Here is a 143,380-nt window from a genome sequence, read left to right on the forward strand (position 1 = left end):
GGAAAACAGTGACAGTAACATCAGCTGCTAATTTCTGCCACTGTTACTCAGAATGGCCGTCACAAAATTAATGAAAATGAAAAAGTAACAGTTACATCACGTAAAGTCACATTAGCTTCTCGGTTTGGCCATTAAACATCTATTTTCCTGTTAAATCCATCCATCCTTCTTGTATCGCTTATCCATACAGGGTCCCGGGGGGGCTGGAGCCAAGGGCGGGGTACTCCCTGGACAAGTTGCTAGTCTATCGCAGGGCTGACACATAGAGACAAACAACCATTCACACTCGCATTCACACCTACGGGCAATTTACAGTCACCAATGAACTTAATGTGCATGTCTTTGGACTGTGGGAGGAAGCTGGAGTACCCAGAGGGAACCAGTGCAGACACGTGGAGAACATGCAAGCTCCACACAGAAAAGCCCCAGGCCCAGGGTTCGAACCCTTATTGCTGTGAGGCCACAGTGTTAACCACTGCACCACCGTGCTGCCCTAGTTTCCTGTTCAATGATAAAAAATTTAAAAAACAACAATTTTTTATTTTTTTTTAAAACAATAGCCAAACTTCATTTCGGGGGGTTTACGTCTGTCTCAATTAAAAGATCAATAGTTTACTTTTATCAGTAAGCATCAGCAGTATGTGAGTTATAATTTTGTAAACAAACTGTATAATCACTCGAAAGCAGATAAATTATTATTATTATTATTATTATTATTATTATTATTATTAACACAGTATATTAAACTTATGACCACCCCCACACTCATGGTATAACCTGTGACATAATTGATGACATCAGCAAGAGCATAAAACAGGGAAGTGTTTGGCTGCCACCACCTTTTTAAACTCCTGGAATCCACAGTGAGTTTGGAGGATCACAATGCTCAGATTAAACAAATATAGTAGAACTATATCTGTGTATTAACCAAAAAATAGTGGTGGTAGGTGCACTATGCTAACCACAAGATAAAGTGCTCACTGTTTGCACAGTTGCTGTATGCACACACACACACACACACACACAGCTGCTTTTATCTAATAAATGTTATATTAATTGACATGTGTTGGAATTTAAATTTAAAAATTTACATTTGTCCACTCACTTTTGAGCCTTCTGTCAAGTAGCTCTAAAAATGCCACTAAATGTAATGTCTGGATTCAATGTCCAGCCTTTTCTCGCTTTACTGTGTCTACCTCCATCTTGCAATTCCAAACTTGTGTCCTTCCAGCAGCCTATATAAAGTCAGCAAACAAATTCAGTCACTTACTTCACCATGTTAAAATTTAAAAATAAAAATGCTTAAATGTCTCTCTAGCTTGTTGTCTGACTCAGTATCAAGTATTCTACTTTTTAAATTATAAATAGAATTAAGTCCATTGTGAATTGTTAAAACACTTTGATATTATAGTAGGCTACACAATCAGCACACTCAGAAATCAACACCAGGGTAGAAAAATCTGAAATATTGCTTCAGAAATATTACTTGTCATATATAGCGTGCTATTTAAATATTAATGCAACACTGTGTATTATGCTCAGATCGTTTAGTTGCTAAAGGTGAGAGATCTTTGAAGTTTCTGCCAACTCTTCTCCCCCATCCATCTACAAGAGAGGAGGAACAGCTCCAGTCCCACCACTGAAGAGTCCCACAGGTCATTTACTGACATTATTATTATTATTATTATTATTATTATTAATAATAATAATAATAATAATAATAATAATAGTATCAAGGCAATGAGACAGCAAATAAACATATTTCCCAAAATGCCACTATTCCAATCAATACCATTCTCAACTCAACTTTACTGACCTCTCAGCTAAGCCACAATGTGTGCAGCACAAATATCAGCCTTTTCACTTCGTGTTCTTACGCGACACATTTTTAACTGTTACTTTCACATCACCTGCCAGACTTCCCGTAATGTTTCTTTGTGTTGTTTCTGTAGTGTACAGGCAAAGAGACTGTCACCAGAAATCAGTCAACCGCAGAGACGGTTGTGCCTATAATGCATATATTGCAACACAAACAAAACATACAATGTGTCTTGTGTGTCTATATTCACATGCATATGTAGAACGTTAGTAACAGTGATATTTCTTTGGACACGGGGTGATGCACTGTTGGTCCCGGGGCCCACACTTCCTGTTCAAAAGTAGCAGTCAGGCACCCTAAAAAAGCTGACATGATATTAGAAGAAGAAATCCAGTTTTAATCTACTTTGGAGATTTGATTAAAGCTGTTTCTAGTTGCTTTCAGCTTGTGAAAATTACAGTGGATGTGTGAGAGGTAAATGTCTAAACAAAGTTAAGGAATGATTCTTCTGTGCCAGTGATGATATTTGTTTTTATTGCCTTTCAGCATGTTTCCCTCTAAGTGAACTGAACTGAATCACAAAATCCTGCAGAAATATGTGCAGAGGAACAAGATATAGTGAGACTGGGATGTGATGAGAATGAGAGATCCTCCTCTCCTCCTGTCTCCCTCTCTCAGTTATACATCCCCATCCCGAGCAGCAGAACATAAAAAGGGCTGCTCCTGGCATCAAATCAAGCCAACCTCTTCGTTCTCTGCTGTCTGCCCTTCCTCTCGCTCTCTTTCTCTCTCTCTCTCTCTCTCTCTCTCTCTCTCTCTCTCTCTCTGTCCCCCTCCCTCTCTCTCTGAAGTGGAACAGGTGACCCACCTTGTGGTTGGGTGAGGGCACTGCACCACCACACCCACTGATCAGACTGCTGAGTGCGGGACAAGCAGCCAAACACCAGACAACATGTGTCACGCAGATTAGGTGATGCAGTAACTCAAACTGTAGAGATCGACTCACTGTCACTGCTCAGTGTCTCCTGAGCTCATGCTGTTGCATCCTTCCCTTCTCCTCTCTCGCTCTCATTTTCTCCCTTGCATGTATTTCAGCAGATAGATAGATAGTGTCCATGCTACTAAATACACACACACGCATGCACACAAACACACACCAAAAGGATATTTATAGCGCTCTAGCACCAGCCTGTTGCTAGGATACCAGCCAGCTCACTATTATGAGACATGCAGTTTAGCTTTGTTTACAAAAATGAGCATGTTCAGTATGATTTGTCTGACACACACACACACACACACACACACACACACACACACACACACGCACACGCACGCACACACACACACACACACACACACACTCACACACACTCACACACACACATATATGCACACCCACTCTTGTCTTACAGGATCATTTTGACCTCTGAGCTGACAGTAACCATGGCGAGAGTGTCTTACAGAATTATGGAAAAGGAGCAAAAATGCTGACAGTATTTATTTCATGGTCTGACAGTGTCTAGTTGCCACAGCAACTGTCCTGGTTTATTGGCAGCGTCCCCTCTGTAACAGAGGAATGTGGAAGTGGGTAAACCAGTGATGGGAAGAAAGCTGCCATGACGCCCTCTACTGGTCCAGAGAGAGCTCAGCAAGGATGATCTGACAGAAGGAGCTTGTAGAAGTCTTAAGGACTACACTTCAGGGCTCAGTATATCAAGGAACAATCCTTGTCATTAATGGAAAGTGCTTTATTGTGTTTTCACCATTGCTATTGCAAAATCCCTACAGAGGGCTGTATTTAATCATCTGAATTTAATCCAATTTACCTTAATACAAATCCTTGTTAATCTGTTAAACAACACGCTGCCCCTGCAGTCAGGGGGAGTCACTGACAAATCTGAGCTGTGAATATAGTGCAGTGACATGACAACAAGTGACAAGCTGTAATAGTATGGAGTGATTCACACCGTGCAAAGATATGCAGGACATCAGGAGGAGTGTGTATGGCCAGTGCTGTTAAAGTAGGTGTAAAATAGAAAATACCTCTGAGGCATTTTTAGAATTTGATGTCTTCAGTAGAATCCAGTAGATGTGGGCGTGAGTGGGTGGGGCAGTCAGACAGTATTTCGAGATGAATATGCTGTTGTTTGTTGAATAATTAGAAAATCACAGTCAGACTTGGTGCAGTTTGTGTGTTGCTTTAGGCCCATTCTTCTCAGTGTCCTTGTGTCAGGACCGTGGGGGCATGAAGTGGTCTGCCACACTGTCTTTTTTTATACTTCCACTGGAGGGTGCAAAAGTTCAAAGCTTTCAAATTCTGCACCAGGCTTGGCTGGTATTATGGCTGTAATGTAAGACAGATGTGTAAGAAAAAAAAGTTTTGCCTGGATGAAATGCTTCTGACCTGTGTTATGTTGTAATGCTGTGAATATATTCAATTAAAGCTAATTAAATTGTATCAAGTTACTTCTTCCATCAGCAAGGTTCCCTGTTGGAATAAATTAATGTTGTTTTCAATTCACTGAAGGAATACTTAAAATTTCTGTTTCACATAACTTTAGTGCAGAATGCTGTTCACGCATATTCAGTGCCGAATACATGAGGTAAAAATGGAGCAGACACACTCTTATGGGCAGGAATATATCATGTTCAGTTAAAGATAGACTTACTCTAAGTAGTAGGCCTGTTAGGATTACTTAGCCCCTTGCTACCCTCTTAAGCAGTGGATCATCATTTGGATTAGCACATGTAGATCTATGGGACCTTATCATCCAGGTTTTTTGCCAAGGCTACAAGCACGTTTCTTTTGTCCAGCTTTAGGGTGGCAGTGTGCCCTGCGGGGCTGACTATTCGTTCAGCTGCTGCCTCACTGTTTGAGCGGGGCAACCTGCACAACAACAATTTCATTTGTTACTAACTAATTTACTGATTTCAAAACAGGAGTCCAACTAAGTCCAATCCTGACTGTGATATCAAACAGATGAAACTGTGACACAATGTGTATGAAAAAGCATCAGAATATCACTGATTTGCTGCCATGTTTCACATCATAGCTACATGTGGCACTATTTGTGTGGTGTGTGTGTTTATTTTTTTTGTTGTCAAGAGGAGTACGAGACCCTAACCCCCCCCCCCCCCCCCCACACACACACACACACACACACACACACACACACCCAATCGCCTCTTCAGCAGGCAGACAGACAAACAGACAAGCAGACAGACAGACTGGCTGACCGTAACATTGTAACCGATATACTAAAATACTGGACCATGCGCCTTTCCAAATTTGTCTTTCAGCCACGGGATCCCACCGTCTGAACAGGAATAAACGCACACACACATCCAGACGTCTCCCCTGCTCCATACTGTACGCCTGTGTGTGTGTGTGTTGGGTACCACAGTAAGCGATGCAGGGATGTCTGGGTGAGGAAGGAGCTTGATTCTCAGTCGCTGATGTAACCAGACTGGCAGAGTCTGGTCGCAGTGAGCCCACGTGCAGCTCGCTTTATGGAGCCGCAGGGTGATCCTGTCTGCTGCTAATGGTCATTTAATTCAAAGGAGTGCTGTTAACTCTTTGTAGCTGCTCTCTGGGGTTTCACTGGGCACCGCAGACCCTGATGAACAGTTACTGACCTTCAGCTACCCTCATGAGAGACGGTGCAACTTGTTTCTCTGGACCCTGCTCAGAAAAGCAGAAATGTTATCTTCCAAATACTGCTATAAAAAAAATCAATGTGTAGAGAGAGCGACTGAGAAAAATAGATTGAATGACTGTGAGAATGAGATATAGCTAAGATGTTGTATTGAAAACGATTTTTTAAAGATCCTCCCCCTCATGCATGATGTATTTGTTCCTTTTGAGCTTTAGTTTTGCAGTGAGAGCAAAAATGATTGTGTAGACAAGTGAAATTGCAGTTTCCAGTCTTGGTTTCTCTGTTCGAGTTACAAACAGTCGAGAAACTTGCAAACACCTAATTTCTGGGCTCCGGTGTGTTTGAACATTATTGACGAGGAGGAGATAACACCCAGGTTTCCGAACACAGACAGAAAGACAGATGAGGAGTCACTTTGTTCATATTCTTGCTCAATCTCCTTTTTATACATACATCAAGGAGATGAGTTGAGAATGAAAACTCCTCTACACACGCACACACAGATTGTCTCGAGTCAGCTGCGTGTCAGTGTAGCATCATTAGCTTTTCTGTGTTCCTGTGTTATTGATGCATTTTAAATATTTATTAGGCTACTTCCACCTCAGCAGCATCATCTTCTAAGCCAGCAAACAAAGCCGAGATATTTCTGTGTGTCCTTGAATAACAATGAGGAGGAACAACCGGGACAAATCTATGCGACACAGGACAGCTTTTCTCCCGATTTAGACTGAAAAAGGTTCATATTCATGTCTCAGGGATCATTTGCAAAAGTTTGAATACATTTTAAACTAAATCCACAAGCTATTTACTGCTCATTGGTGCAGCCTTGTATACCATTGCTGTTATCAGCTGTCATCGTAAAACCAATATGGCAATTTAATGTTTGAACTACAGGTGAAGGATTAATCTATATGCTCTATATGCTATTATTTTCATTATTTCATTATTATTTCAGTCTTCCAGTCTGTGTGGATGTGTAAACAAGGCCAAGAGTCTTTGTGAGGTTATACTCAGACACAGCAGTGCTTTGAGCTAAATGCTAACATCATCATGCTAACATGCTCACAAATGTCAACATACTGATGTTTAAAATGTTTAAAATATTCAGCATGTTCACAATCTTTAGGTTAGTGTGTTAACATGCTAACTTTTATATATTTATACTAATTAGTTCTACAAAGGCTTCAACTAGAATAACATGTTTTGTCCTATTTTATATATGTTATATGTATTTATATTGAGTTATTCATAGTCATTCATCATCAAAACTTGTTGGTACTAATTCAGTATTTGTAGGGACAATTGAGTCTAAAATCTTACTTATCTTGACTAACAGTAAATTTAGAGAGGTAGAAAAGTTACCAGGCCCACAAATTCAGGAGAACATGAGCCTGAGTATGCAAAGCTAAAATATTTCAGCCAAATTATTTTAAGAAATGAGCTCAGCTGTTTAGAAGAGAGACAGAGTGGAGAGGAGCTACAGCCACTATGTTTATAGTTATTTACAGAAATTCATCTATGCATATAGAAACTGAGTTAACACAAGATTTTGTGAAAGAGTTTGCATTAATTAAAAATAATGAGCCAGAATCAGAAAGCAGTGATTCAGATCAGGTATGCAGAGAATGTCTACATTATTTTTATGGAGCCTCCTGCTGCTCTGCCCTTTTCTTCCCCTTCCTGTGGATTTTAGACTGAAGAAACACAATTACAAAAGAGGAACAAAAGAAGCCTATGCTATACTTAAATCATACTAAATTAGACTAGACTAGACAGACCAGAATAAAACCTAACTTTCATTAAACCATACCCGACTAAAATAAATAAGAGTATATGGATAAAATCCTCTACCATGGTATGAGTTTATGATGAGATATCGAGATGCCGCAAGGTCGAAAAGTACTAAAAGAAGCACTTTCCCATGAGGTCTCCGACTTTTAGACCCCACTGTACATTTATACAAGTTGTGGCTATTAAATGGGGAGGCTGGGCATTAGTTGCATTATTTAATAGTCACACCTCGTGTGCAGTAATAAAGTCAATTTTCGGGGGAAAAAAAAAAATCTGTGGAAGAGAGGATCTGACATGACTGTCAGTTTTTGGGATAATCCAGCCAAATAAATAGCCCTCAAATCATAGTGTATTATAAGAATTAATGCAAAAATGAAACAAAGATTTTCTGTATACAGTATATATATCAGCATATTGTCCAACCCTAAAACAAACCAAGACTAAACCAGACCTCTGTAGACTAATTTGGCTTAAAGAAAATCAGTGACATCTCATAAAAGTAACCTAAACCAAGTTAAAACCGAGTAACTAAAACAAACTGAATTAAAACTCAAACAAAAGAAAATTCTAACCTGAACTAAATGTATCTTCACACTTGGCTTGACAATAATCATAAGAGTCTGACATTAGAAGAGACTAAAGTGAGTCGTGCCCAGTGTGCTGTGTGAGGATGAGACCAGACTGCATGTCAGAACTGTTCGCCATGGCAACCACAGATTATCTGATTAATTAATGAACCTTTTACCCTTTTACTGCATCACCAGCTACTGTTGTTAATCACTCATGCACTGTTTGGCCTGCAGCTAACACACACACACACACACAAATGGCCAGTTTGAGGCCAGAAAGTAGTGAGCTCTGTGTGTGCTTTATCTCCAGGCTACCCGAATGGGAGAAGTTTTGGTGGAAATCAATGACATGGGTGTCATAAAAGGAGGGTCTCTTCTCATCAATAGGACTCAGAGCATATGCTGTGGCCCGAGGCCTCGTTTCCAACCCTGGAACTTTTGTTAGGGTGAGAAGTAATGACTGAAACATTTAGCCTGTCATCCTGCACAGATGCACCACAAGAAGGCCAAAAGACACTAAAGAGTAATGCATCTCACTACTACACTGAAACACTAGGTATTAGAAAACTGTAAGTTTAGTGTGTGTGTGTCTGTGTCTGTGTGTGTGTGTGTGTGTGTGTGTGTGTGTGTGTGTGTGTGTGTGTGTGTGTGTGTGTGTGTGTGTGTGTGTGAGTGTGTGTTATTAAAGCTTGATTATATGTTTTATTTTCTCTCTTGTCTCAGGGGATTCTCTCGTCTCTCCACACACAAACAGCCTCACAAACACCAACAAAATAAACAACACAACATGTTACAACAGAGATAGATACTGCATGAGAATGTAGCCAACACACTCACGCTTTCAACCTGCAGGTTCTTGTTCGTGGTTTAATTAAGGTCTGTGTGTGTGATTATGAAAATCTCCTGGGAGTCTAATAGTCATATTTACTCTGTGTACATGCGTGTGTGTAGGTGTGAAGACAAAAAAGGAGCTGTGCTACATTTCAGGGGCGTGTTTTTTTCGTTGCATAATCAAACATTCATTCCTTATTATGTTGCAAGTGCCAATATGTCTCCGCTGTAGAGCTATAAATTATAAATTGTCACTGAGTCTGTGTGTGAGGATAAAAACTTTTGCCAACTCCAACACTGCTTTATTTTGCATGAAACACGCAGATATATTTCTCATAATAGCACTTCTGTTCTACACTGTAGCCACTCCTGCCTGTGCTGTTTTGTATTTCATGTCATTTTCTGCAAAAAAAAACATCTTGAAATGTCACTTTGGAGGTGACAGAGGTGTACATAATAAAAGTCCAAGTACAGAACTTTGCAGACACTTTGACTAGTCAGCAGGAAAAACACAGGTAAAACAAATATCATTAACAATGGTTCGGTTCTATTAAGTGTCTCAGTAAACCATGACAGAGTGTGCATGCACGGACCCTGGAACTAACTCACCTAAATGGCATGCACTAGTAATTAATTTTATTAATTACACCTGCTCTTTTCCAGATCCTGCAAGGAAGGTCAGTTGTGCGTCATGGCTCACTGTCACGCTGCCATAGGTCACTGGGACACTTGCATAGAGCAGAACTGTTGTTAATGTCATCAGCAACACCTGTGCTTTTCCTGCTACAGTATGACAAGTCGAAATGTCTGCTCTGAAATGCACCTAATGCATCATAATGACAGTGGAGGTAGAAGTACTCAGGTTCTTTACTGTCACTAAAAGCAGTAACAATAAGACACTGTGAAGATCATCTGTCACAAGTGAAAGCTCTGAAGTAAAATTGTTACTTAAGCAAAAATACAGTAGTATTATCCTAGGCCATGACAAAAACAGGTGAGACACGGTTTTTAAACTGAAAAGTGTACAAATTTATTACTAAAACAATAATTCCAAAACGTAATGAGGAGTGTTAATCAGTGTTATTGGTGTGGAAAGTGTCGTACAGTGTAAAACCTAAACTAACAACAACAGCAGGGTGCTGCTGAGGGAAGAAAGAAGAGGAGGTCTGCAGACAGCCAGATCCTGTGAGATTGGCCAGGCGCTCACACTCACGCTCACAAACTCCACCTATCAGGGAGCTGCAACATAACACAGAAACAGACTAGGGGAACCACACACAGCAGAGAGGCCGTTACAACAAAGTGGCTATAATATACAGTATATTTGTATAATAACAAGTACCAATAAGTGTCAAATGACAGAGTGTAATGTGAGAGGCATCCTACAGTGGAGCATTCAGCTGATGAAGAGCCAGATATTTCCCTCAGGAGTTGATAGAGAGCAAAATAAAAGCTAATTGGGAGAGTGAAGTTTGGATTTACATTCACCAAGTGGCCACAAACACAACTACAAACCATGACGCTCTAACTGCAGGATGTTAGAAAAATGCCAATTCCTGCTAATAAGTTCACTATATCGACCTAAACGGTGATGATGTGTCACTGTGTTTACAGCTTGTTTCCGCTGACCCCAAGTGACCAAACAAAAAATCAGTTACTGCTGGTTTAAAGTATAGTATAAATAGTACAGTAGGGTAATATAAAATATGTGGAAGGGGGTGAACTTTATTTACATAACCGGGCACATTCTTTGAAATGTCAATCAGCCTATAAAAAGTCTTCAGCAACAAAACAAAGAAAAAGCCAAATTTTTTGGCTTATCTGGCGTTTCATTGTCCTTGGGCAGACAGATGTGTCACATCAGACAGACAAAAGACACATTCAGCATCTGCTGCTGCATTTATTGAAATGATTTGTTTTGGAGCAATACAAAACTTTTTTTTTTTTTATGAGGGGTATTTTTGTCATACTTTCCTGACTTAGTGTGAAGCATTGTTTTGTTGACTTCTAAGTGACATGATTAGCATCTGTGAAGGTCAGGGTGTCATGATGTTCTGTCATGGCTGATAGGGTGGGGACGGCTGCAACAAGTTTTTGTAACTTTACCCAAGCTAAGCAGACATATCAAAACAGACGATGCAACAGAATTTTTAAATATTTTTAGTTCGAAATAGCAAATGTATGCAGCCAATTTCATCTCAAAAATTGCTAATTTAAATGCATGAGGAAATACAATTATTTTGGGAAACATTTTGTTAGTCTTATATTTGCCCGTTCTGTTTATCATAAACAATAAAATTGATGGATTTTGCGTATTTGACTCACGGTACACTTTGTTCTACGCAAAACAAAACTCAATAACTGTTCTTTCAAAAATATTATTGAATCCATAAATAATACTATAATATTATATGCATAGCCTATTTTCAGAATACTTTGCTTATTGAGACAAACAGCAAACATTAATTAGTGAAATGTTATGTATTTTTAATATGTTGCAACCATCCCTGGTCTGTATTGCAACTGGCCCCAGGGTTGGGGTCCAAATGGTCTCTGAGTGACTGAGAGAAACGCAAAAAGTGTTGCAACCATCCCCAGTGTCCCCCTGTCTTATCAGAGAATCACAAACAGTGTCAGCCTGCACCCTCCTTTTTCACTTCTCACATAAGGATCCTATAAAGTTTCTGCGGTCTAGAGCAGACGCATGCGCAGTGGCTGCCCCCAGTAACGTGTGTAGTAGTATTATTATTGTGAATGGGGGAGTGGTGGAGATGTGGGGAGGGGGGAAGAGGAGGAGGAGGAGGAGGGGAGGCGGTATTTTGGGTGTACAGTCACAAGAGCGACTCGACGGAGCCAGGAAGTAGACTCTTGATGCCTTCAAGTACTTTCCAAACTGCCGTAATTTTGATCTTTGATCAAAGTGTTACAAAGAACAAGAACACTTTAAAAAGCTTTGTAGGTAGCCTATATAAGTAACTGAAGACTGAATGTAATAGATTGCTATTCGTGCTGTTAACCTTAATGTTGATGCATGTTTTCGGTTTAATTTTTTGCTATGGCTTGATTCATTTTAAGCCACAAGTATTTTTATGTCTGTTTTACGGAATCGTGCTTTTCAAATTCAAATAATGTAAATGAAACTAAGCTGCATGCCAAACAGATATTTCCTCTCCCGCCGCCACAGTATAAAACAGCTCTATGCCATATGATTCATGACTTAATTAAAGCTGCCAGATGATAAAATATAGCCCGTCTCTGTCATGATCCTTAGTGGTTTTTGCAATAGTCCCAAATCCCTTTAGGCTAATTCACGAAAATCCGACAGACCTACTGAGGAGGAGCACTTGAAAGTTGCAGGTAGACCAGAGAGAGAGAGAGAGAGAGAGAGAGAGAGAGAGAGAGAGAGAGACGGGGAGCGCTCGTTTGTTGCCACTTGCTTGAGATCACACGCTCGTCAGGAGAGAGAGAGAGAGGGAGGTAGAGAGACACTGAGACAGACAGAGAGAGAGAGAGAGAGAGCAAGACGGAGAGAGAGGGAGGGGGAGAGCGCCACACGGTCAAATTGAGCTTTATCTATCGCAGTGGGTCACTTAATAAGAGCCATTTGGAGCCAGAGGCGAACCGGAGCGCGCAGGAACTGCACTCAGGGGCTGATCATCATAACAAGAGCAGCAGTCATAATCACAGAGGCCAGCAGCAGAAAGCACATTGCTCCACACAGGGAAGGAAAAAAACACACACACAGACACGGAAGAGAGTTGTGTGAAAGAGAAGCTGAGTGAGGGACGGACGGCAAGAAACACAGTTTAACTTTTACTGTGCGGGATAATTTTAAAAAAACAAAACAAAAAAAAAAAAAAAACAACAACAGGATAAAAAAAAAGTGAAAAACCAAGAGGCCTGAAAAGTGTTGGTGAAGATGCCGCGGGTAGTTCCGGACCAGAGGAGCAAGTTTGATAATGAGGAGTTTTTCCGCAAGTTGAGCAGGGAGTGTGAGGTGAGTCTGACTGTGTTTGTGCACACTGGATCCATTCAGTCAGACGGCGGAAATACAGAGAGAAGAGGCTCATTAGAGGAGGAAAGCGTGCTGGCGGGGTGAACTGTTTTAGGCTCCACACAAGTTATTTCATTCATTTTAGTCTACAGTTGAATAAAATCCTAGAAAATAAAGGATTTGTAGCTTCCAAAGGCGTATTGCAGTCAGTTGTTTGATTTGTAATTTGCCTTCTGAAATTGAGGAAAATACATTTTTTAAAAAAAAACTTTTAGTTCTGATTCTTCATTTCTCCCTGTTATTTGTCTTTATTCATGTATTGCTCTCATAAGTCTAAAAGTTACATTTCTGCTTTGACTCCTTTTCCTGTTGTAATAGATTTTATGTGAGTCTGATAAAAAGCACAAACAAAGAATGATGCCTTTTGCCTTAAATCAAAATTCTTGTGGCTTATCTTCAAATTGCAGCCTACTGCTGACAAAGAGCATCGCCTTTCACTGTCAAACAGCCTTTTTCAGTGGTTTCTCCTTCAAATGAAGCACATGTAATATACTCAGAGTATTTGAAATGTGTGTGAGTAAGTCTTTGTTGTTTAAGGTTTTTTCTCTTTTCTATGTAGATTAAATACACTGGGTTCAGAGACCGGCCCCATGAGGAGCGACAAGCCCGCTTCCAGAATGCCTGTAGGGACGGACGGTCAGAAGTAGTGAGTGCAAAACTAAATATATTCTCTTATTCTTTGTCTTCTTCTTGAAATTTGAGAGGGGGTTGTAGCCGTAATTGCTGATATTATTTGGTTCAAAGAGAGAAAGGAAAGCAGTGTGCATGTGTGTGTTTAGGAGCTCACATGAACACTGACACAGACAGATAGACATCAAATGTCTATTATTCTAGTTTCTTATAAATAATGCAGCTATGCACACCAAAAGAAGATAGTGAAAGAAACTTTCAAATCCCCCACAGTAGCAAGTATTAATCCCCCAGACTGTCTCAATTTTAAAAGACAAGTGAACTCTTATTATGGGAACACTGCAGTCAGCTCGCTTTGTGCAGCAGCACAGTGTGTATTCACATGCATGGAGCATGTGTGTGTTTTTACATGTCCCTGCACCAGGAAGTAGACTTGTTATCAGACGTGCAGACCCACCAGGCTTAGCTTCACTTACAGGCTCATCTCTTCTTCCCTCTAGATTCTGCAGCTGCAGCAGTCATCATTGCTTTGTTTGGCAGAAGCACACATTAACACGTGTTATCACACAGGCCCTTTACGGTTACAACAAACACTGTTAGGGCTGTCATTTGTGTCCTAAAATTGGTGGCCTAGAGTAAATATCACCTGTCATGTCTAAGTTTGGTATATACGGTAATTTGACAACATGTCTTGGATACAGTAGGCATACAAAAGACATACGCCGAGCGAACAGAGAAATAGAAATATCTGTATGATGACTGACAATTGCAATACTACAGCCCTGCAATAAATACTGTTAATTGTTAACATCATATTTTCTACAGTAGCAAAAATGCTAAACATCCCCTAAAAGAGTGAGGATTTGCTGTTTTTCTCTGTCTTATGTGTTGAATATCTTATCTGTTCTCAAGTGTGATTTACCGATAATTAAGAAAACAACTGCAATATCAACTGATAATCAAAATAATCAATATTTGCAGCCTGATTTGTGTTTAGACTGGACCTTACTTGAGTTGTTTTGGTGTTGACTCAGATCCATGGTCTGTTGTGGTGCTGCAACGGACTGGATTATACCATTTATTTAATTTTTCTTGTGTGTGTTTTTTCTTTCTTTTTTGTATTTGGAGGAGCAGCCAGTCAGTAGTTGCTGCAGTAGGAGATAGTTTGTCACAGCTGAAGCGTGTCTGTGGGCTGAATCTGTCTCCCTCCATTTCCAAACCACAATCGTCTTCAAACGCCGTCGTCCAAGTTTGAGATGGAAGTCTCTCAAACACAAATGAGCTGATGCGAAGACTGAAATTACTCTTACTGAGCTTTTGTTGCTTGTCCACTGTGTATCCTGGTCGATTATAAGCATTCAGAAATTTCACCTAAGTATAAGCAAAATTTGCTTACAGTATAAAAGTAAAAGTACCCACTGCACAGACCTCAGTCAGAGTTGTATTTACTACTCGTGGGTTATTGTTACTTGTGAGGAGCATCTTAATATTCAGGCTGGTCCGAAGCTGATTTTCTGTACAGCTGGGAGGTTTGATTTACTCTATAACAATGCATCGTATTTTATATGATCATTTAAGGTTTTTAAATAGTAGTAAAATTAAATATTCAGTAAGTAAGTAAGTTACACATACATCAGAATTGTACTTATATATGGTACTTGAATAAATGCACTTTCTGATTTTCAATGACTGATGGAAAAGTAGCCTGTGGGGTGAAAAGTTATAGAAATGTTTCCTTGATGACCACAATATATCTGCATGTTTTACTGTCTTCACTTCTCTGCAGTCACATTTTTCTCCGTAAATACAGCTGAATTTTTTTTTTTAATACCAGGTGTAGCATTTGTGATGAGCAGTTTATAACTTTAAAGCAAGTCAGGACAAATTCATATTGTCATGATGTAATTACTGCACGATTACTGTGTGAGGTACCTTTGAAGTTTACTAAATCATGTCCCTAACAAAAGGTGAGGCCAGGCGAAACGCCTTTAGGCTGCTGGCACAAACACACACAAACACATGGCAACTTCTGCTGTCTTAGTCATCCTCGAGGTATTTTTCACAAACATGCTGTCATCATCACAGGAGGGGGGAGCAGGGAGGGGGCTCCATCTAGTTTTACCATCTTATAGTGGGACATGATGCGTCGGTCTGTCTGTCCTCACTGTATTTATAAGCCTCTTCTGCTGTGAGAATTGATGGCCACGGTTTTAATGGTTTGACGGCAGCTGTGACATCATGTCGCTGATTTATCTATCGGCCAGACGCTGCTAAAGACCTCCTGCTATTTTCATGGTCAGTGTGGACAAGTATCAGACACAATGAGACTCAAACGTGTTGTCAAGGATCACTTTTTATAGATGACACAGATGAACAAAGAACAAAGAAGCTGTAATAAACTGTGGCCAGTTTATTGGGTCGGCACTTAAGTTATGTAATTTTTAAAGCCCCCCTCCCCCTCCCCTCAAAAAATTTGTTTTGTTTATTATCACTTCATGTTGATGTTTGTGCAGAGTTTGACATTAGAAGGCTGTTTTCACATTCATCTGCTGAAGAAGGAAAGTTTCTCTGTGCTCACTTAAAATCTGAGTTTAAGATGTGTACACCATGACATCACAAGTTTTTCTATATTCTAGTTTTTCTAGTTTTTAAGGCAGCATGGTCCAATATGCAACTTACACAGGTGTGACGTTTAAACGTGTGCACAGAGATCACAGAGATCTGACTTTTATTGACATGGGAGACATTTTGTAGTGTAATGTTAGATATTTTACACTATTAAACTTTTTTTTAAATTTTGGTGGCGGGGAGGGGCGGGGCCCATCAGACACAAATTATTATTCCAATCAGAGTATGATTATATGTTGTAAAAGATAGAAGAGAGAATCTTAGAATATTAGTATCCCCTTAATTAACACTTTCTTTGGTCAAAACCTTTCAAGGCTCAATTCAAGACTCACTCTAATAAAATTTCAAATCATAGCTTCCATTAAAAGAATTAACAAATAAAAATAAAAACTTTAGATTTAGTTTGCTGGTAATTTCATAAATGTTGTAGGCTATTCATTTCACCAGTCATGTAAGTTAGGACAAATCTTTATTTGCAGAAGAAGCTGTTTAAAGAAATGAATAAATAAAAGGCCAGTTATATGGGGAAACAAATAAAAAACACTTTACTACATTTTTTATAATATTAGGTTAATGTGTCTGCTGCTAGTTAACAGAAATACTGTCTGAATGTTTTTATTTTCATGGTTTTGCCTTCAGTGTTTCATTCTTTATTCTGAGAAACAAATAGATGTGTTGCATATCTTTATACTGTATATGCTGCAAGTCTTTTATATAAGCACATATAAATATATAAAATATATGAAAATGGGGTGCAGCAGAACTGGCAGTTTTGTCTTCTATTAAAAAGATTACAGTCTTATTCTGTAATTTTTTTGTGATGTTCTGTACATACTGTATCATATAAAAATGAAATTAGGCAGCAGGAATTTCAAAACATCACACACAGAGATGTGTGGCTCAAATCACAGGGAAATGCTAAAATGTTCAGGATTGATTTGATAAATGGGACAATAATTCAAAGTAAATTATCTTCTGCTCAGCTCATTAGAGATGAGTCGCTTTCTAAACTACTATTGATTTTCATGCCGCTGGTCTCTCTCTCTTCCCGCCTCTCTCCCTCTACCCCTCTCTCTCTCTCTCTCTGTCTGTTTACTTCCTTTTTATTTCATTTCCTTTGTTCTGTTCTTTTTTGTCTTCTCGTCATCTCACTTCCATTTCCCCCCACTCACTCTCTCTCTCTCTCTCGCTCTCTCTCTCTCTCTCTCTCTCCTTGTCTGACTTTCTTTGCATTCACCATGTTGGCTTTAGCACCGTTATCCTGTTTCCTTTCATTTCTCTTTTTCATTTCCTCAGCTTCTCTCTGCTTCACTCTCTTTTTCTTTCTCCTCCTTTGTCCCTCAGTTTCCCTCCATCTCTCTCCTTTCTCAGCCTCTCCTTCCCTCTTTTTCTTTCCAGCAGTAGTAGGCAGCAAATTGGTATCAGATGGTTGTAATCCAATACTTCAAATACAGCAGAAAGGATGACTCTGGTGTTCTTTGAGCTCTCTTTTCTGTGTGTGTGTGTGTGTGTGTGTGTGTGTGTGTGTGTATGAGAGACATTTTCTCTTTGTGTGTTCATGTACACACTCAGTAATTTTCAGCTCTCCCCTTCCTTTATTTCCCTCTTGCAGCTTAGTGTTGTTTCTCCTTCTTCTCTTTCATTCAGTGTTTCTTTCTCATGATGAGGGACAGATCTGACAGGGTGCATAATTCATATGCTTCTAGCTTCAGTCGCAGTCCTAATGCCCTTAGTATTGATCTGTCCCAGCAAACAACGCGTCTCACACACACACACACACAAAGACAATAGACACACACACATGCAGATACGCATTTAAAAAAACAACCATTTCTAACTTGATTTTCTGTCTCGCTGTAATTCATTGCTTTCTGGCTGCAATAGAGAAATGCATTCTATTGGTTTTAATTTAGTTTGTGTTTCTGAATGTGTGCGCGCTCTGACGTGTGTGTATTAGGGCTTGTTTTTTATATCCTGGTGGACTTCACCCTGAATGCACACTTGGGGACCTGTGTCACTGTAGGGGCAAAAATTGAGGCTCCCACGGGTAGACACTGCTTTTTGAGGGCAGGGTTAGGGTTAGGTTTTGGTTAGGGTTAAGCTTAGGCATTTAGTTGTGAATAAGAAAATGAGGAAAGCTACAGTATGATATGACTGTGTGTGTGTGTGTGTGTGTGAAGGGAGCAAGCCAGTAGTTTCCTCTGTACTTTTATTCTAAGAAGAGGGTGGTTCGACCATGAAGAAATAGAGAGAGGCAAAGGCAGGCAGGCTGAGGAAATAAGAAAAAGAACAACCTTGATGCCAACTTTGAGTCTATCAAACTCAAACCCTTCCAGGCTTGGACCCAAATAAGACATTTAAACTTATTCAAACATTCTGCTAGTTATGCAAGAACCTTCTGAAAACATTTCTGTGAAACTATGATAACTGCATGTACTTAAACTCAGTATTTCAAAATCTTGATCTTGGATAAAAATGTGTTTGAAGCTGCATTAAGTCATAGTTTTGATTTTCAAGTGGCTCTACAGCAGTGTAGCACTGATTTCCATAAAGTTGCAGCGGTGTTGCAAGAAAAAAGCTTTCTTAAAAGAATGAATCCAAATTGGTAAAGCAGAGGCAAAGTCAACCTTTAGTGCGTAGTCCAAAAACTGTATCCTACATTTCCCATTATGCAACTCACAATCATCTTTCGTTAGACCTTACCTGCCTGGCAAAAGCCAGTCTCTTTCAAACGCCAACCTCCCATTTTGTATTGCAGGCTTTGTGTTATGAATTTGTGGTTTCAAAGGCCAATATTAAATACGTCAGTCAGTGAGCTCATTGAAATAATTTTTTCAGACTTCACAAAACTACTCCAGAGCCCCAGAAGATATACAGTCTTGCAGGTTGTGTAATATTAATAGTAAGATGACTTTAAAATCATCCTCTGTGCTTTGATACAGTGCTTTTATTTCCATTGCTTTGTTTCTTCAGCCATGGACTATAAGTTTGAGTCTGACAGTTCTCATCAAATGTCTGTATACAACCAGAGGCAAATTGTTTTGATTGTAAACAAGCTCTGACAAGCCCATAGTGCAATATCTCCCCAGCATGAAATGACAGAGAGCTGATGTAAATTATTATCATTATTATTTTATTTTATTTTATTTTTTTGCTGTTTTTTTGTTTTTTGCAAACACGTTAGGCTCAACAATTTCAACAGCCAATGACATGTCACTGCTGTGTTTGTGGGTTTATTTCAGAATCTCTCTGCTCCCTGTTTCCTTCACAAATGATTTAATACTCTCTCTCTCCCTCTCTGTCTCTCCGTCTGTCTGCCTGTCTCTCTCTCTCTCTCTCTCTCTCTCTCTCTCTCCAGGCCTTTGTAGCTACAGGTACCAACCTCTCTCTCCAGTTCTTTCCAGCCAACCTGCACGGAGATCAGAGGCAGGTTCCTACGAGGGAATACGTTGACTTTGAAAGAGAGACAGGAAAGGTAGGACAAGTGCAATCCACCCACCCCCTCAAACACACACATTCACACACACACAAAATGCAAAATTCTCTGTGTTGCGCTTCACACGTTGCAAAGGTCATGCGGTCTGAGTTGAGATATTGTCATGAAATATGTCTAAAATCACTTGAATCTCTTATTTTAACATCAGTTGGATTCAAAAACATCTTTATTCAGTCATGTGTTCTTGGTTCATCCAACTCTGTTGTCACACTTGACAATGTGAAACTTTTCACTGAAAAAAAAAAAGCATTTGCAGAAACACACATTGTACATCTCTGCTCACTCTTTTGCTTTCTGTTCCTCTTTCATGTCATGAAATGAAAACAACAAAAAATGTGATCATGTGATTTTAAGAGTAAACGTGTCAAACTTAATTCTCCTGATCAGACGTGTGTGTCAGGATATTTGGGTTGTGTATGTTGACATCTAACACGTCTTGTTCAAACTCACAGCCCCTGACAGAGTGCAGATTGATTTGGGTGTCAGGTTGACAACACAAGTCCACAAAGACAAATTAAGGTGATCAATCAATTTGTAATCAGCTTCATGTTGTGCTAAGTTGATCCATTAAATCACTGAGAGCTGAGTGTGTATCGCTCTGTGGTGCTTTTAAAACAATACCTGCTGCCTCGTGCTGCCCAACAAACACACAACATGGGGATCATCTTGTCACACAACAGTAAGTTCATGAGAAACATTATTTGCTCAGTAGCGCTGATGCTCATTTAAGATCAAAGGTAAACAACTTAAAGAGCTCAGAAGATGTTAGTTTGCTGCTGTTGTCAAGGTGAAGTTGCAATACAGTTCTGCTGCTGTGTTTATGTGTATGTTAATTGTCTCCCCTGGCGCTAAGCCTGGACCGGTGTGTGTGTGTGTGTATTTGTGAGTGTGTGTTTGTGTGTCAGTAGACCCTCCACGGACACTGGCCAGCTGAAATGAATGCCGGTTGGCAGCTCATTAAAAATGCATTCTGGGGAATCAATGGACCTCCATGCCCTAAGGCTGACGGACTAATCTCACACTGTTAATTATTTAACACTAGTGCCCTGATTGTTGGGAACAGTATGTGTGTGTGTTTATGGGTGTCAGACAAAGAAAGAAAAAATGCATGTGTATGGCTGAGACAGTGTGTGTGTGTGTGTGTGTAAGATGATATCCTCTTCTTTGTCATCTCAACAGTGCTAGTTTTAATGAGGCCAGGAGTCATTTATGTAAAGCAATTTTCACAGTTGTGCAGAGCTTGAGCCAAGCTTTCTCTCTTTCTCTCTCTCTCTCTCTCTCACACACACACACATCTAAGGATTCTGATAAACATGCTGACAGTCTGCTCTTTTCATCCATAATCATCTTTGAACTGAAAAACATAAGTCATGCTTCTCAGAGTAAGTTGCTCCAGATCGCTGATCTTTTTTCATCCTCCTCCAAGTAACCAAGTATAAGGTTTCACTCTTTACTTTTATGCAATATTCATTTATATCCCAGTAATATAAAATGGGTCAGGCGAGTGCGGAATGTGGTTTCTTGAGTGCAATGTGCTGTAAAAAGAAGTATTGTTAAGCTCCAATGCAAAGCCTTTAATTGTGTACTGAGTGCACATTTTTTAGAGTGTTGCTGTGCTGCTAGGATTGCAGCTTGAATTTCATACTCACACACACACACACACACACACACCCTGCCTGCTGATCCCACTGGACCTCCCTGTAGAATACAACTGTCAGGCCAAGGCAGAAATCTTGTGTACGTTGCAACTTCTCTTAATTACTGTCACGACACACACACATACACACACACACACAGTTTGCTCTTGCAATATAATAAGCTTTTTATTGTTTTTATTTTATTGACCCTAAAACTGTTACAAAATACAAAATTTAAAAAGTGAATGTTTTTACCATTTTTTCTTCAAGACATAAGACACTAATGGCTGTAAGTTGCTGTGCAGAGTAGCGGTACACATATGTGAATGGACAAGAATTGTAATACATTTTCTTGTCTTTAGTTGACGTGTACTGGGAAAAATATTAATTGAAGAGTAGAGAAGAATGAGACAGTAGCTCATGAGCTATGATTCAGACCACGCTACCAGGTTGCTGCCGTTCTTTCTTTATTTTCATTACTTTTCCCTACATATTTTCTCTCTCTCAGCTTCCCTGTTCTTTCCTCAGTTTGTTATTCTTGTGGCATTTTATATGATCCACACTGCATGTCTCTCTCCTCTATCCCTCCCTTCTTCTTTCTTTCCATTCCTTATGGTTTTTTTTTTTTTGCGTACATCCTCGTTCCCACCGTACATCCCCCACTCCCTCTTTTTATCCTCTCCTTCATTCGCTCCCATCCTCCCTCCATCCGTTCTGCCCCCTCCATTCCTCCTCCCTCCTGCCTTCATTTCCAAACACAGAAAGTGCCAAACCAAAAGGGTAGCACAGCCAGGTTAAACTTGGCGGCTAAATATAATGTGTGCGTTTGTGTGTGTGTGTGTGTGTGTGTGTTACAGAGACAGAGGGAGAAAGAGAGTAGAAGTACAGGCTTTTAGTGTTGTTGCAGGCTAATGGGAGCCAGCTGTGGAGAAGGTTAATTTTAGTGCTAGCTGCTAACTTGCTAGCCAGCATTAACCCTGTGCAGGACATGAATTGTAGCGTCAGCAGCAGCTTTACCAGCAGCCATAGAGACTATTTATTTTAGAGAGTTTAAGTTCTGAAGCTAAAATGCATATGGACATCACCAGCTGTACATGTTATGATGTTCACATTGAAGCACATAGTAAGCAGTAAACTGATACAAATTACAGTATTTGGGTTTAAAATGTGTTCAGGAAAGTGTATAATCTAAATGTTTCCCTCACTGTACAACAGTGTGGCAGTAGAGGTATATTATTAGCCACATTAATCGTTTTGTTAAACGATAACAGATTGTTCAGCACTCAGTTAAACATTTGTAACAGCTTTTTTTGATACAGTTTTGCTGTTTTGTTTTGACTTCTATCATCACTGAGATGCATTTTCCTGTCAAATTAAATTCTTGTGGTTCTAGTTAGTTCATTACATGTTTGTGGCTCTTGATGGTAGAAGATTTTGCGTTCACTTGTTCATTAATGTTTTGATAAATCACCAATTTACAAACACTCATTCATTCATTCATTCATTCATCCAGTCATTCCTTCTTCTATTTCCTGTTTTGTTTGTGGTTTCCTTCCTGCAGGTAAAAAAGATACTAGTCTTTCTTTCCTTCATTTATTCCATCCTTGCAGTGTGTGTGTGTGTGTGTGTGTGTGTGTGTGTGTGTGTGTGTGTGTGTGTGTGTGTGTGTGTGTGTGTGTGTGTGAGAGAGTTTGAAGTTAGGGCGGTTGAAACTATACTGAGAGCTATGCTGAACATTTTACTTTCTTCAGATTTGAACCAGGGATGCTGCGCTGAATGTGCCACAGCTTTTATTCCAAATCAAATAAAGTGCACTTGAGCTTCGAGTGCTGCTGGAGAAACATGTTGAAGTGATGAACATTACAGCAGCTCAGGAGCAGTTACTGCTGATTTTCATTATGCTCCTGTTACACTTTCACTAAAGCGTCGAGGTGAAGGGGCATTGACAGAGCCGACTGTTGTGGCCACAAACTATTTTTTCACCCATGAAAACTGAAACAGGTTGAGATTTGGTTCACAAACTGTCTCTGATACAGATGGCCTGCTGGTAGAAAATTCATATCTGAGGATGAGACTTTAGACGAGGTTAATAATTATAATAAGGTTAACCCACAGGAAGTTCCACTGTTGAAGGTACTCTCACTGTGTGTGTGTCTGCGTCTGTGCATGCTGGTGCACAGCGAAAAGTGTGTTTGCACACTGCGTCTGCATGCTGATGAGATGGTGGCGCCAGACTGATTGCTCAGCCTTACACACAGATATATGCAAGTCTACACACACAAAAACACACCAACATATAAACAGTAAACAAAACCTTAAACGGAGAGAACAGAGTGAAAAGAGGCAGAAAGAGAAGAAAAGAAATTAGTGGTCGTGGAGAAGGGGGGAATGAGATGCAGATGATTGTCTGTCAGATTCATGATTGAGGAGGGTGGACCGTCAGAGAGGAGCTCAGACACAAAAACCAGAGCATGAACGCACCATTTTCTATCTATTTGCAGTGTTCTCAGTATGTGTATTTTTCTGTACTGTACAGATCATATGCAGGAGTTGTTTTCACTACTACTCCAGTTTTCTTCAGCCCAACTAACCAGAGAGAATCAAATCAGTAAAATGCCCCAGTGTTGTGCTTGGTTGGAATGACAACCTGCACGCACTCATCTGTCTGTGGAGGAAGTTGAAGTTGCTGAACACCAACTTACACACTCACTTTTATATATGTGGAGTTCATACAACGTGAGGATAAGACTTGACATCTGCATGTTGTTTAAACCTCAAACATTTGCTTTTTGTGCCACTTCGGGGGAGAACATAAAGCTGTGAATGACATTATCATTTTGTAAAGTTATGTCAAACATTTTGGTGGAGTTCTTTACTTACACATCCAGTAGATACAGAGCAGATAAGTTTGTAGGTGTATTTGTGCCTTCCATCATATTCCATTTTACTCCATTATCCTTATTGCTCTGTTTTGCTCTCCACCAGCTGCTGAGAGGAAATGTCTGGCTCTTCAGCTGCTAAATGCTCCACTTTGTTCAGCACGTAGTCGCTAATTGTGTTTAGCTCTGGTACAGTGAAGCTATCAGAGCTTTTCTTATGCTGAAACCAGCTCCTCTATGTATGGGAACAACACTAACGCAAGCAGTGAGACCGAATCAAATCTTCAGGCCATAAAACCAAAAGAATGAGCTGAAAGATGCTAAAAACCTGAGGGGAAGGGGGCTAAGAGGAACTGCAGAGTCAGATCATGATTTCCTGTGGGTTTGTCACTATGAGCAACAACTTTCACTTGGTGACTTGATCCACATTTAATATAAAAACTATGGTTGTGTCAGTCTAAAGGGCTCTGTGAACAAACCATCTTTTAAATATATTTTCAGTATTTTTTAAAAAAGAGATGTTTTTGTGTCTGTTGGCAGTGGCATTAAAATGTTACATACAGTAGATGTCACTCCCCAACTTTTATTTATTTTATTGCCATATGATTAGATATCATTATGGTCCCAGTAGATAAAAGAATGAAAATAGAAAATATGACAAATATGGACACAGCTGTTAGTGAACTGTGTAAATATTTTATTGTACCTTTGCAGCGCTGCAGCTCCACACCTAGAGTAAACGGCCAGCTTTTCTGTGCTGTGCAGGACTGTGCAGGACGGGACAGTACACTGATAAAACACTTAATACATTATTCAGACATTGAAGTTGAATCTTTATACTTTTAAACTGAAATTAATAAAAAAAAACTAAATAGTTTTCTATTTACTATATTTAAATATCAAAACTCCATCCAGCCTTCTGAAACAGTACTATGATATAATTCTAAAAATCTTTTTTCTCTTATTTTGCAAATAAAGCTGTTTGTAGAAGGTGAGCCCTTCTAATGCAGTCAATGCTAGAGCCTGCTTGTACAATATAATAGATGCAAGATGTCCTGGTTTAAAGACTGTGGCAGATTATGATGTGGTGACTGTTCAAATCCCCCCACAGCTGTAGCGCCAGGCCAGTCATTGGAAAGCACCACTTTCAGTCAGTGTTTAAACATGACAAAAAGTCAACATGACTGGTACCTCCTTCAACTGATTGTCAGCAAAATAGCTCAGCTGTGTGTTCACGTCTGTGTACTGGTTCTTTTCTGTTTGATGTTCTCGGGTTTCAGCATCAAGAGAGAGGAACGTCCTGGTTCTTTATAAATCTCCAGCAACATGAAAAGTTCTTGTAGATGGCAGCTTCAAGCCTCCAGGAGTCTCCTCTGTCACAGACATATCAACATCAAGTGTGTGTCTGTGTGTGTGTGTGTGTGTGTGTGTGTGTGTGTGCGCGCAGTGTGTGGTTTTATGTTTCCCTCTGAACGGAAGCTGTGCCATCAGTGCGTGACTTGTCAGTGACATCATCAAAGCCAGACCACTAATTGGTTCCCTCTGCTACTGCTGCCCTGCATCAGACTGTGTGTTTATGTTTGCGTGTGTGTATGTGTGCGTGTGTGCAGGGTTGTGTTTTACATCTTGTACGTCCTGTGTGATTGTTCAGTGCATTGTGATGAAGCTTTCTTAATTTAAATCAGTATAAGTGAGCCCTACAGACGGTCCGAGTCTCCCTGTTCAGAGACGTCAGTGCACCACAAACCCTCTTCCCTCTACATACACACACACACACACACACACAAACACACTATTCGTCTCCTCCCTTAAAGTATCATATTTCGTGCTCCAGGCCTTAGATCGATGACCACACCCACTCCCATAATGCACTGCAGCACACAGACAGACAGGGTCCTCTGTTTATGTGCTCTTTGTCTGTGTATCAGTGTTTTATGCCACATGTCTTTCTGCTTGACTGAGTCTCTAAGTGCAGTTATGCATACATGGTAGAAGTAGTCTGTGCGCGTTTGGTCGGCGCGTGTATGTGCGCACGTGCATGTGTGTGAGGAACAAAAAAAAAAAAACAAAACTGCTAGAGACACAAGGTTCAGACAGAAAGCTGGTCAGTGAGTGGTCAGTCTGGTGTGAAATCCTGCATGTGTGTGTCAGCTTCTTTCCTCTTTTCTTAGTCCTTCTCTTCCAGTAACTGTCTGCTGAACAGGACCAAAGTATGTGACACAGCTCACCTGGATGGACATGGACGTGTGTGTGTGTTTGTGTGTGTTTGTTTCTGTTCCTTTGAAGGCCATAGGTCCTCACAAGTCTAGAAACATGATTTTTCTCTGGTTACAATATGAATAAGGAGAAAAGCTTTGGTTTTGGCAGGTTGACCTCAACAAAAGGGCAAATAAAATAAATGTATTGAGTTGAGCCCCCATGTACTAATTTTCATACAGCTATTGCATTGTCAGATATGTTTTGTAGGAAACAAAATGCCACCAAGATAACTTTTATACAATCAGCATGACAAGTTTTCATTGAGCGCATCAGCGTTTTTGATTTATTTTCCAATTTCCCCTCAGGAAGTTTTTATGGTTATATTTAGGCAACTCAGAGCACTTCAGTCTTAGTTAAATATTCAAATGTTTGATAAAAAACATTGAGTTTTTCACCAAAGCCACAATATTTCCCTAAACTGGACAAAATACACATTAGAACTGTTTCTGCCAACATGCACAGATTTATTAGTTTAGTCCTGACAGTCAGAAAGTGGCACATAATGAACCATCAGATCAATACAAAGATAATAAACCAGGTAATAGGAAGATTATAGTCGTATTACTAAGCAACCAGCAAGAACAAAAATTCACATGTATCTATCTGCCAATGTAGAACTGAACATTCATCAAAAATATTTAGTGAATGAAGAATCGTTGATGGAGTGATGAGGGAAACACAAACTGTAACTCAACAAGGAGTTAAACTTCAGTTCAGCACTAGAATCCATTGAAGAGGATTATGAAATAGTAACAGCTCTCTCAGTAACAGATCCTAGCAGTTTGCTGTTTATATACAGTATGTCGCCAGTTTTGTTTTTACAGTTATTTCCCCCTCTCACACATTCACTGTCAACGATGCTGATCCCAGTGGAAAAAATGTAACGTGTTGAAAGTTGTAAATCGTAGAATTAGACAACACTGACGAGCTACGATGAGATCAACACCAACTGAACAGGACTTGAATTGACTTTCAATCAGTTATCCAGCCCAAATTATATTTATTGTAATGGCAATTTGTAAATTACAAAAAGAAGATATGATTGTTAACTTTTTTAATAAAGTTAATTGATTTCTGTGTATCTGGAGCTGAAATGTGATCTTTCGTGCCTCTCCCTCTCTCTTTCGCTCTCTCTCTATCTCTCTGGTTTTGTAACTCTATCTGCAGCCTATGTGTGGATTTGCATAATATTTCCATGCCTATGAATGCCATAGGAACAAACTGTGGTTCTCTGGCCCTCCAGTGCACACAGAAACTTTTCATAGGAATAATACACATTATGTGTGGGGCCTATTGACTCAACTCATAATGGAAACACAAACTGCCAATGAACCAGTGAACGATAATTTTTTAGAAAACATGTGACCTGACAAAGGTTTCCAGTGTTTTCATTCTGAACACGTCTAATAAGACTGAAAATTCTTGTTAGTTGTGATGCCGTTTTCACATTTAGTTTTCTTTCAGTTCAGTTTCATCCAGTTCTGGGACTTAATGAACTCTTGTCTCTTGTCAGTGATGTTCGCAGGCCATTACTTTCCTCTCACATCAGGTTCCTACGATTTGGACGTACACTACGGAGACATTTGACATCAGCCTGGATGAACTGGCTGTCAGTGTCATGTGATCTGTGTGTGTGTGTCTTGTTGTTTTGCAGCCTCTATGATTACAGGGTGGGAAGGCAGAAGAAGAGAAAGTGATCATGCACTGGGAGAGTACTGTGCTATTATACTTGCATTGCTCTAGCAGGTGTTATGTCTTTGTGTCTGTGTGTGTGTGTGTGTGTGTGTGTGTGTGTGTGTGTGTGTGTGTGTCAGATAATAGGCCAGAGGACGTTAGGCTGTATTCAGTCTGGGATTAGGAACAGAAGGCCAGTAACGTGCTTTGTTGCCACCTGCTGCTGTCACACCTGACACACACACGAACACACACTGACTACAGCTTCCTCTGTCTCATTGTCTCTTTCCCTCAGTCCCTCTCTTTCACTAGTTATTTGTCTGTTGCTCTCTCTACATCACTTTCTCCATTTGTAGCTCGCCCTATTTTCAGCCACCTGTAACTTTCTCTCAGCTTTGTTTACCTCAGGAGGAATAATCCAAATGTAGGAGTTGGGCAGTAAAAAGCTTTGACTGTAAATGTCTTGTACCAACACAGTCTTTAAAACAAATCCACACATTTGATCGTAAAAATGAGTTGAAGTTGCAATGAGATGCGGTTTTGAGCAATATGATGAACAGTCCCATTTCCTTTTGTGATTAATAAAGTACTTTATATACTATCTATCTAGTAGCTATCTATGACATTAAAATGTGTCCACTATCAGAATTTTCCACCATTTACACTGTGGTGCCCACACTTTTAGTATCTTTGCGTCTGAGCAGAGCTGTTCTACATTTTATTTTAACTTTTGGTTTTGTTTTGTTTTTTTTTTATTCACTGGGTATTCTTGTTTGATTTTATCTATCAGAGTTTTTCAATATAGTTTCTAGAAGCTATGTCACAATATGTATATATAGATACAGACACATACCACAGGGAAGTATATAAACAATGCTCCTCCCAAATATGGTGTTCAGGTGTGAGTATCTAAAGCTGTCACAATACACTTATGTCTTTCAACTGGGTTCACATTTGCTTAAAAATTGTTGTCTGTGTGCTGCTTTGCAATGTACATCGTATTTATGTTCGAAAATATGTAATAAAACAAAAGGTGATTATTTGTCAGTATTGCACAGCCCTACCAAAGAATTGTTTCTATTATATATTTGTGAGATATACCTTAAGTTATTGAATACATGAAAAATGTTTTGTTTACAATTAATCTGCAAACATAGTTTCATCTTTCTAGAAAGTAAATTCTTCTGTACTTTGGCTGCTGAAATAATCTTAATTTAACATGCAAATGACACAAAAACCTCTAAAATTGCAGACACTCTCTTCCCTCACCTTTCACCATCTCTCCGCTGTTTTACCTTCTGTTTCATTTCAACTCCCAGAGATGATAATATGTGGTCCATGCTGGAGAAGTGTTGAGGAGTGTTAATATGTCTTTGTTGTTGGGGCCATTGTGAAGCAGTGTGTGTGTGTGTGTGTGTGTGTGTGTGTGTGTGTGTGTGTGTGTGTGTGTGTTTCAGTGTCCTGTGGTGGGGGGGGGCATGAATCAGGAATGATGAATGCAACATGCACTTGAGTGGCTCATTGCCTTGGCAGCTTTCGTGATGTCATTTTATCTTTTTCTTCAAAGTACTTTGTGATCTTATATCAGAGACAATCATGGATGAGCACCATAGTGATGGTATCTGGTCTGATGAGAGAGAAAGAAAGAAAGAAAGAAAGAAAGAAAGAAAGAAAGAAAGAAAGAGCTGTCTATGACTGGCTGCTGACTCAGACGACTAACAGACATTTATTGTGTGAATAATAGACACGTGCACAGATTTACAGGGCGACAGTAGGGCTCATCTTCAATCTAAATGACACACACACACACACACACACACAAACACACACACACACACAGAAGTGAAGTAGGGTGTGTGTATGTGTCTGTGTGGGAGAGACAGACTGTCACAATTCACAAGACTGAAAACACAGATACCCATTGTGTTACACACCTCGTGGGCACTGGTCCGTGTGTGTGTGTGTGTGTGTGTGTGTGTGTGTGTGTGTGTGTGTCCAAGCATGTGAGTGTGTGTGTGTGTGTGTGTGTGTGTGTGTGTGTGGGCAGCAGTGGGCAGTTGTGCTGACTAGATGGTTGGCACCCGGCTGAATGAGAGGCACTGTGCCAGCACATCCCTCTAGATCTGCGTCACACACTGTCTGCCAACACACACTCTGCCTCTCTCTCTCTTTCTCTCTCTCTCTCTCTCTCTCTCTCTCTCTCTCTCTCTCTCACTCTCTCTCTCTCTCTCTCTCTCTCTCTCAGTTTTGGATGCACTTACAGTAGCTTGGAGAGGTTTAGATCAAAAGGGAGAGATTTGACTCGCCAGCTGAAAGAAATGACGCTTGCTCATAAGTCACAAAAATGCAAAGATTCATCATAGAGTGAATGATAATGATGCACAGTGATCCACAGCCCAAGCTGGGAGCAGCTGGCAGGTAAAATCTTTGCAACCATCAAAAGTCTTTTCAGAAACATGAATGACTGTTTTATATTTGTAATAATTATAATTTCAGCTGATTTAGCTTAAAAAACTAAATCATTCATTTGAAATGAAAACACAAAAATCATCCAAATTTAGGCTGTGGTGTTTTGCAATGCTCTCATCATGTCTGTCATGGAACCTGAGAAACATGTGATACAGATGATTGTCGAAAAAATGTGACCGATTCACGGGACAAAATGATGTAAGACCACGTTACACACATGACAATACAGATATCTGATGAGTTAAGGAAAAACCAAACAAAGTGTCAGTGTAAGGTGTTGGGTCTCTGAGAGCAAATGTAAGCCATTGCTTATCTGAACTTGCACTCAGTTTTAAAGCAAGTCTAAATTTCCACTGCATTTCACCCTGCTTGCTTTTCTTATTCACAGTGTGCTGCAGTGTGTGAGAGTCCTGTGTGTGTGTGTGTGTGTGTGTGTGTACGTGTGTGTACGTGTGTGTACGTGTGTGTACATGTGTGCCTTGGTAAATGGATGTGGGGGTTGACATGGTTCTCTCTCAGAGGAAGTCTGTGGTTGGGCCATTTCTACATATTTTCCCCTCACACAGACACACACACACACACACACACACACACACACACACACACACACAGACACACACACACACGTTTTCCCTATCAGGCCAAATGAAGCTTTCTTTTCAAAGCACCATGCAGCCCCACAGATGTGGAAGCCATTTCTTTCACATCTCTCTGTCCCTATGTCTCTCTCTCTCTCTCTAACACACACACACACACACACACACACACACACATACACACTCACTCACACACACACACACAGAAAAACATTAATCCGAATAAACACAAAAACCCACAGTCTCTTGGGGTGCGGTCTCCCCTGCAACCCCGGTGCAGTGTGGGTAGCTGTGGTAAAAGAGGTCCCTGTGCGAGGCTGTCCAAAAATAGCCTGAGTAAAAATGCAGGAACGTGGCAATTGCCTAGTGTCACACAGAAAAATCTAGTCATCTGTGTGTTTGTGTGCTTTTTGGGGGGCGTGTTTCATTTTGTAAATTTATTCCTAAATGCTTGTTTGCTCAGATAAAAATACCACCTAAAAAACTTTCTACCCTGGGAAAAACAGACTGTCTGTGATTCACTGCCTCCCACTGTCGTCTCTTCCTCCTAGAGAGAGTTGTGTCGTGGGAAAGAGGAAGGCTATGAGAGACAGAGAAGAAGAGACACAGAAGTTTGCTCATTCACACCGCCTCACACCTTAACTGCTTTTTGGCCATTTGGGGGTCGCAGAAACAAGCTGTGAACACAACACAGACATATATATCTATCACCTTTTTAAGTTGATATGGCTAACTTGTTAGCAAACAGTTGCCTATTTGGACATCTAGCAGATCTGGATCAACACTGGCATTCATTTGGACACATTTTCCTGTCAAGCTGGCAAATGTAAGTCCAGAACTTGCTTTCCTTTAGCTCTCATTTGGTTTCTACCACACCACCACATCAGCTCTTTTGCTATTAAATGCTCAATTTTGTTCACTAGCTAGTCACTAACTGTGCCTGTCTGGAGGAGACCATCAGAGTTTTTTTGCAGCTTTCTGTTGTGGTCAAAAACAACCAATGAGAGTGAATCAAAACAGCAATGCTAGAGGCCATAAAACCAAAACAAGGAGCTGAAAGACGCTAAAACGCTCCATTTACTGAACTGAGTTAGGCCTTTCAAATACAAGTAGTCTTGTGCTCTATTGTTAAAATATTGATTATAGCAGCTTTAAAGTTAATGAAGTCATCTTTGGATGCAAAATGCCATTTAAATTCCTAGCATACCATTAGGTATTTCACAAGGAAGATTGTAATATTTGTTGTTGTGGATGTTGGTGCTATCCATGTTCATATTCAGGATGGGATTCAGGTTTGAATGTGTACAGATAGATTTGAGAAGTTGCCATTCCCAATAAATTATGTTCTGTTCCTTAGTTTAAGTTAGTAATTACTTAGATTTACAGTTGCTTTCACAACCTCCACACGGGAAAGACAATGAGGTGGTGTTCACAAATGATGGGTGCATTGGCCCCTCGTCAGTCTTCCGGGTGTTTGCCCAATCAGAAGAAAGTGAGCTTTTAAGGAGCTAATATTGCCCGTTTCAGTGGGCAGCTCAAATAACAGGCAGTTTGAGATGAATGAGGGCCTTTTTTGAACTGTCAATCATATGAAGCTAGTCTCGTGGAGTCCAGGAAAAAACATACAGAACTGGAAATGAGCATAATAAGTCCACTCGACACCAGGAAAAGATCTTTTCCCCTAACAAAATATCAGCTATTGCCAAATATTGAGAAATAGTTGAATTTAGCCGACATTGCAGCAGTGGATTTACCTCCAGCAGCTGAGACATTCTGGCAATTCTAACCAGAAAACTGGTTCTGTGATTCTTCAGATGTACACATTCCCTCACCTCATGAATATACACACAGACATGCACACGCTCACATATCTGGTGATTAGTCTGCAGCCCTCCTGGCATAGAGCCATATGTAATATAACCTGGAGTGCAAAGACAGACAAAGCCTGACCCTGCTCTGCCTGTCTGACTGTGCTGCTGTTTGTACATGAGGAAGAGAAAGTTGTTAATAGATTATAAGTGAGCACTTGTAGTGGCCTTATTATCGCTTCTGTTTCCCCTCCTGCTCTCTCTCATTCACAGACAGACAAAACAGACGCTATACAAGGTCAAACAAGACAGAAGAGGGCAGCCTACGGTTGATCGGATGATGTTTTTGATGTCCCTGTTTTAACTTATCAGACTTAACTGAAGACACATGAGAACTGAAGCAGCGTGACATTTATTTTCAATAGAGAAATAGGTAAAACGAGGGCTGAAAGCTGTACATAAAAAGATCACAGTCAGATTTTAGCTGCCAGTGTGTGAACAAGGCCACTGAATAAGACACAGATCCAGGGCAATGGCCATAGCACAAACACACCCAAAATGATGAAAAGAAAAAAATGTTTTTAGGTGTATGAAATTTATCTTTAGTAACTTGGCTTCACCTAGTCCGATATACACACTAACTTTTCAACTACAACTAGAAAACGAAAGGATTGATACACAAACCTCAACCAACTGTGCACGTGCAGTATGTAAATGCACATGGACGTGTGTGTGGGCTGGTGTGTGTGTGTGTGTGTGATTTACTAGTCCAGCATTCAATTGTGCTGGAGAGGTTTTGACGTAGTTGGTGGTTTTTCTTATTCACAGCAGTTACAGCGGGGGCAGGCGGGGTGGGGGGGCAAACAGAGCTTTGTATTATTCTGGAGAAAGAGCTGATGGTTTCAGATTTAACAACTGTAATTTTGCGTGAAACTCCAGGCCATATTAAACTGCTGCTCCTGCTTTAGGCCAACGTACGATCAGCGTAGAGCCAGTCATGAGAAACAGAGAATGGATCTCTGTGTGATTCTAAAAAGGCATCAGATCTCTCTCTCTCTTTTTTTTTTTTTGGTTTATCATCTTTGCTTATTTTCAATAGGACTTGCTGCCATATTAGTTTAACATCTTAGATTTGCTGAAGAAGAGCAGGATTTTAAACATTATCAGTGGAGGAACTTTAGCTCCAATGTTGAGTCCTACACAGGAAAAACACATTTGATGCTAATTGCAAAGTTTTGAGAGTGTTGCAGTACTGAAAATACAGCAAAGTGCTACAGTAATGTTGTACAAAGGAACTGTTACTGACATGAAGCTCTCTCTCTCCCTCTCTCTCTGTCTCTGTCTTTGCAGGTCTATTTAAAGGCCCCTATGATCTTGAATGGGGTGTGTGTGATCTGGAGAGGCTGGATCGACCTACAGAGGCTGGATGGGATGGGATACCTGGAGTATGATGATGAGAGGGCACAGGTAACACATCTTCTTACATAGTGATCTGTTTGTATGTTTGCACCTCCATTTGCCTTGTCTTCCTTTTGTAGTGACTTCATAATGGAAAAAAACAAATCACTAAATGGACGGTCAATCTCTGTTTCTGTGTGTGTGCAGCATGAGGACGCTTTGGCCCAGGCAGCTTTTGAAGAGGCTCGACGCAGAACCAGAGACTTTGAAGACAGAGACCGATCACACAGAGAGGATCTAGAGGTGAGAGAGCCGTGTTGTTCATGTTAATGGAGGACTGCTCCCTGCCATCTCAAAAAAAAAAAGGGATTGTTACTTTTTACCTATGTAGCTCCAGCTGTCCTGTAACAGGACACATCTGCTTCCTTATTAGATCTATTTTGGCCTTGCAAAGCCGGCCTAAAACTTACACACTCAGATTTGGTGAATTTTCTAAACTAGGAAAAAAATACTATGAAACTGAAGAACATTGTTTCACTTCAAGTCTCTGACCACAATTACTATGACTGATGGGTGTAGCTGTAGTGTGCTTTCTTCAACTGGTAACCACGCCCGACAGCGAAGATTCAGTGTTGTATTAAACACACCCTGAGTACACTTAGGTATCGCTTGAGGTCAGCACAAACATAAATGTGAAATGAATGAATAATTCACATGATTTTTTGGGAAACAAAGACCAAAGGTAGTTCAGCTCATCTGTGCCATCAAATGCAGAAATGAGTTGATGTCAATGTTTTGTCTATTGTCCATGTTGTACAATAGACAAAGTTGAAATAATTCTGGAAACAGATGCCTATGAGCCTTGGCAGACCACAGAGAGCAAAGTGAAATTGGCTTTGCAGGACTGGACTTACCTAACTGGAAATTTAATAAACTCGGATTTACAAAAATATAAAGAAACATAGCATCACCCATGCAGCTTGCTTGCTGTTTCTGGCTTGCAACCCATTCAGAAAATTGCCTGTCTAAAATGTAAAATGTCAACTTGAGCATATATTTATTTTCTGATGAGTTTCACAGCATCAGCTGACATTTCTTGCAGATGCCTCGAAATTTTTGCAAAAAAGGAGCAAAATTTTTTCATAGTCTCCTGTACTAGCAAATGTATATTGATTGATGTTTAGAGAAGAATAAACACCATTTTATTAAAGCCACACAGTCAAATTTTCCAGTTAGATTTTCTTTGCTTAGCGCTTGGAGTGGCTTAGGGTTGTGTGATGTGTGATTGTGTGCTTCAATTATTTAGATAGAATTTCACAGTTTCAGTGATAGGTTTAGTGCATGATCAGTTTGATAATAAATCTAATCTGACAATTGATTTGATTTAATATTAATGAACTATTGAATGACTGGTTCAGTTTTGTCAGGTGTCCCAAAAGCCTCAGAAGGGAAAGTAGTTTACTCACTTTGTGGCAGATTTAATTGAAAAAACGCAACACTGTCATATCAGAGTTGATCATGACATAATAATTATGATTAAATAAAATTATTCCTGAATTTGTGTAAATATCAGCTCCTAAATTGCGTATAGTTGATGACAATGTAATTGTTTAACAGTGTGTGCTGTTTGCAGTGTCTTATATATAATTTAGATTCACAAATTCACATGTCCTAGGTTTGAAATTTGGAACTGTCCCAAATGCATTTGATTACTTGAGACAAACTCACTTTCCCAGCAAGGCTTTGGGGAGATCAGTGGCATCCTTCCTAAGTTGACGCCCTACGAATGAACCCCAAATTGTTTATTTTTTAGGACCCTGTGGTTTCTAAAATCTGGGACTGATGACACACAGACAGACAGCCAGCAGAAAAGAACAGGGTCTGTGTCTTTCATTTCTCACCATCTATCACACTGTCATGCACTAAACCACCCTGTGTGTGTGCATGTGTGTGCAGTTGTATGTGTGTGTGTGTGTATATATATATATATATATGTATGTGTGTGTGTGTCCACTTGTTTAATTTATATATGTGCATTCTTGTTTTATTTTCTGTGTCTGTGACCACAGGCAGCTGTCTGTTTATGTGTGTGTGTGTGTGTGTATGCAAGTATTTTTCTAGTGTGTGTGTGTGTGTGTGTGTGTGTGTGTGTGTGTGTGTGTGTGTGTGTGTGTGTGTGTGTGCATGTGTGTGCATATGTTCACGAATGTGCATGCATGTCTAATGAATTTAATGACTATGTAATCTGCTCATGCTTATTTTAATTTTATATCTAGTTTTCTCAGTTTGTAAAATGACACACACACACACACACACACACACACACACATTAGGATCTACCACCAGTAAAGTACCAACAGTAAAAGAAAGGCAGGAACACAACACATGAAGAGAACAGTGGGGGGAGAGAAGCACAGATGAGGAGAGCAGAAAGACAGGAAAGAGAGGCATCTATTGGAGGTCGTCTTTCATCTGACTGATCTCGTGTTTCTTCCCTGAGGCTCTCAGAGAAAAAGAACACCTTGTGTCTCCTGCTGAATCAATATAAGTACCACCACTCAAAAAGAAATCACATATTTTTATCATGTATGTAAAAATTCATTCGATTTGGCGCTATATATGTTTTAGACTACAGACAATATATGGTTTAGACTATAGAACAAAGCTCTCCTTGGGTCTTGAAATGTGCTTCTTTCATCCTACTGGGGTTGTAAGATGTTTTAACCAGTGCTTTTCCCCTTTTTATCGCTTTTACCGCTGTTTTTCCTGATTTCCCTTGAACTTCAAAAACATTTAGTGCAAAGGGCAAACACTGAAGTTTGAATTTGAAAGGGATGTGGCAAAAGCTGCAAGGTACATATTTGAAAAAGCTAAGTTGAAAGTTAATTTCAAGGGTTAAGAAAGTTATTTAAAGGCTTTTACTCCTATGTCTTACACTGGAACCAAACGTGGGTCTCTTTCAGAGTTATGACAGATTTGGTCCTTTGAAAAACTTGATGATATGCCCTAATTATGATTCCTCTCTGGAGAAACCATGAGCCGAGAACAGTTTTGTTTGGCTTTACAAAAACCAAATATTCTTAAAAATAAAATACATAAAAATATCTCTATAAATGCAAAATAAATTGCACAACAAGAAGAAAAACAATGCCTAGGAAATACCCTTGTAGATGATTAGAAAAGCCACTGGGATGTGCGTTTCACAACACACAAAGTCCTTGTGAACCATATTTTAGAGTGGTTGTGACTGATGAGCATTGCTGAATATCTACAGAGATACAACCTCAGCATTTCTGTGGTCTGAACTCCACCTCTTCTTCTGTCTCTCTGCCTCTCTCTCTAACTCTCTTTATCTTGTTAGCTGGCGATCTAGTTATCTCTCTGTCCTGTCCATACTGTCTGTAATTCAAAGGTGCAGTTAACTTCTGTCAGATAGAAGGAAGAAGTCACAACATTGTGCATTTCTGACATACATTTTTATTTCTCCTGTTGTAAAAATAAATAATATATATAATCAGGCAGAGAAGAAGAAGAAATGCAGAGGTGCAGCACACAGTGAGTGAGACAGAGAATAGCAGAGAGAGAAAGACGTGAAATGTGATGGAGTTATGTAAGGCCTGGGGAAAAGGGAGGTTGGCGTATAGTTAATTTTTCATGTTTGCGTTTTGTGCATGAACAGTGGTTTATTGCTCAAATGTTACTCTGCTAACAAAAGGAAAAATAAAAAAAGTTTTATATGAACAAAATATCAGTATGGTATGGAATTACATATCTACTGCACATACAAGGCTTTCGCTGATTTCTTAACAACACTTAAGCCATAAACCTCCCACTCTCACCCAGAATAAGAAAGCCTTTAAAGATCATCAGTAGCTCAGTACTTCTGTGATTACTCTTGCTATATGATCAATAAGAATTACATTTTTAAATGCTGCAGAGGAAAAATTATGGCACTCTGATGTTTATTGGGTTGTGTAGATTTCATTATAATAAAGCTCAGCAGAAAAAAATTAATGTCTTTTTTCATGCGGGTGCTCACTGAATATAAAGATGTTTCCCTCTCAATTCCTGAAGCCTTGTCATTTTGGCAGGTACTGCATTTTTCATCCAAATGCAGTGATATTCCAGTCATTCAAGGTCAGAAGGTACCTGTCAGAATGATCGATGGAAAAGCAATAGATTGAGAAGAAATGCATGTTTTAACTCCACTGTGCACGGACACACTCACACACAAAAGCACAAATACACACACACTCCAAGTGCTCAGCAAAAAGAGATTTGGTGGTGAATGATGAGCTGGCACTGAAAGCATTAATATATCATTAGTATTGATTGCCATCAGACCCCCCGCTTTGACTTACACACACATGCACACACATACATACACACACACACACACACAAATTCACAGACACATTCTAATACTGTGCAGGCACATATATGTACAAAATCGCAGATACAGCAAATATACTTCACCCCACACACACACACACACACACACACGCACACACACACACACACACTTCTCCAGTATTGAGCTGTGGTGAAGCAGTCTATAGTAGCCCAGCAAACTTCCATCTGTGTGGATCAATACAGAAAGCTCTCTTCCTGCCCTTATGATTAGCAAAGACCACTCCCTTCTACAATGACCAACACTACGCTTAAAGCTCTCTGTGTTCAGTCACATTGCTGCAGACTTTTTTATAATTTTTTTTATTTTTTTTATACAAGTTGAATTGTATTTCAATTTTGCTGCTCATTCAAATGTATTTAAAATTGTCCAATCTCAAAGTAAAGTTTGATTAATATACTGTAATTTTAAACACATAAATTTGTATCTGACAAATAAGAAATAACACATTCACACATAATTAGAAGAAAAACATCATCTCACAGCAGACATTTTAAGTGGTCAAACACAGGTTTAACTAATCACATCATTATCATGTGTTCATTTTATTAATTACAGCTATCATGAATCAGATCAGAAAAAAATGTTGTCAAGATAGAGCTTAGCAAAATGGGTTCAGAAAGCAAAATAACATGTAAGGTACAAAATAGACAAATTAAAAGAAAAAAACTGGAGCTGCTTTTAAGCAAACTTGTCGGTAAAGGAGCTATTTATAAGTTTTTGCTATTGCTACATAGCCAACGTGAGCATTAACACTAATATATTTACAAGTCTGGAAGGAACACATCAAAGGTCATTCCTTTACTCTCCTTTACTCTCTTATTTCTACTTTTATCACTTCTTCTACTGAAGTTACCATGCTAACCAGCTAGCCCCTGCCCAGTCAGCCCATCGCATCACTTTCCGACACTGAGTCACTGTAGCATCTAGGCTGCTCTGCAGAAGTAGTGCTGCTCAGAGGGCCTAACATAACCTCTTGTACTGTAAACACAACAATGGCTGAAGCTTTTGGCAAGATTAGTAACTAAACAGCTGTTAATGCTAACATAGGCTATGGAGCAATTGCAAAACTTATAAACAGCCAAACTGTAACACTTATTTTGCAAATGTTTTTTTTTTTCACTTTTCAAATGGAACTTCCAAAAAAGTTTGGCAACCACTACATTACATCAGATTGAAACCATTGTGTGATTTGATCCAAATTACATTCAGCGACTGCATTTTTGAACATTCAGTGCCAACTTTGAAAATGTTTTTTTGTCGAGCAATAACCGGGCTGGCAGTATGTTTAGACCTGTCACTTGGGGGGCACAGGAAACGAGCTGTAAACACACTGACATGTCATCACCCTTTAGGTTTATATGGTGAACTTGTTAGCAGACACATGCCTATTTACACACACATTTACCAGTTACAGAGCAAAGTCATCATTCATTTGGAGACGTGTGTCTATCAACTTGGCAATATTCCCTCTGCTTTTAACTCTGTTTTTCGTCTCCACCAACTCCTGAGGGAAATATATGACTCTATAAATTCTTCACCAAGTCACCCCTACATTCTTACCCTCTGCCTCACTACGTTAACATCACACTACGTCTTGCATTGGCACTGAACGTCGGCTGTGAGCATGCTGCAGAATCATCCATTTTGAATTTTATTCCCAGGGAGGCTGGGGTGACACAAACATGGCCTATAAGCACATTTGGTGTTATATAGTTGTGTTAATTGTGACCCCACTTTTAAATCCAAAATCAAGGTACTCTAATTGAGCCACCAATAAATATTTGATAGGAGCAGTTTTGATAAAGCAGCAGAAAGCTTTCCAGGGGAGACAGACAGAAACTGGAGTCAGTCTGGCTGTGAGGAGTCAAAATGGTAGTATGACATACTGTATGTGTGTGTGCATGTGACTGTGTGTATGTTGCTATTATGGTGAGTCATTGAGATGACACAAACTACATTCCAGTTGAACTGAGCAACCCCTTTACTATCTCTGTCTGCATTTCTGTCTGCTCTGCTCTCTACTTCACCTCTGCCCACACTTTCTCACCTCTCCACGCTCTACCCCTTTCTCGATCTCACCCGTGCCCTGCTAAATTCTCTCAGCTCTCACTTAAGTGTAAACATATAACCACAAGAATTTTTTACAGCAGGACCAGCTTCATGCCACAAGCTCACAAACACGTACACACTATACGCAGTCATGAAATATATTTAAAAGTCTTGTCATGCTGATGGCCTCTAATGATGACCTAATGATCCCTTGGTGTGTGTGTGTGTGTGTGTGTGTGTGTGTTTGTGTGTGTTTATCTGTGTCAGACAGCCTGTATGTCTGCCAGTTTATATGTCTGTCAGTCTGTCTGCCTCTCTGCCTGTCTGTCTGCCAGTTACCTTGACTAAAATATCAACATCAGTAAAGTGTATAAACAGTCACACAGAGCCTATTATAAAGCTTTCTGGCTTCCTCTAGTGGCAGTCTGGGAAATTGCAACTCCTTTTTTTAGTCCTGTGTCACTCTGAGGTCGTAGAGGAGCTTTTCTTAGCCCAGGAACCAAACAGTGTACAGATATTCTGACATTTGGGTTCCACTTGGTTACCCTCCGAAGCCTTACCCAACCCCCTGTTAAGCATTTATAAGCAGTATGCTTAGGCTGATGAACGGTTTATAGCAAACTGTACTATAGTGTTGCTGTAAGCAGATATGAGGCCATGTTTAAGTTTATTTTGTCCAAATTTATAACTGCTGCTATGAAGCATGATATCATTTAATTGTTATTGATACATTTATTTTTGTAAAAAACTTAACAGTGGTCCCCACACTGCCCCTGTGTCCTAAATTCATTCAAACTACACATCTCCAGTTTGTAAGACAAACTCACTGCTGAAAATCTTAAGTCGAACTATGACATCTGATGTATTAAACAGCTCCTCCAGAGCCACAGAAGACATTTTACAACTATCCTTAAAGGCTACGTAGTTTTCCTCATGAACGTCTCGTGCAGAAACCATGGCATGCCCTTAAAACCCATATCAGGAGGTACACTATTTAAGAACCTAACCTCGACCTATTGGTTCCTATTGGTGGCTATAGATCATTAATAATTATTTATGTGCCGTTATGAAGGCTTAAAAAAAGTTTTCAGTAAGTTAAAGGTATTCAGTCAGTAAAACATACCAGTCATGCAAATCATTCAAGCCCACTGTTACTGATGCTGAGAATGCTGAAGTGTATTGTTTATCATTTATTTCAGTGGTTCTCAAACTTTTTCATGCAACTTATGGATGGTTAAAATAACTTATTCCCCTTTTTGCTGGGAACCCCCAGGAACCCCCTCAAGGACCCCTGGGAGTCCCTGTACCCCGTTTGGAGAACCAATGCTTTATATTAAATAAAAAAGTTAATCAGGAGGAATTTAGATGTATTTTTACATTTGTTATTACATAAAAATTGTACTTAATTTATTATATTTTTCTCTCTGATCCCTCTCTTACTATCTGTCCCATCTCCTCCTCCTGCCTTCTCATCTGTCTTGTTTACTCTTCTCTCTATCACTCTCTCTCTCCACCTCCCCTCGTTTTCTCTTTCCTCTCCTCTCTTCTCTTCTCCTCTTTCATTCTTCCATCTCTCTCTCCCCAGTCCAGACGACAGCAGGACCCCAGCCCTGGCTCAAACATGGCCAACGCTGATGTGGAGCACAAGATGCGCTGAGGAGGAGGAGGAGGACAACGTTGAGGAAGTAGTGGAGGGAGGAGGAGGCGGAAACCAGGGCTGGCAGTCCATTCACTTTCAACACAATCAACAAATCAAAGCAAAACTGCAGCTATAGACCAATTTTTCATAATTATTTCCTAGCAGGTTTGATATGGTCATTTTCATATGCCAAGCATTTTTTCAATGTTTGAATGAAGAAGAAAATAAACTTCCTGAATTGATTGAATTGAAAGTGAATAAAAGCCATAGAAAAGAGGGAATGAAAGGGTTATGGCCACAACAGACCTGGGCAAAAAGTAGCTGAATATATTTTAATACAGAGGAAGGAACATAAGCAGTTGATTTAGCATTATATTGTAAATGTGACACATCCAGAATTGAAGTTGTTTCTTGAGTCAGATGAGAGTTTCAGATATAAAAAGGAAAGATCAGATATTTTTGTCCAGGTCTGAAGGGATTTGATGTGTAGGGGTAGTTTCAAGTACCAAAAGTATATTTTCTATTAATACAAGATGTTGAAAATAGAGGGAGAGGGGTCGCAAGGGGGTAAAGATGTTATTAACAGGGGAGGAGGAAGAGAGATAGAAGCTTTGTTTGGCTCAGGGTCACATCGGGGCTTATTGGTCAGGATTACCAGTAGAGCATGCATCAAAAGTGAGGTGTTGACAGTCTGTGAAAAAAAAGAGACTACATTGTTCAGTGTTGTGCAACACTTCACATTTGTGAACATGCCCTTGTTAACCCCAACTATACCCAGCTCACTTCCTGAAACCTGCTGTTTTCTGAGACCAAAGTTCACTTTGCTGGAGAGGGGAGGGAGGAGGGAGGGAGGGGATTAAAGAGGGAGAAAATTTAGTTGCATTTAAAAAAGATGGCAGATGGGAGGAGAGCATCCAGAGGGAAGTTTGCCAGGTTGTATGGTTAAGAAGTGTTTGCTGTACTATAATTTGAATCATTTCTCTAAATATCACTGATGGTGAGATGCCCATAACAGTAGAATCACAGGTTATGTAGAAATAACCTCGAGGCAGGACAGTCAACTAAGAAAACTGCAAGAAGCAATTAGGGAAATGATGGGGTGTTTTTGTGGGGAGGTGGGGGGGGTTCAGTTCAAATGTCCTTTGTCTTCCAAGGGGTTTTTGCACTATGTGATACAATCAGTCTTGCTCTCCACATGGAATTTCTTTATATGCATGAAACCAAACACAGGCCTACCTATGTTCTTTGTTCCCTATGCAGCCTATTTATCGCCAGAGCACTCTCTGTACAGCGCTTTGATCAGGAATAAGTGGGTGATTTAGGGCTATGTCCGTACGTGTGACCCTGCATACAGCAGCAAGCTCAAAAAAGCACAAAGCATCTGTGCCACATTTTTACTCATGTAAATCTGTGCACACATCTGAACAAAAAGTTATATGTACCTTACTTTTTCAGTGGCTGGGTTCATCATAACATGACATTGTTGTACAGCAAAAGCATGTATCTCCAAACTTTGGTGATTTAGAATTTTTCAGAAGAAACTTTTAGGCTTATGGTCTGAGAAAAATGTCCAACTTCATAAGCCAAATAAACCATTTAAAAGCCGGTTGTTTTTTCCAGGAAAGTTCACTGTCACAGTGCTAAAAAACTTTTTCCTTAGCTCAAAAAAAGTTGATGTTTGGAGATAAGTTTGTTTTTTTTTACCAGACAGCAATGATAGGTAACAGGAATGTGGCATAGGCTACTACTAATAGAATGGATATCAGCCAAGACTCAAGCCCACCACCTCTTCAAAACACAACATCCGCTGCATGTGTTGCATATCACTTCTGTCTGTCAGTGCTATAGAAAAACTGTATTGCAATCAATAATAATCATCACGTATCATGGTACAAATCCAGTTTAGTTATACACTCCAGCTATTGATCAATTAATCACCCACAGATTCCTCATCAATGAAGGACTGGAAAAGCCTCAATGCAGTCTAAATACTATTCCCTGTCCTTTAACAGCACTAGTGTAATGAAATGGTATGTTTTGTTATCTTATCGTTTTGTTTGTGTGAAAGTCAGGATGTTTACTTTTTCTATTACTTCTCTCTCTGTTTTATGTATTCATTTTTGTTCATCTTTCAGCTTCATTATGAACTAGTAGTAGCAGTGTTAGGCTATTTTATGTTAAGTTGAAAATTATAAAATGTCTCCAGACACTTGGGAGTTTTGAGGACATTTGTTGCTTTTGTTTTTCATGTGCTCTTTTTAATAATGTTCTTTTTATTGTTTTTGTTTTTTTGTTTTGTTTTTTTTTCAAGGAAATCCACTTCCTGGGTTAAATACATTGAATGTGGATTGACTCAAGCCCTGTTTTTAGACAACATAAATGTTTTTATATTGTGCAACGAGAAGCTAATTTCATTTTCCAATGTGCACTCAACGGTTTTATTATAATTATTATAACCAAGAAAAATCTTTTGTTCATGCTTTTATTTCTTTTAAGTGTTACTTTTTAAGAAGTTTGAGTTTTACATGAACTACAAAAACAGATTTATTTTTTTTTTTTGTACATTGATAGCCATGTGTTTGTAACAATTTACAGTAACTTTTGGAGTAAGGTTGTTGGTAAAAACAACAGTTGAAATTAAAATAAAAAAGTGAAAATTTATTTAAAACTCAAACATGATAAACTTGATTTTGAACTCAATCATCAAGCTCAGGGTACATCAAAAAAACTGCAGGATTTTCATCTTGACATTTGGATACTGCACAGGAGGACATAATTGGGGTAACCTAAGGTCAGAAAATCAACTTTCTCATTGGCAGCCTTGGTTAATATTTTTCCCACAGAGATTTGTGAAACTGGGAAAAAAATGCTTAAATGTTATCATTTTTCTCAGAGCATACTGATCCTATAAAGTCGCCTGGCCTTTAGACCTGGAGTTTAATTAGTTGAAGAATGTGGAAAACATACCTTCTGTCTAGGGCACCTTCAGTGTGATAAGCGGTGGGTTGTTGTAGTCCGGGCACAGTTTGGTATTGTTAAGTTGAAAACTCCACCAGATGAGAGGTGAAGTGGCGTTAATGGATGTGGATTAGGTGAATGGTTAGAAGAAGGCATCAGAACATTTGACAGCATGGAAATGGTTTGAGGCTCAGGTCATGTTAGTGAAAGCTGTCATAGATTTACATTAACAGTGGCTGTTATGTTTCCACGAGGCTGGATCCAGTGTAGAAAATGTACACATTTTTACTTTTGGGTTTATCAGTATTAAGATCAGTGGAAACGGACTGAGCACTGGATATGAACCAGTACAGTACAGTGAGAGGTGAGAAGTACAGTAGGTGTCAGAAACAGCAGGGTTTGAGATGGTTTGTAAGTCATGAGTTAATTGGTTATGTCTGTAACACAGCGAAACAATGGGCTAAGCTGTTCACCTGCCACATGGTTTACTGTAACAGCTACAGCACTGTGATAAATCTTAGAAATAACACTACCAACCATTGGTGGTCCCAGCAGCACTTACAGTATAAAGAACAATTTCATTCCCAGACTAATGCACAGCAGTTTGTGGCCTTCTTCAGGTTGGTAGCTCCCTAAGCCACAAGCTTTAACATGTTAGTCTGACGAAGTTTTTCTCCATACTCCAAGTGTTGCTGAAGTTTATACCTCCTCAGACTGGTTCCCTTCTCTGTGCACAATGGAAGTAGGTGAAGTTGTACCAGAACTCCCCACTCTGCTTCTACAAGGCTTATGAACTCTTGATCAAGGCTGAAAATATATCTTCATGGATTTAATCAGGTTGAGAAACATCAGTGAGGAATCCACTGTAAACAACAAACTAAGCCACATTTCTAGGTTGTCACACATTACACCGGCCCAGTGTATCATTACACCATTATTTAGATGATTACCCATGTAAACACCTTAGTTAATACACCATCCCTCAATTTTCTTAATGCAGGCATTAAGGCAAAACATAAACCACAATCATATTTTTTCTTTTTTTTTAATTAAACTGTTTATCTTCTTATTTGTTTAAGTTATTTATACTTTGGTTTTATTTAGAGATCCAAAGAAGAACTCTGTGGCTTGTACACACTCTCTACGTTTGTCTTTCCTGTGTGTGTGGTCTGTCTTTTCCTCTGTTTTAGGGTTGAGCTTGTCCTCGCGGAGGAATTGGAAATATGAGATATTAAATTCAAAATGTTAGATGTTTTTCATAATAAACATGTATGAATTCATGTATTCGGTTCTGTCGTTTTTACATTGAAATAGGTACTTCACTGACTCTATCATTCTCCAAATTGTTTTGTTTTACAAATTACACTGTTCCTACTATGTGCAGTTTAGTGACATCACAAAAGCAGCAGAGCTCTGGCCTCCCTCGGTGCTATGCCTTCAGTGTGAGCATTATAATCAATAGATCTGGGAGTGTGTTACTTACAGCATTAACAATGGCTGCCAGTTTAGCATGACAGTCAGTCAATAATCACAATACAAGGACACATCACAATGGAAGCAGCTAAATGAAATCCAGCAATTAGTCATTTTATTATTTACATCCCTGCTTTTTACGATTGAGACATGTTGAAATGTCTTCTGTGGAAAAAGGCCCATTTGAAATGATCTGGCTCCCGTTAAAATGCAATAAATCTGAATATGAAATGAAACTTTCTGGAATAAACAATGACACTTTTTTTTTTTTTTTTTTGTCCAGCCATGGATGAAGTTGGAGATACATTACATTCAAGAAATATTTGGGTAATGTAGTCCGCTTTGAGCTCCACACATGAAATCATATTCTCTACCCTTGTATTGTGGTGGCGGCAGAAGAAGATATATCTCAAAAGTAGGATGAATAAACGTAATAAACTTATCTGCAAGCATAGATTCCATCTTTCTCCCACCAGGAAAAGAAGCCCACCGAGATTAACTAAACTAAGCTTTGACCACAAGGGCTAAACTTAACCCAATCACAAGCTCACAACCAACAGAGAGAAGAGCTGTTTTGCGAGATCTCGCGAGAGTGTGTTGCTGAGACAGAGACAGGTCTGAATAAAGTAAATTTCCTCCTGGTCTGTCGGTCTATAAAATGTCATTTTGATGTCAAAATGTTCGGAAGATCCGTGGCTTGTGAAAAATGGATCTAATCCTCGTTTCGGTGACTATGGGGAGAAAGAATCGGTCATAATCTGTGATCACGTTCACTTCTCTCATTGGAATAGATGGACTCAGACCTGCCGCTGGTCTTCTAAAGGGCGGGAGGTGAAGAAACCCCAGGGACACAGTTACAGGACATAATTGAAAATGGACAATTATAATACATCCATGATTATAATACATCCATGAAATGAACTGTCTCCTTTCTCCATTGTGTCTGACATAAGTGTTGTTCCTTTTGAGGCCGGCAGCAGGTGCCTAGCAACGGTACGTCACTGTCGCTATAAGGGGGCGGGGCTTAAGAATTCCAGACTGTGATCTGAGTCAGTGCTGTGATGCGTCACGGAATGCCTTTGATGTTGGAATGACGTAGTTGACCTAAACGTATAAATAGTCCCGCCAACAACAGCCAGTCTTCATTTCTGCTAGTGATCAACTGGGACCCGTTCGTGAAAACCAAACCAAGGAGTTTATCAAACACAAACACTCACAATGGACAGAAGAGAATCTTCAGAGACAGTGGTGATGCCGCTGATCACAGAGGAAACTGTTCGCCCTGTCATTGAATCCTTCCTCACAAGGATGACAGTGGAACAGTGGGCATTATTACAGTCAGGTACCCCTGATGTTACAACAAAAGTCATTTTGGCAGACCTGCTTTTGGATATAATTTCCATCATTACAAAAATCGTGGTGACAGCCCTTCGGGGACACAATGAATTAGTGACGGAGGAGTGTGTTCAGTCCAGTCTGGGCAACACATTCTCACAAAGTTTTGCTGAGGCGCTGGATATTACAGACCAAGTCCAGTGTGTGAGCTCTGACCGACTGTCGGTCATGATTGGGAAAGAGGTCACAGACAGTGTTAACGCCGCCCTCTCTAGTAACATGCCATCTGCCGAGTCTTCACCACACCATGTCACGCCATCGCGCAAACTCAACAAGATGGTTCGTCTTGCCTGCAAAACGTTAAAAGAATTTGCAGCTAAAATGAAAGTGTGCAAAGCACCTTCAACCACAGGAAGCCAGACCACCTCCATACAGACAATACTTAGCAAGGAGGTGAACGCAGTCACAGAAGCTCTTATGGTAGAAGTTCCCCACTCTGACTCTGAGCTGCTGCAGGTTGAATCTTCTCTAGAGATTCAAAGTCTTGCAGAGAACATTGTCAAGTCAAGTCTTAAAGAAACTGAGAGTTTGAAAGACAAACAGTGCTCAGGTCCAAGTCCCACATCCCAAAAGAGGCACAAAATGTCTCTGAAAGGACTGAAGACTAAGATGAAGAACTTTTTTGCAAAGAGGTTTGTCAGCGCATCCATTCGCCGGATAGTGGCCCAACTTAAAGCTATGTTCCACCAGGACTCCAAAGTGGAGAGCAGAGAGTCAATCCAGTCACTCGTGGCTAGTATTGAGTCTCTGCTTCTGACAGAAGACGGGGAAAAACAAACAGGTGGAAATGAGGCCCATGCATTGCAGAGATTCAAAGAACTTTCACCTGATACAGTCCTGATATTTACAAAAGAGCTTAGTGATTTGCTCTATAGTCACCTGAAAGATGGGGCTGCGCCAGAGATTGTTCCAAGGCCAACTCAGTTACATGCTAATGAGTATCTTGACATACAGGGCAAAGTGGTTTGCTTCCTGGCACTGATTAGCTGGTGGCTGAATACTCAGGCTGCCCCCCACAGTCACAGGGTGACACTCGCTTTAATGGACATTGAGCCGTTGGCAGCATCACAGCTCCCAGAAGAGACAGCACCTTTGACAACTGCTGCCTCAGTTTGTGAGGAGATACACGTTGAACGTGCGCAGGATGCACAGGCAGAAAAAAACAAAATGTCTGTCCGGGTTCTTGTGGAGAAACTGGTCACTCGCACATTCAACAAGGCAAAAGTTATCTTTACGAAAGACTCAGAGGCCATCATTCAGCATCTGTTCAAAAAGACATGGGCCGAAGTCGAAGGCACAGATTTTCATATCAGCGCAGACACTGTTCAATCCCTTGACAAGACAGTTTTCAAGGAGCTGTGTAAAAGATGGAGCAATGCAGAGATGGTGCTGATCTCCATGAGGTTACAGGAACCAGAACTTCAACAGTGCATCGCTTCTTCATTCAAGAGACACCTGACAGCACCCAGACAGCCTAACGCCATCTCCAGATTCTTCTCCTCTGTGAGGAAAGGTATGTCCACCATCTTCAAACGTAGAAATAATGTCGCTGTCATTTAGATGACATGTAATATTCATCTTGATGGAAAACATTTTCTGCCATTTCTCTTTTTTCCTTCAAGGTGAATATTACGAATAGCTCCTCTCTCCTCTCTCCTCTCTCCTCTCTCCTCTCTCCTTTCTCCTTTCTCCTCTCTCCTCTCTCCTCTCTCCTTTCTCCTTTCTCCTCTCTCCTTTCTCCTTTCTCCTCTCTCTATAGATTGACCAGGTCCTGCCTCACATCCAGGGTACATCCCCTGAATGTGAGGCAGGACTTGGTCAATCTATACCCCCCTCTCCCCTTTCCCCCTGTGGGTTTCCTCCAGGTGCTCTGGTTTCTTCCCACATTCTTCAAAACCATTACATAAATAAAAAAAAAACAAACAAAAAAACATTTTCAACTCAGACTGAATTCCTGCTGTATCAGCTATACCCTCATGTATTACAGTACAATGAAAACTGTGTGTCCTGTTGTAACAGTGTTTGTTCATATTAAAATCACTTGGATCAGCATTGAAATCATAGTCATGACCCAAAATAGTTAGTAGGTAAGTTATATTTTGGGATTTTATGTTAATGTATGTTTGCTCATTTGCCTCACCCAATTCATTTTTAGATGAAACTGTTCACTTTTTAGAGCCCCCCCCCCCCCCCCCCCCCCCCCCCCCCCCGTTAGCATTATGGCTTTTTGTAAGAAGTTCACTCCAGCTTCATTCAAACAAAACTGATGTTTCACAAGTGAAAGTTTCAGAGTTTCATACCACCAGGTTCAACCAATAAAAATCTACATTTCAAGCAGAACCCTGGTTTAGCTGAGAGTTTGTGTTATAAGCATGTAAGGAAAACTTTTTTAAATTAATCAAATGTTTAAACAGGTGAAACTTGAAGAAACCTTGTGAAGGAGCACACAACAACAGACCCCCTTCCTGGACTGAGAGGTGTCAGATGGGAAGTATGGCAAAATTAAGACCAGGGCCTGTTTTAATCAGAACAACTTAGGATCCGTCCTTGAATTTTGTGTGAAGGACAATCAATTATACGGAGGATCAATCAGAACAATCAATACTGGAGACGCTGGGTGCAAGGAGATTCCTCTGAAAATGCTTTGGCGCCTTTTCTCTTTCCTTGCACAAGAAATTACTCCTGGCAAAGGTCATATAAATGTAGTGGGGGAAAAAATTAGAAAAGAAAAACCTGGTGGCTTATGGTCTTAACCCTCTTTAAAGAGTTCTGTAAGTCTGTGAACTAAATGTACCAAGACACAGCTGCTAAGCGTGATTTCTTCATCCAGGAGCAAAATTAGACTCTTCATAGAAAGATACTGCTGTTACCAGTTCAGAAGTATTAGTCTTACAAACTCTTTCATGTGTAAAGAAGATTTGACAGATTGATTTTGAAATTATTATCACTGAAAAAGTTTTAAATAAACAAGCCTGCTGTGATTTAATTGTACTGAGCATGTTTTTTACCCTCTGCCTCACAGGACACTTTGATGAAATCGTATTATCAGTGTTATTAAAAGTGACACAAGACACATAAGGAAAGCACAAACTCTGATTTCTATCTCTAGGTCTTTAATTGTCAAAGTTGTTTTGACAGCAACACTTCAACATATCTTTTATTTATGTTGTTGATTAAAGCTAATATAGACATAGTCTTGCAATTAATTACAATTTATGACACTAGAAAGATGTATAAAAAATGTAATGAATGGATGGATTAAATTAAGTACACAATTCGCACAACTAAAAACAAAATACAGGTGCTGAATCTCCAGTGCAACAGAATTTTTAGTAATAAATTACAGTAGAAATGTAGAAATGTGCAGCCAGAAGCCTGTTGCGGTCAGGTAGGCGGTGTAGGTGGGTGTGCTTAGTGTCCTCGACTCCTCCGCCAGCTCCACCCTCTTTTCCAAATATGGTTTCTTCTGGCTCCAGAAAACCAAGATGGCGACATCCAGTAAGCCAAACTCGAGTCTTCGTAACGGCAGTTCACAAACCAATGGGTGACAGAGGGTTGCCACTTGGTCAGCTGACCCCGACGTCATCACGTCCAGTGAGAACCTGCGCCGTACACAGGAAGTCGAATTATCAGCTGATCCCGCTGGCTGTTGTTGATGCCCGAAGTTGCTGTTGTTTGGACACTGTGTTGCTCTTATCTGCTCCGGACATAGAAGACGCATTAAACCCGAGAAAGGGACACGGTGGGCATTTACCGGCTGACGAGTTCATGAGTAACAAGGGAAGCGTCTCATCGCGACGACTTTGAATTTGCGCACCAGCAACAGAAGAAGCTAGCTCTGAAGCTTGAACCCTCGGTGGAAGGAAGAAAGAAAAACAGCAGAGGCAGCCGACGGCTTTGCGTGCTTTCTTTGTTTATGTCGTGCCAGTCTGGACCGCAGTATTTGTTTTAATTTCCTGCGTCTTGAAATTAGTTTTTTTTCCCCCGCATACCCGTAATTTATATTTATACTTACTTACCAGTGCACGAAAAGGGCAGGTAGCTCACCAGCTAACGTTAGCCCATAGCGCAAAGAAACAGTCTTGTTGTCAAGCTTTGATGCTTTCGTAACCGCCCGACAGTGACAGATAACGACAGCTAACAGTGGGAACAGTCTGGTTATTGCCGTGCCTCTGTATTTTTTAGCTGTTTGTCACTGGATCAGGTGCTCTGCTTGGTCTGTTGGATACACAGGACCCTGTAGCCAAACAAGCTGGTGTTCAGTTGATAAATTGGAGCAAGTGTGATCTATATGCTTGTTTGTTCTTGACTTCGATCTAAGTAAATTCACGTTGGAGTTTTTTCATTATCGATTTTTAAACCACACAGACAAGCAGTTGGTTAACTGACAGCTGGCCTTGTGCGTTTTAGTGGTGCTGACAGGTTGCGTAATTTGTTTGTGTGCAAGCTGTCAGCCTCTGCAGGGTAACCTGTTAGATTGTAATTTAAAACGTATGTATTTCGTTAGGCCTTAGGTGAACAGTCTTAGGTGGCTTTGTGGATATCATTTTAAATATTTGACACGTTTTATCATCGTTCTTTGGTACCGATTTAATGTCAAGTCCATATGACATGTGATAAAGAGGTCACTTTTTACTGTACCTTGTAGAAAACGAAGCTGCTTGATGATCACACTCAAGAAATTTGTAGCTGTAGAAAAATAAGAAGAGTTATGAATTAAAGTAACTATCTGAAACTATTGTGACAGAGTACTGTAATCAGGGAAAGTCCAGCAAAGAGAAAGGGTCCCTCATAGGGTCCCACTGTGTCTTGAGGTGAGGTGAGCTGCCCCCCGCCACTACTTGCCAATGCTGGATCTGGAGGTGGTCCCTGAGAGATCACTTGGAAATGAGCAATGGGAATTCGCCTTAGGTGGGCATTACAATATTTTGAAAGAATGTAATGAGCACATATCATTTGGAGAAAGAGAAACAGACTATGATCCATCCATTAATGCTAGACACCACATTTAAAGTTATTTTCCTTGCATGTTAGTTTTACTGTTTACTGTTGAGGCCTAAGTCTAAGTGAAAAATATTGTTGCTTTCCTTCATTTGTGTGTGTTTGCATGTCTGTGATTTCAGGGATGCCATTGGCCCAGGCCATCTCTATTCTGCAGAAACACTGCCGCATCATCAAAAATGTCCAGGTGCTATACAGTGAACAGGTAAGATGGTTAAACTATTATGTGTGCGCTCTCTCTCACTCTCTCATACACACAAAGTTAATCAGCTTTTGTAAGAATCCCCTTTAGGTCACCAGTACAAGTTTTGCAAGATGTTTTGGGGCTTTCCAATGTGGCAGTAGTAATTCCTGTTGTTTTATAACAATATTCTCAGTTAAGTTACCATATATTATTTTATCACAATTATCTTGGCATTGCTGTGTTTGTGAGCTGCTAAGAGATAAGAAATGCTAAACAAATGTTTGAGGTAATCAGAGATGAAAAGTTTATATTTCAACAATAAAATGTCCAGATTAGTACATATCTTTGTCACAATTCTTTAAAAATCTGGGATCTTTGTTAAAAAGAAAATAGTTGATGGTATGTGTGTATGTGAAATGGGGATACCAGCAAATATATCTTTATCTGATTATTTTGAACTTGAAATATCAGCCTAAAAAATTGCAGCTTCAATCAGACTTGATTTAAATTCCTTCTCTAGATTCAATAGATAGCTATTAAAAATTAATCAGTGAGGTTGTTATTGTAACACAATCACTCAGTTGAGAGATATATATGCAATCTTAGTATTGGTGTGTGTCCCATTTCCTTTAAGTCATCTTCAAAAGCAACTGATTCCGATTGTGTGCCTATTTGCATATCTGTGTATGACATGTTCCCCCTGCCTATCTTTTAATTCATTAGTTTGTTTATCTGCCCTCCAGACACCACTCAGCCATGACCTCATACTGAACTTGACTCAGGATGGGATTAAACTGCTGTTTGATGCCACAAATCAGAGACTCAAGGTGAAAATTGTTGACTTTAACTGGTGGGCAATATGAAAGAAAAACTGTCAAGGAGCAGGGGAACCAGTGTGTGTGTTGCCACTGAGACTCAAACTCAAAGACACTTGAAGAGAGAGAGTGTTTCCAGTTCCAAAAACATTTTAAAGCAACAACTCTTTCATAAGGTATTTATTACTATATATAATAATAAATATAAGAGAGGAATGGTAACAGAGATTGAGTGAACTTTGAGTTGCACACTGGATGTGAGAGGGCTGTGGTAATTCTCCACAGTTCATTAGCAATAGCAGCTTACCACAGCTGAAAGTGTCGCTCCCACTCTTACCTCTAGATAATTATCAAAGATATTTAGACTCCCCTGACCTTGTTTTATGACATTAAACTAACCATTTGTTTTCCCTTTTCCTCCCTGTGCGTGACAGGTGATCGAAGTGTACGACCTGAGCAAAGTCAAGTTGAAATACTGGTGAGTAGAAATATGAAGTTGAAGGAGTTCACAAACCTGTTGAACAGCTGATTTGCCCACAGTGGAAACCACGTGAGACTCTCAGCTGTTATTGTTATATGTTACATTATATGTTGCCACGGAGACTACTTTGAACTATTACTATAGAACTACTATAAATCATAGCGCCTCACAGACAGGCTTGCAGCTGCTTACTGAATGGAGTTTGCCAGCATTAGTATGTGTGTAGGATTGTCTTTATTTCAGTAGAGTCCACTGGAAATACCTCCTCCTCTAATGTAGTAAAGCCTGTATAAATGTTAATAGATTTAACACGACTCTGTGTGTGTATTGTGTTTCAGTGGAGTCCATTTCAACTCTCAGGCCATTGCCCCCACAATAGAGCAAATAGACCAGTCATTTGGAGCTACGCACCCTGGAGGTACCTGACAAAACAAAACACGCTTACAAATGATCCAACATTTTGATCTTACTTTTCTCTTTTTACTAAATGTTGTCCTCTTCGCCCGTCTTCCTCCAGTTTACAATGCTGCAGAGCAGTTGTTCCATCTCAACTTTCGAGGACTGTCCTTCTCCTTCCAACTGGACTCTTGGAATGAAGCTCCAAAATACGAGGTGAGAACATTTTCATTGATTTGCTTGTCCAGCCAGTTAAAGAAGAGCTGAGTGGTCGTTTCTTCACATCCCAGAGGAATAAAGCCAGCCTTGTGAATTTAAGTGATTACCCTTCATACAGACAGTCGGAGGTCAAGCCCTGTGTTTGCTTTGAGCACGTCCCGTCAGCTTGATGCTGTTTCATTGTGATGATCAATATTTAGAGGCTGAATTAAGATACCAAATGCATGTTGCTGCTTGTTTAATTTGGGGAACAGAAGTTTTTTTTTTTTTGCTTGGATGACTGTGATCCAAAATGCTTAGAGATGTGATCCTCATCACACTTCAGGATGCAAAACCTTTCTGGCAGATTTTCTGAAGCATTGAGGGGAAGTACAGTACAACAGGTCTCAAAACACAGTAACAGTTCAGATTTTCACGATAATATGACATAGTCAGATTTTCACACAATCTGCAACCTGCATGTTCTTACATACTGCTGGATATAGAGAAGGGTTCGATTTGTGCCTTCGTGGCTTTGTTTTTGAAGTGAGGTTTGTATAATTAGACAGAGTCTCTTGTGGATGCTTTACTGCAGCTGTGGATGTCTTGGGTGGTGCATATCATGAACCACCTGCTCCGATATAAACCCTACAGTTATGTCTTTACTGTTCCCTTTAACATGTTTAATTCACCTCAGCTGACTTCATATTCCATTGACAAGTTTTTTGCAGAGTATCATTTTTTTATTTAGCTGTTTGGCTTTGGCTACGACATCTTACTGCAACATATCGGTGCTATTATAGTATTGATTGTTTCATTAATCTTCCTGAGCTGCATGCTGAAGTGGTTGAATGGTTTTGTTTGATCCACAGGGGCAACAGCTCGTGCTTGCTTGTTGTTTATAGTTGTGTGCATGTACTGACATGGTAGTTTCAGCTTCTAGTGTGAGATATAATATTTGCATTTCTTTGTTTAAATCTCAACACTCAGCTGTACACTCACTTCCTGTTTGTCATGAGTGTGTCTGACGACGAATGGATGTCTGAGATTCTGAGATGTACAGAAACGTTTTCAGATACAGCCGGCACGGTGTAGAAACCTTACAATGCTGAATGCTTTTTTATTTTTATGCAAATTTCTTAAAACCTCCAAGCTTTTGCTCTAAATTAATATAAGAATTAACCATCTGCAGCCGTTTTGCATGTCTGTTGCCTCAGTGCTAATGAAATACACAAAAAATCAGCACATAAATAAAGCTGAGACACAAAGAATGTTGGTTAGATGTTGGACCCCCCTCAGATTAAATGTTCTTATCTGATAGAGACCTAAATTGGATTAAAATGCAATGTCCCCAATCCTTTCCATAGTGGACATGGTGGAGTTTTTCCCACTGGAACACAGGCATTTAGATCAGTCAGTGTGTTATGTAACACTTCACTCCTCTGTGCTTTATCATCTTTTATCACACTTCTGTACCTTTCAAGATAGCATTCTGTCAAAATACCTGTTTGTTTTACTGTGACATCCTAATATGCCTGTTATTTTGGACACACAAACACAATGTATTCCAGTCCTGTACTACTCCCAGTTGTTTTGCCTTGGCAGCCTAACTTTGCCCTGGGTTTGGCCTCCCTGCAGATTCCACACGGGGCTATGGTCAAGAGGATGCACATCTACACTGGCAACAACCTGCAGGAAACAAGGTACATACACACACACACGGAGATGCACGAGCTAAATGTTACTCAAAGTGAACATATAAGTAGCGAAGGCTGCACAATGTTTAACATAAAATAGAAAATAATAGAAACCGTTTAGATGATTTTAATCCCATATGGTGATACATATGAGTGTTTATAAGCAGTAGATGATTGTTGATTTATGGCTATTAAGTTGATAAGCCAGCTACAGGCTTGACAGGACGTTGTTGTCCATAGGCTGGTTTTGTTGTTGTTGTTATTGTGTGTGTGTGTGTGTGTGTGTTTGTATAAAGGTTTTATAGGAAATTTGGTGCATATTGGATTGTAAGAACAATTGTAATGATAAAGCTCCTATGAGGCTGAGAAAACAACAACAGTGCTTGAGGTCCTAATTTCCTTTATTCATATGTGATATTTCCTACACACTGACAAATGTGTGGAAAACAAATACATCAGCAACAAGAGGCACAAATACATAACCTCAGAATTAAGAAAGCCCAGTCATAACGCTCTCCTCTCTGTGTCCTCAGAGCTCCGGCAATGCCGTTGGCTTGTTTCCTTGGCAACATCTATGCAGAGTGTGTGGATGTCCTGAGAGATCGGGCAGGGCCTCTAGGGCTCAAACTCCGCCTTCTCACTGCAGGTAATATATGTTTCTGTGTCTGTGTGTCTGAGAGTATATTTAGCAAGGATTGAAGTACTGCAAGATTTATGATTCATGAGAAGAATCAATGTTCCAAATTATTTTCCTTAATTTTTTATGTAGCCCTTTCAAAGACAAACACAAGTTAGCCATAGGTACCTGGCTGAAACATGTGTATCTACACTCACTGAGCACTTTATTAGAAACACCTGCACACCTGCTTAATCGTGCAGTTATCCAGTCAGCCAAACATGTGGCAGCGGTGAAATGCATCAAATCATGCAGACACAGGTCAGGAGCTTCAGTTTACCTTCACATCAAACGTCAGAGTGAGATGAAAATGTCATCATCAACATAGACCAAAATCTCAATGGAATCAAAGAGAGGTCCTACCCAGTATTAGTATGGTGTTCCTAATAAAGTGCTCGTTGAGTGTAGATGTATGGTAAAAATTTTAAAAAATACAAAAAATGTATTTCCTTTTTGCTCCTAAAGGTGGGTGAGGTACCTAATGTATCTAAATATTGACAGTATACAGTGTACATTTTGCATAATTACAGAGATTTGTACAAAAGTGTAGTACAAGTACAGTAATAGTAATAATGACGGTAACATTAACACAAAAATAAAAATTATGTATAATTAAAGTTTAGAGTATAAAATTTAGAGTTCAAAGTGACGAATAAATGAATCAATAAAAAATAAGTAGAATGGAAATAAAACAAGGTAACCCAACATAACATAACCCAATAAGATAACAAACCCCCACCCATCCTCTTTCACACACACACACACACACACACACACACAAACACAAACACCATTAGCCATTTCCCCAGCGTGGCTGACTGTGGCTGTGGTGCGATCACACACCAACAATACAAACAGACTCAAGAGGAAAAAGCTAAACAGGCAGACATACAGACATACTGTACATGCATGGGTGGGCAGATGCATTCTGGGATTAGTTTGTGGCTTTATTCAAACTGCCCACAGTTTCATTTTAACTGCTGTTCTCTGACACGCTGTTTTCTTGTCATTTATCTCTTGTTTTTTTGTAATGTGCGAGTGCAGGTTGTGGTCCTGGTGGTATGACTGATTCTAAAGTGAGGTCCCTAGAGAGGAGCATCTACTTTGGGGATTCCTGTCAGGATGTACTGGGTGCTCTGGGCTCACCACATAAAGTCTTCTACAAGTCTGAGGACAAGGTAGGAACTCTTTAACTGTTGTTAGAATTATTATATATCTTCATTATAAGATCTTGTCTTCTATCACTCTGGCAGTTCAGTTGTCAGGATGATCATGATTTGTTTAAACCAAGACTCATTTAGCATGTTGGTTGTTAACTTTTTAATCAAATGTGTCCAGTTGTCAATATTTTCATCTCTCAAATGTGACATCACCACACATTGTCATATTCAATTTAATATTTTCTAACTGGCTTTAAAGAAAACATGTACAAATAAATAAAAAATCCTGTATTGCTGTGAATTCTTGTTAATTTTAGATGAAGATCCACTCTCCATCGCCTCACAAGCAGGTTCCTTCCAAATGTAATGACTACTTCTTCAACTACTTCACCCTTGGAGTGGTACGTAAGCTCAGCCTAGACTTACTTGTGTGTGTGCGTGTGTGTGTGTGTGTTTAACAGATCACTAAGGATACAAGGTTCAAACAGTGAGAGAGCTCCAATTCATTCAGTCAAACATTTACTGTGAGGTGGAGGCAAATATCTGAAGAAGAAACAAGTCTTTATTTAAAACTTTAATTACCTGAGAGATTGTTTTACTCAAACTTTGAATGCACAAAACATTTAGTGGTTTGTTTGTTTTTTTCAGTGTTTGTGTGTGTGTGTATATTTACATACTTTTGTGTCTGTGTTTTATATTGTTGTATGCATATAGTTGTTTTCTGGGTGTTTGTACTAGTACTAGTTGTAGCTGTTTTAAAGCCATAGACCAAGTTGGGAAGCCTGGGTGAGGTGAACAAATGGACTCACTTGAGCTTGTTTGATGTAATTTAGAAATTAAGTAATATTAATCATCCCTGCAGTTGTGCAGGGGTTTCTATTTTTCTGGTCACTCAGCGTGCGGCGTGTTTTCAGTTGTATCACATAGAAATGTCCTCTCATGGACCCATTGGCCAAGAGGTTGGGTGGCGCGTACCACACGAGCGCAGATGCTCTTAGCAGGCGAGTCACTGGATCGACTCCCAACTGGATCGACTCCCAACTGGCCTGACTCTTTCCTGCATGTCATTCCTCCCCGCTCTGTCCCTTTCCTGTCACTCTCTACTGTCCTGTCAAATAATGGCAAAAATGCCCAAAAAATATCTTGCTATGTCTGTGACTTTGACATAAAATACTTTCAGCCAGTGACCCTATTACTATGTTTATTTATTTCCCAGGCCTGTTTGGACCATCTGGGCTGGGAAAGTAAACAAGATGCAGATGCATCTGCAGCCACTGTTTAGATGCTCTGAACAAGAAGCCTGAGCTGCACAGTTCCCTCATAAGAATGGGTGTGGGGCTGTAGTCCCGCCTCTATCTGCATTTACTCACCGCCTGTTTGCAGTAGATAGGACTGTAGAGAGCTGGTCTGATTAAACACACGGCGTAGCAGCCATCTTCATGATTGTGTTTTTTTTATTTTTCAGGATATCCTATTTGACTCAACAAATCACCTGGTTAAGAAGTTTGTCCTCCATACCAACTACCCTGGACATTACAACTTCAATATGTAAATATTTTGGTGTCTAGGCAGCTTGTTTGTTTGTCTGTGTTTTTATTTATTTATGTTTCCTTGACCCATAGTTTTATTTTGCCTCCCTGTCTCCACAGTAGTTGACAATATTTCTCTATTTTTACCTCAGCCATTGTAGCGTTTCTGTTTTAAACGCTTTTGATTGTGTTTCCTCTGTCATCACAGATATCATCGATGTGACTTTAAGATTCCACTAGTCATCAAAAAAGGTGAGACGTTTTTCAGTCACAAATTCATCTCATCAAATATGAGGCTTTCATGTCCAAAATAAATACCATGATTGTTTTTTCTTAATCCTTCTTTGATTTGTGCCTGTTTCTCTGTTTTTGTCTCACTGCATTTTTGAAGGAGCTGATTCTCAGACAGAGGACTGCATCTTAACCACCTACAGTAAGGTCAGTTATGGACAGAACTGATAATAACTGGTATATTTTGCCAGGGTTGTTCTAATTTCACAAGCTGGCGCTGTGGTAGCAGTGACCTGACATGGTCTCCCAGCTTTGTGTCTTTTTCAGTGAGTGCAGCTTTCTAATTTAGGATGTGGCACCTCTTCATTTGGGATTAAAGAGTTGTGAATTTTCAGTTCTTCAGTTTCTTCTTCAGTTCTTCTCTGGCATTACTACTTCTAAAACCTCTAAAATCTCTACATCACAAGTAAACCTTTTGTTTCATGCCATAAATATATGTAGTTTTCGTCCTTTTATAATGTGTTATAGGCTAGCCAAACATTTCTTGAATGTGTTAAGGTGTTTAATTCCAGTCTGTAGTTGTTTGGGTTGTTACTGTTTGGTATCTCCAGCAGGTAATTTTTGGACCCCAGGTAATCACTGGACCCATACCTGTGAATCTAGAGACTACTTCAATTTCAGTTTTGTTGGAGTTGGATAATATAACTAATTTAACTGTTGTATGTTGTAGCTGCTGAGTTTTGTAGCAGTAGTTTTATGTTACCCCAGAGGAAGTAATGTAAAAGTCCTGGGATTTCACTTTTATCCACTGACACTGAATTATCCCTGATTTTACTTTGAGAAAATCCACAGTTGTCTATCTGACTGTCACTGGAAACACCAGTAACAGTATTTTTATGTTCTTTTAACACTATCATCTTGAAACTGATACAACCACAGACCCCTAATTATTTACCAATCAACATTTTTCATCCACTCAAATAAATGTTTCTCTTGAATAATCTGTTGACTTTTTGTTTCTCTCTCAGTGGGATCAGATTCAGGAACTGCTCGGTCATCCGATGGAGAAACCTGTAGTGCTCCACAGGTAAAGTACACACACATGCTCCTGCATATGCACAGATATTGTAATATAGATCACATTACTGCTGTTTCCCACATAAGTCTAGGGAATATTTCAGTGCTGTTGTTGGTTTGCAAATACAACATTCACACTTCAAAGTTTCTGTGTCAAGCTTTACCAGATATTTGGTACAGTAACCAGATGAGTATCATTGTTATATGTTTGTGTTTGGCAGGTCCTCGTCAGCCAATAACACCAACCCATTTGGATCTACCTTCTGTTTTGGACTGCAGAGGATGATCTTTGAGGTCAGAACACTTTCATGTCTCTCTAGGTTTAGCTAGTCTTGGCAATGTATGCACAGCCTTATTTAAAATATAGAACATAGATTGTTTGAAGGGCTATAATACACTGAATAAGAAATCTGTAACCGCTCTCCATATTTACTGAGATACAGCAGCTGGAGCACGTGGAGCAGACATACAAATTTGTATGTGATCAGTTTTATCTGAAATTAGTTTAATTTTGACCTTTTGCAGGGGGTAAAAGAAACAGGTTTTTACTCAGTTAATGCTCCTGGCATCACAGATTCAGACAGGACTTAAATTCCAGATACACACTTAAGCTAACTGGGGATTTTGGCTGCTCTTCCTCAGTTTGATTGAAACTGAGGTTTTAAACCAAAAACCATGAAAATGGACATTTTGTTTGAACACAGTATTTCGGATTATTTTAACTCCATACCTTTGTAACACTTGCTGTGTGTTTTCCTCTTCCCAGGTGATGCAGAATAACCACATAGCATCAGTGACCCTCTACGGTGCTCCTCGGACCACCAGTCAAGCCCGACCTGAGTCCAGTAGTAGTTCCCACTGAACAAGTAACGAGAACCACATCCCATTCTGGCCTGTCCTGAATCTAGTACCTCTACTGACTGAACTTCTAACCCAGAGCTAGATGCTAACCCAGAACAACAAAGCTCAGATGCTAAACATTGAGCAGAAACAAAACAAGAACCCAAGATAACTTAAAAATCACACCTGACATGACTCAGCTTTTCCTAGCGGCTGATGTATTCTTCCAATCAGACACACCCAGCCGACACAGTCAACCCAACTCTGAATATCCCAGGACACCCAGAATGGTTGCAGTGCTGGAACGTTGATGCTTTGAAATCAAACCAATGAAATTATTTCTTGGTTGTGTGGTAATAAAACGGCGGTGCTGCAAACTGATGTGGTGAAGAAATCTGCATTCTGGTAGAGCTCAGCTGTTTCCTGTCTCCATCCTGTGACTGCATCCGCCCAGACCACAGAAGAAGAGTTTGTCCAGACTGTAGTTTTGACTGCATGTTTCCACCAGTATGATGCACTAGCAGCCTTTAACCTCCATAACATTGTGGTGGTGAGACAACTAGCATCTGAATTCATCTGCCGCAAATCTGTTAACGTTTAATATCAGAGCTGGAGTTGTGAAGTTCACATGGGTGCCACTGGAAACTGCTGTGGCCCAGGTCTTCAAACAAACTTTGGCTTGACCCGCTGATTATACATCAACCAACCACACTGCCAGCCCAACCAGTACCGCCTGTCTTCCTGCCTCAGCTTCAGAACCAGACCCAACTGGCTCAGTCAAAACCTAAACACATCCACACTGCAAGAACCAAATCAGCCCAGGCCAACCAAGAGACATCGGAGCCAAACACACTGAGAGCCGCAGAGGACTGTAACCAAAAAAAGAAAAAAACACAAGAATCCACATTTTGTTGTTCAAGAGAGGAACCAAACACACTCAGGGTGTGGAGAGAGACGTGGCCCCGAAGATGAGCTGCTCCGTGGCCAGAGCAGTCAAACAAGATGTGAATCCTCTTCAAGCAGAATGATCCAAACGTCTTACATCACCTGCCTCCTCATCTTCCTACTTGTCCTTCAACTTTGTTCAGTGGTGCCCTCACACACACACACACACACACACACACACACACACACATAACAGCAGTGAGCATTTTACTATGCTGTTGCTTGCAGCTCTGGACATTAGCGTCACACACTCGCATAAATGAGTATCTGCATGTGTTAGGCTGCTGATCTTGAAATATTTACGTTATAAGACTTTAATTCAAGCACACATTGCACTCATTCACAGCATTTCAATCCCTTCACTACCGCATCCACATGTATTTCTAATACACAAAAGCTGGCTCATCCTTTTATTTTTTTAGCCTTCTAAGCGCTACACAGATATGGAAACACGCAGGCATGACACAAGAATTTGCATGAACTTGGTAGACATTGTTGAACGGGAGGAGACTAATACTACAAGCACAAACTGGCGAACCTGTTGTGTTCATCTGATCCTGCATGTTGTGAGGGGCATAGACTCGGCACACAGTTTCTCTGTTTCTCTCTGCCCTCCTTCACTCATTCACAGCATGACCATTTTTTATTGTGCTCTGTGTTTTTAAAATCCATTTTTACATTTGCACTAATACACACCTTTTTACTTGACTGGTTGATTCCCTATGCTCAGAGATGGATTTGGTTAGACATTTGGAGAGAGAGTGGTGTGTGTGCATGTGTGAATGTGTGAATGAATGTGTGTTTTTATCCATACGTTTGGACAGAGGAGAGGTCCTCCTATTGTGCATGGTGTTTGCAGTCAGAGCCTCTGTTACATTCTTCTCTTTCTTCATCTCTACATGTGACTGATGCATCGCAGCTCATCCCTCAGCAGTGTCTGCATTTATTTCTTTGTTGAATTGCCAAATGCTATAGCCAAAGACGTTTCAGGATGACTTTTGTTTGATCTGCAGATGCTATCACTGTAATCTTTCGTCCGAACCTTTCCTACGGAGAGAGCCATGCTTTTGGCTGTCGCCTTTCTCTTGCATCAAATTCATTGCTGTGGTAAAGCCTCTAAATTCAGCTCCTGGTTTCTCTAACTGCTGACAGTAATTACACAAGACACAAATAGCTGACTTGTGTCTGTGTTTTGAAACCAATCAGCCTGTCTTTCATCTCAGTTCGGTTACAGCAAAGAGACACATTAACGGGAGTAACAGCTAGTGTCGTCCCTATCATGAGCGTCTCTCGAACAGTGGTTATTGTTGTCATTCTGTCATTCCTTCATCATAATATATTGCTGCAGTTTGCATCTCCCTCCTTATGTGTAAATTTAAGTTTTTTTTTGTTTTTTTAATGTACAAGCAACTGAATAAACTGTGTATTAATTTTAATACACATATTCTCTTTTTTGTCCCTTGATACAAATGCCATTTGTTTGTATTTTTTCACAGTTGCTGAATTTCTGATTGTTTGTATCTACATGTATGAAGGCATCAGGGTTGAAGTCAGGGCCCGTGTACATGACGTCATGTGGAAAGTGCTGACCAGAGATAAATTAGTATTTGTTGATTATTAAAAGCAGTTGGTTGCCTGCAGAGAGTAGTGGGGGGGGGGTTGCAAAAACTGAACATTAAAAAAAACAAAAAAACGGGTAAGATCTTTTGTTTTGAGGTAGCATTGTAGAAAGCAGTTTTAAGCAAGTTTTGACACTGATACTTGCTTCAGGGTGTGTGATTTTACTTTCTTTATGTTTTCATTACTAGGATCTTGTAAACAACCCCGCTGAGTGAATTGATTCATTGATTCATTTTATCCCTCACTGAAACCAGAGGGCATCTCAACTGTGAGTCAGCTGTGCTTTAAACCAGATTTTCAATAATCAAAAAAAAAAGAATAGAATGGAACTTTCTCATTATAATATCAAAAGATAACAAAATTTTAGATTAATTAGAAGTTCTAATCACCGGTAAACTTTTTTTTTTTTTTTAAATCACTAATAGTCTTTATTTACAGTACCTTGTTTATTGACACAGCATGGCTCTGACCTTTAGGATTCAAAGAGCAGATGAAGAAACAGATTTCTATGCTGTGTAAAGTTATTTCTCAGAGCAGCCAAACTCGTCATTGCATTTTTTAATGTATTCAGGCCCTCAATGCGTATGAGTTGATGTTGATGTACAAAAGCTGTAAATAGTTGTGTGCTCTTATTCTGGTGTCTTCTTTGCGTGATCTCAATGGCTTGGTACAGACGCAACTGACTCAGGCCCTAGCTAAGTAGCTTAATATTTCCTTCTCGACTCTGATTACATTTAAGTCTCAGAAGGAGGCATCATCTGCTTACAACTGACTCATTAACAGTCACTGGAAAGTTTTTTTGTTTTTTGTTTTTTTTCTTTTAAAATTCCAGACCACTCAGTATTGAAACCTTTTTCACTTGTAATGCTGAGGCTGCAAGTACACAGATGTGTTAGGTGTCAATAGATCACCCTGCTTCAGCTCTTCTCCCGTCAGGTGTTTGATCCACTTAAAATACGAAGCTCCATTTGCACAGGCAGAGAAAACAATAACCCGTCTTCACATTTGGACTGGAAGAGAGCTCTGATAAGAGATGTTTTTGTACAGTGGATAGAATCCGATTTAAAGTCTAGCTTTGGCATGTTGCTAGATTTTACATCCATCTGTTGACATGAAAAAAAATCTCTCTTTGGCTGCAGCTTTCTTGTAGCCAAACTTCCGTTATCAAGTGAGGTGATGTGGTTTCTGGTGCCAGGAGAGATGGATGTTCCACTCCTTGCTTTTCTGATACAGGGACCTCTGAGTTGAATAGGGAAACAGATGTAATATAACTGTCATGAAAGCTATATTCAAACATTTTACTACCACTTGCTTTTGTGCAAGCAAAAATGAGAAATCTAGGAGAAAAAAACAACACAAAACTGTTGAACATTGTGCCTCATCTCCCACCGAGCCTGTCCTTGACTTTTGTCTCTATCTCCTTTATTGGAAACTCCTTGTATATACAATTTGAGAATGCATATGAACTGCATCATTGTACAGTATGTATGTCACTGAGCATTATCAACAAGCTATCATGGTATTATGACTGTCTCAGTCCTTTCAGTTTTCCTGGTACCTGCAGAAAATGGCAGGTTGGGTTGGGTTTCCTAAAATGAGGATGGCTTTTCAGGTTTTTTGTTTTTTTTGTTTTTTTTTTCCACCCAATCTCAATGTTTTGTTTTTGAACTGTTTCTCTGTTTTATTTGGTGTGTGTGTGTTTATAACTACATTAAAAGCCCAGAACAATGTGTAAATGCTCCCAACCCATAAAAGCTCATCAGAGTTATTGCGGAAAATTAGTTTAGAAATGCAATTCTGCCACAAAACAAACAAACAAACAAAAAAACTTGCTGTCCAAAAACACAAATGTGTGTTTACGGAGGATTTTAATTAAAACCTTAGGGACCACCATTATTTGGCTCCCTCCATCCTCTGCTAAATTTGAATAAATTGGTAATTTCCCAAAAGATCTCAGGGCTAACTCAAGCACTGGAAGCAGTTGAGTAAAAGACGATAAGAAAAGGGAAAAAAAAACAAAAAAACAAGCAGTAGACGCAGCAGTGAGTGAAGCAAATCAAGAGGCTTCTTTGGAGCAATGTACATAAATGTCCAATTATAACAGGAAACTTAGCCCAGCACAACACACACATTAGATGTTGACAGAGGAAGAAGAGTGATTCTATGCATGAACCCTGCTTTGGTAAGCCCAGCCCAGCGCCATCGACGGTCATTGCTGTGATGATGCATTGTTAATGGGAGAGATGGAGAGAGGAGCTATGGGGTGCCAGGTAGTTAATCTCACCCAAACTCAGGTGGACATATCACAGCCTTGTTTTTCTTGCATTTGTAAGATAGAAAAACAAGTGATTAAACCGGAGGTCTGTGTGGCTTTTCGATTAAATCTGTTTTTCTTTTTTTTTTTAATTTCACTTAGTGGGGGAAAGAGTGATTGTGATAATCAGATTGTTGTGATTTGTAATGGACAGCTTCAGTTCAGTTTAATGTTAACCTCATTAATGCTTTGCTTTGTCATATGTCCTGTTGCCCATCTCCCTTACTCCCCTTAGATTTTTTTTTTTGAGGACTCCATACATTTTAAGCCCATTTCTGGAAATGGGGTGGTTATACTTAATTAAAACTTGTCAAAATTTATTGGAATGTGGCGTTTTATATTTTGAATACTATAACTTTGTGTATTAAAAACATGTAAATTTATTCAGCATGTCCACTGAAAAAAAGGCAATAACAATACCACGTAGTGCAGAGAAAAGGATTAGGTTGACTGAAAGCTTTGCTCCAGCAAAATATTTATTGACAGTTTTTGATGATGGTTGTTGAGATGAGCGACTGCTGTGCATTCTCCAACAACTCCAATGCAACATTTGGACTTTCATGAAATCAAATGCTCACTGTTCATTGACATCTAAGTTCATTTTCTGTGTGTGCAACCAGGATATGAAAAAGTAATAAAAATGTGGATGTGAAAAAGATTGGGAGGTTTTTATTTCTTAATTTACACAACCTTGAAACCCAAGTTCATGCTGCAAATTTGACTTGACTTCAGCCAGAAGCCAGATCTCAGCATCTGTTTTATATTTCTAAGCATGGTAGAATTATATTATTATTATTATTATTATTAGTCACAAAGACAGAGATTGTCTTAAATTATTAAAGTTGAAATCTAAATCATTGCCTCAACAAATGAAGCTCTAACGGTGGATCATTTCATTTGTTAAATTCAGTGCCTTAGCTGTAACAGCCAGCCAGACCTTTTTTGCCACTGACAATGACCCTTAGACTTAGTGGCTAAAGTGATCCTCACTAAGATGATTAAACATAATCATCTGCATAAATGCATCTTACAGCATATTAAACACTTTGAAAGCAGAAGAGAGGAAAGAGTTTTAAAAACAGAATTACAGTATACAAATCATCATAATTATAGTAATAACTAGTGTTCACATGAAAGTACACATTCAGCAGAACATTCACCAGAGATTTTGCGCATGTGTGTGTACTGTGGTCCCAGCTGGTTTCCATTTAGGTTTCATTTGTTGTTCCTCCAGGGAACAGATAATGCGAACGTCCATATGCGTTTCTATCCAGCATATCAAGGAGAGTGGCGTCTCTGCAAATGAATCACATCAGGACACAAAAAAAAGTCTCTGCTGTCTTCCCAGTGCTTACAGCCATTTCCAGTATTGGGCAGTCCAATGAAAGTCAGACTATTAACATTGCTGTGGTCTCACACAAACAGATGCATTTAGACTTGGATGGGGTTAAACCAGCTAACCACATTTATGTTGTCCTCATTAAGGTGTCTCCGTGTTGTGTTACAAAACACGACACATTCGTAAGATTACACATTTGAAAGTCTAGAAAGATTCAACTCATCACACAGTCTTTGCAAATCAAACTCCTGCCCCATCTGAACACACAGATGGGGCTCTGATGGCAAAAGCCTACATTCTCTGTGGGATTCCTTACTGAGAAATCAAAAGCATATCTGCCAATTCATTTCCCCACGTTGATCTGCCAGCCTGGATAAATGCTTCTATGACTCAACTGTGCTTTTGAACACATCACGGTCCTTTCAAGTGGGCCACAGATCCCCCGCTACAACCACTTTGTACTCGCTAGGGCTCTTGCAGATCTCACTCAGCCCTGCAGAAGGTCACTAATGCGTGATAAATACCCGCTTCTCGCCGTAGTCCGTCTCTTCTCCCGCCTCCTCTTCCGTCCTCTCCCTCCACTTAAAGGGCCAGGATGTCAGGCTGGTCCTGTTGTGGCAGCTCAGTTTGGGGTCATGCAGGAGGTTCCACATAAGCCAGATCTGTGGGACACTGAGGCTGTGAACAACCATGAGTTCTTGGTAGAAACAGGGGTCGAATGTCTGAAGGTGGGGCGCTGCAGACGGTCGGGGGATTCCGAAGGTCCGAAAGCCTTGGTGACGTGATGGTTTGACGCCAATCAGCTGGAGGCACATTCCCAGAAACACATCGTCAATGGGGAACAACTCCACCTAGAGGTAGCAAAAAGATCATTGTAGATCAAAGAATTCTAAAAGTAGACTTATAAAAATGCCAAATCTTATTTTTCTAATTTTGAAGTACCTGTTGACATGCAGAGCTAAGTCTGCGAGCTGTGTGTCCCGACATGACAAACCCTCCTCCCCCAGCATAATTAGGGTACAAACCCCCTCCATACACAAACTCTGGCACAAAGTACTTAGAACTGCGCCGGCGAATCGGTTTAGCATTGATAATAATGTCACCGACAAACAGATCCTCGTCTGGCTTTTGACCTTGCAACATCTCTAATATGTTCTCCACATTCACATAAACATCAGCATCGCCCTTGAAGATGAACCTGTATGACAAAAGAAAACAGAGAACGCATCAGGTATGAGCTGCAGGCTCAGAATCAGATAAACTCTTGATTCGGTGCAACACTGACTTGACATGAGGACAGCTGCTGTTAACCCATTTCAGAAAATGTGTTTCCTTCAGCGTCAGGTTGAAGAAAGTGTCTTCAAAGTCCCAAAGCAGGATGTCCCGAAAGGTTTGACTCTCGTAGGCCAGGAGCCGATCCCACAGAGGAAGAGCAGTCCGATTCCTGGGAACCCCCAGCAGGAAAACCGTACGAATGGACACACCATTTTGGAAGCGTCCTTCCTTACCCCATGTCCGACGTACCACCTAAAAAAAAAAACAAGTGTGGGGAGAAAGGTAGAAGAAAGTGAGTAATAAAAAATTAGCTTGTTTTTTCCCCACTTGGAGGCAGCATGTTAGCCAACAATTAATTACATATTGAGCATACATGTAGCAATAATAGCATTCATTTGAAATTGTGCTTGTGTGGTGGGCAGGCAGTGTACAGAGGCTTTATCTGAACCTTTCCACTGAAAACAGCTGCCTGCTGTGACCATAAACAACGCTAAGATAGTGGTGGGAGCGAGACAAAAAGAATAAGGCCGGGGCTGAACAACAAAAACAATGAGCTTAAAGATGCTAAATGTAATTGGCTCTGTAAAACTGAAGGGAACTGCAGCGTTGTGTGATAATTGATGTGTCAGCTTGTCACTGCAGGGAATTCCTTTCACAATACATGCGGTCATTTGATCCATTGTTAATATCAAAATAGTGATGATGGCAGCTTTAAACGTGTAATTATGCAAACAAATACAGCCTAAATTCTGTACTCACTCATAACTAATATATAACACATCATATATACATAATTATTTGCAATGGCACACATACTTGGCATAATTTACCTGACGTTTATCAAAATCTGCGGCGATAGATTTCACTGCGATAAGCATATAGGGTGCAGTAATAGAGCCTTCCTCTGCTCCTCTGATGTGACATTTCTCCGGCTGGTCTATGAGCAGCTTAAAGTTTCTGTTGTCCTTTTCTCTCAAGTAACCCTCAAAGTCAAATGGTGGCATTGTGGGAAGGAGATTGCCAGCAGCCTTGGTCGGCACAACATTCTTCTGTCGCGACTTGGATCTCCCCTTAGATTTGACCTGAGGTTTGGACTTTGCCTGAGGAGGTTTTGATTTGGACTGAGGATTACAGGCAGGCAGCTGTGGCTCTGAAGGGCTGGATGGGAACTGAGTGGGATAAATTAATTAAGACAGAAGACAGAGGATATTAATTATAACAAGTAAATGTCATCTTAATGGGCGTAAAATAAAGTTATCGACTTGTGTTCAAACATGCTGCTTCATGTCTATCTCTTCCTGGTTCATAATAAATTGGGCTGGGCCCTCTGTGAATCAGTACAGATGGGCATTCACACACACACACACACACACACACACACACACACACACATACACAACACCATACACTGATATTCATACAGCACATACTGTACAGTGTCCTGCTCCTGATTGTGCACTTTAGCCCTGCAGACAACAGTATGTGAAAATACTGTCTCTCTATGGGAAGTGAGCTTCCCTAATCTTATGAATGGGGACCCCCATTAACATATTTACTAACATATGATGATCTTGTTGCAACATCTTCGGATCACATGCAGTCCTAGTCCATTATTCCTTTATCAGTCCTTACTGTCTTCACCAACTCCCACTGCAACTCCTATAGTAACTATGTGTTCTTATCAGTTCATACTTAAATCTTTTGGTCCTACTACAGTCTTGTGATGCTTGTTGAATTTGTCTTAAAGCCTGGCTGTGCTATCAGCAGGAGGCCTTGCAAGGAAACTTTTTTTTTTTTTTATGTCTTTTTTTAATATTGACTTCTTGCGGATCCACGTTTCAACTGGTTTACCTACATACAAACACACAAACATGAATCATACCTCTGGAGACTCCTGGCCCACTTTGGCCCCACTGGTTGCCAGCAGTGTCCGACTGGAGCTGGTTGAGCCGTGGATCTCCAGCTTCCACACAGGTCTGTCCCACCCAGAGGAGAGCACGACCTGGAAACATGGGAAGGGTGAGGAGGGGCATGGTAAGTGAAAGAGGTTTCATTGTGTCATAAAGAAATCATGAAACAAAAAAAACTTGAGTTTGATACAGATTCTGCGCTTTTGATGAGTTCCACCTTTACCTGGCGAGCATAGAGCAGCAGACAGAACAGAACCAGCAGCAGCATCGTGCACATCACATCTCCCTTCACGTGGAGAATCCTCCTCATCATCACCATCTTACGCAGCATCTTCTAAGGACACTGACCTCAGTGAAGTATTGCATAGGAATGCGTTGGAAAGGGGCCACTACAGTTCATACTGCCCTTTGTGCATATCACTCATATGTCTGGATGTATGTCCATTGTCTCTGTCTCCATCCTCCCCTTCTTCTCAGGTACCTGCACAACAGCAACAACAAAAGCAACAGTCGGGGATCGAACTAGGACAAAGGTGCAAAGAAAAGCTGTCTGATTGTGAAGGTCTTGCTCATCTTGTCTAATGCAGTAAAATCGTCTCTTGTGACATAAATCAAACCAGCAGACTCCTTGAAATCTCTTTGACTTGTAGACACAGCCACTCATCTTTTTTTTTTTTTTTTTTAAATTTGATCACTGTGATCATATGCTTCCCAGTTCCTTACAAGATGTAAAGGCATGAACAATATTTTTTTTTTTATTAGTTATTATCAGCAGTCACTCATGTGTGACCCAAACTTCCCCATGGATGAATTACCCCGCTGAGGAGGGGGAGTGTCTGTGTCTTATGTAAGTGAACAGGAGGGCACCAGCTATTTCAAAGAACACTGTGTCCCAACAATTCATGTCACTTAGCGTGAACATCACTGAACGGCGCTGATGATACAGAAAATCCAGCTGTTTACGTGGGGGACTGTAATTCCGCACGAGCCGGGCCTGATGTTTTCCACAAACTGCTGCATGAAGGAAAGATTTAAGTGCTGCACGTTTTACCTGATGAACCGCGAGTCTGTCCGCTTTCATGATCCTAGAGTTCATGAAACGTTTTCCTGATTTGAGTCATTAAAAACTTACCAGACGGAGGCGGAGGAGGAGGTCAAACTGAAAACATCTGTGCTGCGCAGGGCTCCTCGCTGCTCTCTGCGCTAAAACAACTAACACGCTGAAGTAAACTCACTTTCAGACTCTTCAGATGGGAAAGACCCGGTGTGAAGAGAGAAGAGCGTAATCATGAGTGTTTGTCCGTGAAGGAGGACCGAGGAGAAATCACACTCTTAAATCCCTGGATGTCTTTACGAGCGGCTGCGCTCATGTTGCCTTAACGTACTGTCGGAAATACCGCGACCGCAAGTTGTCTGGGTGGGAGACGGGAAACATGTGAGCATAGCCTCCACCTGGGTAGGCTGGGTTAATCTTTGGATGAAATCAACTACTGACTGAATTCTTGCACCTCTCATCTTTCCAGTACCTGCACCAAAGACAAATTCATCACCAAACATCAAACGTCCACACTTGGAAAGGCTAATTCATGAGACAGTGCCCAGAGGTAGGAGTCCACTAGAGGTGCTTGAAAGCAGCATCTTCATTTTTTATTTTTTTATTTTTTTAACTTGACCACGTGATTTAAACTGGAGCTGACCAAGCCAGATGCCAACACAGCAACTGGGGAGGACAGAAAAGGAAGAAAGAAAAAAAGAGGGATAAATAAAAAAGAAAAAAAAAGTGTGGAGTAAACCTCATAACATGACTCATGACTTTGCCTTGTTTGTTCCTCCGAGGGATTCGGAGATCAGGTCCAGCTAGTGTGTCCTTTGAGGTGGCACAGATTATGGGCCCTGCTCAATGACACATGTGAAGGAAAGAAAAGAAAGAGAAGTGAGAAAACACGAAGAAATCAAACGTGACAGAACGGTGAAGAGGAAGACGAAAGAGAAGTGACATGAGATGATGAAGATTAGAAGACAAGTCCAGAAGTGAGCTGGGGAGGGGGAGACTGTGCACGAGCTTTCCCTGGCTTTACTGCGCTGCAAGCAGAAAACATATTGAATTATGAATACATTTAAACATAGCATGCACTATCTCTCTGAGCAATACAGACACAAGCAGAGATGGGTCCAAAAGTCTGAGACCACTTAGTGTGGTCATCAAAGGCTTTTAAAATACAAAAGTGACTAGTGACCCAGTGACTGAAAAGCCTATGAATTAGTGATGAAGTGTCCTTGAGCAAAGCACTAAACCCTCAACTGCTGCAGTCGAGGTGCTCAGTGGCTTTAAGGATAAAGCAGCTTTCAGTAGTGAGTAACAACAACATTTGAAACCACTTTCCAAGTGTCTCCAATGTCTCTGTGGACACTTGGGTCTATGTTTGCTCAAATTACAGATGTTACATGTGTTCTTCGGTTTGAAAGAGACACTCAGACCATTAGACGAAAGAAGAAAGCCAGGACGAGGAAAAGAGACTAAAACGTTTGGCTGCCTCACTGTTTTTATAAACGCTAATTCCAGTTTCCATATTCAAATCCAGCCAGAGGTACGTGCAGAGCAAACAGCGCAGCAAATCAGCTGAGCTTGTCACGCTGCAACAAAGTCAACAGTTGCACTAACTTTTAAAACATAAGTTAATTTAATAATAATTTCTGCCACAAACACAACATTACATTTACAATCTCTGTGTACAATCTACACAAGGTAAACAAGTTAAACACACAACACTGGTCCTCTGTGACATTCCTTAACTTAAAACAGGTTTCTTTCTTTGGCTACAAACACCACGCAAACACACAACAGCTGGGAGCAGAGACCTGAGTGTGAGTGAGCTGTCTCACAGAGCTGTCAGCGCCACCGATGATTTTAATGATAGGAGGAAGCTTCTCTGTCTCGCTCCAGCTGTGCTCTCTCTAAACATCACTGTGTCAGCTGAATTAAACAGTCTGGGTACTGGTCCAGCACAGAGTCATTTTCTTTGTGAAAACAGATGGTCGGGATGACTCTTCTGAAGCTCAGACATTTCTTAGACAACCTGGGCCGCCTGCAGTACAGTCAATGAACGTGCTTAACTCTTTCTTTATGAACTGTTGATGCTCTCAGACAGTATATCTGAATGTATAATTGCTGAAAAAAATCTTTGTTTTGCAGTAATTTCTGGACAGCAGCAATATGCGGAACCTTTTAGATCAGTGAATTACAATTAGTTATTCTAAAGCATCATTGTACTCGGACTACCAGCTCCATTGCTTTTTAGTAACGGTTTGGTCAAAGTCTCCCTTTCCTGTTTTGGTCCAGCTGAACTCTCTAAACAGTTGTGTCACTCCTACACTAACTTTGACTCTTGTCTAGCTAAGGTGGACTGCACAAAATCAGCTCCTCTAAGCAGCCACAGAGCAGCACTGAGATGTTTGACATTTTTACCAGTGCTCTTAGCCTGTGGTCAGCATTTTTCAGGTTCCAAGGAGCTGGTGCCAATGTTGCTGCCAGGCTGTTGCTTAAAATTAAGTCATGGAAAAAGACGGATTAAGGCTACAACAGTGTCCCCATACCAGAGTCCTAGTGTCTTCTGCTTATAAGTCCACACATATTTCTTGGCCCAGACTCCACCTTGCTGGTGCCAAGCTTGAAACAGATATGGTACGCATCAGTTGTGCTTATGAGCATTCCTCTCTGTTTCAATCTATTGGTCCATTCCTGCGTCCCTCCCTCCTTCCACCCTCAGGAGGATGCAGTGCCAGCTCTCATGATCCTGAAGAGTGAGTTGATGTTATTGCTTTTGATGGCATCTCGGCAGGCAGAGATCACTTGGTTCTTGGGCTTTCCCACTGACGAGAAGGATGAACAGAGATGGTGAGAGAAATTTCAGGAGGAGACAGACAGGTTTGCAGATGTAACAACACTTATATTTTAAATAAATTTTAAGCTTCAAAGCTCTGCTCGTTTCCATTTGTTGCTCAAATCAGTATTAATATGCCTGGTTTTTTTTTCTTACGGTTTACTCTAAATTCTTTGTTTTTATTGTTGAACACATATTATTAGTGGGCGTTTTGTTTTCTTTTATCACTGCCACAGACAAAACAGTCACCACTGTTTTAACAGCTAAATGTCTCCCAGCTGAACCCCGACGTATGTCAGTGGATGTTCACAGCCAGTTTATGTTTTGAGGCAAAATGTTTTTAACCAAAGTTGTGCCAGTTACAGTTCAGAGCCAGATCTGGAGAATATGACATGCAAAAACATCATGAGTGTTGTTTCCTGTTAAAACTCTCTTCATTCTTAACTAATGCACTGCATGTTGTGCGCTGCCAGAAATAGCCACAGAAGAGAAAAAGGCTTCTAGGGTGTATTTCCAGCCAAACTCAAATATGATGTAAAACATTAAACTAACTAAAACAGATGTTGCACACAAGGTTAATTATATGTTTGAAATAAACATAATTAACCAGACTTCTTTGTGTAATGTGACTGGACATACACACATCACTCCCACACACTGGCCTACCTCGGAGTCTACCAGCCCGCTGTATGGCCTGGTTGACAGACTTGAGGCAGGCCAGTAGGGCGTTGTGGTTGTTAGAGCGAATCTTATACTCGTTGATGAGATCCCTGTTTAGATCATACAGCTCTCTGTAACGCTTCTTCATAGTTATCCTACAGGATGCAGAGAAAAAGAGAAGATGTGAGAAAGAGAGATGGTCAAAAAGACAATAAAACTGATTAAGAAACAAACCCGTTTTTTTCTGTTTACCTCTGCAAAAAAACTCGTACCAGTGTTCTAAATCTATGGTGAAATATACTGTTTATGTTTTTAATGTTTTTGATGCAAACACTATTTGGATTCAGAAGTCACTGGTTAGTCTGCAAGTGGCTCAGCAGAATGTAGCCAACACAACTGTTACTCAGTACATATGAGTACAGTTTTTCTACCATGACATGTCAACATGTCTGCTGAAAAGGTCTATGACAGAGAGTTTAAAGTATTGTCCATGTGTTGCCTATGCCTATGCAGGGATCATGAATGAGCCCAGTTTAATCTACTATCACTGAATGAAGTTGTACTGTTGTGGTAACTCACATTTCACCCATAAGGCGAGCATCCTCTGCTTGCACCAGCATGTTCCTGATGTAGTTGGAGTGGTCGGCCATGGCTGCAGTTAACTTCTGATGGACAGAGTGGAACTCATCCACCTAGCATACAGATATTTAAGACCCAACATTAATACACCACAGAAGCAAAAGCATGTTCCTGGTGTACTTTACAAACAGGTCATGGCTGAGATGCATTCATGGTAGACTAAACAGAGCTGATGCATGTAATAGAGACACTTCAGCAGGTGCTGATGTCACAACAGCATTTGATTAAACTATGTTAGGCAGTTGGGTAGTAAAGGGGCAAAAACATGATATTCAACTCCTTTATATACAACACAAACTAGATGCTCTATGTTCTCCTGTTTTACAAATAAAGAATGAATCTTTCATCTGCAAACTTGACTTCTCTCAGCCTTTTTATACAAGATGCCGTTATAGTCATAACAACCATTCTATAGGTAAAGATGAACAGAAGTGTCCAAGAGTTTTAGTGGAATAAGCAGCATAAAATGTCTGACAGAATAGACTTAAATCCAAATAAAGCCAAACCTCAGTGAGTGTAGTTCTTAGCTCCTCAAAGTATCCAGGGAAGTCTGCTTCTGCTGACAGGTCTTCTATTGCCAGGAAGGAAGCCAGTGATTGGACCAGATCTCCTGCCAGGTCAATGTCATCAGTTCTCAGAGTGATCTGATTGGACAAATTAGAAATCAATTATGTAACTGAGTAATTTTATTTGATTAACTGCCATGAAGGATTGTAAGTTATCAGGAAAGTGCAAGTAATAGACAAATTAATGCAAGACGAGTTGAATCCTTTGATGATTATGGAATTCATTACTCTCAAATGACCAGACAAATTTCTGTATGATAAACTACTGTGAGTTTGTATCTACAAACTGTGTTTGTGTGTACCTGTCCATTGCTGGCCATGCTGATGGACAATAGTCCCCCTCCTCTTAGTGAGTTAAAGGTGACATCAGGACTCTCCACTCCCTCTGGAAGCAGGAAGTTCTGATTCAGCCACATCACCACCTACATTCACACACAGGGAGATGTGTGTAAAGAATTACATATATTAATCAAGAGAGATCGGATTAGGTTTAAGTGAAAAATCATATCTTGGCAAGTTGTTGCCTTCAACGTAGCATAGCACTGATCAGAATCACTCTATTGTTCTCTGTGTCCCAGAGAGACACTTTGACAGCCTACCCGCTGTGGTCGGTCACTGATGCTGAAGGTGACTGTTCCAGTGGGCGGAGCAACTGAGGAGTCAAAGCTGATGTCATACATGGAGAAACGAGGCAGCTGACGAGTGATTTCAAACACATGGAACTGTGTGCTGGAGAAGACAAAAAGAATGAGGTGCAGCAGAGACAAACTAGTGGTGTTAATTACATAGGAAGAAAATGAATCAGCTTTCTGAATCTGCATGTGTAAGGCACCATGAATTCATGAAAAAATTCCATTACTGTAATGGTATAGCAGCCCTGGCACACGTCGTACCTAGTTTTCCCTCCAACAAAGGCTTTAATGTGCAGATCCACTGGTATATCTTTTGGTGGGACGATGGGGACTCGGATACAGCCTGACAGGTTCTGGGCACTGGGATGGACAACGTGGCTCTCACCCTCAAATATTCCCTCTGCAAAGATGAGCACTGCGCGGATAATTGTTTCTGTACAGGATAAAGCAGAGATTCAAGGATCATTAGTATTTATTCAGTCCTTGACAGGCTTAAAATTCTCAGCTCAACTGCTACAAAACTCTACCGTTTGGTGTTGAAATGTTGAGCTCTACGTGAGCCTTCTGGGCCTCTGTAGCAGGTCTCACTGACAGTGCTGTCTGGAGCTGGGTGTTGGCTGGTATTACACCCATCCCACTGTTTGTCTCTGACACACCCTGAAATATGACAGTTTGTGTGAATGTTAACATTTAAAACAATATCAAGCTTAATGTCAATTATGAATCCTGTGACGATCCATATGAAGTCTACTGTCTCTGAAGCAAACAGGGATATGGAAAAAAAAAAAAGTTATCACACCTCAGAAAAAAAACAGCTGGATGGAGGAAAAGCAGAGAGCATAATATGTATATACACATAAATATGTGTACCTTGGCATTCTCCTCATAATTCCGTAGCTCAAGCAGCAGATTCTGTCTGCGTTGGCTTAGCTCTCTAATGAGGTCCTGTTCAGCACTGGAGTCCATGAGATTTCCTCTTAGGTCTTTACCAGCTGGCAGGTAACCACGGACTACAGGATACACACATTGACAACAATGATAACATCCTATTCTAAGCTCAAACAGCCATTCTCCCCTATTATGTCTAATGTCTAATGTGCATTCTATGTCTGAATTACGCTCAAACTACAGGTGAAGCTGACATAAACATGAACTGCATAAGGCTGCAACATAACATAATGTGAAATTGAGGGGGTCTGATTACTTTCTGGATGCACTGTATTCAATATAATTATTAACAGTATTAATTATAAATAAATGTCTTATATATAATAACCACAAAAACATAAATGCATTTGTCCTAGAATGCATTTGATGGCCCCTACTGAACCAGTTTCAACATGTCGTCTCATACAACATACCCTCTCCCTCTATGGAGGTGCAGATCAGTTGCTTCTGTCCATCCAACCTGTAGTCTCCCTCCACCACTCCTGCCACAGAAGAGGAGAGGTTGTCTTTGAAAATGACCTCGCCTGTGCGGTCGCTACGAGCATCAATCTGGAACAAAACAGGAGAGTGATCACTAGATGAACTCTAGCAGGAAAGATTGCAGAAATGAATCAATTGTTGTGTCCAAAAAAATGTATGAGAGTTTGTTCCTGGACACCAGGCCTGCTGAGTTGTGTGCTGACCTTTCCATTCGACCATCCAGTGATAAGCTCCACAACCCCATCAGCATTCAGGTCAAAGGCATGGATGCTCATTGCATGATTCTTGGACTGGGTGGAGAGAAAAAACACCTTATTAAATAGGAAATGGAAAAATCAGATAACTGTATGATAATAAATAGAAGGGAGGGACACAGATATAGAACACACAGACCTACGGATTTCAGTATGAAAAGTAAAAAAAAATGTTACACATATAGTGTAAACCAAATGTCAGATTAGAGTTGGATTTACTGGTGTTTATCCTTACTGTCTAAAAAGGCTAGCCCTTCTTGTTCAAAAATACATTATCACCTTGATCCTCCAGTAACGTGCGGTGCGGTCATAGACTCCAACAGTGCCATTAGCCAGAGCATAGCCAAACCTGCAGCCATGCATATGGCACAATGATGTTACTGTCTGTATGAAGAGGGACAGAGTGAATTTTTCTATTACTGCCTGCTGTGCAAAACACACTTTAACATACACAACATGTTTTTTTTTGTTTTTTTCACTCAACAAGCTTGGAACAAGTGCAATAGTTTGCAGCCATTTACCTCATTTTCAGTCATCTCAGACACAAGCTCATCCTCTTTGAACACCCTGATGTCAAAGTCCTCAGATCCTACAAGGAGCTATAAGCACAATGCACAATCTGATCACATCTTTTTAATTGACAAATTACCATATTAATATGAATGAATCTGTCATTTAACTCATATATACAGTTTTGACAGAACTATTAACGGTGATAGTAGAAAAACAACCAACAAAACTTGCTGCAATCAAACTGCAGACTCAGTGGCCACGCAGCATGTCTCTAGCAGGTCAGGACTTACCTCATTTTTGCCATCTCCAGTGAAGTCACAGAGCACTAGAGATCTGACATTATCTCCAGTTACCTAAGAACAAGATACTTCATCATTACACCTCAGAGAAATGATGATCAAAAAAGATAACAATCTTTGACAGGACTTAAAAGAAATCACAGCATACTTATTTTATTTACTAATGTAAGATGAATTTGCTTAATAAAACAAAATGGATATCATGAATCTGTCCCATGTGTGGCTTGCAAATGGTTTAATGAACAGAAATATAATGCACGAAAAAGTGCTAATGACAATCAAAGTAGTAAGAAAAGATCTGTTACTAGCATGATTAATAATGAAATAATTAACTCCTATGACTAAATCTTTCATATGTGACTAAATGCTTCAGACATTCAGTTTCAGAAATCTTTCTTCACTTTTATGTCACACCATGAAGACTGATGGAATAGTACTTGTGAATGATTTCAATGTACATTTAGTCCTAAATTCAGATGTTAACCCCCCTTCAAGTGTGACAGAACTTCGTTGAGCTAATCCTGATGATTTATCTTTCTCAGTTGCATCGTGGATTGTTATGCTACATTGTCACTTTTGGCGTAAAATAATGTGTCTACTGTAGCACTGTGGCTCCAGTGCCTTCCATTAATCAGTGCATACACACAGACATAACAAACACACGTAGTGACATCAGGAAGAGTGAACCATTAGTGTTAACAAAGTAATATCTATTTTATCAGTGATATCTCATATGAAACTGAGAGCATAATGTCTTTTCAGTTGACTAATTCCTCATTCTCTCCATTTGTGGACAGGTCAAATCAGTGTGTGGCTTTTTAATGGAGAATTTCATGCTCTCAAGTAGTTATGTTGAATAATTATACTTTCAGTTGTGTTCTACCCAACCTATATCTGAATATAAATTGATCAGTACTACCTGATGAAATATGCATGTAAGACAGCCTTAATTCTAGTCTGACTTTAAAGTGTTATCTTAGTCCTTACTGTCCAAAAGTGGTCGGTGCCCTCATAGTCGAAGCCTTGCAAGGCACAATTCCCTCCAATGATGGCAAGAGGAGAAGCAATGTCCCCAAGTTTCCCCAACACAATGGCATTGGCTCCATCCGTCACCTACACCCACAAACAGCAGAAATGGAAACAAGGTGTTTGAAGCCAAAAAGGCTCATACTTACTTACGCAAAGCATTGCAAATGTAACCAATTTCTGTTTTTTATTTAAACAGTGTCAAACCAGAGTTAGCTTTTCCCCTGTTCTTCCCAACTCCCCTCACCTCTCTGTAGAATACATCAGCATTGTCATGAACATCATAGGCCAGCAGGTTGGTTTGGGATCCCACTAACAATGTGTCCCCAGTGGTGTTTGGTCCCAGCTTTCCTGCGGTCAGACAAGTGACTGCCTGGTTGATGTTGAGCAGTGAGATGTCAGAGTCCTGGGTGCTCTGACTCAGACGGTGGGCCACAGGTCTCTGTCCACGAGCATGAGGGTTGTGGATAAAAACCTTTTAAAGAGAAAGAGACGAGAATTAAGGGCATGAGATTAAGATATATTATGTATGAAGTATAGTAACTACTAAAGGAAAAATGCTATTTGTTGTAGTTCAGAGTTAATAAGTGTTGTAATGAGTGTGTCTAGAAGAGATGTGGGGAAGTAGAGTGGGGGACTTCAAAAGAACGTGAAAGTAAAAATTCAGAATATGATCATTTTTGCTATGTTATGACAAGCCCACAAAAGCAAGCATGGGATTTGTAGTTAAAATAAAGAATGATCATGTCTTCAGTCAGCAACCATGCTAGGCCATCTAGTTTTTGGTCTTTTTGTAATTATCAAAGTTATGGTAAAACTGTGAAAATTTTAATTTGATCTCACCTTTCCAGCCTGTGTGGCTGCAGTAAGGCATGGGTGGACTCCATCAAACTTCCCAATAGTCACCATGCGAGGGTTAATCTTGTGGTTCAGCTTCAGAGTGAATATGGGGACCAACATGGTGCCTACTGTATATCCCTGACCAGCAGACACACAGCGACAGACAGCATGAGGTAATTCATTATTTGAGGTCTTCTAAGATAGCAGTTTAAAGACTTGCAAATCAAGTGCATTGGCAAAGAAGGCTGCCACGCATATAACCAAGTGACAATGCGTGATTTTGCAACACTAATGTCATTACAGGCTTTACCTCAGACATCCAGTGGTGAGTTCTGTTGCCTAGCAACAAAGAGTGGCAAGCTAAAGCTTTTCATCTGGCTAATCTCCCTGTCGTTTACTGAACAAGAACACCAATTGTACAACAAAAAGACATCACGCATGACTCTTTCACATATCGTAAACTCTGTATCAATACCAACTATGATATTAATTGTTTGAAAGAATTAAAATCGCCTATGTTTTACTTAATTGCCAGGCAAGCCTAGCTTAACTCGATAACGTTAGCGTCGCTGGGCTCCGTGTTGCCGGAAACTACTCCAAACTACCGACGAGAGTAAAAAAAACAAGATCACTGTTTTTTTCGAAAACCACACCAATTTGTGAAAACAATCTCACCTGGTCCCCTCCTCAGCTGCAAATATCAGATTCTGTTTAAACGAGTTGGCCAGCTAATGAGCTAGCTAGGCACCACGACAACGTTAGCAAGAGATCACAGTTGATTCGCTACCAGCAACATCTTCCTGTCTGCTGTTTTCAAAATAAAAGGATCTGCTTAACTTTTTGCAGAGGACTTAGGGAGAGCAGAGGAGAAATGTAGGCTTTCCATTTTGGGAGAAAAGAATTTCACACCTTCATTTATTACTGTAGTTCAGATCTAGATTCAACATGTGAATCAAGTTATCAGTTTGTAAAATGTGATGCATTGTTAGCATAGATTGCAAATAAAAAGATTGTTACAGGTTAATCTACTCAGCCTTACATAAAGTAACCATGGATGTAGCCATGAAAGGAACTAAATTTTGCTCAATCTTGACATTAAATCTGTTTTCCGGTTATTTAGTATTGCACTTCCTTATAGTTTAGATTCTCATCCAAATAAATTCACAAGTCAAAAAACAAACGCCATTTTTTTATATAATTATTTGTCCAAAAATATATTTTAACTCCAGTTTAACTTTAAAGATTACATTTTGCAGTTCCTACCTGACCCATTAAACTACAACAAATTAAACAAACAAAATGAACCATTGTTTAAACTACAAGGACAGAATAGGCAGCGGTATTACACTTCTCCCCACATTAAGTTTCGTTTGAATGAGTTGAAACTCCTTTTAGTGATTAAGTCTGTCTAGTTAAAATTGTAAAAGGATTATTATACCCATTTTTTTCCTTTTTCATTTATTTCCTGTGCAGATTAGCAAACTGACATTTGTATATTTATTACATTAGTATGAAGTAATAAACGGGCAGTCTCAGTATTTACAGATTTAAAGACAAATTAACTCTGCTGTGGCCCTCTCTTGTCCTAAGCCTTGGCATTACACTCCACTCAGCCAGCTCATTAGCTTGTTTGGAAATGGTTTGGCAACTTTTGTGAACACTGTTTATTATTTTGTCGCTCGCATCAAATTGCATCACTTCATCCTACGAATGAAACAAACAAAAGTGGGAATCACAGAAACTACAGAGAAAAAAAGAGGAGCTTCGCTGGTGGTATATCTGAATTTGAGATACCTTCGATTAATACAGGTGAAACCGCACTCCTTACTGTTTCGTGTGACATCACAACTTTAAAACAAAGTGAAGAAAACTATTGATTGTTTTTTCATCAAGAAATAAGCTGCAGTGTCCAGGAAACCTAAGCCCTGAAAGGCTCAGCTTAGACCCAACATCATCTAGGTAATCACTCCACCACCTGCCTCCCCAGTTCTCATTAAGATGTCCCCAAGCACTGCCCACAACAATAGGGTGAATAATAACATTTCCCTATATGAAATGATGGCTGCCCACTCCTGTCTGTAGTGGAGTAAACTTTACCCTGCCTATAGCATTTGTGTCATGTCTTGCATACTCATAGGATCACAGTCCCACTACAGCTTTCTTAACTGTGCAGTGGAGAAAGTAGTGGGTAAATTAAAAGCCACGTCTCTATAGTTACTTAATAGACAGTCATTTTTGCAATGAACACTTGGGAAAGTTGTGCTGTGTCATGAAAGAGTCACTAGAAGAGTGCTCCTGATGACAACATTTATCGTCTCATATTTCCACCAGGGGTTAAAAAAGTACATTTGAACACAGTTTCTCTCATTTCCCTCAGGATAAATATGCTGACCTATGATATTATGGCACTTCTCATGAGCAGCGCCTAATTAGTCTCTGCACTCAATTGAGTTGTGTCAACAAACCTTTATACTAATGGGCTCAGCATGAAATGTGGTAATGCAGGAGACTAAATGCATCATTTAAAAAAGCTATATGTGTTCATCTTTCAGTTCTTTTTTTAAATACGTGTAATGTGATGTGACTGGTCTGATATATTTGTACCCTGTGTGAAATTTTGAAAAAGCATCTTATGAAGCGGATGACAGCATTGTATTTGAGGAATGGTATGTGTTTTAGTGAGTATTGGTAATGGTTAATATCATTTGGTTTATGTGATGTACACCACAGCCCAGGTGGTCTCATGCCAGCAGTATTGTGAAGCAATCACTCAATAAAGGTTGAAGAACTGAATGGGCAGCAATCAAACAAATATATATGAGACCACCAGAGGGTGCTGTTGGACTAGATGAAATATGGGGCTCCAAGTTGCCACATCACCAGTTTGAAGAGTTTAATTTTAGGTTTTGGCAGCGAAGAAATGCAGACAGGAACCCCCTGTGCATGCAGACTTGTTGATCTAGAAATAGGCTTCTTGCTTAGGGTGTATGAAGTCCCAGGTTCAAATCCCCAGTGAGCCCTTTTCACCTCTGGGGGTCACACACAGCTACGAAAACTATTGTACAGTAAAGGTAAAAATAAAACATACAAGGCTTCAAACCATGACTCCAGTCTTATGCACCATCTACACTACAATGTACTGTAAATTATTCAGGGGTCAAGACTAACTTTTTTACACCGGTTGCACTGGTGCATCTAACTTTTTCATTTAGGCACACTAGTGCATAAATTCAAATCTTTACATTGCATGAAATGTCTAATCAGTTATTAAGACTTATATCCAGTAAACACTTGGTTGTTGAGTAATCTTGCCACCACAACTATGTCAGAGTGAATCATGTTGACAGGGTGCTGTTTAAACAGATGAAATATAAAAACCAATTTGGAACATTTCATCCCAGACCTTGATGTCAGAGAGATACAGGTGGGATTTTTACTGAGTGTTGGCTCGTTGGTCTAGGGGTATGATTCTCGCTTAGGGTGCGAGAGGTCCCGGGTTCAAATCCCGGACGAGCCCTGCTTTTAACCCTTGAAGTTCACAGAAAGTTTCTATAATTTCATGGAGAACGAAAAACAAGGCTGCAGTCTGTGACTTTACACCTCGACAACACATACCTACACTGATAGTAGAAATGACCACACTGAGAAACTGATGAAACTGATGAGTGAAACAAAGAACTCAGGCAGTGGGGAAAGGAATATGACTAACTCAAGGATACAACGGATGCACATAGAGAAATGAGAGTTTCTTCTAATGTACCTGTCTCCCTTTATGTAGGCTATTATAAATGGATCTCATGAATGTTCTGTCCTTGACTATACTGAAACTGAGACGTCCCATTAGCTTGTCTAGATTTAAAAAAACCCATAAATTTTAAAAAAGCACAGCCAAAAATAATGCAGACAGCAAATAGCTGAGAAAAAGGAAACAAGCTGCATTTATGATGCCACCTGTGTCACCTGTCACAAACATTGTGATCAGATCTTTCTTTCTCTTCAACACTTTCTCTTACATGTTACTTTCTGTTTATAGTAATTACACCACTGATAATTAACTTTTGAGTTGCTAGGGCCACCAGCGTCAGTGTATTTGTATAGAGTATTTCAGTCTGTAAATAGAGCTGAAAAGATTAATTAATCAGTCAATCGACTGTACGTGTCGATTGATAACATTGTTGAAGTCTTTTTTTTAACAGGCGTACAACATTGTGTCTCAGGTATGTACATGATGGTATTTGGGCTAATGTTTGCCATGAGTGACCTTTAAGTTTTTGCTTTGCTATTTCTCAGACAAAAGTTTTCATGGACATTGTTCATGGTCAAGTAAATATTGATGCAGATCTCATTCTTTTTTTTCTTCTTTTTCATCATTATTTGATTCAGTATCAGGTTTACAAAAGACCTCAATGAGGGCTGTGACCAATATGACCAATAATCAGTTGATGATGAGGAAATTTGCATATTTACTTCTCTTAAATTGTCCGTTGTTGTTGTCTGTGCTGTGGGTAAAACTAAATGTTTTATACTTTGCACATATGTGCCAGTATTTCTCACTTACATGCACTGTTTTAAGTGTTCTCTGTACAAAGTGTTTTGTTTTGTAATTAATTGCAAACCCTCTTCACCAAACATCTTGACTTTGGTGACGTTGTCTGTGACCTTTAACATTGAGGTTAAAACAGGGCTCGTCCGGGATTTGAACCCGGGACCTCTCGCACCCAAAGCGAGAATCATACCCCTAGACCAACGAGCCACCGCTGGCAGCATCTTCCCATGAACCCAGTGCATCTTCAGTGTGTAACTGAGTGCGCAAATAACATCAGCTGTTGGTTTGTCTGGAGATTTGTCTGGAGATATTTTAGCCTGGACAAGCCAAGGGACAAGACGACACCACCAGGCAGCAGACTCTCGCTGGTGCTTTCCAGAAACGCGATGCACTTCCAGCAGACAACCCGGAGGCCAAAGGGAAAACAGAGAAGTTGCTCAACTTCATTACACTTGATGTAAAACGTCGGATTTGTTGAAGCACTTAGAGCCCAGGTATAATCTGCCATGCAGAAAATACATTGCTGCAGATGTTCTATTACTTCACCTGTTTAGATGATGAAGCCAAGCTTTTTGTTGATGTTCATCATAAGTTTATTATCAGTTTTACATTTCAAGTCTTAAATTTGAATAAAAACAAACATTAAATTTGAATAAAAACAACAATCTCTCATGAGGAATTCATTAAGTATTTCTGATTCTGATTACAGGAAATAAATTCCTTTGTAATGCATTTAAATTCAATACTTTTGTGTATATTTTTGCTCTTCTAATAAGAAGTGATGTGTGTTTTTAGCCTCATGATGTAACCTTAAACACAATACCAACAAGAATAATAGCAGTATTAAACTATGAAGAGCTCTTGTATCTGCAGTTGTGTATCAGAATCAGATCGAAACTGAAAACAGTGAGGTTCACCTTTACCTTCATCCACACCTGTATTTTGTCTTTAGTTTCAACAAATTGTGTACAATTTATTATATTCTTTCATCTGTCCAGTGTCATAAATTCTAGTTAATTACAAGACTATGTCTATATTAGCTTTAATCAACAACGTAAATAAAAGATATGTTGAAGTGTTGCTGTCAAACAACTTTTTAAATTAAAGACCTAGAGATAGAAATCAGAGTTTGTGCTTTCCTTATGTGTCTTGTGTCAGTTTTAATAACTCTGAAAACACTAGTTCATCATATTTACCATCAGCGTGTGACTGAGAGGTGTCAGGTGGGAAGTATGGCAAAACTAAGACCAGGGCCTGTTTTAATCAAACAACTCAGGATCCTTCTTTGAATTTTGTGTGACGGACAATCAATTATACGGAGGATCAATCAGAACCCCCCCTCTCCCCTTTCCCCCTGTGGGTTTCCTCCAGGTGCTCTGGTTTCTTCCCACATTCTTCAAAACCATTACATAAATAATAATAAAAAAAACAAAAACAAAAAAAAACAATTTTCAACTCAGACTGAATTTCTGCTGTATCAGCTATACCCTCATGTATTACAGTACAATGAAAACTGTGTGTCCTGTTGTAACAGTGTTTGTTCATATTAAAATCACTTGGATCAGCATTGAAATCATAGTCATGACCCAAAATAGTTAGTAGGTAAGTTATATTTTGGGATTTTATGTTAATGTATGTTTGCTCACTGCATCATCCAGTTCATTTCTACAAAGAAACAATTCACTTTTTAGAGCCCCCTCTCTCCAGTGTTGTGGCTTTTTGTAAGAAGTTCACTCCAGCATCATTCAAACAAAACTGATGTTTCACAAGTGAAAGTTTGAGAGTTTCATACCACCAGGTTCAACCAATAAAAATCTACATTTCAAGTAAAACCCTGGTTTAGCTGAGAGTTTGTGTTATAAGAATGTAAGGAAAACTTTTTAAAATGAATCAAATGTTTTAACAGGTGAAACTGTTACACGTGAGCTCTTGGATGCAATAGACATTGATCAGATACAGTTTTTTTCTGTATCTTTCAGAATATGGGGTGATCCAGTGTCTTGAAGCCAGATTTTGTGTCAGTTTTACTCCCTCTCCCACTCTAGCTCTGAACAGTCTGTGCAATACACACCCATTATAAACTCAGAAATTGTCTGAAAATAGCATCAAACTTAAACTGTCATAAATCAAAAAGTTGAATTACTGCTTAATAGCTGAAAGTTTGTTGAACAGTTCAGTTCAGCTAGAGGGGTGTATGGTGAAAGCCTTACAAACCAGCAAATCTCTCAACACAGATGTATCGGAAACTGGTTCATTTACCCGAAGCTTTTCAGATCAGAGTTCACTGAGAGCATCTGCTGGTCAAAGCAAGGAAAAGCACCGTGTTGCAAAACCTTTCACAACAACTGACCAACACATGAATCGCACTGATGAATTACTCGATGGATAAACCAGTTCCACTGCACACTCACAGGTAACTGAAAAACAATAAAGATGACATTTTGCATTGTGTATTTGGAAAATGTCCCTTTCGTAAACGAGTGAAACTCATGAACTGAGGAAGTGAAAACATGCAGCTGGGACTTTAGGTTGAACTTGAACCCAGGTCACTGCCATAAGGATTTACCTTTATAAAAGTTTTAAGGTCTTTACAGCTTTTTTGTTTTTAACATTTGATGTTTAAATTCATTAATAAAGTGCAGGAAGGTTGGCTTGGTTCTTGACCATTTTTTTTTCTTATGAATATGGAATTTTCCAAATATAATAGGTTGTATGATATACAACATGCTGCTTTCAGTCTTATCTTGACAAAAATAGAGCATTACATCAAACATAACTATTACAATACACACTTCTAGTTTCTTTTTCAGACAGTTGGTTACATCAATCCAGAACAATCTAGTTTATAAAGGGCCAGAAAATAAATGGGAAATACTCTGTGTTTGTAGACCACAAAAATCACAATTGTAATCAATTGTGATCAGCTCGTTCAGGACATTCCTGCTGTTTTCTAGGATTTATTTATAACATTAGTTACATATGCACTGTTTGAAAACTCTCCAGTAGAAAGCAGGGAAAGAACACTAAAGCTCAGGCCGTTCAGGAGTGAAAATGTGATTGGACAAACTAAGATATATCTCCACAGCTGCGTCCACAGCCGCAGGTCTTGTGAATGAGTGTTCAACCAGCTTTATTAACGGGCTGTTGGCGGCTAAACTCATCTTAAATTAAGCAGTCAGCCGACAGTGTCACTGTTTTTTCATGTTTGTCTTTTGGGTCATGGTGTAGGTGTAACGGTCAGTTTGACAGTAGACTTTGCAGATCTGTTAGTGTGATATAGATGTTTTCTGATAGCACTGTTTGACAGCTGCTCAGATATGTTACTGTCTAGTAGGGCTGTGTTTTTGTATCTGTATATGGGTGGAAATAAAACATGGGTAAACATGGTTATACCTGGATGTGGACGTTGTGTTGTTTCAATCAGTTCAGAGGACAAAAAATATTTCTTATCAGAATCATAGTTTTACATTGGCTACTGATCATCATTCAGACTGATTTGTCTTCTTCTTCTCCTCCTCTCAGGTATTCAGTCAGACTCGGACCAGCAGCTGGTGCAGGAGCGGTGGGAGATGCTGTATCAGATGACGCAAGAGAAAGGAGCCTTTGCCTTTGGTAAACAGAGCTGTGTTACACTGTGTTACAGACACACAGCTGCATACTGCACCCAAGGTGGGGGGGCTGCTTAAATGATGTTTGCTTGTAAACTGAACAACGAGGGTTTCCCAGGATCCAAGGCAGCACTTGATGGTCTGAGCAGATGACAATATATGTTGAGTGCTGATTTTGAAAATGGTTTGCCATTATTTGCGCCTGAAACAGGTATAATTCACTAGACTGCAGCCACTTTTGTGCAAAATAGGAAAAGAATTCATCTGCAAGGTACAAAGCACCCAGACACATCCACCTTCATGTCAGCAAGACAGTCGTCTTTGACTGCACCTGTTGAGCGCTGAGGTTGCATCACATCTGTCCTCAGGCTGGAACATGAGTCTAGAAAATTAATCACCTTTTTAAACCCTTTAAAAGTTCAACATTAACTCCACCTGTGAACTGAATTTGCTGCACACATACAGCAGATAATCTATAGAATTATCAAAATAGAAAAACTGTATAGAAGCTTAGTGCAAATGCGCATGATTTTGCATTTTGAGTGCAGTAAAAGTAAAACTTAACCAATGGAGATATTGGTTTTGACACTTGTTAAGCTACAGCATCAAAATCATACATCTGTTATTGGCATTTGAGTTGTGACATTTTCTGGTCTTGTAAACATAGGAGCCCTGGCAGGTCGTCCAGTCCTGTTCCACACAACACAGTGGAACATTTCACATTTTCACATTCACACAAGTTGATCCTGATGATAACAAGATGTAAAACCTTCTCTCAATGAAAATGTTTAAACATTAATTTATAAGTTCATAAGCAAAACCTGCACCTGAGTCTGGAAAACATAATGCAGTGAATATTTTATATGTATTATATTAGCACCATCATTTTACTTTTGTAGCCCTAAAAGAACACGGATGCGTTGCAGTTTGAATGCTTTATTTACTGTATGTATGCATACTGCAGTTAAGTAGCAAGAACTAAAGGCAAACTAGAAAGGACTACAAAATACAACACATGGACCAATACATTTACAAAACATTCAAAATGTTACAAAATGGGCTGTATTGGTCCTTTCTATTGTTGTTCTTCAATTTGGATCTTTGTACAAATTGTCAAGATACGATGTCACCATCACTTTGCACAATTTTACAAGTGCCAGGGAGAGACGTCCAGAGCCAGTTTCAAATGGACAAACCATCAGCAAACCGTCTCCACCAACACACCGACACACCAGGAGCAGACCACCCACCCCACCTGGCAGACTAAACTACACCTTCCTTTCCCACTCAGGGATAAAAAGGAATCAAATGAAAATAGCAGGCAGCTTCTTTTCTTCAATCATCTATCATTCAGCCTCTGAAATCAAAACAAAAAGGTCTGAAAAAAGGATTTGTGTGGAGAGAAGCAAACCAAGGACTTTGGTAGTGAGTGAAAATATGTTTAGATGTCTTTCCATGTCAGGATACATTTTATTTGACATGTGAATTGTTCTCCACTTATTTACTCTCCCGTTCTCCCTTTTTTCAATATTTACATCAAAGCATCAAAAAAAGTATATTAAACAGCATGTCCCAACCCATTCTCTCGTCTCAATTCAGCCCCAAAGGGATAAACAAAAATCTAATCTTTAGATCCGTGAGCAGTAGTCCTTTGATCCACATTTCAAATGACTGTGGTTGCCAGTTTATCCAGTGCCAACGTGTGTGTGGTGGGGGAGTGGGTCAAGGCCGCGGCATCTCTCCCAAGGGCTATGAGCTGGCTGGTACACAGGCTAGCTGGCACCGGTGCCTTCCATCACCTGCTGGGCCTGCTTCTGTCCCATGCAGCACTGGGCTACAGACTGGAACAGCCTGAGGACAGAGGGGAGAGGTAAGACGTTAACTTCAGCAGAACAGCTCGAAGGTGAGGCTGACATTATTTCATCTCTATTATAAATCAACATTCTCCCTAAAACAGCAATGCAAAGTACAACGAGTCAAACAGGGAACCTACTTTTCAATCTCAGGGGCACAGTGCACAAAGTCGTGGCTCCAGAACTTGAAGGCAGGGTTCTTGATCAGCTCGATGAAGGTGATGAGGAGACCCCATGGGTGAGGCCTGTTCACTATCAGCCTCTCCAGCAGAACCCTGGAGGTGAGGGGGAGATGGAAGGACAACGCTTTAATTAGCAGCACTTGTACTTAACTTCAACTTGGTGATGGCTGGATGTAGTCCTTCTGAAATAAAGTAACTCAGACTCACCTGGTGATCTGCTCCTGGATGGCCTCGGTGTTTGCTTCAGCAAACAAATAGAGCATAGTGCAGCTGAAGTAGTGAGTGTGGCTGTTGGGGTAGCGCAGCTGATTGGCGATCGCATTCAAGAACAGGTAGCGTCCTGAGAAGACATAACAGCAGAAACCTGATCAGAATTCTCTACTTTTTGTTTATTGCAGAAATCTTAAAATCTGGTTCTGGGTTACAAAATAAACCTACCCCAAAAAGCTTTGAACTGCTCATCTATCATTTGATGAAGACTGATATACCCTTACCCTCAGTGTCCAGGTCCACAGCCAGGTTCTGGAAGATGTCCATGTGTGCAGAGTGAGTGATCGTGCTCATGGAAGGTGTGCTGCCCTTGTTGTGGATGTGAGCAATAGCCTGTGTGCCTACATACAACACTAGAGCATTGATCAGCTGGATGTTGTAGCGATTTCCTGGCTCATTAGACACCTGGGAGACATAAAGAAGAAAAATTTAACAAACACATTAACTGTAATTATATTAATACTGCTAGAAACAATAACAACTTCATATAGATGGACACTGGTCCTACCTGCAGGTTGCTGCGCAGTTCAGAAAGGAAAGTGACCGGTGATCGGGTCTTCAGATACGAGTCCAGATCCTTCTTGAATTGGGAAGGCATCACACCTGTGAAGTTGGTGAGGATGCGGGGAGCAATGTTGATCTCACTCAGCATGTCCACCTGCAGAGAGGTGGGGGGGTGGTAAAGGACAGATGTATTAGATCATTTGTTAGTCTGGTAATCAATATTCAAACAAGCCAAAAGAAACCGGACTCCTCTAGATTTGAAATAACCATCACGCTTACCAAACAGCTGATCTACACTGTTAGATAGATAGATAGATAGATAGATAGATAGATAGATAGATAGATAGATAGATAGAGACTCTACCTTGAGATTGGGTGTGAAAGGGTCAGGAAGCCTCATGTTGCGTGGGAAGGCACTGAGGATGAGGTTGCGCAGCTGGATGCAGTTGGGTGGGATCACATCACAGAAACCATAATGGTAGTCACACAGGAACTCTGGGAAGTCATGCAGCAGGACCAGAAGAACTCGCAGTGTGCCCTGAAACAGCCAATTAAAAAAAAAAAAAGGACAGCATAGATTAGTTTCAGGTTTTGTAATCACAACATTTACTATTTAATAGAAAACATCTTCACATTAAACAAAAAAACTGACACTATGCTGAAAACGCTGCAAAAGCTGTAATACTCGCTACCAAAATAAATGGCAAGACAATCAGCTAAGATACAGATGCAGACAAAGAATAAGCCTCTCAGACACAGTCAATTTGAGTCAATTATCAACCACGTGTCATGATATTGGCACTGGTCTATGAATGTAGCACAAACGAAATTGCAATTGCAGTATATTGTCTGTATTTTGGACCACTTGACTGTGTTCGTTACAACCCCATGCTCCAGTACAAGGTTAATCAAACAACACATGACAGAAACATGCTTTCACTGTAGTCAAATTGGTTTGATACACGTGACTGTTACTAAGGGGAAAAGGAGAAAGCACCTTGTAGAGGATTTGCATAGGTTTGTTGAGCTCTACATTCCTCAAGAAAGGGGCCAGGTACTTAAAGAGATCAATCAGCAACTGTGCGTACATGGGCCAACCCTGGAAGACAAAATTAGTCAATTAGATCAAAATTCAAAAACAGTGAAGATGGGAAAAGCAGAAAGATCTGTCTATGAATACTGAAGGTAAGCTTTTAAAAGTATGTGAAAATCAGACAGTCATGTCTTGTTCTTGCGTACCTTCTGCTGCGGTGTGTGTGCTAGCATCCTGGCAATGAAGATACGATGGGAGATGAGTTCCAGCCAGGCATACACAAAGCCGGGTGCTTTGGTGGGTCTCAGGATGTGGAAGGTATTGCTGCAGATGAAAGAAAAAGTGAATACAAAGTACAAAAACTTTCAAAATATGTTCATCTTAAGGAGAATATGAGCACTAGCCATGCATTTTCATTTTGACATACAAACTGAATAGTTCCTCGGCACAAGGTAACCCTTCAGATGTGGTTGATGAAAGTGGATGTCTTACCAGAAGGCGGTGAGAGTCTGAAAGTTGATGGTCTCGAGGACATGTTCAGGGGCATTGAGCTCCAACAGCAGCATGATGAAAATGCGGTGGTAGGGTAGCTGTTGGAATTCTGTCTGACGGACATCATGGTCCTGGATCAACACCCCAACTACAATACCCAGCACCTAGAGGCAGAATGTAGAACGTAATCACAATCAAGTACAAAGTCCAATTTGTGCCTTTGAAGTGAGAAAGACTGGTTCTTCAACCTAGGTTTTAACCAGCTGTTTATAGTGCTGTCAAGACATAAGTAAAGTCTACATGACACATCTCTCATGTTTGCTGAATTCTTAGTAACCACACCAGTTTAAGCACAATATTGCCCTTCAGTTTATACTTTTAACTGTTGTGCAACTGATAAACAGGTATAATATGTTATCATCATAGTCCTTAAAGGCAAGTATTGCCAATCTGCAGCCATTTTAGCAACACCCCAGGGCAGTTATTTTTTAAGATCTAAATAAATGGGGAGAGGGCCACCGCAGCACTTTCAATGGTCACCAGGAAATAAAAACTGCACGTATAGGATCAGTCAAATCTGATTTAAAAAAAACAAAAACATTTAAAAAGTCTGGTAGCTTTACCCCAAATAAATGTCTAAAATGTTTTTTCCCTACAGGTTATACTTCTACTATGCATGTGCATGGCTGATAATGTTGTTGATAAACAGATGACAGGTTTTTTGGTGGGAGGGTCGTTGTGTGTGTAATACACAGCCATTTTTGGTGTTAAGATTTTTCTATTCAGGATTCTAGAAGTGATTTGTCTCCTGCCTTATAATGTCTCTGGTATTATATATGTCATGTTGCTGTACCTTGTTGAGGAGGTTGATTTTTGTCACTGTGTTGGTGGCCTCTCCAGAGTGTTTGACCAGCAGGGCTATGAGCCTAACAAAGGCATCCAGGTTGTGGTAACACTTGGCTCTGATGATGGCTGCACTGGCTGCTGGGTTGTGCTGCTGCTCAGCCTGTGCCCGATAGCTTATCTCCACACACATTTCTGTGCACAGCCGGAAGAACCTTGTGATCAGGTCATCTGTCTTCAAGATGCCTTGCTGGTGCATCTACAGAGAGAAAGAGGGGAGACATGAGGTAAACATGGAAAAAGCCTTGGTTTTTGAGCAGTTTTACTTAACTGATAAGTGATCGTTTACCTGGCCAACAAAGGCAGAGAAAGCTTTGGTGCTATCCCTGCCAGCAGCAGCTGAGTGGTACAGGTTCACCCACTCCCTCAAGAGGTACTCTGCCTTCTCCCTCAGGCCTGGGGGATCATCATATTCTGAAGCCTGTGAAATCCCAGAGTGCATCATAAAGTTGGGTCCACCGTGGGCCCGGTCAATCATGGCTTCGTAGTTGGAGCGAACAACATCCATAAGCTGGGGAAGACTGGGGTTGAGGAGGAAAAGAACACAGATTCGGTTTTAAAACATCAATGAATGCAACAATTAAAAGGGTCTATGAACATGCACTACTAAGTCTTGAGCAAAATTAAAAATAGCAGAAAATCTACAATGAACTGGTTAATACTATGTGGATTAGAGTCAGTGGGACCCAGTAAATATAGTAAAATGTTTACTATGTGGACTTAGAAATCCACAAAACTAAGCAGAGAGGGTCAGTGTTGCAGATAATCACAATAGGGTGTCGGCACCTTACACTGAGACCCCTAACTGTTCCTGCCACCAATGTAACCATATTCTGGAACAGAAACTTGTGGTCCTTAGATACAACAAATGAAATACATTAATGTTTAACATTAAACATTGTAATAGTTCTTTACCCTTCAGGTGCGTTGGCTCTGGAGTGTGCACAGGTCCTCATTAAAGTCTCAATTGTGTGAAAGAGATCAGCTTCTGTGACATGGCTGACACTGCGTTCATCCACCAGCAGCAGTTTTACCAACTGCATGGCAAATGCAACTGCCATGTAGTGCAATCCATTTTCCATTGACTGGAAGAAAACAAAAACTGACATTAGCCACTAATGGCACTTCAAGCTTTACATGGCCAGACACATAAATGAGCAACTGAATCACAAATCTCATCAAAGTGCAGAATTGACAACAAATCTTATGCACTGATAATTTTTTGTATTACAATTCCAAGCCCAAAAACATAATAAAGTATTATCCGATGTTTACTATTGACCGTTTAAGTGTGTACTATGTACCTGTGCCAGGTGCAAGTCATACTGCTGCATGTTTACGAGATGGTTCCTGATCAGAAGCTCCACTGCCTCTACATTGTATTTGTACTCATCACGGCATTCAATCAGACACCTGTGATCACAAACAGCACGCAAATTAGACACATAAATTAATAATTACAAAATATCCCATTTATGGAACCTCCTTATGTCATGCACCACAGGGAATAACAATTTGAAATCAAATGTGTCCTGATTCACCTGGTGATCTGCTTATTACACCACTGTGGTCCATAGGCACGTCCATCCTGCAGAGCTTTGAGCACCAGCAGGTGGCACTCTCTGTAGCGAAGCAGCAAGTCAGCATCAGCCCCACTAGTAGCATCTAGAAGACCTTCCACAGCCTGAGAAAAAGAGAAACCAATTTAGTAAAGCACACGGTAACACAAATGAATCCTTCGCGTTGCTTCTCTCACTATTTCAGCTATGAAAGTAACGCTCCTACCTTCTGAAGGAGGCCAAGTGCAGCGATGCCATCCCTGGAGTTCCTGGCCAAAGCCACAGTTTCCAGCAGGCTGCGTAAGGCCTGAGTTAGGGGGTTCATAGCAAGGGCTGGAGGGATGGCATGAAGATGTTGCTCCAAGTCTGCCATGCACTTATCATAGATCTGAGCCACATCATCTGTAGCCCATGCCTGTTGCTGTAATAGAAATATAGAGATTGAATTAAGTTGTGTGGGTTTAAAATGCCAATACCCATCCGTGAGCCAAATTTCTTGACACTGACACAAGAGTCACTTAGTTAAAGTGTGTTAAAACACTCACCTTCATGGGCTGAGCCAAGAAGCCAGTGGGCTGTGAGAGATCATTACTGGGTAAGAAACCTGGAACGTTCCTGGCAAACTCCTCATATACAGCTAGTTGCTTAGGGTCCACTCCTCCCACCTACAACACAGACATGCATTTTGTCTGTTAACAGAAATGTATCCACAGTAACCGAGTAATGAGAAATTCTGTCTTATTTTAAGCTGCAGCTAGTGTGAGATAAATCAAAATTGATTGGCATCGTTTCCTGATATTTGCATGACTGGATGTTAAAGTGATCTTACCTTAAGTCTGATCTGCTCAGGCATACGTTCAGCTTGGTAAGTCAGAACCACGGGATCACAATAACGCCGTCCCTCTTGGCGTGCATGCTTTCTCAGCTCAAATTCCTACAAGAGTTGAGACCTTGTTAATACATTTGGCACTTTTCTGTCAAAGTATAATTAAAATATTTATGTGATTGAATAACAAGATGAGAATGAAAATTATATAATTTATGCTTGTGAGACCCTCATCGAGCCTACAAAAGCAGTTTCCTTCTGAACTAGACGTTTGCCAGTATTGTCTTTAGTCATGGTGACCCCATCAAGATCAACATGCACAGCACTGTTCAAAGTAGTGTTGTCACAACACTGAAATTATAACTTTATTTGTATTATTAATTATAACACTACCTACAATAATACAAAATACTGCCATATTTCGCTTTGTGCATTTGCTTCATCAACAAGCTGTGGATGGTCAGCAAGAGCACTTGTATTTATGCCTCATTTTATTGCTTTCATGCAATAAAAGTGGAACCAGAACACTGTACAGACATACTGCACCACTGTCACTAATCAGCACAACTCAGGAAATAATTTTATTAAAACACTGTCATTCTTAATGTATTGGTATTTGTAGAATGGGGTATAGTGCAGTTTTTTTTTTTTTTTAAATCAGCAGGGTATTGTAATACCTTTCTAGTATCAGTATATCATGCATTACTATTCTGAAGTTGGTGTAAAAGCTTTATCCATCTTGCAATTATTGTGATCTAATGTTGAGAATGAAAATGGCTTAATTTCTTTTTACACATTTCAAGCTATGGTGACACTGGCCACAGCTGACATATAATCAGAAATGCATTCATATTTCAAGCTGTTGTGCTAGTCTTTAAGTCTCACCGTGGCTAGTCTCTTGTCCATTTCAGGGCCAGCCTTCTCCACTGCTGTTTTCTGAATGAAGCAACAAGCCAATTCACAGTTGTCTTGAGCAATCCGTGCAGCAGCCTCTTCCATCATTTCCCTTTGCTGGGGGGTTGGTGCCTGGTAGAATAAACAACTTAAGTTATAGAAGAAGCAGGAATGATACAAGCTATCAAACAGAAGGGAGGATGGGTGTGTAGGAAATGAAAGTTCTCTCTATATCTAAGCTTTTACATAGGTGTTCCGCTTACCCTAAGTGCAGCAGCAAAGCTGTTCTTAAGGTTGGTGGCAATGCTCATGAGCAGGGGCTCACGGCAGGTGATCATGGCCATGCCAGCAGTCAGGTTTCTCATCATATGGTGGGCAGCGACACGCATGCGGGACTCCTCTGAATCCAGGGCAAAGTCCTTCCTAATGATCTGCTCGCAGGTTGTCATGGCAATTTTGATAGAGCGATCAACCACAGGATGCACTAGCTCCTGGACAGCTCGCTCTACTGATTGCCGCACACACTGCTTCAACTGAGGATGGGCCTGTAGCAATGGGATCTGAAGAGAAAAGATGGAGGAGGCATGAGAATGACAAAAGTCAATAAGAGAATTACAATCAAAATGATAAAAGAAGATAGATTTCAACAAGAGGTGCAAGAGGAGGTGTGTGTGTCTGAATTGGTGCACTGACTTCATTAACATCTGTGTCAGTGGTTTGCAGGTATTTAATACTTACGTTGACATTTATATTGATGTGTGGAGCCAGGCCTGCCAAGGCATACACATTGATGTCATGATAACTGAACTGTGGAGTGGGGGGCCCCGTGGTTGTGCAAGTGGTGGTGGTGGCAGCTGGAGTTGAGGGAGGAGCTGCAAATGGAACAAAGTCTCCTGTTGGTCACAAAACGCTAATTTGATTAAAATCACAAGAAAAAGCAGCTTGTCCAGACAACATTAACAGAAAGCAAGCAAATAATTAACAAAAACAAACACTAAGCTCTTCACAAACTTCACAAAGCAAAAGAGAGGCCTGATATGACAAAATAGGGGTAGGAAATAAAGCAAAAATTACACATATTTTTAGGATGCTGATATGGGAAATTATCTACCTCATGCTCAAAATCAAATCTAGTGAACATGAGCTTAGGTTTATTCAACTGAGTGAAGTAGTTTTGGAGGGTTAATGGTTCATTTCTTCAATCATTTGGGAGGGGAGAGTCATTATTGCAGTTCTGTTTACACAAAATGTTTCTAAAAGTGCTTCTAAACCACTGCTTAAAAGGTAAATGGTATCCACTGCTATTGGTTAGTTGATACTGAACAGAACTGACTGCCCTTGTCGATGGTAGAGTTAAGGCACATAACTTAAATACTTCAACACTTCAGACGTAGTTGTAGGTTAAGAGGAAAATCCAAAAAATGAACAAATATGGAGCATCCACCTGTGGTAGACACTGGTAGCATCTCCTCTGGGGGCTTTGCCTCTTTCTTTGGTGCGGAGAGCTGCTCCTCCAGGCTCTTTAGCTTCTCCTTGTCCTTCAGCAGGTTTCCTGGCTTCAGATCATTTATGTCCAAGGACAAGTTCTTGCACAGAACTTCAATCTCAAACTTTAAGTTCAGCTGTAATAAACAAGAGAACAATGTGAGCAATAGTTTCTCACCTGTCTACTGACAAATTTTTTTTGAATTTGTTTAGCTTTGTACAATAATAATTTCAGTTAAACTGGATTTTATTGCAGTTATTGGTAAATATATCATAGCCACATGTGACAATATGTGGGTTTAGACCTATTTCAGCTTAAGATTCAACGGACTGCACTTACACTCTGGTCCAAGCGCTTCTTGGGTTTAAATGGCTACCAAGAGGAGTATTCTATTACCTTGAGGTCATGTTCCTGATGGAGCTCAGCAAGGACATTCATGATGGCCATGGTCCAGGGGTTCTGGGGTCTGAAAACCTACAATATCAAAGACAAACATCAGTTTAAAACACTACAAAGAATCCAATGAACATCAAATGATGAAATCAGATAAGTTTTGAAAAAATATATATATATATATATATTTTTGTTTGAAGTAAATATGTAATATTTTATATGGGTAGTGGTCTAAGGTAATGCAATCGCATCTTGCTCACCATGCTCCGTAAACTGGACTCCAAAACTTTGGCCACAAAGGGAACCACATAAAGTAGCTCCTGTTGTCCTTTCACATAGGCTTCCAGTAGCAGAGACTTGACTTCCAGATCCTGGGAAAAGTAGTAAAAATCAATTTAAACCATCTCAAGAAGTTGACAGAAGCCCCATCCAATAATCATACAGATCCAAACAACAAACTTGTCACAAATTCTTACTGTATAGAGGATAGGCTTGTTTTTGGCCAGTGTAATCATGCCCAACCAGTGGCCCAGATTCTTCAGCAGGGAGCGATCAGAGAAATTTGCAGCTGCCTTGTCCGAGGTCAAGAGGACCTGTTTAAAAAAAACACAAGGGAAATGTCAGTATTTCACAAATTATGACTTGTCAACAGTACTGCAAATGTGGTACGTAGGAGCAAAAAACTTCTTTGTCTAGCATGATAATGTGATGCCTAGTTGATGTGGAAAAACAGCTGTGCAATGAGAGACTCGAGTGTGAAATGGCAAAAAAAAAAAAAAAAAAAGCCTATGGCCTCACATGCTTGGAATCAAGCAATGTTGGATGTCCCATGTGTGAAAAGGACTACTGAGAGATATTTTACATCAAGAAAATATTCTTAACATCTTATCACCCATTATTTTACCTTGATATTTCGGTAAGTCTCATTGAGGACCATCTTGACAAACTCAGGGTTCTTGAGAGTGTCCAGAAAATTGGAGTACAGACTGTGAAAGTTGGGCTCAATGCTGACACGCTTCATCACCAGGTACTGAGACACCCAGGGCATAAACTCCTCCTTCACTGTCTCTTTCAACTCTTCAACCTGGGAGAAGCAAACACGGTTAAGAAAAAAAAATCTCACTATTACTACTACTAAACTATTATGGTTCTTGAGATACAGTAATCTAAATCAGTGTTCTTTTACCTTCTGTGTCATGTTGGACTGAGAAAGGTTGTTGAAGATAAAAGCAATCTTCTCCTGGACATTCTCTGGAGGCTCTACAATCCTTTCTGTTTGGTCAGTGGCCACCAACAGGGTGTCAATGTTGGTAGTGTTTATGGAGGGCTGCAAGTAGGAGCAAGGATAATTACACTTCTGAAAACTGTGTCTAAACACTATATTTTTCATGCAGAAAAACATAAAGCAGTTGCAAAGCACTGACGACAAACATTTGGGTGTTCGGTCTTCTGTCAAACTCACAGGCACATCCTTCTTGAAGCCACTGGATGTTGGTCTTGTAATTGTGGTGGTCTTGGCTGCTGTGGTTGTAGTCGTGGTGGTGGTGACAAGGGTGCTGGGCTGACCAGGCTGTGGGGCTTTGGGGCCACCAGGTTGCTGTGACTGGGCCTGGGCTTGAACTTGTGCCAGTGCTAGACTGCCAGGTGTGGTGATGGAGCCTTGCATCTTCACCGGAGGGTCCCGTGACTGTTGGCCATACTCGATATACTGCACGCACAGGATATTGAAAGGTGCAGAGCGAGAGATTTAATTTATCTGTATGGGGCAAGCCTTTTCTGTAGTCAGAGCTGGGACAAACTAAGACTTAAAGAATGGTGAACAAAAATAAAATAAATTAAGGAAACCTGATTACCTCTTGTAAATGATGGGGGAACTGTAAGAAGTGTGCAATTGAAGCGAGGTGTTGACAATACTGAGGGTAGTCCTTTAGTCTAGAAAAATAATATATATTAGCTTGACACAAGATGATTGTTGACATATTAGTACTCATTTTACAACAGAAAACATATTAATACCTGTTTTTGAACCTATCAAGGGCGGCAATTCCAAAATAATACATTTTAGATCCGTAGGGTTTTCTTAAGGCTTCAAGAACATATCGGAGGGCCAAGCCCAGGGCCATGTATGTGACAAGACCCTTCTCAATAATGCCACCAAAAAGGCAGGCAGTGATGTGCAGCTCCTTGTCTGGGTACTGGGGGAAGAACCGGTATTCCTCAAACAAGTTCCGAAGCATGCAATTGAACACCTCTCGCTCCCGCTTGATGGTAGAATCCTTGAACCTCTGCAGCATCTCCAGTACCTAGGCAATATTGCAGTTGGAAATGAGTGAATCTGAAGAGCAGCAACATTATTTGGAGTATGGATGAGTTGAACTCAAAGTGGCCAATAATTCCTTCAAAGTATGCACAAGCTTGTCTTAGGTTAGTTTGTACTATGGCAAGAAACAAATTAATAAGATTGCTACATACTTCATCCACAGACATAGTCGGGTGAGGTGGGTGGTTGTAGATGCGCTGGAAGTAACTGTTTGCTTCATCGTCTATCTCCTTACTAAAGTGCTGGTTTGCCTCTGGCCACACCTGAGAAAGGTCAGCTGGGAGAAGAGAAGTAAATGACATTTAGTTTTAGATTTAGTTGAATGTTGTAATCCAAAACTGGTGCAGCATGGGCCAAGTAATTCACACATTAATGATAATAATTAAGCAGTCAAGTGTTACATCAGGCACCAAAAAGGTTTCCAACTGATCAAGTCAAGTTAGACCTCTTTTTGATGCTTAAAAAGTAGACAAATGACACTAAAGTGGGGCCGTCAGCATAAGCAGACAAGGAATGGAAGACTGATCTGTATTTCCTCTATGATAAACAGATTTTATAAGTTATATAGTTATAAGTTAAGTCATCTAAATGTGTCCAAGATGTTGAGATTCAGTCTTTTAAAAGCTCTTGGTACGGACTTGAAAACCATATTGGTGTAGCACACAAAGGTGCACTAGAAATAAATTGACAATTATGACAATAATCATAATCACTGTAGAGGAAATACAGTGCAGAGCAGCGCAGGGCGGGGCTCTCAGTCACACCACTACCACCACCACTTACAGGCCTTCATCTTACTCTGCTGAAAGGTTGGTGGATTCAGGCCTGGTGTGCTCATCTTCCTGGTGCCAAAAGGGTCGGTGCTTACTGTTGGCATTCCTAGACTCGAGCCAATACCAGAGCCAATGCCTGAGCCCAAAGGACCTAGACATAAAACAACACTTCAATCATTTCAATCAACACCCACTTCACTGTCTGAACTACTACCCTTTGTACTCTGAACTTGGGACCATTTAATACACACAAGTACTGAGTGATCCTGCAGGACGTTGTGCCAAATTTGTTAGCCTTACAAAATGTTTTCCTGAACGCTTTTGACTGGATTTCTCATGATACAATCTTATAAAGTTACAGATCTGAACCTGAGCTATGCCATAGTTTGCTTAAGCTTAACGTTTACATAATAGTTATATCAATATTCAATGTAACTACTAATTCAGTGTAACTAGCTGTTCCAGTCTCATTTCTCACTGAAATGACAGAAGAATGATTCAAATGGCTATAGTGCAGTATAAAATACAGATAAAGAATGAACATATGTTTGTCTAAAAAGAAGATAATCAAACAGCATAGTACCAGAGTCCATACCAGGGAGCTGCGAGGACAGGCTGCCAATGCCCCCAAATGGTGTGCTCGGGTTGGGGTTGGACAGTGGTGGGAAGGCCTTGGCTGGGGACTGGGGATTACTAAAAGCTGAACTCAGGGAGGTTGGGAAACCCTGCATGCTCTGAGTGTGGGAGGTGGCTGTGCCCCCCAAGTTCAAGGAACCCATGCCAGACAGAGGGTCCATCTAGAGAAGGGCAAGAGAGAGAGAGAGAGAGATTAAGATAATTAGGCAGGGAGAATCACCAGTACAAACTTCAGGATGTTTAAGGAACATATTCATGACGTTCACTGATATGTTAAAAAGCAAAAATATGACAACCAGACAAAGCTATCACAAACATTTGTTATATCTGAAGTTTTTTAAGCAAGTTGGGACTACAGATCAGTTTTGTTGACGCCAATTTTTAACACTAAAAAGGTGTTTGCATGCAGAGGCATGATATGGCTTTCACATGAAGATACCTGTACAGGTGAGATGGCATCTAGGCTGCTGGTGCTGGGGGCACGTCCCTTTGGCATTACCCCTGGTGGTGGCTGCCGGGCTTTATTCATTACATTGCTGCAGTTAGCAACCATGGTCAGGATAGTCTCAGACAACTCCTGGGACACGCTCCTAAGGATGAAGTAAAAGAATCTTGAGTTGAAACAGGGGGAGAGGGGCAAACCTGTGCAGAATAGTGAGAATGGTGTCTATCTCAGCAGTCATTTACAAACTCCTCAGGCTCTATTGTTTTTAAAAGGTCTTATATGGTCAAAACACCATGAAATTCACCAGGGAGTTAGGGAAATTAAGCAAAATCGTTTCTCACCCAGCACAGGACTGGAGGCAGGCCAGCATGGTGGCTAAGGTCTCTGGTGGCAGCTGGGCGCTTTTGGGCTGGTCCTTGTCTGGGGCCAGACCCCCCATAATGGATGGACAGCGCCTTTTCAGGAATGTCACACAGGCCTGGATAAAAGGTTCCTGACACACACAAACACAAAATTGTTGTAAAATACCTATGTTCTTAGGGTAATGTGTTCAAAATACAATGAGCTGAATAAGTAAACCAACATGCTTATTGATTTTTGAGAACAAATGCACTTAACCCTCTGTGACCCATATCAAGACTTTTCCGTTTTTGCATTCCTTTGTGTTTATCCTTATTAAATTACACAGATTAAGAATTGGCACAAAATCAGCTAGATATGTCACTCAATCAAGACTTCTGTACACTATTATAAGGGATGGTAGCAGAAGCCTAGAAAAAAAGACAGACCTTAAATTTTACTTATTTTATAGATAAAAGCACTGCAAACCATAACAATGAAAGAAAATATCATAAGAGGAAGTTGGACATGTGTTCACAGTAATATAACACCATTTGCACTGAACACCAGCACAAATTCCTTGTATGTGAAAATATTCTTTGGCAATAAAACTGATTCTGATTATGGGTTATGTCCACCTTTGCACAGTATTGGGTGTTTATTCTTCTCAAAAAATCAGCTCCAAACTCTTTGCTGCAATAAATATCTGACTGGCCATGTCTTCCTATCTTTTCTGTCACTACAGTAAACTTAGACCAACGTCCCTTTACTCTGCAGAATAATACAGTATTGCTTACATTTGGTTTGGGTATAAAAGCAACTAAAAGCCAAGCCTCTAAGTCACAAACTGATTGGCTGTGACGGCACCCATTGAAGCCGATTCAGAAACATAACTATCAAAGATGGCTGATGAATATCGATCGATATACATGCTGATGGAATATCCAGTGCACCAGGTAAACAGTAAGACTATCCAAATCTTTTCTAAATTTAAATATTAGTTTATCGACTAATACAAAAGACTCACGTGGGCAAACAGGGGCTTGTTGGAAAGCACTGATTCTATGGTTTAATGTGAAAATGGCATGTCTCTAGCTCAACCATTGTGGAGTAATGACACACTAAACACAACAAGATATTTGCGAATGTATACACTCCTGTGGGCTTTAGAGGGTTAAATCAATTTAAAGACATACCCCATGCTCTCTGATTTTGTCAGTCAGCCATTTATCAAGTTTGAGGTATTCACGGCGAGAGGCAAGTGCAGCAAGGTCAATTACAAAGGCAAATGGAGTACCATTCAGCAGCATCGATAGAGACTGGAGAAAAGAAAACTTATGTAAGTATGGAGCATCATGAAAAATATGCTTAAAGATAGAACAAATTCAATATCCCACCTTTATTACTAATTATTACTAACAGTAAGAATAAGAACTATCTCTGAATCTCACATAATCTGTCATTTGTACACTTTTCTCTTCACAGGATAAATAATGTCCCTATTACCTCTAAGTTGTGTTTTATAATGAAATGAAAGAAAAGATGGAAGAACAAATTTAGTGCAACAGTCCTGTGTGCTTCAACACTATTGCCTAATTATTCTGCTTTATCTTGAAGTGGTCTTCGTGTCAATGATTAGTCTGTTCTGACAAACCTTCAAGTCCTGGGCCACATCCAGGATGCGAGACAGCTTAGCTTGGTCATACTGCTCTCCTCTCATGTACCACTCAGCCATAGAATGCATTATTAGCTGACGGATGGAGGGAGACTGTCCCTGCAAGAAGAACCATCAGGTTTTTATGAGTATATAAAGCAAAAACACATGCCTTTCTGAGCAAATAAACAAGTCAACAAATACCCAAAGTACAAAAGAAAAACACAAAAAATATGATCTCTTAACTTGAAATCAACAAAGATTAATGATATGATCGATTCCAACACTAACCTGTCCATGCCAGGCGTAGTGCAGGATAATGGCAGAGTTGGGGTGGTTGCCCAGAAAGATGGGCATTAGGGTAGAGATGAGCTCATGGCGCAGTGTGTGCCATGAGGTGGAGATCTGCAGTAATGCCAGCACCAACATGTCTGGGCAGTGCTTGATTGGGAAGCTAAACAGCTGCTTCACCTGCTCATACTGACCCACCTCAGACAGCCTTAGTAGGCTCTCCACCAGGTCCAGACTTTTCCTGTAAAGAGTAAGTAACACTCAGTCAAGCACACTGTACCAGTAAAAGGTTCATACCAGCAATCTATGTCATTTTAAGTAATGTAACCAATCAAAGACTGAATCACTTTCAGTAGGTGAAACTATGCCTCCACTACAATAGGCTGTGAGAAACCCTGCTCGCTAATGTGGATATTTAATATCACATGACAAAATGTAAAGCAACGTTTCAAATGCGGAGCTGAATGCAGTGCATTCAACCTCTAAGTTCCATACCATGTGGCAATCTCCCGGTTGTCATCTTCTGGTGGGGCCTTAAGAATATCAGTGGCCACATTGTGGCAAGGGTAGTCAGCAAAACAGAACACTTCTGGGCTCATCAGAGAGTGCTGAATGAATGACAGCTGAAAAAAAGAAAAAGCAATTAGACATTTAAAAGATACAATTAAACACTTGTGATCACATCATCCTGCTGAAACAGATATTGGTCAGTTACCTGTCCCTCTGCGTGCTTCCATGGCCGATAGATGAGATCGACAGGGAACACCTCAATGCCCAACCCCCTCTGGATGCCATATACCACTATTTGCAGGCCTTTACTGTCCCGGATTATAAAGCCTGGGTGATCCAGTTCGTATGTCACCTCTTTGAAGTTCAAGTTGGGATTCTAGTGTTCAGACAAAAGAACAAAAGTGAAACCTCAGTCACTTTGAAAACAATCTAGTACAAAAACCACAACATTCAGTATCAGGTTTATAAGACTATTGTATGTATTAACATGTGTCCTGATGCAGAATTTGAGAAAATGGGATCCCACAGTGATACTATAAAATACCAGTGTTAAGGTGTAGTCTGTGACAGTATGTGGAAAATAAAACCAACACATATGGCTAACTATTTGTGATAAACTGACATTTCACTTACCACTTCTTTGACAACATCGATGAGAACCTCAACATTCCATGTGTGTGCCTGCGAGCCATCATTCTTATCCTTACCGTCACTCCAGATACCACTGCCTGGAGCGGAGATGGACTGTAAGAGAAAGCACAAAGGCAGAGAACATTTAAGCTTTGATGTACCAAAATGTTGAACCCAGTTCAATCACTAAATATAAAAATTATTGAATCAAATAACAGTAATACTGACACGTTAGTGCTCTCATAATACAGATTAATTAACCACCTCTTCAGCTCTGATAAGCTTTGTAGTCTCTCTTAGGTCAATGCTATGATTTCAAAGCCTGCACATTTACTAAAGAGACTTAAAACTTCTGGCAGCCCATGGCCCTTCCACCAAATAAGAAATTTGAATTAAGCAACTCACCTGTAATGGGATGCCATCAGTTAGGCCAGAATGGGTACGAGCCATCATGCCCAGGACCCTGGCTACCTGGCTGGCTGTCACCTCTCTCACCCCATACTGGAGGATTATGTTTCTGCACTCATCCACACTGGAGACACAAATGGAACAAACAGGTCAGTGTTGAACATGAGCCATCCTCTTTAACTTTCGCATATCAAAATCACCCAAGCATTATACTAGTGATAGAACAGTCAACAACAAAATCTGGGTGCATAGCTCTAAGTTTTTGTACAACCTCTATTGTTGCATAACATGTTAGTAAAAAATGTAATGTTTGTGATGTCACATGTTCAGATTTGTGAAATTGCAAATTGTATCAGGCGAACAAAACGGTGTCTGAGATCTGTATTCAGTGTCTCAGTCATGTACAATTCCTGCAGTAGCACCTTGGCAGCCAAATGTTGCCTCACTCTGCATTCACTGGCATTACATTTAATGATTTGTAGCTGGGGGAGCGTTAAAAACATTTAATTTGAATGTGTTAATTGTGGATGGATGTGTTGTGGAGAATTTTGACATAAATTCACCTAGCACAGAAGCCATAGCCAACTTCTTGCATGAATTCTGCAAGAGAACTCTCCATCATGGTCTTAGCTAACTCCCCCGAGTCTGGTAGGATCCTGTCCATGAGAATGTCCCGTTTTTCAGGGTACAGCAGTGGTGCGAGCACCACAGGGCAGCGCTCCTGGGGGAAATCTGAAATGACACAGAATCAAATAAACAAATGTAGCACAGCAACACTGGAAAACAGATGATGTGTGTTGATCCACCATACCTCGGCAAAGTGTCTTGAGGAAGGCGTCAATCTGCTCTTGCCCTACCCCACTGGCTCCCTTCTGGCCAAACAGTAGATGGGAGAGCAGTAGGTGCAAGACCTCTATTGCAATGTCTTGGAAGCCACCTTCCTGGTTTCCTCCGAGATCAGCGTCAACGTATGACCGCAGGAGGTCTGGAAGTTTCTGCTTGATGAACTGCGCAGCTGCGAAACAGTCAAAAACAACTAGTTGAGACAACAGACTTGCTTTGCTGCAATTTTCTATGTTGATGATCCCTTATCAAAAACAGTTTTGTTGTTCCCTGCACTGCTATTGATTAAGTGACGTGGCGATTAAACAACAACTTCAGATCATCAAAATCAAACTACAAAAAAAGGCTTGGATGTTTTTGCCAACTTAGTCTTTTACCTTCAGAAAAGTCATTACTGGAAAAGATTTACTGGCAATGTGGAAATTGTTTTGATAACTCAGACTATGTTTGAAACAGGTTTAAATAATTCAGGCTCCAGAGAACTACTTACCAAAACCACGAAGGTCTGTGTTGCTGGAGTTGAGCAAAGCAAGGCCAAATATCACCTGGGAAATGCATGAATAAATTAAAAATACATTATTAAGTAACTTCTATGTTTCCCCATTTCAGGGACTCTTTCAAAATGTGACTGATGAAAGATGACAGTATTTCTTAGGTGCCAAATGTGAACCATGGAATTATATGACCCTGGCCCCCTTAGTTTTGTAATTAATGATGCCCAGGCTTACCTCTTGGACCTTGCTGAGCTTAAGAACTTTACTCAATTGAGTGAATAAGTGGGTCGATGGCTTCAAACTCTGAAAGACAATTTAAAAATCATGAGCTGTAAATCCTTCTTCCTTCTTATTCATTCACACCTGCAGTGTTTGTATATACATGATTTCTGAGTTGATGTCTGTTAGTTTCAGACTGACACAAGAACTAAAAGCTAGTGCAATTCTTTTAGATTCAGAAATTAATAAAAACAAATTTCTGATTCAGCTAATTGTAACATATGAATGTATTCAAAACAGTTATGCTTGCCTTCAGCAGTAAGTCTTCACGAAACTAAAAATTACACTTAATTATTCTATCAGTATGGGTTGACATACAGTGAAACTACCACACTGACAACACCGAAATTCTTACCTTCTGGTAGTGCAGGGGATTGTCAATGGCGTAACAGAGAGTAGAGATAAAATTTGGCTTTGATATCAGCGACACACACTCCTGGATCAGAAACTGTGTCTTGGGCAAGTTGAAAAGCAAAACATACCGAGGAGAAAAAGAGAGCAAAGAGAAAACAGGCAGGTGAAGAGCAAAATAAGACAAATGTCTCTAACAAAAATCAATGTAAAAAATTGTGCAGTAATTCACGTCAACCCAATCATGAAAATTCTACCACGAGCATAATGGGGATAAAAATACTGTTAATGTACTGTAAATCAAAGAATCTGCCAATTTAAATAAAGTTTTCCATCAAAGTCCTTCTGAGATGTACGCACAAACGGGGGCAGAAAACACATAAACATAGAGAGCTAATGATATGAGGACATGAGAAGTTATTTAGGGAAACCGTGCCAAATGTAAAGGCAATGGGTGCAAAATGATCAATATCTTACGTGGCAAATGCTTTCAGTGCAGGGAAAATAGTTGTTGACACCCAGTGATTTATAAGCACAGTCACTCTATAGCACAAATTGCAAAGATTTCAAATGTTGCTGAATAGACAGACAGGGTCCCATTTTTTTAAACTAGTACACTAACACTGCTAATTTTGTGTACACTGTACACTAAAATTGAATGAGAGCACTTCTTCATCAAGTTGGGCCATAAAGTGGCCCCTCAAAACTAGTTCTAAAGATGCTGTCTAGCCACGTTGGGAATGTGTTTATAGTTGCTCCAAGCAGACAGACTGGAAGGTAGAGTGACAAGCCAGCCGCCACAGAAAGGGGGGGTAACGCCATCATTTAAAAACGGGGTTTAACAATGCTCATTTTGCTCAGTCCCTTCTGGAAGATAACGAATAGAAAAAGGAGAGCTAGAGAGAGAAGTATGACACCTGCCTCATTCCTGCCCAGCTGGCATATCATGACATGAAGTGAGTAGAGGTGAAGAAAATTGTTGTGCATACACCCTCTACCCGATGACAGGAAGGTGAGGGTCAGAGGGGCTTCTACTGCTATCCTACTATCCAAAATTCTGTTCAGACAGACTATAAATTCTACTTAAACAACAACCACCAAACCAAAAAAATAAGTGTCTCAGTACTAATGTTATTCATGTTTGTTTATTCAGGGCCTGACACAGTTTCAGGATAAGGGCTAGGTTAAATATCAAATAATGATAAATTCAGTTTGTTCAAGATGCAACACAAAGAGATTTTGTTCTTGTGAAAATTTTATAATACTCATTTAATGAACATTTAAGATCGATGTTTATTTGTTGTTTCAATGGCTTAGATAAAACCAGACCAGTTGTACTAGTGTCATCCTCTTTCTCAAGTGAAACTGTCAAATTTGTGAAAAAAGGAGATGTGAAACTACCACAGTGTGTAAAAGCATGAATTAGCTCTATAAATATTTCAAGTGTTAAAAGACTAACGTTTGTTATCCATTTTATTCCAGGACTACAATAATGCCAAAATGTTACAATACAAATCTGTTTTTTTCTTAATATTCATCTAGTTTAAAAACAGACCTCAGTGGGAAATAAGACCATTTTATACATTTTAGATCTCTTCACTAATGCTATATTGTTAATATTAATGGAACTTATTACATAAGCACTACACTTTATGTAATGGTTCGTAGAATTCTAAAACTCATACTTTTTCCCCTTTGATATGTAACTCAGTACCAGTAGAGATCAGTAACTTCGCATCACTTGAAATAATTCATTTATTGGTGCTGCATGGGTTAGCCAATTTTCCCATGATATTTCTCATTGGAAAACCATGTTTTATGATGGCTAGTGCTGTCTGCTGTCTATCAACATTTAGCATGTGTTAAAAAAAAAAAGGTTTGTGGGAATGAGAGTGTCATACATTTATTTCTAAAAAGTAGTTATACTTTTCCAGTAAGCAATGCTTAAATGTTTTTTATATACACACACAAACACCTGGTTGTGTGCACATCCACAAACAGTTGATGGGAATTTAATTTAATGTAAATGAATTTCAGAGAGCAGATCAACTTTAGTAATTTGGTTGCTCATGATTTAAAAGCAAGTGTTAAGAAACTGAATAACAAATGCTGGCCCTGAAACACCTTTTTCCCTGCTTTAAAAAAAAACAAAAACCAAACAATATTAGCTTTTGCAGCAACACTACTATTATTACTACTACGGCTTAGAAAAAAATATCAATGTGTTTCTAATCAAAAATTACCTGGTGAAAGTCCTTGCCACTGCTTTTACCATCGCCACTGAAATCCACATGGGAGAAGAGACAGCGTAGTAGATGCCTGTCTGCCTCAGGACCGTGACGATTTACAATCTGTGAGGGGACACGGAAAACATCAATACATGTGGACACATGGAGATATTTCCAGACATGTTTCACTGATTAACCTTAACTCTGTAACAGAAAAGACACTTGATGTCTTTGATACCACTTACATGCTGTATTTCTTGCTGGCTGGCTCGGTAGTTTTTCTTTGTTAAATTGTCCACCAGATAGCTGATTTGAGACAAAGCCAGCGAGAGCGAGTCAAGATTCATTGCTGGTTGGGGCGGAAGCAGGCGGCCGAGCACGGCGCAAAATCACCATTATTCCCCTTTAGTCACTTCAGTGATAGGTTACTTCTGCTCCCCCCCCCCAAAAGGTGTGAAAAATATCGGCTTCCAAATGGGTTTTCCGATCAGTGGCTCCCGGTGCTAGGTGAGTCCTTCAGTTTAAAATCAAGTTCAGCATCTGTGAGGAAAGGACAAAAGTTTTAAGTTATTTTTTTACTACACATATTAAACATTTTGCAATACAAACAAATAAAGACAGCAGAGAAAGAGAAAGATAGAAAATGTGGAATTCCTCTGTAAAAAGCACTAAACTTAAAATGCTGTGGTCTCACTTTTATGCAGGGCAATATTTACCATCCACTAACAACACAAATATTGTGACAGGCTTTGAGGCCTACGTGCATGGCAGACCCGAGGTGCAGTGAAACATATTTTCAAGTCTGCTGCTCTAACATTTCTCTATTAACTCGGACCGTATGAGTTAAAGCTTAGCATCTGAGTATGCTATCTTCATGGAGGTATTGTAGTTATATAAACTGTTCGGGCCAGTAGTCTGTACTAGGCCTCGACTGTACCCGAATATCTGGCAAACAGACCCAAAGCTAGTTAAGTTGCTCACTGTCCTAACCAACCGCTCTGCTTACAATAGCGTAATTATTACCGCTGTTTTATCAATCAATACAACAGTGAATAGCATTAAAAGCAGTTCACTAGAAATTTCTAATGCTTTATTGAACTGAACTTAAACTCACCCGCTGAGACAAAGAGCAAGCTAATAGAAGTTAGCATATCTTGACAGTTAAGTATTCGCAACCTAACTACATGTAACTGCGCGTTAAGCGAAGTCATAATTGTAACCAGACATCGACATAATATGCAGCTAAGTTAGTTAATTGATTTAAAACAAACATCACATTTAAGTGACCATACTCTTGTGGCAAGTGGGGCGAACTAGCTAACTACTTAAGCTAACATCACCATGACACTGGTAAACACTTCCTAGGCTTAAGTTTAAGTTAATGTTAGCCAACATGTTTACTGGGTAATAAGGCTATCGTTAACGTTAACCGTTAAATTCGTAATCGTTGGCTATGGCATACTTGAGGCCTTTGCTCTATTTTAACATAACTACTAATCGGTATAACTTGTCCATGGTCTATAGCTAACGTTAACCTCTGATAAATCTTACCAACTCCCTGTAGGCTACGAGCTAATGCTATCAAATTAGCATTTACGTGTAGCTAACATCAGCAACACGAGCCTGTTTCAAGCTGCGGTGTATGAATCGGCGCAAACAATTAATTGTGTGTCTTAATACAAATTTAGTAGCAGCATGACTTGCTAACAAGTTATTAAGACTTCGAGACCGTTACACATGCTTTGGCCGTGAGCCTGAAGGCCGCGAGTATTGCGGATGGGCTTTGCGCGATCTTGCCAGCTAACATTAGCATTAACCTTGTTAGCGTTAGCTTATTTCCACGGGCTCCGACTAGTCTATGGATTCGCTAACATTATAGTAGCAAGTGCTATCTTTTAACGACGCGCAAACGTTTCACCGAGCTAATGTTAATATTGTATCCCGCTACATTTTACCTAATGTAATTATAGAAAACCACACCGCCTGAGAAATGCGGTTAAATTAAGGAATTGTTACTTTCTTGACGTGACCAATATGACAGCTGCTCTTCAGGAAATACACGTACCCCTCGCTGGTGGCTAACGGCCATCCTCCGTGTAAATATCGCCGCCTATGTGTTAAATCAAAAAAATCTCGACGGTTGTTTACGAAATATATCAGAAATCTCACCGTGCTTCCAATGAAGTAATTCAGATGTTCATCCCTTTTTGTTTCTCACAGCAAACTTGACGGAATAGTAGGGTCGCTGTGCCTCCAGTACTGTTTGATTTTTCAAAATAAAATGGCGACTGTCACCGCCGCGGCGCGCTCACGGTACGAGACGGGTGCGTGAGCTTATCCGCGCGACACTAACGTAAAGTGCTCGCCGGTAAAAAAAAAAAAAATAATAATAATAATAATAATAATAATAATAAAAAACAAAAACACACCTGGAGCCTCAAAACAACACGGGGGCTTTTTCTATAAGAAACCAACTAGACGGGAGAATGCGGGCGCATGCGTATGAACATTCTGGAGACGGGAAGGAAGACAGTGAGGTGTTGAAGCCAGATTGTGGAGATTAAATATGAGATGCGTCACTATGCATTTAATGAGACACTTAATATCTTACTGTACTTGTGGATCCGATTTATAATAAACATTCAAACCAACGCGGTATTGTGCTTGTGTCAGTGAGCCATAACTAGTCCAATCAATTGTGAAAGCCTTTGTCCAATCAAGTTCCATGCCATTTATTCATTCAGGTATTTTATTGCTTGTGAATGAAGTAAAGCGAAAGTGTCGGACTGAAAAATTAACGTATTTTTTAATAATTCTGCAAATGTTTCCTGACTAAAAGTGTACTAAAACACATTTCGAGTTTAAACAGTTGAAATGTGTGTACATCCATCTGTCTTGTATTTAGAGCTGGAGCAGCTGGACTTTGACAGAAATGTCAGTCAAATGTTTGATAAACCCCACAGACAGAGAAGTTGTCAGATCAGCTTACCAATTAAATATTGAAACTGTTATCACATCAAAGCCTATATTTTCTGTGAGAGATGAGACTGATGAATGATGTGATATAATATTTTTTATCTGTTGTGCCAAAAATGTGGCATGTGCAGCAATTTAAAAAATGCCTCACTTTCTGTTTTACTCCTGACTGACATTAGAGTGAATGGTCAATGGACTGCATTTATATACAGTTTCTCTAGTTTTAGGGGCCACTAAAAGCACTTACACTACGAGTCCCATTCTGCACTGCGCAGCTCTATCACACACACTCATACACCGATGGCACAACTGAGGAAAGTTGGGGTTCAGTATTTTGCCCAAAGTAAATTCAACCGGGATCGAGCCATCGGCCTTCTGATTAGTGGACAACCTGCTCGACCTCCTGTCCACAGCCCCATGGGGCAGTTGGATGGTACTCTGTCCGCTTTGAAGGACATAGTTCAAATTCTGTGAGTCACCGAGCTTTGGTGGTCACATTGTATGAAACAGGACGAATTTCCCTGCGCTCTGAGGGAAAAAATGATGTGTGAGGAGTGAAATTGTTTGGCCACGAGGACAAGTTGAACAGAATCTTTAAAAGCAGTTTAGAGAGCATTTCCAGCAGTTCCACTCTGACCTCCAGCCATAGACACCCTTTATAAACTAAACTAAACCAGGGATGCTGCAGTTGTATGCTATGTGCCCAAACTATTAGTCCTCAGGGTGCCCAACACTGCCATTAAATACTAACATAAACTGCAACCTAAGCCTGATCCAAAAAAATAGATAGATAGATAGATAGATAGATAAATAGATAGATAGATAGATAGATAGATAGATGACTTTATTCATCCCCAAAGGGAAATTAGGTTGTTACAGCAGTCCGGTGTATGAGAATACAAAAATACAATAGAATACTGAGGTAGACAGAATAGAAATAAAAATACAGAATGGCTAGATATAAATACCATAAATAAAAATGTACTATGAATATGCATATGTAAATAGAAAGTGCAAAAAGGAGGATACAAATATTGTATGAATATGATATATAATATCAATAGGGTTAGTATTTGGAGTGTTGTGATGATTTAGAGTGCAAAGGGAAAAACTTTATTTATCTGAGCGGGCAATTACAGGTGGGGAGCGAATCATGTATAATGCTGAGGATGGGGAATCTAGGACCATCCCTGCAGGATCAAAGCATGATAACATTGCAACAAAGGTCCTTCAGTGTAGTTCCCATTTTATTTCCCTCTTCACTTCCTAGTCCGGTGGGTGGCGGTAGTACACAGGTCAGACCGGTAATCGCCAGAAGAAGAGCTCCTCCGCCTCCTCCCTCTCTCCAGTGCAGAGAGGGTGTTAGTGGGGCACTGGTGGAGCAACGCCAGGAGAAAAATATCTTCCCTCCCTGCGGCTCCTAGCTCAGGTTTATCCAGGCGAGATCGCAGTGCAGAGAAACATGTCGTCTTGGGCCAAATCATCCGCAGCTGCCCGGCGGCCGCCAGCGAACCCCAATGGAAGGTAAGTCCCATGGTTCCCTGTGGCAAGAGCAGGGTTAGCAAGCTAGCATGCTAGATAGCACCCGCAGCACAGGACACAACGGAGTGGGTTATACCAACCGATATCAATTCTGTTTCCATTTCTAATTCTATTAACTATAGTGAATGTTAGCTATATTCAACACGGCCCTGAAAAAAACAAAAGTCGTTGTGTTGTGCAGTGCTCAACAACTGCGTCTGTTTCGGAGAGCAGCGCCGTACCCCAGCAGAGAGGAGAGGACCGAGGAGCTGAAGGATGCGCTGGAGAGGTACGAGCCTGTGCATCCGTGCAATTCACTGCGACTGTCCCATAGGATTCATGCTGTGTCTACGTGGTCGTTCATGTGTGACAGATTATAATCCAGTCACAGTGTTTTTTTTTTTTTTTTTTTGTGTAGACGCACTCGGTGTTTAGGCGAATCTTTAACCAAAAGGGTGTTTGCAGCAATGAAACAGTGGACAAGTGTGCGACATATTTAATGAAGGTTGGCAGAAAACCTCTGTGTCCATGGTTTGCAGCGCAAATGTTTTACAACAATCATACAACCTCCTAGTGCGACACAACTTCGCGGAAGTTGATGAAGCGGTGAAGCCATGATCACTGTCACATGGAGCTCTCACTGTTTCCTCAGTGGATGTTCTTCTGATTGTCACTCATTTCATTTCAGAACTATCAAAGCAGCTGTTCTGTTTTCATCGTGGGTTAAATTCAAGGCAAACTTTCGTCACTGTCTCAGAGAAGAGAAAAAAAAAAACACTACTTGGAGCATTAACCTTTCTATTTAAAATGAAAAGCTTAAACTGGGTTTGGTGATATAATCAACTAAGTAACCTCATACTAATAAAATGTTTCTGATTATTTTGTCAGGATGTGTTAGATAGTAATGCACAATTCACAAATTCCATATTTTGTTAAGGTTGAGGTGAAATGAAGTAAAAGCAACCCCAACAGCAAAAACGAGCCTTTCTTTAAATGTCAGTGCACTGTTACTTTTAATTTCATGAGCTTAAGAAATAGAAAAAAATAAAACAGTATATATCATAGGTTGCAAAAATATTTTTGTACTCTTTGTAAGAGAGTGTTTCTATTCTGTGCTTGTTGCATCAGTTAGTATTTCATCAATTCACCACTGAATGCTTTTAGCACTGCAGAAGCTCAGAAATATTTAAAGAAAAAAAGGGGAGAAAAATAAGATATTTTTACTACAATGAGCTTTTTTCTGTGTGTTGACAAATAATATGCCATGAGAATGCAACACCAGAAACTGTGGTTCATTCATTTCTGAAACTCAGTTTTGATGCATACTTTTCTGTTACTGATGGATTAAACGTGGGGTATTTTTTAACATTTTTAAATGCATCAAGTAAACACATAGAATAACCTAGTGAATCGAGGGCAGAGAAATGCCTTTGTCAATACAATGTAGGATTAAAGACGCACCTGTTTCACCACTTTTTTTTCAGTTATGAAGAACTAGAGCAAATGCAAAACTTCAGCGGAAGTGGAAAGTATGAGGGGTACAAGCATCAGCCAAATGGTGAGATGTTTTCTTTATATTGTTCACTAAAAACATCTTTATTTTTTTCTGTGCTTTTATTTTTATTTTTATGGGGCACTCTGAAACCTTGCACACCAAGTTATACTTACAAAAAAATCTCTACATGAAAGTGCATGGTTTGTGATTGTGCCAGTGCATCTTAAATTAAACTGCATTTGTTCAATAACACATGTTACTAATAACACAGTTTACACATGTTTACATGAAATGCATTAAATGTTAAATTACAGTTTCATTGTGAGTTGTGTGCATAGATGCACTGTTGATTGCAAACTAACCAAAAATATCATCTACCTGCATATTCCCCTCTCACTTTAATCCTCTACCCTCTCCACCCTGTCTCCCTTTGCCTCCCCTCCGATGTCTCCCAACTCCGCCACCATCCTCAAACCCCCCAGCCAAGCCGGAGGGCGCCACTCCAGCAGACAGACGAAAAACCCTGTATCAGAAGTTCTACAGACAGGTGCAGGAGGAGAGGAAGCCGCCCGACTGCGTTGTCCTCTCCGTCACCAACCAGTGCCTGTGAGTATTCGCAAAGAAACAATATAAATTACAAGCGGTAGGGGTTGAAATGTGGGCGAGTTTTAAATACAGGGTCAGTCAGTCTTGTATTTAGGCTCAAGCTTTTGTGCATGCATCACAAGGTCATTCTGTTGAGACTTGGCTTTAGTGATTCAACTCCTTGCTGACCCAGATCTTCTGGTTTTACTGGCATTTGTAATGAATACAGCCCCAAAGACTTGCTAAATGCAAGTGTTGTCTTGAATAGGGGAATCCAGGTTTAGGCAAGGCTTAGATATTATCAACATTTGATGAGTTTGTGTTGATAAGTTTAGGACCTCCCTCTAGCGACTACAACACAACAACAATAAACATTGTAAGTACTCGTGGAAATTGACAACAGGTGATTATACAATTTCTGGCACTGAGTTTGTTTAATCTGAATGAAAATTACAATTCATCATTGTGTTTGTGGTTTGTTTTAAGTTATCTATCACTGGCTCCCTCCACTTGATCATAGTTACAACCTGAATCAGTGCAGAAGTCAGACTAGCAAGTCATTAATAAGGATTGTCTTATTAAACAGTAGAGGATAATAAGTCATTTTACACCTGGGTTTCACTTTTAGTTTTTCCATCATGATGACTGCAAATTATATTTGTTCATCTATGTGTGAAAGCATGCGTCTCAATCTTTAAATGTCGGGGATTGTACAGTTATCATGTCTCAGGTCACAATGATACATTCACAGTTAACTTTTCTCCCACACATCTTAGTTTACTCTTCTGGCTGCCAGTCTGCTGCTGCTGATTTCATGGTATTAGCTTGAGAGCTTTGTTTGTGCTCTACATGTTGCATCTAATTAACCTATTGTTGGTTTTTATGCCAATAACAAGGATATATAATATTGTAGTCACTTCTATTTAAGTCGAGTAGTATAGACCCAGCAAAACAAGGCAAAGAATAGTCACTATCTATTTATACACTATAAAATATATTTTCAATATTTTCTAGTCAGTGCACTTGTTGTGGGGGTAGTTCACTAACCAGTAGTCGGCCAGCAGTTTTGGACTTTTTAGATTCAACTGTTAAACATAATCAGTTGTGTATGTACATTTGACAGCAGCACTCCCAGTGATCTATAGGCATGCAGGCTCTACAGTGAGGTGGTAAATCATCATGCTCTCTATGCTGTGTTGAATGGTTATGTCTGTTCCATTCATTTTGATTCATGTTCACTAACAAGGTCCCCTTTCACGCCATTTCCTTAAACATTTTAAAGCCAGTTTGAGACTGTGTGAAAATATTGTTTATCCTCCACCCATCATTCTCTGGCCCTGGTATCCTCAGGAGCACCCACTTCATTTATTATTTATGGATTTTTTATTACTGCGTGGGGTTTGTTTGAAGAAACACATTTCTTTCTGCCATTTGTGCTCACACAAGACGAAACTGTCAACATTAGTGTGCTGTCAGCGGAGTGACGTTTATAACCTCCTCTAAGGTGTAACACTAGTTGTACATTTAATCAAATCATGTTCCACAACTGTGCATATCATAACCACAGTTATACCAGTTTCTGCATATTAAAATGATGTAATCTTGGCTATAATTTTAATGCAGTTTTAAAGTACACACTGATTTCTCTGTAGCAATGTCAAACACACACACACCCACACACACACACACACTCACACTCACACCTGCTCACCAAAGCTTTGGAGTTGTAGAATACTGTCTCCCATCAAAATGTCATTACAGAACGTTCATATTCACTGTACATATCAAATACAGCTTGAACTACACATTCTCACAAAAACAACTTTATTTCATCAAAAGCTGCTGTTGTTACATATCACGCCACACACACAAGTTTCTTTATTTTATCATCGAAAAAATGTTTTGGTGTTGGTTCAGCGGTGGATGCCACACAGAGCCCATGAATGAACACCTATAAATCAACCTGCCCTCACCCCAGTACACAAAACTTATTCTGTAAAGCTAATAATAATGCTACATCTAAGTACAAAGTAGTCCTGGTCAAAGTACGTAAAACGTTTACACTCACTACACAATGCAATACTAAATAAGTAATTCATGCACAAGATACTCGTACACAGATGGCACCTGTGAAGTTGTGCCACATATGGCAGCTGTGTCTGCATGTCACTGTGACACAGTTAGAGCAGCTAACTCACTAGCAGCCTAACCTGGGGGGTTGTAATAGCACAACAACAAAAAAGATTGAATTTATGAGAGTCGTACCATGCTTAACAAATGCTCTCTATGCTTTTTAAGTGAGAATATACATGTATGTCAATGAGCTGTATTCACAGGGATTGTAAATGTATTTGTTTAAAGAATTTTTTTCTTGTTCTTTTATTTTTTAAAGCATAATATGCTTGTTTTTAACCTATTTCAGATCTTTATATAATCATTCAAATTTTATCGTCATGCCAGCACAAATTTCATACTACTAATTTTTCCCCAGAGTTGCAAATAGCCTTTTAAATAACTGCAGTAATGACTGTGCTGTGAATGAGTGGTCTCCACAACTGTAGATGCAACTGCAATATTAAATGTATATTGTAAAGCAATACTGTTTTGAAAGCCTCTTTTGAATGGTAAACACTCTTTACCTCTGTAAGTTTGAATTCCAATAGTGATCCAGTTTCAGTCTGGGGAAAAAGGGAAGCACAATAGTCTTCGAAACTTCTCAAGCCAATCCACTGCAACATACATTCATTCTTGTCTCGGGTACATTAAAAACACTTTCCACTAAAATACGGCCATCACTTCAAATTATGCTGTCTTAGATTGGCCACTGCAGACAAAATACTAATGCCATGCAGATGCTGTGTTTTTAACCTTTTTTTTTTTTTTAATTTTTGGTTTATATTTTGGTTACATGTGTGGTTGTTAAATGTTGGACCAAAGTGTGAATCTGGGAAGAAGCCCTCGATTGATGGGGACTTAAACACATGACATTTACCATTAATTCTTGCAAAAGGTGTAATATAAAATGCCACCTAACTTACCCATGTCCACACATTTATCCACGACTATATCAAATACCACCATTTGGAAAACCCACTGTTTTACCTGATACATTACCTAAACACATACTACAACACTAAACACAACACATCTTTGAGAGATCAAAAACTTGTGTTAGTGCCACTTAAAGCTACACGTTGTCCATAAACACAGAATTCTCCACCAAAAGAAATGATGACCCATGGTTACAATTTTGTTGGTAAAGCACTTATTAAATTAAGACACAACCTTCTGTTCCTGTCAGAAATATAATTTAGGTTTCTCTACTTGCCAAATGAGTCAGTTAATACAGAAATGTCAAGTTAACAAAGTGTTTCTCTTCCTCTCAAAGGGATTACCCCAAATCGCTAAGCCAGTGCTTGCAGGAGCGTGGCCTGTCAGTGGAAATGCTCTACCTTCAGGCGGAATCAGGCCTAACCCGGGCCCTGCAGGATGTCCGAGCAGACGGCTCCCCGTTATGTATTCTGGTGGAGCAGACAAACATAGCTCTGTCCTCCTGCACTGTTATCATATTCTCAGAATCCCTCAAAAGTAAGTTCGTACCCCTCGTATTCCTTCAAATTTACCCAGAACACTTCAGTTACAACCCTCCATCCCTCTTTTAGGCTCAGTTGAACGGTCTAATGCGGATAACATCTTATGTTTATTCTACATCATCTTTGAACACAAAATCTATTACAGACTTTGTGTAAATCCAAATAAAAACAATACATACTACCATTAAAACACAAACATGTAGAGCTCTGAAGCCACAATTCTGCACTCGACTGTTATAACATGCTCTTTGTGTTTAAAACATTTATATTAATCATTTAAAACCCATCCCAAGTCAATCAAATCTGCACAATATCCATTCACATATATTTACACACATGTGTACACATAATATGTACAGCAATGTGTTAATCTCTACAGACCATCCACTGGCTAACATGACACACCTAACAAACTGAATAAAGTCTAAAAGTAGCAAAGTATGTATGGCCAAGAAAAACTATGCTTTATTACAACTTGTTCCAGTTTTGTAGTGTGGGTCGGCAGTTTTGACGGTTAATATTTTAACTCACAAAATTAATTGTATTAATATGAAAATGGTGGCATTGCTAAAAATGGGTCCCACAAAGCAACAAATGTGACTTGTAAACAAACTACTAGTCAAGAAACTACTTGAAAGAGAAAATGAAGAAAAATGGTGTATTTATGACACAATCTGTTGTAAACATTATTATTGTTCACAAACAAACTTGCTCTTTGAGCTTGGACGTTCCTCACCAGCCATTGTGATGCTTACTCAGTGTTTTTGAGTAAGAGGCTATCAGTGGATGCTAATCTGGGAAAAAACTGTTATGTTTGCTGTCTATATGATCATCTGACTGCTCATGCTTGTTGCTGTGTTGGAATTATTTTTAGCAACTACGATTATCATGTTCACTCATAACCAATAGCACAGATGGCCCAAGCTACAAAAATAAAACTCAGGTTGTAAGAAGGTGTAGTTTCCCTGAAGTTGACTCAATGTGAAACATATTTGCATTGTGAAACAGTTGCTGTGTCTCAAATCGGATACTTCAGTCAGTACACTCACATGTAGTACACTGTGTACATGATATACTCACCGGCGTAGTGCATGAATTTCAGCAGAGTAGTGATGTCCCAATTCACACACTGCCGTTGTGCACTCACCGGAAATGACGATTGTAACGTGACCACGTTCATCACCTGCCCACCAGCTGCTTCGCTTGCTTGACTTTAATCGAACATTTTACTTTCCTGTCGGTGCCCCCTGTGTCATGCGACATGGAAATTAGGCTGCCATTGGCGCAGAAGGTATGTTATCCTTCTTGATTTGCAGTTTTCTCAAGCTTGAGAATGCGTTGGTGGCCTCTCCCCTTCCGCTTTGAAGCCAAGATGGTGACCATGGAGGGTGAGAACCATCCATCAATTTACACAAAATTTTTTGCCCATTGTGATTGCACCATCCTGGTACTTATGCACTCAAAATCGCAAGTGTGAGTATAGAAGTACGCGAATTGAGACACAGTAAGTGATATGGTCAATATCTATACCAGGTTCTGCACACAACTGTTAAAAAACTAAATCAACAAATAACATGCAGAGCTCTGCTTCCCTACTAGAGTTATTTCACAAAAACTGATATATTTTTTAAATCGTACACTGTGCACAAACAAATCTGCATAATACAAATAACAAATATGGATTATATAAAACAAGAACATCAAAACTGTGCAAAATGATGTAATTGGTTCATGAGGGTGCTGTTCTGTTTAGCTCATGAAAACAAAAAGATGACCTAAATACATTTTTTGTCTGATCCACACACCTAAAATAAAATCAAGGAATGCATGTCCTAAGGTAAATATGATAAAAGGATTATTTATTGTAGCTTATTTAAATACACAGATAATCTAAAGTTTCATTGTGCTTTGGCGTCACATCTGAATCCTCATAAGAAAATAACAACTTATGTCCAGAAATGTAATTTGAATTACAGTGATAAATGTACATTTTTTACATAAATTGCATGCCCCTCATCTCCCCCTCCTCTTCAACAAACCACAACTCACATTCAAAAGTACAACCTACCAATGTTTCAGCTGTACTTGCTGATCCCAACATCACATAAAACAAAAAACATCTCAGTATGACTTGAGAGACCTGTAAGGACCTCACTGATTTTACTGGTATACTGGAATACTGGTACCTCTTTGTCCAACTTCAGTCCCCTGACACCTCACCATTAACCCTCCCATTTCCCTCCCAGTCCATCGCAACATGCCCAAAGACCAGGCCATGGACTTTGTTGCAGCGGAGTACAGTCGAGGACTGGTCAAAGAGCGCCCGCCGAGGGACCCCGCAGACATAGCAGCACAGGCATCACAGCTGCTGGATGACTTTCTAGATCGAGAAAAGATCGAGCGCCACAGCGTTCCCTCTGAAACACGGCAGCTCCTCATGCTGTTGGCTGAGGGGGTGCATCTCTACCCCGACGAGCTGGAAACCATCTCAGAGTATGTCCGTTCCAGGCAGGAGCGCATACAAGGTGAGACCCTGGTTAAACTGTAGTGCCCACAAGAGCTGGGACTGGTGCTGTGTCAGTATTACTGATTGCACCTTTAACCTGTTATCTTTTCCTGTTCTGGCTCTTTGGGTCACATCTTCCCTGGCTATTGTGATTCTTTTATTTTTCTGTCTTCCTCTCTCTCCAGCCTCCAACACTGAGGGGGAGAGAGGGAACATGTTACCTCCAGGACTGGGAAAACCACCTCCTCTGCTCCCCACTCCACCTGGGCCCCCTCAACCGCAGTCTGCAGCTGGAGGGGGACCCATGGTGGACCACTCACCTCCTCCACCTGCACCTCTCTTGCCTTCACCAGGTTGGACGGCAGACTTGACCACTTAGTTTTACATTTCTGAAGAAAATTCAAGAGTGCAGAAACTGTATACCTGACAATCACATTTAAAATAAATCAAACTTTGTCCCCCCCCGTTTTCAGAAACACAGTACACGCCGTGTACTCCTCAGTTTTAAGGATATTTTTGGCAAATCCATTGTTCTATCTTGACTTGATAGAGAAAATTAAGTCTTGACAGATTTTTTTATTTGCCACCAGTTTGGTTTAATGTATTTCTGTATTGTAAATCTATTTGCAAAGACTTGTAAATGCTTTAGAAGATAGTAGAACAGTTTGTTTTAGACATTTACTGCACATTGATACTCTTTATTTAATCTGCGCCATGTAGTCTGTCATTCTGTCATGATGTCCTGCTATGTTTTTCATTTTCACTCTCACCTGTCTTCTTCTCTTTTTTTTTTTTTTTAAATAAAGGGTCTTATCCCAAAACCAAACCTCCTCCGCTGCTGTCCTTGCATCGGCCGCCTGGTCCATCACTAGGAGCCCCAGCTTCACGAGGCCCCCCATCCTCACACAGCCACTACGGTGCCCCCTCTATGTGTCGTGGGCCCCTACTCCACCATCCTCCTCCGTACCACGCAGGCCCCAGGGGACCTCACATGACTCGAGGAGCCCCTCCCTCCCTAAAGAGTTCCCGCCCTCCACTTCTCTCAGCTCCAGGTGGGTCTCCTATGATTTTTTTCCCTTTCTTATCTTTCCCTCCTTCATCTGGAAATAGATTTTTTTTGCCCTTATTTATTTGATGTATATTGCTCCAGTATGTTCTGTAGGATCATTATCCTGTATTTATTCGTAGATAATGTGAATTCAAACACTGGCTATAAACAAAGAATGTTTCATTTTAAATTGATGTCATTTTTCTGTCTTTTTTTTTCTCCCTCCTCTCTACTTCTCTCTTCCTCTGATCAGGGCCCCCTCTTCCTCGACTGAGTGGCCCTCGGCATTAAGAAATGAGAGAGACATGCGCACACACACACACACACACACACACACACACACACACACACACACACACACACACACACACACACACACACACACACACACACACACACACACACACAGTTACACATGCAGGCTACAAGTGACAGCAGTGTGCCATTTCTCCTAACTCTAGAAAAGAAGACTCCTGGCTGCAGCGCAGGTTCCTCTTGTGACCTTTTAAAAAAGATATAGATACAAAAGATGCTAGTTAATGTTAGATATGATCTTATCATTGTGGAGGGATTAAGGGAGGACGGCATGGGGAATTCTTATGACAGATCATTTTCCAATGGCCCTCCTAATTTTTCCCCTCTATATAGTGGGCTGCAATTCTCACAGAGAGTCAACCCTTAAAAAAAAAAAAGCAAGGTCTGTACGTCCAGTTTGCCTCTTTAGACTCCATGATGTGGGTGTAGGTCACAGTGACAAGCTGCTAGGAGAAACATTGAACATTGTTTAACTGAATGCACAAAAACCCAGGAAAACAATAGGACAGCTGTTTCATAATTAAAGCAACACAAAGGCAAAAGCTATTGGTGGTCACACAGTGGTATTAGGATTTTTCAATTTTTATGTATATCATGAATATAGCAAGTTACCTACCTGCTGTCAGTGTTTCAAGATGGTGCTTCAAACTTCACAAGGATTTCTCAAGGATTCTCCCGAGGAGAGAATTCCAACAACCAATTAAAGTTTGTGTTTATAAGCTGTATTCTTGGCTCAAATTGTATTTTATTTATATCTAAATTTATTTTTGACACAAGTAGAAGTAAATAGTCTTAAGAAGTTTTGTATAATGGTTTTCATTCTGAGTTTGCATACACAACTTTTGGCACCTTTTACGGCAAATCAACAAATCCTCTTATTTGTTACATTTAACTTCACCTCTTGTGATTTTTTTTTTTTTTTAGATAAACATACTTATGATGTATTTCATGCTTTGTTCAAGTGAGAGTAGTAACACTTGGACTGAAGAAGAAAAAAACTGCCACATACATTGGCACTGAAAACATCTGACATCTTGATTTTTGTAACCTTTGTTTTGTCACCCAGATTGAAAAAAGATTTTGTTACATGAAAGCACAAGGGGCAGCTTGAAATAACTGCCAGGATAACCTAGAGGAATATGAATCTCTTTATGTATTCTTTCAATAATTCTTGTGCAAACAAAGTGAACAAATATTGTATTTTCTTCACAGCAGGATGTGTAATTCAGATGCCAGTCTTAATACAAAATGTGTAGGAAAACTTCCACTGCAGCAGGTGTTCGATCAATCGATGTTTATCAGCCCTTCTGTTAGATTTCAGTCATTATGGTGGCAGTTTAGAGAATCTGATAATTTGACACGTTAGGAGATGATCACATTCATCTTTGCTTATTGTAATTCAGGGAAAAATCTCGCAGGTTTACTCCATTACAACAACTTAACACTGTAACTTTACTGGCTCTGTGCTGTCGATTGGTTTTTATCATTTTTGACTTATTGCTAGAATTTGTACAATACTCTAGTTTGGTTGTTAATATTATTTTGTGATATAATAATGGTGTAGCATTTGTGGAGTTATGGCATCAATGCAGTAATGAAGGGACTCGCAGCTTGTGCTTCGTGTCCTGTACTGTGTAGTTAATTGCAAGGTTTTTTTCTAACACTATGAAACTGTTTGGGAAGCCGTCCACATTTTATTTTAACCATCAAAGTGTGAAAGATCACTGTTTTCAAAATAGAAGGCATTTATGAGATTAAAAAAATTTAAACATTTTCTTCTGATTTGCAGATAATGTTCAAATGTACACTTTTTTTTAAATCTATGTAAATTGTAAATGTTGAGCACCTTTGCGTTGTTTATTAGTTGTCATTTTCTTTGATATGCAGCAAGTTAATGTTCAGGTATGGAGCTGGAAGGAGACAAATGTTTGAATATTTTGATGAGCATTTCAATGTTTTTTTTTCTTTTATTCAAAAGACTGAAACATAACAAATAAAGTTGACATCAATTTAAGTACACATATCTTGTGAATACTGACTGACGTGTTAACTGTTAAAGTGAAAAATATGTGCAGATAAATTTTGTTACAAAGATAAAACCGAACGGCATGTTTCACATTCAGTGGCGTGGAAATTGCACTTCTCAGTAAACTACCTGCAGAGTTGTTTGGATTGTTCTTTTTACTTCCTGATGTACCTTTTGACAGTCAGCTGGCTAACTGTCAGCTGGGCCTGGTGACACACAGTCAAAAGTAGTGGTGGAGGGCAGCGGGTGAGGAGTCAGGCAAGAAACACATGCAGGCAGTTACAGTCGAGAGAGAGTCACAGTTTTTTTAAAAGTCTGTTAATAGTCAGTCAACAACAGACAGGTGTGCATATGTACAATGAAACAGGTTTGGCTCGCTGTCACCATTGTTTACATTTCAAAAGGAAGTGATGGGTGACAAAATCCACAGGGTGCAAAAACACTGTACGGTCCACAGTTTATATGAGGGTATTATGAGTCCTCAGCAGTCTGAGTTAGACAAATCAAGTAAGGATCTTCCAGAGTTAGTTATTTTAATTGAAATTCCCTCTTTGGAAGGCACAGGTGCAGAAATGTGTCACCACACTCTAACCATGCTGAGATGGCAAGACTGTAATGACAAACTCAGTGGGCAGGTGTAAGGAAAGCATGTTGCTTTTAAGGAATGAGAGGCAGGTGGGTGTGGAGATTAGGTGTGGGTAGAGAAAGTCCAAAGCCTTCTGGTTGTAGGGGACGTGGATATCAGATCTAGAAAGTTCAAGAAATACAAGGGGCTTTGAGGAAGTGAGAAGCAGCTGATGTTTGTTTTATATTTGTACTTGACATCTGTCTACACCGTCATAGACATTTTCAATTTCTCTGCTTGATTCGACTTCTTTTCAGGTTGAATATGGGAATTATGTGAGGTCAGTCATTTCAGGTAGCCCGCCCTAAGAACTGTACGTTATCCTACTCCGTTAGGTTAATTAAGTGTGAAACACCTATTTGATGTACGACAAGTGTGTGGGACCTTAAGTTTATGTCAGGTGTTAGAGGTTGTGTGGAGCTATCCTGAATTTATGAGAACTCATCAAACTTTATGAACCAGTAAGAATGATAAAGTTTTACCCTTTCCCTCCCTTAAGGGCAGTGGTGGATATTGATATAGGCGATATGGTCAGCTGCCCAGGGCAGCATCCTGTGAGAGGGCGGGATGTAATTACAGTGGTAGGCTAAAGTCTATGACACCATGAATCGCTTCCAAATAAAGCACATTTCATTCATAATATTGTGAATACAGGCCCATAGTTTCACATACATGTAATTTTTCTGGGTTTTGTGAAATCCTTAAAAATTATACAAAACAAATCTGCACACCAAGGGGAATTGGTTTAGTCTTGACTCTTGGTTGACAGTGTGTTGATGAAGTGCAATATTGTAATGATTAGATTCTCTTAAGTGTGTTATTCTGTTTGTGTGATGAAGGATTTGTGAAATTTTGAAATGTCATTCTCTATTTTATTAGTATTTTATTTTATTATACTAGTTCATTTCAATTCTTGTAACTTTTTGTATTTTTGATTGTATATATTTTTGGTATTATACCTACATGTTGTAATGTCTGCGTAGCTCTCTAAGTTCTGATGTTGAATAAAAAGTTAGTTTGTGCAGAATGGTGTTTTTTGTTGGGAGGGGGCGCTGAGGGGGCGGGGTTTGCCCAGGGTGTCATACAAGCTGGAACCTCCACTGCTTAAGGGGCTGCAACTAAACCAAGAAGGATCAGAAACATGTTAGGTCAGTGCACACACACACACACACACACACACACTCTGTCCTGCTCTAATCAACAAAATAAGTGAAAACACCCGTGAGGGTGCAGCACCTGTGCACATCTGGTTATTTGTGAGGCCTCACTGACCTGATCTTTTTTCATTCAGACTTGTAACCAGATATATATCTATGAAAGTTTAGCTCAAAACCATGTAAAGCCAGCTACTCCTCCTTCATGGGATGGAAAAGTACATACATACTAAAAACACAAAACAAAAATCGGGCTGAAATAAATGGTTGCAAGCTGTAGGTTTAGGTGCAAAAATACACACCAACCCATTATGCAAGCACTGACCACGTGGACCAAAAAAAAAACCTTCTGGGATGAAGTTATGCTTTTTAAACTCTAGATGGCAACATACACCTGCTCTTTTTTCTTCATACACCAGTTTGTCAGACAAGCAGGACTTGGAAATGAAAGTCCTCAGGTTACCATCAGGTTACCACACCTTCTCAATATTTACAAAATGTGACTTCCTGAGACCTGATTGGAGTAAAAAAATATTACCCATGCTACAGAAATACATTCCACTACTCCACTACTTTTAATAAACTGGTTTCACTCATACAAAAAATGCCCAGAATATGTAGTGTTGTAGAAATACCTGCAGTACTTGCTCAACAATGCACAGGAAGATTATTTCCACTTTACAAGCAGAGAAATCTTTACTTTTCATAGAGAATCAAAAATGTATTCATGTTTGTTAAATATATTACAAATATGTAGTTTTTGCCTTATGGTAAATTTGACTCTGTTTTAAAATATATATATATATATATAATCATCTCTATGAGGCTTATTTAGCTGAAGCTAAGTGAGTACATTTGTGAGTGACTTTCCCCGTTTTTTTATATTTACAGGAACCAGTATGATTTTAACTTTGAGTTTCCTGTTAACTGAACATCTTCACAAGGCAACAATCTAGTTTAAAATCAAGGAAATAAGAAACATTACAGTTCATTATAAGCTGAAAATCGAAATCTTTTATAAAAACAAACAAACAAACAAACAAACAAACAACAACCTTCAGAGTTTCCATAAATCAGTTGATTAGATTTTGCCCAGAGCCGACCAAACCTTTGCATCCCACTGTAGTTTATATTTGCTTGCTTAGCTTCTTCATTTTTAAAGCTAAACTCTCTGAATGCTGCTTGCATTGCTTGCTCTAGCTTTTCCTGTGTCATTTTATTGGCAGGATGAGATTTTTAACACTGGGGTCCCTGTAATGAGATTCCTGAAGAACTACTGTCATTATTGAACTGTCGTTCTGCATGAAACTTCTTTAAAAAAACATTCTTCTTTTACGTTTCTATCCAGGTAAGATTATTTCTTGTCATACAGTTTAAACTGATACTACTTTAATGTGTTTTTCTGTATAAAAAGCAATTAATAACTTCTGATATATGTGAATGTGTGTGGCATTCTCCTCTGTGTTGATGCCTCCTCCTCCTCTCTTCCAGCTGCGGCTGCACTGCTGCGAGGAGCCCATCAGCTCAGGAAGTAATGGACAACCGTCTCCACCTCATTACACCAGCCTACACACACACACACACACACACACACACACACACACACACACACACACAACACACACACACACACACATACACATACACTATGATTGGACACTGTGGCGTGTGTGAAAGTTGTTTGTGTGCAGAAAAACAGCAGCATACTGTTGGTGTTCAAGTATCTTAAAATCATATTAAGTGTCTCACTGAAGTACTCTTCTTGTTTTCACAGGAATGTCTGCAAGAGATAATAATGTCTAAAATAATTACATTTGCCAAGTAGTCCTGTGTGTGTGTGTGCTTGTGCGTCTCTGTGTGTTTGTGTGTGTGTGTGTGTGTGTGTTTGTGTGTGTGTGTGTGTGTGTTTGAAAGCAACATACGAGCGTCTTACCTATTTCATATACATGTGCAGTGCCTTCAGAAAGTATTCAGACCCCTTCACTTTCTGCACCTTTTATTGTGTTAATTTTTAGATTTTTTTTTTTTTTTTCTCTTTGATGGCCTGCCCCACCCCAATTTCACCTGTTAGAAATTACCCTTACCTTTCCTCAGACTCCGGCCCAAACCTCATGGGCCAAAGCCTCAGGCCTAAGCCATGGACCTTCACAGACTTGACTGAGTGTGAGCTCTGTGTTTATACTGACGTCCGAACTTCTTTTTCCTGTCATGTGAACATTATGGTTCATTCCTTTCGTGCATGTTTGTTAACTGTCCTTCTTCTTTCTTCTTCTTTTTTTTCCGTTTCATGGTGGTTGTTTACCATTTTTTAGGCGACCGGTCATTCCCAGGTAACCATGGTAACCCTTGTTTAACAACGCAGTGCTATGAACTTCGGGTAATTCCCTCAGGCAAATTCTGCAGAAATGCGGACTTATAGAAAGTGTACGTAAAGGTCTCAGAATGTCTCTGAGGGAGCCCTGATGCACTTGATGGTTTTACAGTGGGACAGGCCTCAGCCCTCATGGACTCATCAGGAACACGCCATGAGGGTTGACAGTGGGATTGAGCCTCCGTTCCCCTCACTGTTCTGTTCTGTTCCCTGGCGAATCCTCGTGCGTCTGCTGCCTGATTTTGTTTTGTGGTGTTTTTCCTTTGTGCCCGTCACTGGAGTTTTTTTTTTCCTGTTACCTGTTCCTGCTTATTTGTCTGCCAGCTCAGCTTCTCACCTTCATCCACCCGTCGGCCTGTCAGCTTATTCTTATTTATAAGCGACGGCTCCACTAAATCTGCCTGCTGCCGTGTGTCTGCTCGGCCCGTGTTCAGCTAGTTGTAAAATGCAATGTAAAAACAGTGAGAACAAGTGTCCAGTATTGGTTTCTTCTCAATAAAAAAAATAAATAAATAGAAAAATAAATATATTTTAAAATTATTACATCCATCCACAGTGACAAACAATAGAGGCAGAGACCCAAGAATTGAGAAAAAAAAAGTATTTTGGGTGTAAAAATATGCACTAAAGAGACCAAATCCTAAAGCTTAAACAAGGTTGCTACAATGCTAGAAATACACACATTTTGAATACACAAAATCTCTCCCTTGACACACACACACACACACACATTCACTTTGCTCCCCTCTTCCATCCTCTCCTCCACCTCCCCATCCTCTCAGCACTTCTCCTCCTTTTTTCCCCACCTCTGCCTGAACCCCCACCCCTGTGTCATACCTCCTCCACCTCCTCGCCTCTGGAGTCGAGCCATTTATTTGGCATTTGCATTGCCTTTGTCACAAGTCTGAAGTTATTTAGGCAGATACGGGATAAATATGAAACAGTGCAAATATGTGATTAAAAATGCACAGTTACACAAAATCTCATCTACACCCCCAACTTGCTCTCCCTCCTTTTACCTATCACCCCCTCCTCTCCTCGCCCCCCCGCCACCAGCCCAATCTCCCTGCTCTCCACTGGATATCAATCAGAATCTATCACTCCACCTATTCCTGCTGCTGTTGTGTCAGAATTCACAGGAACTTCATCAAATGGGAAACTGTTTCATTGTTACATCGAACCCTTACTGCGTATGTGTATGCGTGTGTGTGTGTGTGTGTGTATGTGTGTGTTTGTGCCAGGCCCACGTGATAGGATTAATGGAATGCACACACACACCTCCTCACCACCCAGCATCACGTGAAGACACACACAACAGCCCGCACCTCCCCTCCTATTGCTGCCATCACACACACATACAAACACGTGCATACACACATTAGGGTGTTAATTGTTGTGATAACACCTTCCAATAACAAGGCACTAATTATCAACATGTTTGGCTGTTGGAGTGTGTATCTGGCACTTGTGTATGGATCATGGGGTGAGCGTGTTTGTGTGTGTGCCAGTATGAGGTGTGGCACCAGGGGAAGAAGGTTTGATGATTTTGAAATACGCTGCTGCTGCTGCTGTGTGTATGTGTGTGTGTGTGTGTGTGTGTGTGTGTGTGTGTGTGTGTGTGTGTGTATTTATGGTGGGTGTATACGCTCATGTATGGGCATTGCATCTATTGCATTACAGACAGACACATAATTACCAGACAGTTCTCGCATGTTTAGCAAATGGCACATGAAATTGATTTTAGCCCTCTGAGCCTCCGTTCTGCCCCGGAGTGCTGGATTTAAGGAAACGTGTTAAGAGGTACCAGAGGTCCAGACAGATGAATGAAGAGCACTCTGAAGAGCTCCTATCCCTCAGACCTTTATGAAATATGTTTTATTAAAGTCATAAGGATAAGTAAATAAGGAATTTGACACGGGGACTTAATATTTCATCCATTCTGACATAAAAAAGAATCAAATAAATGCAAGACAACTTTTCAGAGCTGTAAAATCCCTCCTGTAATTTGTACAGTGCTTTTGTTGTCTGATGTTTGACCAATACCTGAAGCAACACACCCCCACCAATGCAGCCCTGAACACATGGTGTCATCCAGGAAGTATCTGGACTGGTCAGTCAAATATGTGCAAACTCACATTTGTGGTAGATTACTTTGTGACTTGGTTACTGTAGTTCTGCTGTAAACTTGTGATTGTTGTGATGAAGGTGAGGACTTCACTTGCTCCCAAAACATACATAAATACAAGTCTGTTTCAGTCTGAGTGCCAAAAAATAGGGAACAAAATCCATAGTTACTGTTCTGCGCAAAAATTTGGATTTAGCAGTCTGAACTAGCCAAATACTATTGGTGTTTAAGTTACAGTTTTACAACTTTTCCTCCTTTTTGTTTCCCATTTCTCATTTTCTTTCCCTGCTGAACCTTGGTGGAGCAATAGGACAAGTGAGTCACATGTAATTTTGTTTGCCAGGACAAAACACTGGCAGTAAACCTAAGATACCCGTACCATTTGCCCATACTGCTGAAGCCTCATATTACCTCTGACTCTTCGTAGAGTGAGCTGCTTCACGGAAGCCACTAAATGAATACATCAGGTTATGGTATGGTATAGTATAGTATAGTATGGAGGGAAAGGATGATCACAGTTACCAATAACTCAAAATACATGTGGCATGTGAGACTTGAATACAAACAAACTGTGAAAAATTTTGTTTTCTGTACTAATGGCTTTGGCTTATTGTTAGGAGCCCTGGAGTTAAATATTTTATTGATTTAAGCTCTCACAAGCAAACAAGAGGGAAAAAAAACACATATGAACAATTATTATTGTTGTTATTGTATCACAATATCCAGTGGTGCAATTGCAAGCTCATGCTTCCTTATTAACCCTTCTTGTTCCTTGTCTTGTTGTTGGCACTGGCAGCTGTATACACACTGTGTCTGCCATACAGCTGACATCAGAGGCTGTCAACAAGAATACTACAAGAGCAGTTCTTTCAACACAAGTCAAAATCACTTCACAGGATAAAGAGGCTGGCTGTCTGATGGGTCTGGCTACCGACAGTATACCGACTGTCTGGCAGCCTGGTTTGCTGGCTGGTTAGCTGTCTCACTGTCAGGCTGCTGGGTGTACTGAGTAGGCAGCTGGTTGGTTTTTCCTGGCTGGCTGACTGTTTTGCTGGCTGACTTAGTGGCTGGATGGCTACTTGCCTGTCTGCCTGGCTGGTTGTCTGGCTGACTGTCTGGCTGTGTGCCTGTTTGGCAAGCTGGCAGCCCCAGCTGTGTCCTGAGCCAAGCCCCTGTGCCCCACCAGATCTTAATTGGGTTAAGTTTGTCCGCCACAGATAACACTTCCTCTTTCTTCGGAGAGTACGAAAACAAAAAAATGGCCTGGCACTAATGATGCTCTTTAACGGGGCTCTTTTCTGTTTAGGTGGAAATTAGGAGGAAGGGGGGTGGGTTCCCTGCAGAGACGGATCGTCGGGGGAAACATGGCATTGTTCGAAGCCGAGCACTCAATGAGAAAGGAGAGTATGAAGAAAAAAGAGAACGAAAGAAAGTCGATTTGGTTTGTGCTCTAGTGCTGTCACACTGCCACCGTTTCTTTTTAACAACCCCTTATGACTGAGGCAGGCAGAACCCTGAGAGATGGAGGCAAACACACAGGAATATAGACGTGTCATTGTGTTCTTACAGTTACACACTCACATACACAATTCCTCACTTTTTTGTTCAAAACAAACGTGAAGAAATGGTTCTGTAATTCCTTTGGCTGAACCGGGTAATTCAGCAGACTTATTTGATGTACAATAATAACAGACACAGTTGTCTCACATTGAGGAACGGTGTGTGAGATGATGACCACGGGTGTAAGTTTGGTTTCAGAAGTGGGGGCAAATACATAAATAAAACACTGTGACAATATGATGAACTTGCTTATCATGAGTCCCATGTTGGGCTCTAAAAAAGAATGAAAAATGTTATGTAAACTTCTATATCATTAGTGAATTAACCACAGTTAAAATCATTATTAGTTTCATTGTCAGATATTTACTGAATTAATTGTTTATGGCTCTTAAACTGGCTCTTAAAGCCAACAAACTGAAAAGGGTTAGGACGTCCTGCATGTAGCCTGAGAGAGCCGGCCTAGCTGTTTCCCCCTGCTTCGAGTCTTTATGCTAAGCTAAGCTAACCAGCTGCTGGAAAGACAGAGATTAGCATATTTCGCAAAATGTCACTGAACTACTGAGTGCCACAAACATAGGTACATATTTTAGATTAAAAAAAAAAAAAACCCCAAACAGAGCATCACCTTTATGGCAACAAAGCAGCTGAATCTGAGCTGTGAATCTAAAAGTGGCTCAGGCACCACAGCTCACTTGTCATCTTCTGATTCTGACTATAACAGAAAAACGATCACAGTGAGCCACTAAAAGATTTGTTTGAAACCTTGAGCGTTTACTTTCCCAGATTGCAAAAGATGCTGTCAACCATACCGTCATAAATACCATAATTATTTCAATTATTTCTTACTGGCAACATTCTTCATCTATATGACGTTCATCGTTATGTGTCATCACCACAATGATACCGACAATAATTAAAATTAAAATAGTGATCATCCTCAAAGTCAAATCAGTGTCTTCAGAAAAATCCTAATCACCACAAGCATCATCATCATCATCATCATCATCATTATTACCACCATATTTTGCTTCTTTAGAGACTTGAGACAGCTGGAATCCTGAAGCAGACAGCCTCCACCTTCTCTCTCTCTCTCGCTCTCTCTCTCACACACACACACACACACACACACACACACACACACTAATACCTCCGCAAAGACCTTGCGGTTGGCAGGTACAGAATAACAGGCTTAACAAATGCTCAAAACAAATATTAAAAATAATGTTGATCTTTTCCCTGTGTCTCCATACTGAATATTTATTATTAACTAACCGCAGGCTAAATGTTCTCTCTTGTTCTCACTTTCGGATGCAGCTTACACACACACAAACAGACACACACTCAGACCACATGGTACCACCCCCTGTGAGCACACAAAATCACTCATACATATGTACGTGCATTTGTGGATTTGTGGCTATACCATATGCATCCAGAAATCCTCACTGTCTTAATTCTGGAGTAATGCAGAACACCAACATACGCATACCACTACTGAACTTCAACAACATAAAAAATAGCAATTACTTTAAAACACACTCAACTATGTACGTTCAAACACACGTGTAATTTACATCCTTGCACACCCAGCCAACAATAATTGGAGACAAAAGAATGTGGCTTTGCAGTATTTAATTCAGTTATGTCTAATTATCCCATGTAAAAATAGCTGATATCTAGGGCAAAAGCAACGAGATGGAACATTGTTGTCTGCAGAGGGAAGACCTAGTGGAGCTGGCGAGAGTTCAACACAGCAGAGGACATGGAGAGAGAGATGGGGAGGGAGGAACGGAGAGAATGATAAAGGAAGATGCGGAGAGAGAGTATGCTTTAGGCTACATAAATATAACATGAATTCTATCCACTAGTGGCAGGCAGGCAAGCAGCACAATGGACCAATGTTCAGAAGTGCTTTGTGAGGGCGTGGAGATTAGACTGTGCAACTCCTCACCTCAGGAATATCAGGCTTTCATACCACTGAGTGGGGAGAAAGTGTGTGTCTGTGTTTGTGTGTGTGTGTATGAATGACAGACAAAAGGAGAGTGAACCTGCAGTCAGCTCTCAGCAGTGTTTGACCCTGACTCTGCACTCTGCGGATTTCCAATTGGTCTAATGTTTGCTTACGATGCTCACGCTCACAGTGTCATGTGACCAACAATGAGACCAATGCGTTGTCACTGGTGACGTGTTATTGTTCGCATTTCACTGTCCTGTCATAACAGTTGGTTTAATGGGTGTACATCTGTTTATTTCAAAACCCTGATGCGAGATGTCTTACTGCAATGGGCCTTATGTCCCAAGGACTGCCTAAGTCACATTCATTTTGTTCAATCTTGCCCCTTTTTTCCTGTCAGCCACCTCTCACTTCCCTCAGGTGCATGCATTCCTCTGCCATTCTTTATCCATCCACCAGATACCCTTGGGCTTTCCTACCTGTCCCAGTCTCCTGACCTTCCCCAGCCCACTTGCACACCTGTTCTCATTTCCCATTAGCCCTGTCGGTGATTTTGGCTTATTTCCACATGTCCTTTGCCAGATCGTCTGTGTTGCCTGTGCCTTAAGCTTGTCATAATGCTCTCACAGCCTTCCTGAAACATGTTCCTGGTCCTGTTTGTGTTTCCTGTTCAACCCTCTTAAAAGCCAGGCTTCCTAATGCTCCTCTCTGGTTTGCCCAAGAGGTGGCATTCTTCTGGTGGAAGATGTTTATGTTAGCCCTGCTCCAGATTCTGTTCCTCCTGAGCCTGTAAGTCATTCAAGCATATTCTCCATCTTCCAGTTTTGACCTGCATACTTCCAGTGTCTCCATAGACCCTCCTAGCACCTCTTTGGAGCAACCTAGCCTGTTTCCCAGTCAGCAAGCATCCAGGATGTATACACGTTGGCTAGCCTCCAGCCTGCTTCCCAATCAGCTAACTTTGGACCTGCTTACTTCCAACCAGTGTCTCATGCAGCCAGTGTCAGGCCTGTTAGCTTCCAGCCAACTTCTGCATCAACTAGCCTGCCATCTGCCTCCCCTGGCCTGTCTCACTATCTGTCCCCCTATCTCCTCTGAAGGTGCTTCTGGGTTCTTCTGTCCGGCCTACTGTGGCCATGCAGCGTCCTGCTGTCTCAGGTGTGACATATTCCAATCCCCCCCAGAGAGGCTAACTCTTTGGGTTTGGACAATGACTGTATATAAAGATAGATGACTTGACAGCGCCATGAAAGTGAGCTATGAGCAGGACCTTGATACCATGGTTCCACTCCCTGATTACTGCACAGAATCTGGCTCCAGATTACATCACCAGCACAAGGTGGCAGCACTCATATCTGGGATATTTTGGATTCATTTTTGTACAGTGGGAGGAAGTGAAGATTGCGTTTTCTATCTTTCTATACAATCACCGGGCTTGGCCTGTGAGTGGTTCAATCTGAAAACAGTGGGACCCCTTCACGATGTTATTGACACTGTTCACTGCACCAGAGTCTCATCAACTAGGACATAGTTCAGCAGCAATTCTGTCATTTTCTCAATCATCAAGGTGTACCTAGCAGCTATTTCCAGCCTGATATATTGGTTTGACAGAAAGATGGTGGGTCAACACCCTTTAGTGTGTCATTTCATGAGGGGTGCATACTGTGGATTGCTTACATTTAGGCCCCTGGCGCCATCATGAGATCTTCCCATTGTACTAAATGTTCTCTCCTGTTCCCATTCTGGACCCTTGGAGATGGCCTTATTGCATGCTTTAGCCTGGGCTAAGTGCATAAATGAGATCCATGCCCTCTCTGTGCAGCAGGCAGGTATACAGTTTTCCTTAAGATATACTAAGGTCAGTATGCAGCCCTTCCCAGCCTTTATCCTGAAGGATACAGGCTTGTACTCTTGTATGGAACTGCCAACTTTTTATCTCCCACCTTTCTCCTCTGATGGACAGCTGTTCATACTGTACTAGCAGGGGTGCTCAGCCTTCTGCTGGACTGCACACACATTCTACAAGGAATCTAGCAGTGTGTGTGGCTGCATGCTTGGCCTCGCCCCTCACATTTGCTAGAATTCATAGGTTGGATGTAATGGCTCCAACTCTGAAACAATTGATCCTCAGTGCAGGCTCTTCTCAGAACATGGCTCCCGCCGCTCCTCCCTTGTGAAATGCCACTAGAGACAGTTGTCTTCTTTACAGGCCTATCTGCAATTTGGGAGTCAGTATCTCTTTCATAGTGAGACAAGAAACGAATGCTATGAAGGAGAACTTAAAGTTATCAGTGATGTTGCTAGGTACATGTCTTGCGTCCCTGCTGCATTAAAATTCGAAAGGACGCAGTAAACTCACTACCGATGTGTCCCGGGGATGCACCCCAATTTTCCCTGAATAATGTTATATTGTGAACAACAATTCTGTGTTGAAATCAAAGAAATAAATAAAAGAAACTTCACTGTCTGGAAAAAACCCCACTGGTCATTATTTCTACCTTGTGCTCATCTAACGCCGATGAAATCTCATGTGCATAGTCTCGCGACATGCTACTTTAATCTGCAACAAGCAAGCCAACTTGTTACAGATTTTACTTCAACAATCCAGGGTACAAACTTGGTACTGGTAAATAAACTCACGTTGTCAATGGCCGATGCTGTATTCACTCATGTGAATGATGTTTTATCGTCCAGAGGACACACCGTGTTGAGCAAACTTTGGTATATAAAAAAAAAAAACATATTCTCACTGGCAGCTGACATTTTCTTGTATGCAGACATGGTCTGCAAAAAAAAAAAAAAAAACAAGACAAGTGAAAGAAAAACGTTTTGCAACAAACGATTGCAGCTGCATATTCTGCTTTTAAATCTACCTCTGATGCACTCCTCCCTGCTTCAGACCCTGCTCAGCCTACCAAGAGCACCTCCACATTGACTCTACCTACCTCTGCCTCTACTTCTACTGAGCCTGATGAGCCACATGCAGCAGATGAGGTGCCATCTTTTGCACTCTCTTCCCAAAGAAAGCAAACCTTTCTCAAGCATTGCTTCTCAGATGACAATTTCATGTACTATGACTTTTATACTGAATACAACAAAACAGGTACATCTCTCCATAAATCAAACAAATGCACCAACTATCAGCACTCCACCCTCACTCGCCATGTTTAAAGCAAAGATCGGTCCTGCCTCAGTGTTCCTGCTCTGCAAAGAGACTTAGAATGAAGTCAGGTGAAGGTATGTCCAAATCATTGATAGTCAAACATTTCAACTGAGCACTCATTTTGTTGCGAATAAAGAGGGTAAGGATGGAGCAGGTGTGGGGATTGCAAAATCTACCCAGGAAGTGACATCAAAACTGGATGTACCATTAACCAAGGTGATGAACATAGCGGCAGTCATGACGGGAAGAAAGGCATACTGCTTCGCTCCAACCCGCAAATAGTGAATGCACTGTGCCGCCCATTCCCTGGCCTTGGGCACATCTCAAGCAGCAGAGGCAATACCAGATCTCATAGAGAATCAGCAGATATTGACTGTTCAATTACTTCCAGGGTTGTCCCAAACAAGCAGGTTGAATCGAGGAAATGTAGCAACTGCTGGAAGACCCAGTGCTCACCTGCAAAGAGTTGCATTCCACCAGACGACTACCCGGTGCTTAACAACCTTGACAAAAGTGGACAGTAGTTAAGAAAGTTTTCAAAGTACAGCAATACCCCAGAGACAACATGTGGAAGCTTTGGGCACTGGTGACAAAGAACCACCTGGAAGATTTTCCCAACCTCACCGTCCTTGCTCAAGTGGCCACTACCCTGGCTGTGCATACAGCTGGCTGCAAATGAGGGTTTTCTTCTCAAAACCTCTTCCTCACTCCTCACAGTCTGTCATTGAAACATATAGAGGAGCTCCTCAAGGTTAACCTGGGGCCCAAAAGGTCAGAGTTCCCTTTTGAAGAGGCACTGGGCAACTGGAAAGAGGTCAAGAAGAGGAGGCTGTACACTATGAAGTGCAAGTAATCATTGATAAGTACTTCAGTACAGTACAGTATCAAACAGTGTTTGATTGTTGAGCTGCTTGTAATACATCAAAAACTTATTTGTCATTTGATTGTATCACCAAACTTTCAGAGGACAGCTGCTGTTTTAGTCAAGTTTCATGTTTATGATGAAAGTTTCACATTAATTAACTCAGTTCATTTTCTTAATTTACTTGATACGGCATAGATGAT

The 143,380-nt window shown here is 40.2% G+C and overlaps 6 protein-coding genes and 2 non-coding genes across 26 annotated transcripts; 4 read left to right on the forward strand and 4 right to left on the reverse strand.

The window, feature by feature from the left end:
* The first annotated feature begins 12,093 nt into the window (after positions 1-12,093).
* cbfb (core-binding factor subunit beta) lies at positions 12,094-46,534 on the forward strand. 4 transcript variants are annotated; one of them, XM_071505781.1, is made up of 7 exons: positions 12,095-12,663; positions 13,280-13,366; positions 19,337-19,453; positions 34,147-34,263; positions 34,402-34,497; positions 36,008-36,073; positions 42,243-46,534. In XM_071505781.1, exons 1-6 carry the CDS (start codon positions 12,586-12,588, stop codon positions 36,035-36,037), a joined length of 525 nt encoding a protein of 174 aa, XP_071361882.1. In that variant the 5' UTR covers positions 12,095-12,585; the 3' UTR covers positions 36,038-36,073; positions 42,243-46,534. The 4 variants fall into 4 exon arrangements, with proteins under 4 accessions (XP_071361876.1, XP_071361881.1, XP_071361882.1 ...); XM_071505782.1 differs by having other exon boundaries at positions 42,248-46,534; XM_071505775.1 differs by lacking the exon at positions 36,008-36,073 and having other exon boundaries at positions 12,094-12,663.
* Positions 46,535-51,757: 5,223 nt separating this feature from the next.
* phaf1 (phagosome assembly factor 1) lies at positions 51,758-63,299 on the forward strand. 2 transcript variants are annotated; one of them, XM_071505807.1, is made up of 16 exons: positions 51,758-53,033; positions 53,246-53,328; positions 54,051-54,134; positions 54,557-54,600; positions 54,942-55,021; positions 55,121-55,215; positions 56,803-56,900; positions 57,428-57,540; positions 58,615-58,748; positions 59,048-59,131; positions 60,196-60,278; positions 60,468-60,511; positions 60,651-60,697; positions 61,519-61,577; positions 61,789-61,861; positions 62,334-63,299. In XM_071505807.1, exons 1-16 carry the CDS (start codon positions 52,970-52,972, stop codon positions 62,427-62,429), a joined length of 1,281 nt encoding a protein of 426 aa, XP_071361908.1. In that variant the 5' UTR covers positions 51,758-52,969; the 3' UTR covers positions 62,430-63,299. The 2 variants fall into 2 exon arrangements, with proteins under 2 accessions (XP_071361908.1, XP_071361916.1); XM_071505815.1 differs by having other exon boundaries at positions 51,774-53,033; positions 56,836-56,900.
* A 4,634-nt stretch (positions 63,300-67,933) lies between these two features.
* b3gnt9 (UDP-GlcNAc:betaGal beta-1,3-N-acetylglucosaminyltransferase 9) lies at positions 67,934-73,136 on the reverse strand. Its single transcript, XM_071505799.1, has 7 exons — positions 72,943-73,136; positions 72,034-72,291; positions 71,783-71,902; positions 70,731-71,069; positions 69,911-70,152; positions 69,568-69,823; positions 67,934-69,476 (listed from the first exon to the last, which is right to left on the reverse strand). Exons 2-7 carry the CDS (start codon positions 72,139-72,141, stop codon positions 69,132-69,134), a joined length of 1,410 nt encoding a protein of 469 aa, XP_071361900.1. The 5' UTR covers positions 72,142-72,291; positions 72,943-73,136; the 3' UTR covers positions 67,934-69,131.
* Positions 73,137-74,470: 1,334 nt separating this feature from the next.
* On the reverse strand, positions 74,471-83,355 carry bbs2 (Bardet-Biedl syndrome 2). The gene is made up of 18 exons (XM_071505791.1): positions 83,224-83,355; positions 82,552-82,686; positions 81,956-82,183; positions 81,670-81,795; positions 80,674-80,736; positions 80,392-80,469; positions 80,150-80,254; positions 79,820-79,906; positions 79,550-79,685; positions 79,059-79,198; positions 78,716-78,845; positions 78,450-78,621; positions 78,156-78,285; positions 77,859-77,978; positions 77,497-77,634; positions 76,931-77,043; positions 76,358-76,506; positions 74,471-75,680 (listed from the first exon to the last, which is right to left on the reverse strand). Exons 2-18 carry the CDS (start codon positions 82,666-82,668, stop codon positions 75,574-75,576), a joined length of 2,139 nt encoding a protein of 712 aa, XP_071361892.1. The 5' UTR covers positions 82,669-82,686; positions 83,224-83,355; the 3' UTR covers positions 74,471-75,573.
* A 2,638-nt stretch (positions 83,356-85,993) lies between these two features.
* Positions 85,994-86,065, forward strand: trnap-agg (transfer RNA proline (anticodon AGG)). The gene has a single exon. It is a non-coding gene; the product is annotated as a tRNA-Pro (tRNA).
* A 1,164-nt stretch (positions 86,066-87,229) lies between these two features.
* trnap-ugg (transfer RNA proline (anticodon UGG)) lies at positions 87,230-87,301 on the reverse strand. Its single transcript has one exon. It is a non-coding gene; the product is annotated as a tRNA-Pro (tRNA).
* A 4,321-nt stretch (positions 87,302-91,622) lies between these two features.
* cnot1 (CCR4-NOT transcription complex, subunit 1) lies at positions 91,623-115,608 on the reverse strand. Of its 14 annotated transcripts, XM_071505891.1 has the most exons (49): positions 115,468-115,608; positions 113,544-113,838; positions 113,314-113,421; positions 111,075-111,173; positions 110,675-110,743; positions 110,437-110,491; positions 109,915-110,118; positions 109,667-109,835; positions 109,101-109,227; positions 108,699-108,809; positions 108,271-108,441; positions 108,051-108,178; positions 107,556-107,796; positions 107,265-107,384; positions 106,807-106,929; positions 105,613-105,764; positions 105,266-105,416; positions 104,786-104,987; positions 104,216-104,341; positions 103,570-103,694; positions 103,114-103,400; positions 102,951-103,029; positions 102,560-102,805; positions 102,284-102,424; positions 102,002-102,181; positions 101,574-101,690; positions 101,358-101,468; positions 101,101-101,178; positions 100,663-100,840; positions 99,957-100,111; positions 99,482-99,778; positions 99,210-99,350; positions 98,328-98,432; positions 98,044-98,163; positions 97,725-97,919; positions 97,481-97,623; positions 97,244-97,352; positions 96,855-97,024; positions 96,229-96,460; positions 95,890-96,138; positions 95,037-95,200; positions 94,751-94,868; positions 94,509-94,610; positions 93,876-94,049; positions 93,516-93,665; positions 93,232-93,412; positions 92,945-93,077; positions 92,696-92,830; positions 91,623-92,553 (listed from the first exon to the last, which is right to left on the reverse strand). In XM_071505891.1, the coding sequence occupies exons 2-49, from the start codon at positions 113,643-113,645 to the stop codon at positions 92,475-92,477; spliced, it is 7,152 nt and encodes a 2,383-aa protein (XP_071361992.1). In that variant the 5' UTR covers positions 113,646-113,838; positions 115,468-115,608; the 3' UTR covers positions 91,623-92,474. The 14 variants fall into 14 exon arrangements, with proteins under 14 accessions (XP_071361992.1, XP_071362036.1, XP_071361934.1 ...); XM_071505935.1 differs by lacking the exon at positions 115,468-115,608 and having other exon boundaries at positions 99,957-100,090; positions 104,774-104,987; positions 111,075-111,167; positions 113,544-113,779; XM_071505833.1 differs by lacking the exon at positions 115,468-115,608 and having other exon boundaries at positions 102,560-102,814; positions 104,201-104,341; positions 104,774-104,987; positions 111,075-111,167; positions 113,544-113,779.
* A 1,964-nt stretch (positions 115,609-117,572) lies between these two features.
* Positions 117,573-129,356, forward strand: LOC139637326 (nuclear receptor coactivator 5). Of its 2 annotated transcripts, XM_071505945.1 has the most exons (9): positions 117,573-117,798; positions 117,998-118,084; positions 119,280-119,353; positions 119,773-119,896; positions 123,264-123,463; positions 125,715-125,993; positions 126,160-126,327; positions 126,781-127,026; positions 127,276-129,356. In XM_071505945.1, exons 1-9 carry the CDS (start codon positions 117,737-117,739, stop codon positions 127,311-127,313), a joined length of 1,278 nt encoding a protein of 425 aa, XP_071362046.1. In that variant the 5' UTR covers positions 117,573-117,736; the 3' UTR covers positions 127,314-129,356. The 2 variants fall into 2 exon arrangements, with proteins under 2 accessions (XP_071362046.1, XP_071362054.1); XM_071505953.1 differs by lacking the exon at positions 117,998-118,084 and having other exon boundaries at positions 117,598-117,798.
* Positions 129,357-143,380: the final 14,024 nt, after the last annotated feature.

This window comes from Trachinotus anak, unplaced genomic scaffold, assembly GCF_046630095.1.
Source record: "Trachinotus anak isolate AG129_WGS33_773 ecotype Australia unplaced genomic scaffold, CSIRO_AGI_Tana_v1 ptg000002l, whole genome shotgun sequence".
Classification (NCBI taxonomy): domain Eukaryota; kingdom Metazoa; phylum Chordata; class Actinopteri; order Carangiformes; family Carangidae; genus Trachinotus; species Trachinotus anak.

What these genes read in the sequence shown, in the direction of transcription:
- cbfb (XM_071505775.1), top strand. Translation starts at nt 12,586, where the DNA reads ATGCCGCGGGTAGTTCCGGACCAGAGGAGCAAGTTTGATAATGAGGAG. An exon ending in GGGACGGACGGTCAGAAGTA is followed by an intron (nt 13,367 to 19,336) that starts GTGAGTGCAAAA and finishes CTCTCTCTCCAG; the next exon opens with GCCTTTGTAGCTACAGGTAC. An exon ending in TTGAAAGAGAGACAGGAAAG is followed by an intron (nt 19,454 to 34,146) that starts GTAGGACAAGTG and finishes CTGTCTTTGCAG; the next exon opens with GTCTATTTAAAGGCCCCTAT.
- phaf1 (XM_071505807.1), top strand. Translation starts at nt 52,970, where the DNA reads ATGCTGGATCTGGAGGTGGTCCCTGAGAGATCACTTGGAAATGAGCAA. An exon ending in ACTACTTCACCCTTGGAGTG is followed by an intron (nt 59,132 to 60,195) that starts GTACGTAAGCTC and finishes TTTATTTTTCAG; the next exon opens with GATATCCTATTTGACTCAAC. An exon ending in TGCAGAGGATGATCTTTGAG is followed by an intron (nt 61,862 to 62,333) that starts GTCAGAACACTT and finishes TCCTCTTCCCAG; the next exon opens with GTGATGCAGAATAACCACAT.
- b3gnt9 (XM_071505799.1), bottom strand. Translation starts at nt 72,141, where the DNA reads ATGCTGCGTAAGATGGTGATGATGAGGAGGATTCTCCACGTGAAGGGA. An exon ending in TGCTGCTCTATGCTCGCCAG is followed by an intron (nt 71,903 to 72,033) that starts GTAAAGGTGGAA and finishes CCATGTTTCCAG; the next exon opens with GTCGTGCTCTCCTCTGGGTG. An exon ending in CAGATTTTGATAAACGTCAG is followed by an intron (nt 70,153 to 70,730) that starts GTAAATTATGCC and finishes TTTTTTTTTTAG; the next exon opens with GTGGTACGTCGGACATGGGG.
- bbs2 (XM_071505791.1), bottom strand. Translation starts at nt 82,668, where the DNA reads ATGTTGGTCCCCATATTCACTCTGAAGCTGAACCACAAGATTAACCCT. An exon ending in CTGGAGATGGCAAAAATGAG is followed by an intron (nt 80,470 to 80,673) that starts GTAAGTCCTGAC and finishes TTGTGCTTATAG; the next exon opens with CTCCTTGTAGGATCTGAGGA. An exon ending in CTGGATGGTCGAATGGAAAG is followed by an intron (nt 79,686 to 79,819) that starts GTCAGCACACAA and finishes GTTTTGTTCCAG; the next exon opens with ATTGATGCTCGTAGCGACCG.
- cnot1 (XM_071505824.1), bottom strand. Translation starts at nt 113,645, where the DNA reads ATGAATCTTGACTCGCTCTCGCTGGCTTTGTCTCAAATCAGCTATCTG. An exon ending in GTGGCAAGGACTTTCACCAG is followed by an intron (nt 111,174 to 113,313) that starts GTAATTTTTGAT and finishes AACTTGCCCAAG; the next exon opens with ACACAGTTTCTGATCCAGGA. An exon ending in TGTGGACCTGGACACTGAGG is followed by an intron (nt 93,078 to 93,231) that starts GTAAGGGTATAT and finishes ATGTCTTCTCAG; the next exon opens with GACGCTACCTGTTCTTGAAT.
- LOC139637326 (XM_071505945.1), top strand. Translation starts at nt 117,737, where the DNA reads ATGTCGTCTTGGGCCAAATCATCCGCAGCTGCCCGGCGGCCGCCAGCG. An exon ending in GTACAAGCATCAGCCAAATG is followed by an intron (nt 119,354 to 119,772) that starts GTGAGATGTTTT and finishes CAAACCCCCCAG; the next exon opens with CCAAGCCGGAGGGCGCCACT. An exon ending in CAGGCAGGAGCGCATACAAG is followed by an intron (nt 125,994 to 126,159) that starts GTGAGACCCTGG and finishes CTCTCTCTCCAG; the next exon opens with CCTCCAACACTGAGGGGGAG.